Source organism: Coturnix japonica, chromosome 1 (assembly GCF_001577835.2).
Source record: "Coturnix japonica isolate 7356 chromosome 1, Coturnix japonica 2.1, whole genome shotgun sequence".
NCBI classification, from domain to species: Eukaryota; Metazoa; Chordata; class Aves; order Galliformes; family Phasianidae; genus Coturnix; species Coturnix japonica.
In genome coordinates, this window is record NC_029516.1 from 149,133,422 (window position 1) to 149,246,403 (window position 112,982).

Here is a 112,982-nt window from a genome sequence, read left to right on the forward strand (position 1 = left end):
AAACCCCGGGCTGACTCACTGAGCTGTTTTGTTGTTTTTGTGTTTTTTTTTTTTTTTTTTTTTTTTTTTGCACTGGGCTCTTTTTTCTTCCCCTTCTGAATTTATTAACATGATTTTCAATTACTTTTAGAAACTTGATAGTAATTTATTTTTAATTATCTACACTGCGTAGCTGTAACTTGCTAAATATGCAGGTCAGTTTAAGGTCTGCATCTGAAAATGAGCATTATAGTCACGGAAAGATTTTCAGTTTAGTTCTATTATTGTTATTAATTCAAATTAAAATAATAGTACTTATCTAGCAGTTATATGTCTGTATTATTTTGCAAATGTTTACCAATTAACTCTCACACAATTATTGCACCGTAAGTAGGAAATAACAGTGAAAAGCTCTGTAGCATAGAGTGAAAAATAAGAAAGAAAAGTCACTTATCTATGATACAGGTAATTCTCAGGTGTGTGTTGTCTACAGTCTCATTCTACTGAAAGTCTGTAGTTTTCTGCACACTGTATGGTCATTCAGACCATGAAGAGAACGGGATTCCTCAGCATACAGTTAAGTATCAGGGGAAAAGGACTAAATAGACAAGATTGGATGGAAAGGTAAAGAACAGATCTAAAATTCAAATTCAGAAAGAAATAAGTCCTTGGCCCTGATGCCAAAATTGACACTGACAGAGATTAGTCTTGGCACCATCAGTAATTAGAGAGTTGGGATGCTTTTTAAGCTAAATTTTCTGCCAATATCCAAAAGGTTTGCCATCCATGGGTGAACACATCATGTCAGAAGGCCAATTAATACAGTGAACACATAATGGCTGGGGAAGACTGAGGGAACAGCATCTGTAAGATGGAAGGAAGTTCCAAGTCAACATCACTTTTGCAGTGTTACAGTTCTGTGGAGCAACTACAGCTGAAGTCTGTGACTCCAGTGAAGAGCATCTGTGATGCAAACCATTGAGCAGTCATTTTCCAAGGGGCACAAGCAAATGACTTGCTCAGAGAAGAAAGAAAAATTAAAAGAAAAAAGAAATCGATGTCTCTGCTACTTGAATCAGAATGATGCTGCCAGTATGATACTTCCAAGCATAAGATGGATGGTCTGATCAACAGCCATCGGGAATGGTCATGAAGAAGCTGTTGCCAAATGACCTTTATACACAGGTCATTATGACTCCATGGGCTGAAGGCATCAATATTGGCCAGATTTCAAAGTTATAATGGCAGAAGACATTATTATTATGTAAGGGACAGGATGAGTATATTCAAGTAAGGATGTTTAATGTGTCCAAGAAGTGCTTCTTGCTGGCATGAGACCAGCACTGAAACAAGCCAGAATGCATCATGAATTACAGTTTAACAGCATGTGGGGAATTGTGATAGGAGTATATATAGTATAGAGGGAAACACCAAGAGCACATTGCAGTCTCATGATACCACTTCCACCTACCCACAGAGTGAGAAATGGCAGAGATCACAGCTGTTGTTCTTGAAGGTCCTTTCCAACCTGAGCAATTCTATGATACTATGATCCTGTTTTCTACTGAGCTGTGGGAACATACTCACACAGGAGCTATGATCAGAAAGTAGCATTTTCAACGGGAAGATTTTAAGAACATACTAATGGCTAAAGCCCTCAAGAGCCCTGCTTGTTTGTTACCTCCTGTTTCTGTTGGGCAATTGGCCTGAGCACAGTGTAAAACTACTGCTCCAGAAGCAATGCCTCTTCCTTTATTGAACTGGACCGTGACAACAGAGGCAGAGGTTGGTGGCGTGGCAGTAGTGGTCAAAGCTTCCCACCAGTATTCCCTTACATTTTGTTGCTTTGCAACAGATGGCAGCAGAAGGACAGTCTGACAAAATGGTGCCTGGCATGCAAGTGTGTATGGAGGAAAGGTGTGTCATTCCTCCATGCAGAAAAAATTGCACCCACTGACATTCATCAACACTTTCTGAGTGTTCATGGAGACCTAACAGTAGATATGAGCACAGTGAGGTGGTGGGTGGTGTGTTTCAGCAGTGGCAACAACGATATGAAAGACAAACCATGTTCTGGATGGCCATGCATATTTGTCACACAGCTGAAATGAAAATCAGTTTGATCATCTCGTTCATGTAAGTTGGTGGGTTACAACTAGGGAACTGTGTATGGAGTGAATGCTGGTTTCAGCGTTTATTGGTAATGGTGGTAACAACATTGGAATATCATGAATTCTGGGCCAGGTGAGTCCCATGAGGGCTCACACAGGAACAAGAACACTGTATGTAAATTTGTCAGGATGCACTGAACCAATATGATACTGAAGGTGACAGTTTCCTGGATCACATCATACCAGTGACAAGATCCGATGACACCACTATGGGCTGGAGTCAAAACTGCAATCTGTGGAGTGACAATGTGTGAATTCTCCATCAAGAAACAAGTTCAAGATGCAGCCCTCAGCAGGTAAAATGATGTGCAATGTCTTTTGAAATAGGAAATAGGAAATAGGAAATGGAAATAGGAAATAGGAAATGGGTTATCCATCTGGATTTCCTGGAACATGGACAAACCATCAAATCTGATCTCTACATCACAGTGCTAAGTTGGAGGGTCAAACTTCTCCGTTGTGAAACAGTAATGCTGGGCCCCACTTCATTGTGAAGACTGTAGAGCACAAAGACAGTCTTGGCTGGACTTTCCTACAACACATACTGTATAGTCTGGATTTGGTGTCTTCTGATTTCTGTTTGGGCCAATGGAAGATGGACTGCAAAGGCAACATTTTCCTAGCAGCGTCTTAGCAACTGTGAAACAGTGGGTTACCTCTGCTGGTGCAGAGCTTGTTCATTGCTGGTGAAAATGCATAGCTAATGGTGATGTCCATGTTGAAAAGCAGTGTTCTGTAGCTGAGAATTTGCTCTATCAAATGGTGTTATTGTGCTCTTTGTATCTGTTGTAGTTTCCGTGGAAATAAATAGGAGGCATTATATTCAGAGCAACCTGGGTAGACATGGAAAGCAAAGGTGCTCAATGAGCATCAGACATATCTCTGTTCACTTCAGAGCATTCATTGCAAACCTAGAAAAAGAAAATACCTCACTGCTTAATGAATAATTGAAGATTTAAGTGTAATGCTTTGACCCCTACAAGAACCAAAGCCATTGCATTACTTCTTGCATATCACAGAAACAAGTCTGTGTGCAGATCTCTTCACTGCCAAGCACATATCACTGTTCCTCAGCCTATTTTTGGCACATAGCCTTGGCTGGAGAAAGCATTTGGCTGGAGTAATGATCCTATGTTCAGACTGTTTATCACATGTTAACCTTTATAATCTCATTTTAACTATCTGAATTGAAGGGATCATAGTGGAGTTTGCAATCTTCATACCTTTCAGGTTAGATAACGTGCTACAGGCAATCCTATGAAAGAGCCAGTTCTGGGGAAGTGATGGGCCATTGTTTGACTGCTGAAATCATTTGCAGTCTCCCTTGAGATACACATTAACAATGATGGAGAAATTAACTATTGTGTGTAACTATTGTGTGACAGAAAGGATAAATGAGGCTACAGACATCATGCCAGCACAGGGACACCCTTGAGACACTGCAGTCATGAGTGACGTGTGCTGAAGCAGAGACACTCTGAGGGACGTGGTCTGAGGTGACTGCGAATCTGGGGAAAGGAGAAGATAAATTTTGATAGATGCTAATGTAAATTTTAAAGAAACAAATATATTTTTTCTCAGTATTCTGACTGGTTTCTGTATGTTTGAGTTGGCCAGTGATAAATAAATTAAGGTCAGATTCCCCATACAGGGACCCTTTTGCCTGTGATAACTGTCCTACTGCATCTCAGTCTAGGGTGGGCAATGGTATCCAAAGGTAAAGTGATGATGGTAGTAAGGAAAATGAAGACAGTAGAAGAGACCATGGATACAGGACAATCAAGATACCACAAAGGACACGTGGTAACACCAACACTATTTGATTTAATCCATTAAAAATAATATATATACATACAAATAATAGATCATAGAATCACTCAAGTTGGAAAAGACCCTCAAGATCATCAAGTCCAACCACAGCCTAACCATAGTACCCTAACTCTAACAACTTCCTGCTAAATCATATCTCTGAGCACCACATCCAAACAGTTTTTAGACACATCCAGGGATGGTGACTCAACCACCTCCCTGGGGAGCCTATTCCAGTGTTTAACTGCCCTTTCTGTAAATAAGTGTTTCCCGATATCCAGCCTATACATCCCTTGGTGCAACTTGTGGCCATAAATGTTTAGCAAATATTTCTAAGAACCCTGACGATAAAAAAATCTGTTTTCTTCTGCTCATATCAGCAGGTTCTGCTCCTCAGCTAGCATCAGGACTTCTGTTGGTTCCCTTGCACAAGAACTATCAGGTCAGCTTGCAACCTACCCTCCCCATCACCTATTGATGAGAAGTGATGGGGCCCTGAAGACTGCAGGAGTCTTTAGTCTGGTCCCATGAAGGAGATCTGCAATGGACCAGCAATGCAATGAATCCATTAAGGGAGAAAAATTTATACTTAGGAAAAAATGACTGAAGTGTCTGCTAACAATACATATGAGGACATTTTGCCTCACTCTGCAGTGCAATGCCATTTTTACTTAATAATATTTCTGTTCACCTCTTAAGACCCAAAGTAATATAATTCTTTAATCATGACAGTTTGGCACCACATCTAAATTTATGGTTAAATGTAACTTTCATTGAAGTCAACCCCCTGCTGGCATCCCAGTGGCCATGAAAAGAAAATGTTCTCTTTCAGTGCAGAAAAAAGGAAAGGTGGCTGCAAGAGAATAAATGAGCTACTTATCAAACTGCATTTTAAGTAGGTATTTCTAAAGTTACAGGATATCTTAAGTGACTCACTGCCTTTCTACTCTGTCTTGCTAATTGGTTGTTCTTGGTGAGGCCCCATCTGTAGTACTGTGTCCAGGCCTGGGTCCCCCAGTACAAGAAAGATGCAGAGCTCTTGGAATGTGTTCAGAGGAGGGCAACTAAGATGACCAGAGGGTTGGAACACCTCTCCTATGAAGAAAGTTTGAGGGAACTGGGCTTGTTTAGCTTGGAGAAAAGAAGGCTCTGTGTAGACCTCATTGTGACCTTCCAGTATTTGAAAGGAGCATATAAACAGGAGGGAGAATGACTGTTTATGAGGGTGGATAGTAATAAGACAAAGGAGAAGGGTTTTAAACTGAGACAGGGGAGGTTTAGGTTGGATGTTAGGAGGAAGTTTTTCATACAGAGGGTGGTGATGCACTGGAACAGGTTGCCCCAAGGAGGTTGTGGATGACCCATCCCTGGAGGCATTTAAGGCCAGGCTGGATGTGGCTCTGGGCAGCCTGGTCTGGTGGTTGGCAACCCTGCACATAGCAGGGGGGCTGAAACAGGATGATCATTGTGGTCCTTTTCAACCCAGGCCATTCTATGAATCTATGAAATAAAAAAGAAAATTAAGTAAAAGAACATAAATGCTGACTAGAGAATCAATTTGATTCCTCACAGCATGGTCATGGTGTGGTTGGTTAGCCACCAGCTCAAAGGTCTGCAAGAGGTAGGACTGTTCATGTACCCCTGGCACAGGGAGGACATTTTAGACTAGTTTATAAGCCATGAGAGCACATGCTGCTGACCATCTGGTGCTGGGTTAGATGATGAGATAGTCAAACAGACTTAAATGAAGAATCCTCATCCCTGTAGGCACTCAAGGCCAGGTTGGATGAAGCCCTGCGCAAACTGATCCAGTGGATGGCAACCATACCCACGGCAGAAGGTCAGAACTAGGCGGTCTTTCAAGCCCCTTCCAACTCAGGCTATTCTGTGGTTCCATTATTCTATGAATCTGAGATGGAAAGCAGAGAGCTTTCACCTGTGTAATAACAGAAAGGGTCACACAGAAACTGACTGAAGTGACATTGGTTAAAGTTTTGGGGTTCCTTTAAATAAGGTGGCTTACTGAAACATTAGAGTGAAATTACCTGTGGAGGGCTAGGGCAGTTGTATGTGACATTTCATTTCATTTCTGGATAGCAGGGAGATGAATGTGCAGTGCCCTCAGCCTGTACATTTCCATTCTCATTTCTCCCAAAAATGAAATATCATGTAAAGAAACTTATACTTTATGGCTTAATTTCCATCTGCCCAACAAGCTAATCAGAAACATAAAGGGACAAAAGCAATTCTACAATAAAACTGTATGTGTATTATATAACAGCCATATAATTCTTAACTTTTGCTCTATTTTTGCCTAAGGATCGATGGATAACTGAAACACATCAGGAAATATTTTGTTTGCTTGCTTCCTAAAGAAAAACAGAACCACCCGATTGATAATAAAAAATTGCATGTAGTTTCCTTTGAATGCATTCTGGTGCAGCAATTAAGTATTGAGTGAGCAATAAACTTCTCAAGGCAAACATTTTACAGCCCAAAGATTTACACTGGATAAGGGGAGATTTAGATTGGATATAAGAATTTATTTATTTTTATGATAAGTATATTGAAGTACTGGTACATGTTGCCCATAGAAGTGGTGGACGCCCTGTCCCTGGGGACACTCAAAGTCAGGCTGGACAAGGCTCTGAGCACCTGATAGAGCTGTAGGTGTCCTTGTTCATTGGAGGAGAGTTGGAAAAGACGGCTGTTAGTAGACCCTTCCAACTCAAACTACTGTATGACTCAGTGATTCTAAGACAAAAAGTGCCATTACGCTAGGAGAAATCTATATCATCCCTGGAAGAAACATGAAACAATTGATGTGACCGTTCAGTTTCTGGTGCTTTCTCAGAAGCATGGGGGAGTGTTGGCTATTGTTTCAAAGGAGGAAAATGATGTGGAAACCAGCATTTTCAAAGCCTCTCAAGTACTCTCACAAGTATGACAGCCCATCTCCAAGGACCACAACCCTTGCACATAGCTCCCTATAAATGCTTTCCTTGCAGCCCCGGGGTTTGTAGTGTGGCTGTAGACTCTTACACATGGAAAACATCACAGACACATCAGGTTGTCTGTTGGATACTCTCTGCATTGCTTGGGCTCTTCCGTTGGGTAGCCCATTTTCATGGTGTATTTTCCTGCCTGTTACTGACAGTTTTGCTTGGTCAGGAATGGCTTCTCCAGGCTGTGCTGTTCGCTAATCAATAAGACCAACACAGAGACATAGTGCGGAAATGAATTGATTTCTGTGAAGTGAAAAGAATGTGACTAATTATTGTGAAGCCACCTGCCGCTGCAGCCGGATTGAAACATCTCCACTATTCACTGCTATGTTTAGCAGAAAATTACTCAGTATGAAGGCTTTTTTTGAAAGCATTGCAAATGCCCGGTTGCCTTATTCAGAGCATAATCCTGTGACTGTGGCTTTTGCAGAACATGGTGTCATCGAAGCAGGTGCTCCAATGGAAACAGGAGGTGTATGGCTCACCCCACGTGTCTGTCTTTGAGGAGGGAGTTTTGAAGGTGGTTTGGAACTGATCTAGGGATCTGACCACAACCTGCAGGCCTGGCACTATCCTTCGTGTAGACATCTTTGATGTCTGCACTAGATGCAGGAAATAATAGTTTTCAAAAGGCATTTTTCCTTGATGAGACTCAAGGTCCTTAACCAAGGCTGCCATAACTATTCTGTCTTCCAGACGGGAAAACTGAGGCAGGGAGACCACAGCAACAGCCTTTGATCAGTCAAGAGGGCAATGAAGAGGCTGAAGTTGAATCCAAATCACTTGCAAAATGCCTTCTAAGTGCATTGTTTCCCACTGTCCACCCTTGTTTCTATCTTCAGTCTTTCTGGGAAGTCATCTGCTCTAAGAGAAAAGAAATGATGGATCTCACCTGAGACATTTTCAAAGCTAGTTGTGTTGTCTTCCTCAGTCCCAGACCTGCCAAGCTGTGGATGTCCCTGTTCATTTCAGGGGAGTCGGGCTAGATGACCTTTAAAGTTCCCTTCCAACTCTCAGGATTTTATGATTCTATGAGTCTACCAAGCTGACCCAGATGCTCAGTGCAGCTCCTCCAGGTCACAGTGCATTGCATTACACATTTAGCTGGTTAATATTAGGGTGTGAGTGATGGCTGCGCCTGTAACAGATTTATTCATAACATCTTGATGCTTATTTGCATTTTCTAGAGTCCTCGTGGTCTTCAGACAAATTCTCCCTTCTTTCTCTGCTCACTGAAAAATTAAGCTTTTAGCTCTTTTCCAGGATCAACACGTGTCTGGGATTCTCTGAATGCACTGAATAAATCACAGTGATTTCTCTAGTGTTTTCAAGCACCTGTCTCTGCAATATGATTGCTATTCTGATGCACAGAAAAAGTTGCCAGCTCAACGTTAGTCTCACGGTTACTTTATTTTTATGCAGGTTTCTTACCTGTCAGTATGGAGAGTACCCTGTTTGCCTGTCACTGTAAAATATTTGTCATCTTCTTTCTCCTTCTCCAAACAGACAAAGAGACAGGAAGAACTTCACTTGCTTAGGTGGGAATATCTAGGACTGTATGGGGAGGGAGTTGAATACCTCACATTTCAAATAACTTACAGCTCAGATTTCCCTGCCCAAAGTCCCTTTGAAGTTCTTTTTTTAATTGGATTGGACTCAGAAATTAATTATCATGATTCTCAGCAGTTAGAGAGCGCTTTTCCGCCTCTGAGCCTTGCTCAGATGTTAATGAATTAAGGACAGTTTGCATCTAATTTGGATTAGGTAACTAAACAGCTCTGAAAAAGACCATGTTTCTTCATACACTATCTCATTTTGTTGCTGCCGGGGGAAGTTCCTGCTGGGGGACGGCTGGCATTTAAGGTGCTGTGCAGCGAGGATATGTCCTTCTGCAGCACAGAGCCATTAGATTTTGCTCCGAGCGGGTTTTCTTGGCACGGTGCTGGAAACAGTTGAGCTTGGTCTGTTCCCTCAGCACACAGGCAGCTGCACCGAGTCACTTAGAGAAAGAGCCAAAAAGCACGGCTAGCATGTACCAGGGTAAATGGGCATATTAAAGTGCTAAATATATTCAACCACAGGCGATGCTTCATTGCTGGTGGGTTAAAGAACCTTCTCGCTTGCTGAGGGATTTTATTTGACAGCAAGGTTATAGTGAAATGCAGAAATCCAATATCCTTTCTATAAAATACAGAAGGAGGGGGAAAAAAATTATGCGGACTAAAATTATGACTTAATATCACATTTAGTTTGTCCTTTGCTGGGATTGGTAGGCTGCATTTCAAAGCTTTATAATTGATATTGCTCATTACACAAGGGAAAAAGAGAAAGAGGGCAGGCTATAAACTAAAAGATTGGGGCTGTAAGACAAGCATATTGTAAAGTGACAATAGGGAATAAGGTGGTTACAGGGATCACTAGATGGCAGTCAGCTCTCTGGCGAGGATAATTGAGGAAGGGAGCTCCAAGCTTGTGGAGATGCAGAAAAAGGCAAGGAGGAGAGCAGCTGTAATGTCATAGGACTATTGAAATGATGTCAGATTTGCTTTTCTTTGCACCGGTTGTCCCGGTGCTCTCAAAAGTGATCTCACTGTGCCAATGGATTTACTCACATGAGAGAGCAGCTGTGATTTCTCTATGCACATGCATAGCAAGGAAAAGAAAGGAAATCAGGTTGTGGGGATTTTTTATTTGTTTGCTTGTTTGTTTTAGAGAATAAAAAATAAAATAAAAAGGAATGAAAATTGTCTCTCCGAGTATTTAAGGCTTGCTTTGGGATGTGAAAATATGGCAGCTCTAACTCAAGACCTAATGAATTTTTAGATACAGATTGCACGCATTAACGTTACTTATTCACACAGCACAAGAGCAAGAGTGCTGTATATTACAGCCAGGATGAACACAGTAGAATATCTGCCGGCAGAGTTTATTAATGTTTTTTATTATTTCTCCTGCACTGTTTCTGGTGCTTAAGGCTGTGTAAACTTCTGTGGAGAAGGAGAGGTATCCCCAGTTCGTAAATCAATATCAGAGAATACATTAAAAGGAAACTGCATTACAAGTCACTACAACATTCCCCTGCCATGCACTTGTCTGAGGAAGGAAGGGATTTGGAAGGCAAGGAGCACCAATCAAATAACAGCTATGGTTTAGCTTATCTGCTGTTTTCCAGTTCACGCAACTGTTTCTTCCACATTAACATTCCTTCAGAAATGTGGCAAACACAACCCAGTTCATCATAGTTTTCTGAAAGAGTTTCTAAATTTAAGGGACCCAGAATCATGCAAATTCTATACACCAGCAGCAAACCCAGGATGACACTGAAAAATGCTCTCCCTCATTAAGACCAAACATTTGTAGTGTTATTGAAGCTGTATTTTCTAACTCGTGGGGTTATGACTTCTACTAGATGGCTGCAGTTTGAACTGGGAATTTATCAGTCATGCCCCAAATCCTCCCAGTTGGCATTGCCACATATAAAAACTCTGTAAATATAGATTTGTTAACATTAGTCCAATACCTTTTACAATTGTAAGACCAGTCCTGCTTTCCTAAGTGAAGTGAGAAATGCTTCTTTTTGGAGGGCCATTTAGTTACGTTTAATGACATTAAATGATGGAAAGCTTACTCATTTGTCCTATCCTTTGCTTCTTTTGCATTACTCTGATGATAGGCATTGCTCTGAGACAGTGTTTTACAGGCACAAAGCATTTTCTCAAACACAGTAACTCCAGGATCAGACAAAATATCCATGACATCTTTTCCAGTGCTAGACACTGAGGTGGTAACGCCTCCCCACACCTCTATGCAAGGCATCCATCAATCTCCCCATGAGGAACCAGCCACTTGGGAGTTAGGAGGGCATCTAAAGGGGATAGTGCTCTGTTGTTTACCCAAAACAGACAAGGTCTTCTTAAACTTCTTGACATTTAAGACAACTGCGTTGTTTCTTAGGACTCTGTTCTATATTTCTAAGGAGAAATCCTGACTGATTTGCTCTGGCCTTTCTGTGTGTGGTGAAACTCGTTCCCCAAATTTATCTGATGTCTTGACCACATTCCCATTATGAGTTCCAAGGAATCTTCCGTGCACTGTCAGTTGAGAAGCCTTGATATTCTACTTCTGTAATACCAAGGAGCTCATCTCATCCTTACAAAAAGAACAAAATGTTCCCAGTGTTTCCGACATAAAACACTGTTGAACTTCAGTTAAAAGGAAATGGAAGGAAATGCTTTGGCTCTTCATTCTGACTCTGCATGCACATATTTTTCAAGATGTTGAAATTTTCAATGCAATTGAAACTATGGGTGAGTTTATGTGAGTATTTTAATTCAGATCAACAGTGTGTTTTTGAAACAAATCTCCTCTGTGTACCATTTACCACACTTCAGCTCCTTGTGATGAAGCTAAAATGCAGGAGGCATTCTGTAGTATCTCCAGCATGCTCCAATCATGAATGGGCCTTCAGTCTGCAAAGCCTGTAGTCTAACCTCCTGAAATAAAAATAGCATGGGCCTGACTTCCTCAGCAACTCTTCTGGCCTACAAATATGATCCTATTGAGCAAAACTCTTCCCTGGTGTGACAGAGCCATTGTATCCCAACACACCTAACAAAAGCACACATAGGAATGCACCCAGCTTCCCAAGTAACATCCTTATTTGTCTTTATTTTTATATTACTGCACAAAACAAATCCTTTTCCAACCCCAAGCAGGCTTCTTGATTTTCACCAAGTTAGATTCCCTACAGATTGATCTGACTATAATGGATAGCAGTATGGAGTCATCCACTTGGTCCCACTGAGGACAAAACAGAGGACCTGGGAGGACCAAGAGCATCTGGACTGCTAGATACTGCCAACATTTCTGATGCAGTTTCCTCATTCTCCATTGACACATGAACAGAAGAGAACTATCAAGGTCTCAGGTTTTTCAGTGGATTCATGTCTGCCTGCTTTCACTGACTAGCAGTGGACATCCAAGCTTAGCTAATACAGGAGACGCTTTCGAGAACCAACAAAGAAACACGGGATAGACTACTCTACACTGGAAACTCATCTTAGGATAAAATTAATTGCCCAACAGATATACTTTTTTAGTACAGTAGAAGGGGACAAGAGTGACTATATCAGAGCTACCTGTCCTGGTCTTAGAAGCAGGTAAATCCTATGTGTATTCCAGGTGGAAAGAGTGAAAATTAAGGTTTCAGAGAAGCAGAAAATTTAAGTTTGAATTTAAATTGCTATAAATCTTGGTATTAACAAAACAAAAATGCTCTCAGTGATGAAAAGCTCTTCAAGTAACAGGTCAGGAAAGCAATTTGTTTTGTTTTTATTTCCATGAAAGAATTTAACTGAGATGAGTATTGTGCACAATCAGAGTAAAATGTATGGAACAAGCAGTAATCAGCTAGGAGCTCTGCTCCCCACGCTCATTATATCATACCTAGGGCTAGCACTTAATATAATTTTCTTACACCGACTTTCACCTTACTGAAATCATGTTAAAACAGTGAATTCTTTTATTTCACCTTTCTCTGTTTCATAGTAAGGATAGGAAATTAGTTTTCCTGGTGGTGTATTATCTATTTCATGCCTTACAGTTCTCACTTTTGCCTGTACAGCTGCTTGGCTGAGCAATAGCAAATCAGCTCCATCTCTTCCTTCTTTAGCATGTATTTCTGTAATGGAGTGAAGATTATTCTTGTCGTGGGACTGAGATTTGTGCACATCAACATATTTTATTAAAAAACAGTAGGTTGTTCCTCCTTATTCTGCAATAAAGTTGGACCACATACTGTCAAACTGGTAAAAGCAGATGAGGACATGAAGTTCCTTTCATAAAGGAAAACCCCACTGTTGCCTTTTTCCTATTTAGCGGTATGGTTTCCATATTGTACTTGGGTATCAGTTCTTTGCTGCCACTATAAATATTGCTCCTATCTCTGCCAGATATGTTCTTTCTCCTTTCTTTGTCTCTTGTCATCCTGTAAGTCACACAGATGAGTTTGTAAAGCTTTCTACCACATTTTCACCTGCATCATAGAACTTAGAAAAAAAGCTGCAGTTCTGCTAGTTGGTGCTATGGGTAAGTAAAACAAGATGAAGAGATGCCTTGTGAAAGTATATAGGCTTTTTTGACCAATTTCTTTTAATGCAAGCAATTTACAAGGTCTCCAAAGATGGGCCTCAGAATGAAGTTTTATCTCCCAGGGATACAGAAAAGTCATGCAAAAGCTCTGAGCCATCCTGCTCAAAGCTATTGCTATTAAAATCTTGAAGGGCACTTTATTTTCATCTCTATTTAGTTGTTTACATTGGCTCCTTTTTCTTTCCTTTACATTCTTACAACTTTCTTTGTTTCTTTCTAGGACTTCCTTGATAAACTCAGTATTCTTCTTCCTGATCTCTTTCTCATGCTATTATTAGGTTGGAAGAACACTTGTTTCTTCTAAGCATTTTACTCAAACCATAAAACACAAAAATCTGATTATTTCATTTTTCTAGATGTTTTACAATCTAATCATATAATCCAATTTGTTGCTTTTTCTTTTCTGTTTTGCTTTTTTTTTTTTTTTTCCTTTCTGTTTGTTTCTCATTATACTGTTCCCAAGCAGCTTCTATCCCAAGATGAAGGTGTTTTGAGGCGGGTTTCCTGTGTCATGGTGTCATGCATCTGGTGCCTCCCTTTCACAGTTTCAACACAAAACTGCTCCTTGTGTCACCTGAGGTTTAGTTTTCTTACACCATTGGTCTTGCATTTCTGCAGAGCCCCAGAACAAAGACAATCAGGTCTGTGTGCTGCAGATCAAACTAAGAACTGATGTTAATTATCTGCCCTGAAGAGACAAACTAAGAACTGATGTTAATTATCTACCCCGAAGAGTCAATCAATAGTTTTTGGGTTTTTTTCCTTTTTTTTTTTTTTTTTTTTTTAAGGAGCAGAGGAAGAAACGTACAGTGCTCCCTGATTGGCTCAGTTTCCTGACATACATAGGGATGCTCCCCAGCTACCCCAATGACAGAGTGAGCTGGTAAAAGACCTAGTGCTAGAGCCATAGACTCACTGATGGCATAGCCTCTCCCCTGCTTCAGCAGAGCCCGGGAGGGGCACAATGCTTCCACCAAAAAGCTGTCCCTCAGAAGGCAGAGGCCTCTTAGATTAAATTTGTCACTGTCGTCTCTGAAAACAATTGTTGTCTCTGAACTGAAAGGCTTTGGCAAGCTGTGTTCTTGGTGTTAAAGCCTCAGTAACCAGTAATGAACCATTCACCGTCAGCAAAGATTAATTTATGACTGTAATAATGGTTATACGCTTACCGTGAAATATTTCTAAATGGAACTTGTGCACATATGGAATAAAGTCAGTTTTGTGACATCTCTTAACTCTGGTCCAGTTTCATTAACTTTTATTTTCCTCACCTGTTTCCAGGGCCATTATTATCAGCCTGGGGGCAGGCATTGTTGAAACATTCACTTTAATTACAGCACAATATGAATGCCGCCTCTTGTGATATTTATCTGCAGAATACTCAAAAAATTTTAATATATCGAAAATAAATCCTGTTTATAGAGTACTGCTTTCCCAACTGTAGAAGATTTCAGCAGTTCATATATCACACATTTACCACCTTTTTAACATTTAAACAGAGCCTGGAATTTATACCCTTTGATGACTCACCAGTCCCCGCTGCACAGATGTAATCATCACTCAATAAGAAGTGGAAGAACTGAGCGCATACAACCAATGCTGCAGTGCTGACCTCAGTGGCAGAGCTGAACAAAGTGGATTAATAAATACCAGTGTGATCTATTCCAAGAGACAGACGTGGGCACTCTGCAGCAGGCTGGGTCTGATCCTCACACACGTGAGGGCAGGTAACAGAGAGAAAGTGAGACTGACAGATACTTGGTACAGAAGCTCATTATAAAAGTTTATAGCAGACTTCTACCAGCCCCTTAACACTTGAGGAATGCAACCTTTGATAAATGAATGATTAACCATTTGCTGGGAGCTTGGGGAAATCTCTGAATAAAATATTTGCTGGATGTCTTTGACTGAGGCTTGGAACAGAGCATCACCTTTGACAGGTGAACTGCACCTTATTGTGGTGGGAAAACACTTCATAGGTCATTAGCAAGGAAACATCTGAGGAAAAGAGTAACTCCTCACTGCTGGGAGCCATTAGCATTCAGTGCTGCTGGCCTTTTTCCCTGACATGTGGAAGGGTTGTACATAACAGCCAAATATTTGGCTTCATAGCTCCGCAGTTAATGTCCTTCTGCAATTAAACACTGAGTGGGTTCTGTCTTCCTCTACGGGCTTTAGCTGTTACTGAGATCAGGCAATGGCTTGGCAGATCACTGACCCTGCTGGGCATCTCCATTATCTCCTTCAATGGTGTGCACAACAACAGCTTTGGCTCTGGTACCCACACCAGATGCACAGTTGGTGTGTCTAGGAGGTGTGAGGAGAGGGGATTAGGAAAGCCAAGGCTCAGATGAAACTGAACTTGGCAAGGAATGTTAAAAGCAACAAGATGGGATTTGATAGCTACACTGGACAAAAGAGGCAGGCCACAGAGAGAGAACATCCCCTAAATGAGAAAGAACTGGCTACAACATGGAGAAAGCTGAGGTACTAGGTGAGTTTTTTGCCTCAGTCTTCACTGGCAGCCAGGATTCTTGTATTTCTCATGTCCCTGAAGCTCACATCCCTGAGGGAGCAAGTCTGAGACTGCCTCATGAGACTGGATATATACAAGTCTATGGGGCTGGATGACATGCATCCCAGGGTCCTAAAGAAGATGGCTGATGTGGTTGCTGAGCCACTCTTCATCATATTTGAAAAGTCATGGCTATTGGACAAAGTCCCCAGGGATGTAAAAAAGGAAATGCCACTACTATTTACAAGAAAGGGAGGAAAGAGGATCTAGGGAATTACAGGGCAGTGAGCCTCACCTCTGTGCTTGGGAAGATCATGGAACAGATCCTGCAAAAAGTCATTTTAAGGCACATGAAGGTTAAGCTGGTGACCCGAGATAGCCAGCATGACTTTACCAAGGGCAGATCATGCCTGACCAATCTGATAGCTTTCGATGATGCAGTGATGGTTTAGTGGACAAAGCGAAAGTGACCTGGACATTTACTGGACTTGTGCAAGGCATTTGACATGATGCCCCACCAAATTCTTCTCACTAAATTGGAGAGGTACGAATCTGAGGGGTGTACTATTCAGTGAATAAGGAATTAGTGGTGTCCCCCCAGGGTCTTTCTTGGGACCAGTGCTCTTCAACATCTTCATCAGTGACACTGATGATGGGCTTGAGTGCACCCTCAGCAAGTTTGCCAATGACACCAAGCTGAGTGGTGTGGTTGACACATTAGAAGGAAGAGATGCCATCCAGAAGGGTTTCAACAAACCTGAAAGGTGGTCCTGTGTGAACCTCATGAGGTTCAACACAGCAAAATGCAAGGTTTTGCACTTGGATAGGAGTAACCCCAGATATGTACACAGACTTGGAGAAAAACTCCTTGAGAGTAGCCCTGTTGAAAAGGATTTGGGGGTCCTGGTGGATGAAAAACTGAACATGAGCCAGCAGTGTGCACTTGCAGTTCAGAAGGCCATTGATATTCTGGACTCCATCAGAAGAGGGCTGGCCAGCAGGGACAGGGAGGTGACAGCCTACTCTGCCCTTGTGATCCTCCATTTGGAGTACTTTGTCCATGTCAAGGGCCTCCAAGACAGGAAAGATGTGGACCTGTTGAGTTTTTAGAGGTGTCCAAGACCAGGTTGGATGCTACAGCCTGGTCTAGTGCCAGATCTGGAGGCTAGTGGCCCTGCCTGTGGTAGGGGGGTTGGAACTTGATGTTCCTTGGAGTCCCTTCCAATCCAAGACATTCTACGATCCTATAATTCCCAAAAGGATTGCACTGGATCAAATCTGTTGCCAGCCCAATAAGCCACAGGGGTGGCTCCAACTCCCCCCATCCCATCTGGAGACACATGTGTGGTTCCTTCACATTGGATGTAAGCCAGCTGCTGAAGATTGCTTGCACTGAGATACATAATTCATGTGCAGTTTAAAGGACCCAGTTCCACTGAGGCTATGCTGATTTACCCCTCGTGATGATCTGACCATATATATACTTATTTAAAACGCTGACAGATTCAAGGTATCTTAGAGCTCTGTGTGGTCTACATTGCCTTTAGGATGAAATAGTGTATCAAATGACATAAACCTCAGTACTGGCAGTGGATATTTATGACTGTCGTCTCCTCCAAACAGATGCCTGGCAAACAGCAGCCTGCAGTGAAGAAAAGTGGCTCAGGGATAAAAAGCACTTTCAGTGATAGTGAGATGATAAAGTCTGTTCACGCCATTTTCTCCAGGCATGACCCTGACAAGATGCCTGGTAACTGAGATGTGAATGAGAGCCCATCAGTGTCAGGGGCATCTCTGCAGGCCACAGGAAGGAATGAAGCAAAATTGCCACTTCGGCACCGTCCCACTTCTCAGCTGGATGGCGCTTCTCCAACTCCAGCACAACCACAATGACCTGAACATTTCTTTTAATGCATTTGGTCCACAGAGTAATTTCTTTCTACAACTCAAGGCATGTGGAGGTCAGTTCTAGGGAGATGCCACTTTCCTGGGGCCAGAGAATCTTTAGAGCTGGCTGTCTGCTCACATACTGTCTGCACAACCTCTTCAACTCAGCTTCTTCAACTACAGGATTCTGCATTACCCCTGTTGTTGTTTGCCCCACACCGATCACCCTCCTTCCATTCCAGGATTTCCTTCACTTTCCCATATTTATTTCCTCTGGTTCACTAATCTGCTCTAATTAACTCAGGAAGAATTAAATAATTAAATAAACACATCTGAGAATTATTATTATTATTATTATTTCCCAGTGATCATTGTGTTCATATACTATATCCCTTTTTCCCTTACCCTTTGCTTTGTCTGTTCAAACAAAGTGTTCTCAGGTCTCTAATGAATAATGATGCACAGCCGTTGTTTGCTGAAACAATGGGCTTCCACACAGTCGACCCTTTAACAACCCTTAAGTTTACATTGCCACAAATACCAATGTTTCATTCCAGCTGGTTGCAGGATGTTGTGCTAAGTGATACCGTTGAGCGCTGAGAGCTCTACTTTAAACTGTGATCCTTGTATTTGCCTCGGAGGCTGATCTGTGATAACTGGCAGAGTGAAACGTGGAGTGTAGGTACTGTAACTTTGTGGAAAAAACCCATGCTTGTTTGAGAAAGTAAGATTTATAAAAGGCCCCAGGACTGCCCTTATAGTTGCTACTGTGAGAATATGCTGCAAATAAATCACTTTCCTTGGTGCTTAGTCTCTTCTCTTTGAGATTCATATCAACTGAAAGACTGGAAACATCATGGTGGTCATTGGAGTTTTCTCTACACAAAGCAAAGAAAGACAGACATTCTCAGAGGTTGATCCATCTTGGATATGAAAGGTCCCCTACCAGAAGGCTCCACAGATCCATTCATCAGATAGCTGTAGTTCAGGAAACCAAGTCCTTCCCTTAGTGAAGATGCTCTTAAGGACACAGTATACACTGCTTTTGTAAGACTTGGTGATCTGCAGGATTTACCTTCTCTTTTCCTCTCCACATGCAAACTACAAACCTAATATGGGGTCAATTTGTACCAATTCCATGTTTGCGTTCCACCCGCCTCTTCAGTTTGTTCTGCTTCACATTAAGAGATTGCTATAAGAAGTCCTGTAACCTATGTTAAACTGAAAATTTAATTTGAGCAAGCAAAAACAGATTTCCTTTGTGAATCAGCTTTGCAAAACATTAACACAGTGGCGTGGTTTTGATGCTTGTTTATGTGCCCACACATCCACTCCAAAGTCTTAAAATATGTCCATTTTGCTGCTTTGAGACACTGGAGAAGTAATCTTCTGAAGCCCCAGTAGGCTGTCCTACTTGAAGTCAACTGGAGCTGCAACTTGTAAAGCAGGAATCACTTCTAATCTGTTTATTTATTCAACTGTTGAATGGCTGAGTTTCTTTCATATCAGTTTAACCTACTTCAATTCCAGGGTTTCACATTGCCTTCTGCCTGGAGAGAACTGCAGAATGAATCATAGCTTCATGCAATCCTTTTTTTTTTTTTTCTTTTCTTTTCTTTTTTCTTTTTTTTTTTTTTCCTTTAAGGAGAGCCAACAGAGACATTGATTTAAAGAGTAAAGTAATTGGCACTTTGAGTTTTGATCTCACATACATAGAAGTTCAAGAGATTTGAGAATTTGTCAGAATTGATTCAGTATGACGAGGTACTGCAGAACTTCTGAAAAGTCACAGAAAATAAAGGGTAATCCCCCAAATTCTCCAGCCTATCAAGTTTTTAGAATTCAATCTTTCCTTCCTTCTGGAGGAAGTGAAAAAGGAGGGTTTTTTTTTTTTTTTTTTTTTTTTTCTTCTTTTTTTTTTTTCCTCTCCAAGGTGGAAGATGCTTTGTTTTTTTTTTTTTTTTTTCCTCTGTTGAAAACATTTAAAAGAGTAAATTGGAAAACTTAGGGCTGTAAGAGAGAGGATGCTCATGAAGAGCAGTAGTGACTGCTTTCCTCTTGGCGGCTGGGCCATGGTGTTACTCTGAAGTGACCACAGGAAGACAGCTTTGGTGTTAGGGACACACCTAGACTGCATTTTCTGTTTCCCTCATTGTAACTTTGTTTTTACTTTGGCAATCAAAGATCTAACCTTTCCCTCAGTACTGCAGATAGGAATGGTTGCTGCTAGAAACTTACTTATTATGATCAAATTGTACAAACATGAGATATTCAACTTATCAGGTGGTCACCAGCCATGTACCACAGTTTGGGCAAACAAATCCTCTGGGAACATCTATAATGCAGGAAGATTTGGAAATCATTGGCACTGGAGTACATCTTGGCTTCACTGAGGCCTGAGACTGCTCCTGCAGGGTATCCATGGGCTGTGCCTCCTTCAGGCCTCATCCACTGTTGCGCCATGGACTCTTCACCTCTCTCTCAAAACCTTTCCATGGAAGTCTCCAGTTAAGTGGCCACAGTCCTGACTGAGGGCTACTGCAGCTCAGTGCTTATTTCAAGGGAAACACCATACTTCATGCAGAGACCAAAGTACCTAAGACAAAGAGCACCAGCAAAGGAACTCTGCTGTCTCCATGGATTATCTCAACAGTAAATGTGGTAACACAGAGGACGCAAAAGTGCAAAATCCTCATTTTTGGTACTAAAAGAAATTATTATATATTTATGGGAAACTGACAGATGGCTATTTCCCATTTAGAGTTAGGATATATATATATATTTATTCCTGTAGTAAAGTAGAAAACTTAGAACATTTGGCTGTAGAAGTATTGACTGATGAGATTGTTAAACTGCTATTTTCAAAGCAGGATACTAACTAAGTCCTCTGAGATACGGTGGCTGTCCAAATGATTGAACAGAGAAGACAGGAAACAAATATTTCAATATTTCAAATGGAGAATGTGCTGAAAGTGTAAGTACAGCTCCATCAATTCAATGCTTACCCAAGACAAAATTTCAGGAAGCCACAACAGGATGTGCACCATAAACAATTAAGGGTGAGAAGCATAACTGATGCTAGAAAACACAGCTTAATGAAAGAGAAAACATTAAACAGAAAGCAGATTCAGTTTTTTGTGAGATTACCAATCCAACAAGATGTGAATTTTTTAGTACAGCAGTTACATAAGGCCATATCATTTTCTCATTAAAAAGGACTATTCAGACTTCAGAATGTAGGTAAGCAAATTAAAAATTTATTAGAGAGATTTTAAAAGAAAATATTAAATGAGAATGATCTTTCAAAAAGGAACATTTCTGGTATAGTTTGCTATACAAATTTAGTTTAGTGAATTCATGGGTTGGGAGCAAAGGCAAGAGAAATTTGTGGTAAAGGCTGCAGCTGACACTAAATGAATGAGAAATAAAGATAGCTTCTATGGAGATGTCCAGGCTGTGGGAGAATCTGGGCTTGCCTTCTTTTAATTAAAGAGCTAGGTGCAATGATCAAACAGCAAGAAATGGGGAATGTGGGCTGTAAGTGAAATAAAAAATGAATTAATACTGGGAAGGAAAAAAAAACACACAACACCTTTTAAAATTAGAACAGACTGGAGAGAGTTCAGATAAGATCGCTAGATTGACGTGAAATTTGGAAAGCTTTTAATGAGAGACTGTATAGGCTCAAGAGAATTTACTCTCATCTTCATGCTTGCTTTACTATACGGTGCCAGCTACAGTGAAGTTCTCACCATACCAACATTGCCAGTACCTCCTGAGCTCCTGCCAATGATTGCTGAGATGGCTCATTTAAGACTAGGGTAAGAAAAAATAATATATACCAGGTAATGTGAGGGTCTTAAGGAGTCCTCCTGCATGGGTGAGAGAGAAAAATGACCAGTTCAGATCCTGGCATCCATGGTCTTACAGACCTACCCAGAAGTGTCCCAGGAAGCATTGAAAGGAGGACCTCCATGTGCAGAGCTGGAGAGGACCAGGACTGAATGTTCCTGACAAGAAAGGAGGCTGAAGGGGTTGACTCCAAGATTTAGCCCAAAAGAAATTATGTGAGATACTGATTCAATCCAATTCAGAGACAGAAACTAATAAGAAGTTTTAGAAGTGCAGAATTGCTTTAAACAAGATAGACAGAAAAAAAAATGAAATAATGTTGGTAGCAGTTAAAATTAATTGGGGCATTTTTTTCATTACCTCTGCAGAATGACACAGCTCTTCCTCGGATCATGAGTTGCAAGTGGAAAATGAGGAATGAGGAAAGAAAGGAATGCAGAAAATGAAAATAGCTATGGACAAATTCAGAGCTTACCGAGTCATAGGAGAGGTGAGCCCATTTGGAGCTCAAGAGGTTCAAATCCCCCTGCTCAGAGCAGTTACCTAAAGCAAGTTTCTCAAGACAAACTGTCCAGCTGTGTTTTGAATATCTCCAAGGAGGGGACTCAACAGTCTTCCCAGGCAAACTGTGACAGTACTTGATCACCCCAACATTATGAAAATGTGTTTTTTTTTTTTTCTTTTTCTGGTGGTTGTTGGGATAAAATTTTCTGAAGATCAACTTGTGCCCATCCTGCCACTGAGCATACTGAGGAGAGCTTTCCTCTAATCTTCTTTACTCCTATTTTTCCAATACTTATACACAGGGCTAAAATTCCTCCAAGCCTTCTCTTCTCTTGGCTGAACATTCCTAGCTCTCAGCCTTTCCTCATATAAAAGATGATCCAGTCTCTCCATCTTCTTCTTGGACCTTTGCTGTGCTCACCTCTTGTCCTTCTTGTACCAAAGATTCCAGCAGCCCAGATGTGTCTCACTTCTGCTGGGTAGAGAGGAGTGATCACCTCTGCTGGTAATACTCTTTCTAACACAGTCTCATACCAAGATGGGAAGAGAAGGGGCAAGTAGGGTACATAGAGAGGCGTCATGAAAAAGCACCTGCCCTTGGGAAAGGAATGATTACAAGATTAAATAATAATAATAAAGTGAATCAGAAAACAGCAATCATATTTTGTCCATTTGTTGGACTTGACGAAGTGTAGTGAAGAGAGAGTCCACTGGTAACAAGAGTCAAGTGTGCCAAAGAAGAATCTGATTTAATCATCTGGTGAAGTAGAGGTTTAACAAGAGAGGTGCCTTTACTGAAGAGAAAGGAGGAGGAAAACATAACAGAAGGAGTAAAAGAGATTTCTGCCAGACAGCCTGTTCTCAAGAAAACACTGCACTAAAGGGCCTGATGGTTGAGATATTCTCCAAGAGGAGATTTTGATTTACTCAAGAAGAGATGTGATTTGAACACTGATGAGTACCATAAGTTGTAATCTATAGATTCATTCTCTCTCTATCAGAGTAACATTCTGCCTAAGTTTCAAAACAAAAGATATACTTACAGCAAATCATAGAATCATAGAATCACAGAATTACCCAGGTTGGAAAAGACCTTGAAGATCATCAAGTCCAACCGCAGCCTAACCATAGCACCCTAACTCTAACAACCCTCTGCTAAATCATATCCCTGAGCACCACATCCAAACAGCTCTTAAACACATCCAGGGATGGCGATTCAACCACCTCCCTGGGGAGCCTATTCCAGTACTTAACTAGCCTTACTGTTAAGAAGTTCTTCCTAACATCCAACCTAAACTTACCTTGGTGCAACTTGAGGCCATTTCCCCTCGTCCTGTCACTTGTCACCAGTGAGAAGAGACTTACCCCACTCTCACTGTAAGCACCTTTCAGATACTGGAAGAGGGTGATAAGATCTTCCTTCAGCCTCCTTTTCCCCAGACTAAACAGCCCCAGTTTCCTTAGCCTCTCCTCATAGGGTTGATTCTCCAAGCCCTTCACGAGCCTCATTGCCCTTCTCTGGACATCTGAGAATAAAAGCTGAATAAAGACTGAAGGTTGAATGAAACTGTCCTATTTCAGTGCATACTGAAAAAATAAGAGTTCTAATAACAGGAAATGCTTTGATGCACTAAGCAACCGTGTAAGAAAATCCAGGAATGGAATCTTGAAATTTGGCAAGTTTCAACTAGGAGTCAGGTAGATACTTGTACCAGTTGGGACACTGGAATGACTTTTAGAAACATAAATGGAGAATCAGTCTTGTAGGTCCTTAAATAGTCATCACATTTCTTCATAGGAAAGTAGTTTCTGATTTGGACAGACCATAAAATCTAAACATAGGAATCTTGCTGTCAGCTCGTATTGAATTTCAGAACAGCTGATTGTAATGGTTTAGTCATTCTGTTTGAGTAAATTTGTCTCAGCATGGAAAAAGCAAGTGTACCTTGTTGTAATTTCCAACATCATACCATTCCCTGTTGGAAGGCTGGTTTATCAAACAAAGCGCAGATTATCTTCAGGCAACAACAATTTTCAAAACAATCAAAAAAGTCACTTCTATTATCTGCTACAAACTAATAACTTTTATTTTCACTGTGCTGAATAACAGGTAATTAATTTTGTCAGTGTACTTTGTAACTAGAAAAATCCAGTGTTTCCATTTGAAACCTTTACCAAAGGTTTATTCCAACAGATTAAATGCAAACACATCCAGCTATTACTTCCTAACTCTTGACTGACATGGTGCCATTTTACAAGCCGAGAGTCCCTCATTTCATTAAAGCCCCTTTAAAAATATATCGCATAATTCCTTAACTTCCAAGATTTATTTTTGTTAGGACGTGTGCGTGGGAGGGTGTTGATTCTGAAACCCTCCAACAGGATAAGAATTGCAGTTTCCAGATATCCTGTTAATATCAATTTGTGGATAAATGTAATTTCTTATATCTCCATTGCAGGCCATGGCTCTCAAAGACATTTCACTCTTCATACAGATCTGTCTGTTCTGTTCAGAAATATAGAAGAGGGAAATTTCAGATATTTTGCCATTAAAAAGAGCTGAAACAGTTAATGTCTGAAATTATCGTTACAGTTTGTAGAGATCATTTCTAAGAAGGGATTGAAATGCCAGATAAGGGGAAGCACTTTGTGATCCAGTTTCTTTTCTGAAGACAGCCAAAAGAAAGCAGGCAAGCTTAATGGAAAAGGTTACCCAAGGTGACTTGCCATTACTGTTCCTGAATGTGAAAGTAGCAGATTAATAAAAAGTTCTTCTTCCTCTTCAGAAATAGAAACACAGCAACATAATAACACTGAATTTTAACTTCTCAGTGACCACAGTGACTTCCACTCAGTGGTTCTCAATGAGATCTAGGGCAATGGTACTCCAAGTATGGAAAAGGCTGCAGGTTCACTATTTCAAAAAGACCACCTATAAATATTAGTCTAATCAGACTACAAGGATTTTATTTAAGCAGAGGCACGTGCTTTAAAATATATGTACATGCATGTACCTATATCCTACTCTACAGACATCTAGACCTAGACCTAATAACTGCCAAAGGATTGTAAGAGAGGACATTCTCTGAGTGAGATGTGAATTTAATTTTCAAAGCAGCAGTCCAATAGCAGGGAGAAATACCATCTGCAATTGAGAACCATTCTTTAGGTATGCCAAGGTCTTCATAATGAAGTTTCCAGTGTCAGGTGCTTGAAAAAAGGCTAAACCACAGAACATTAGAAAAACCTCCTGTACTTTTAATTAACATCAGCTGGCTAGCAGTCTAGCAATATGAGAGGAGAGAGTATTTCCATGAGGCAGAGATAACCAAGAGCAACTATAGAGAATCCCAAAGGAAAAAGGAAACACAGCAACATCCCAGGTTCAGAAGAAAACTTTGGGTGATCCATCATGAAATTTCCATGTTGCAAGGGCTACGGAAAAACACTGTGGCATGCCTGAGTACTAAAAAAAATACTGCTCAGGAAACTCTTAACTTTGCATAAAATTGAACTTGTAAATGCAGTGGATACTTTTGGGCTGCATGGCCTAACACACTGTGGATCCTTCTTTTTCATTAGAAATATCTAGGTCATGAATCTGACTTTCAGAAAGCATTGAAGTGTTTCTGTTTTCAGAAACAGGAATATGGAAATAAAATTCCATGAGAATAGAAAGAAAGGAAAACTAAGAAACCAGAGATAACATGCTAATACTTTTCCCCACTTGTGTAATCAACGCAATATAGGAAAAGTGAAAAATTGATGTGTAAAAGATTGAATACACTGTAAAAGTTTCCAGTATTCAAGTTTTATTTCTTTAATTTTGTACTTTTCTAAATACATTTTCAAAATAGCCCGTCTACAACACATACACTTGCTTCTTCTTGACTCTCTACTGTTCAACATACATTAAGTAGTACCTCAAAACCCCCCAAAACACCAAAAAGCAAGATTGGCAAAAAAACAGCATCACTTTGCTCCCAAAGGATAGCAGCAGTATTATTTTATCCTGTTCAAGTCACTGGAAGTTTGTGGCTGGGCACAGTAAAGAAGTAAACTCAGATATTTATTTCTACAGCTTTTGCAACCACCAACATCTTCTTTCTGTGAGATCCTAAAGGCTAGCATAATTGCATTCTGCAAAAGGCAAAACAATTTAAGAAGAAGAAGAAAAAAAAAGACATGTTCACTTATTAAAAATTAATTAGGAATTTCATAATCAGTTGCCTCAAACTGCGTTAATAATGACAGCTAGAAACCAGTCTCTGCAGATTACTCACGAAGTGGGTGTGAAGATGCAATCAGGCTAGGAAAGAAATCACATTGATAAAAGAGGGCTTTCTTGGAGCTTTTACAAGGTCATTTGGCCAAAGCCAGATAAAAGAGAATATTTCTCTAGTACTCTGTAACAAGAGGAGGAAAACAGAATTAGAAATTATCTTTTGCACCAAAAGTAAAAAAACAACAAAGTCATACTAGCCTAGGATTAAGACCACTGGAAAATAAAGCCTCCATTATTATTTTTTCTGGCAGGTTTTAGTTTTTCATTCTGTAAAGCACTCATGAAGGGATTTCTATCTTTTTGCAAATTAAATTCACAAAACATTCTAATTATCTGCAGACGTATTAATAACTCTTTGAGCAACATATTAATGTAGCAAGCTGAAATGTGTTTTCAAAACAACATTAAAATAAAGGTTAAATAAGTACATCCATCCACAATTTTCTTACAGTTCATATGTAAATATATAATTGGTACTGTAGATAATGCGTAAAACAACAAAGAACTCACTGTGTTCAACTCCTTCAGCTGCCCACAGTATACAAAACCTAACAGTACTGTGAGCTGCAAGAGGTGGTCATTTCTTCCCCTGTAGGGAACTGAATTTATCTATTGATTGTAATTTCTATTGTGAATTTAAGTTACTTTTTAATAACAATTTTACTCCTCCTAAAACTGCAAAGATGACTCATGCGAAGCCAATTGCATTATTTAGATACTATTTTTAGGATACAGCCCTGTCACAAAAACACTAAAATTACTGTTGGAGCAGAAAATGAGAAAGAAATTGTATAAGAAACTAAGAATAGTCCATTCACAGATGAAGGGCTAAAAGCAAATGGTTTTCCAAAGTTTATTTCATTTTTTAATTCCTTTTTCAAAGATCTAGCTTTCAAACAAAGCTTGAAGGCAATTTGAATGCCATATGCCAGTATGGAATTCCCCAAGACTACAAGTGAAGGCTCTGCATAAGCCTTTAAATCAGAACTGGGAATTAGGGTATGGAACCCCTTTCAGCAAAGAACATAGGTGCGCTGAAGTTTGCAAAAAGGTCATTTGAATGCAGATGGCCTCATTTCTCTGATGCAATATTGGTGTTTTACTGACAGTCTTTGTCGATACTAGCAGTCTCCATTTTTGTGCATGGGAAACAGCAGGAAGAAGTAGAAAGAACAAGTTTCAGATTTGGGATGCATCATTGCATAGTTCCATGAAGATTTGGAAAACCATTATTAAAATGCCTTCTCATTGTACTTGAGAATTAAACTACAAAAGCTATCACAATGAAACAGCAAATATGGATCCAAATACCAGCATTAGTACTGATGAGAAATAACAAATCTATTCTTCTTACCTTCTGGCAATATTAATCCTTTATTCCAAGCAGTTTGACCCCTAGATGAATAAAAATGCATTAGTGCAGTACAGTAGAAAGAGACACTTATGTTAGGAACTAAGGTTATCAAGCTGGGTGGGTCTTTCCTGATTACTTGGTATCCTTTGCTGTCTTTTAAAACTCTATTTAAAATAAAAGGTAAGCGCTTGTATAAGAAGATCCTAGTTCCAGTAATAAATATTTCTTTGATTTGAACTACCTATGAATAGTGGGATATACTGACTTGGGAGATAAGCGTGGTTTAGCTTAAAAGAATCAATCTAAAAGTGTTCTAAGTATCTTAGATGCCTTGATCCTTTCTCAGTCTCACACAGAAGAGTGAGAGGTTTCTTTTGCTCCCCCCTAGACTCCCAGTATTCTTTCTCAGGATGAGATTTTCATAAGAAAGAATGATTGAGCTCAAAGTTGAACCAGACAGAACACATCTGAATATGCTATTTGACAGCTTTGTCAGAGTTAAGTCATTAACTCATCTACCTGGACCTACTCATCTTAGGACCCTCAGCTAATGCTTCTGCTGAGCAGTTTCTTATTTTCCTTCATCATTCTGATCAGAAAGATTAGCTCGTTATTCTCAACAACTATCACAACAAAAAACAGTTTTAGGAGAAAAATCAAATAATCTTTCTAAAACATACTGCATATAGACTAACCAGGCTAAATTAGCTAAACCTTTCTTTGTTAAAAGAAATTTAACCATTGGGGATGGCAAGTCTGCTGGCAATGGGCAGTAATTACATTAATCTCCATATGTTGAGTTTGTTTTGCCCATTCTTGTAACTGGCAAATATTCTCTTCATCTCAACCCATGAGCTTTTTTCATCATATTTTCTCCTTCTGTTCTTTTGAAGAGGGGGAATGAGAGAGTAGTGCGGCAAATCTGAGCTGCCCATTGGTGTGAAACCATCACAACGACATGCTCCCACTCAGGCTGGTAGCAAATATCATAAATCTGGTTGACACTCTAAAGTGGTGTTCCCATGGAGCATGTTTGGAACAAATAAAACAAGTGCTAATCCACAAACCATATTCATTTAAAGCAGTTTTACACCCAAGTGGTATTATTTTTATCCAGCATCCATTGAGTTTCCATTCGCTGTGGGGGAAAGGAAGAGAATGTACTGTTGCCCTACACCTACGTGTTCAGGGCATAGTTATTTCCCCTTCTAAATATCAGCGTATTAACAGAATGAGTAGAGTCAGCATCTGAGAGAGCATTTCTCATTCATATGCCTGACACAGGGTTTATAAGAGACACGGAACAGGAATGTGCAATATGTCATGTTATCTTATAGATTCTGGGTTTACTAGAGCCTAGAGAGCTCCAGCATGACATCCAGTACTTCATTAAAGAAGAGTAGGCATATAAATTTCATCTATTCGCCATGTGAACTATCTCCATTAACAGAATAGACAAAAAGAGTCCTTGACATCGCTCACTTTCTACTCAAAAAAAAATAAACAAGGGCTCTGCTACAGGCCTGCCATGCATTAGCACTTGGCCTTTGCAAATGACACAGTGCTTCGGCAAGGGAAAATATCAAGGGAGTAAATATCCAAACATGCCACTGTTTTGAAGCTATTCTTTTGTGAAAACAGAAGTGATTTCATATTTAAGTAAAACTGCTCAGTTATACCAACACAGTGAACAGATATTGCCTCGGTTATAGGCCTCAGCTGTGTAAGGACTCAGTCTTACTGATTAAACTTTGATGTTGAAATGACAAGCATTATCTTTTTCTCTCTTGTCCTAAAAGGTTTATACTTATGTTAAAGTCAATGGCTGCACGAAAGACATCAACATTTTCTTGATAGTATACAGGAAAACTCGAGACTTCCCCAAACATTCAGTAGCTCAACACAAGTAAGTGGAAACATTAATTTATCTTCTCATTAAAAAAGCAAAGCACACAACCACCTGGAGAACACCTTGATATTTATAACCAAAAGGTGAGAAAATATTAAGTTCATGAAGATACTTCATGAAATAACAACATACAAATATTCCCAATAAAACACAATTTGTCTGGAAGGCAGAGGAATAACAAAAACTAAATAGCAACTAGTGTAAAACCAAACACAGCAACTGCTCTCTTCTCTCCTGACCAAACACACACAATAAAGTTACCTTCCTCTCTCTTTCCAAGCCCATCCTGATATCCACTGTTCAAACACTGCTACTCCCAGCCACTGTATCTCACAAAGTGCAAATAAACTGAATTATCTCTGAGACTTATATACCCTTTTCAGACTCAGTCGAGACTGGCCAGCAGGTTGGAAACGTAATTACATGCATACAGAATGACCACAAAAAAATTCATTTCTGTAGGAAACTAGGCTAATATAAGTAATAATGAAAAATACAGCAGTTACATCAACAATGGCACAACATTCAGTTTCTGTAAGCATAGAGCTGTTGTGACTTTGAAGAGCTCAGTCAGGAAGAAAAACAAGCAGGAAAGAACAAATATTTCCTCTTCGATGCCACTACAAAGAAGGAGCAGGCTCAAAACTTACCTGCAGGTCTTAACTTTGGGAACCCTTTCCTTTTCTTTTCATCTTAGTTTATAATCTGACTTGCTTCAGTTAGCTCCTTTGTAATGCAAAACACCATGTTGCAGACAACGACTTGTAAGGTACCTTTGGAGTTCAGCTCTTTTTGCTTAAAATCCCAAGGGAAGGGAGAAGAGCCTGGATATAATCAAAGACACTGAGGTTGCAGCCTCCAGCCTGTCTAAGAGAGATTCTTGCTCTTGTTACCAATACTCATTGTAATTCTTCTCCTTGATGGCATCTTCTTATGTACTTTTTTCCTTCCCTACTTTGTTCAGTCTTCTGAAAAATTCATATATTGAGGTATATATGAAAAACAGACAACTTAAGTGCTACCCAAATAAGACAGGCTCCTTGGGAACTATTCAGTAAACATCCAGAGTAGGAACTCTATCACTTCTACATTTAGGGATTTGTTTTAATTATGTTGATGAATTCTTTGAATACACATTAAAAAAGATTGGCTGTAGACATTTCAGAGCTGTCTGATATTAAAACTATGCCTGGGCTGAGTGCATTAGTGCAGTGGTACTGTCACCCATCTTGGGGAATGGCATGTGTGGTAAAGGACTAAAGGTGAGACTTCATTCCTTCTGCATCCAGAGAAGCTTTCAGCAGGGACAGTGGATGAATGAAGATGCTGGAGTTCAGATACTGGGGCTGTTGGCTGTTACAGAGTTTATTTTACCAGGAAACAGTTTACAAACTGTGATAAAATATACAAAGGGAAATAAAAAGAATAATTTCCACCCTTGGTTAAGCAGGCACCAGCCAGCAGACTTTACCTTTTGCCCCTTTCTAGGCATTATTTTCTTCTGTCTTACCTGAAGTCTAACACTGCTATCCTCAGAAAAAATCACTCAGACCTGCCATAGAGAGCATTCTCTTATTCATACTCCTTTACTGAGTTTGGATATCTACAGCTCAGCTTCCCAGGAAGACCCAAGACCCTAGCCAAGACCCAAGACCATAGCCAACTGGTTTTTCCAGCAGCTACCAGCAGACACAATGGGAGACTGAGCTGACAGATCCTCCCCACTCTCAGCAAGACCAAGAGAACTGCTGTGCACAGATCTGGCTTCAGTCTGAGGCTTCTGAGCCCTCCGCCAAGCTTGCCCATAGCATGCAGTGATTAAGAGGCTCTTTTTCTAGTTCTTATATCTGGAAACCTCTAGGAGCAAGACTCTGCTTTTCTGTCATGCCTTGACTTAGTAGATTCTTGAGCCCAAGTTTTTGTAGCATTCATCTGACAAGAAACAAATCCACACCAAACAGTCCAAGCAATTCATCTCAAGCCAAGCAGATTCCTCTGCAAAGCCACATTAACTAAACTTATCTAGACTTGTATCATTTTGCTACTCAGTCTGTGCAATTTTCAATTTCTACACTTTTGTCTTCTCAGCAATGGAATTTCACCCTGATAGAAATTTCCATAATGGAAATACTGCATCAGCTGACCACTACATCACAACCCTGGCTAAGATGAATGATCAGACTTCCAGAGTCAGACCAAAGAAATCAGCCTTTCTCTTGCCAACACAGTAATGCCAGGCCCCATATCACTTTAAAGATCATTGAGAATCGTGGCTGGACTGTACTACCACACCCACCGCATAGTCCAGATTTGTGCCTTCTCATTTCCACCTGTTTGGGCTGACGAGAGATGACCTGCAGGGGTAGCATTATCCTAGCAACAACATCATCATAGCAGCTATGAAACAGTCGGTCATCTCCACTGTTCCTGAGTGTTACATGCACAGTATGCAGGCTCTTCTACATTGCTGGTGCAAATGCATTGCTATGGCAGTGACTGTGTTGGAAAATAGTGTTTTGTAGCTGAGAATTTGCTTTATCAAGTAGTAATACTGTGCTATTTGTATCTGTTGTAGATTCTGTGGAATTAAATAGGAGGTATTACTTTCAGAGTGACCTATTTTAACTGGATATAGTCAGGTCTTCCTTCCTTGCCATAAGTTTACTCAGGAAGAAATGAACAGCTCTACTTTTCATGGTATTTACCACCTCCATTTTCAATATCATATTAAAATGTTTACAGCCTTTCCAAACATTTGTAAATGTATTTAAAGATTTCATTTAAAGATGTTTCAGAAAATACCATACAATTTCACTACTCTTGTTCTGAACTTCAGTAAGTACATTGGACTTGTACTACCTTCCATGCAAAGCAACCAAGTTCTGCTGCAAGATCAGCTGTTACTTCATCTTCCCATTTGAACAGAATATATTTAAGACAGGATTTCTTCTTGAAAGCTACTGCAGCTGGCAGCCAACCAGGACTGTCATGCAGGCTAACTGCACAGACACATAACAGTATATGGGAAAAAGTCAATTTTCAAACAATCCCTTGCTTTAGTGCTCTGCACTCAAACAACTTACCCAGGCATCATCACTGCAGTAGCCCAGACTCCCAGAATATCCAGGTTGGCAGAAGCTATTAGGTTGAGTTTTCTTCTGAAGTCGGTCCAGAAAAGCATTATTTACTCTTGAAGTAGAAAGAAAAATGAACAGTGGTTGAAGGTAGCTGAGGAGTTCACAAACTTGTGAAATAGAACATTTTCTAAGAAGCTTTCCCCATTCTCAATTAAATACACATCATCCCAGACTTTTCAAGACTGTGCTGAATAACCACAGCCTATCATGAGATAGGATGCCTTTCATTTTCAGTTCACTAGGTGCATTCTTATCCTGTGATCAATGTGTCATAATTAAAAGGCATACCTCAACTGCTATGAGAAATCGTCCCAAATTCTCAGTAAAAAGTCATCCTGCATGTCACTTACTTAAATAATCATATTCATAGAATCACAAGATTGGAAAGGACCTACAAGATCATCTAGTCCAACCATCCTCTCATTGCCCCTGCTACTGCAAGCCACTAAACCATATCTTGTAGCTCCTCATCCAGGTTTGATCACCCTAGGTAGTCTTTCAGTCTTCATTAAACAAGGTTCTGTAAGTAGTGGTTTCCTATAGTAACAACCACTTAAACTTGTTACTAATATAACTAAGTTGTCCAGCTCAGAAAGCACCTCTAGCATTTTCTTGTGCAGCTTTTGGGGCCCACATTCGGGACACCAGGAAGAGGTGACCAGGTGTGATAAAACTGGAAAACCCGATTGCGCTCTTTCAAGGTAGGTCACAGGAAGCTGCTACTAGGAAATTTAAAAGACTTTACATTCTTTGTGAAGATGAAGGGACTGGGAGAACAGGTAGAGTTCTCCTAATTCTTCCCAGTTGGAGACTGCAATCCAGACAGAAGGACAAGAGCAGACCAGCTGAATGAATAACTGCACAGAGAATTTTATAAGTATTTTTCACCAGCTGTCTTTAAATTGTCTTGAAACTGCTAATAGTTTATATCTCATGCTGTTCCCTGTGCTGATAAGAGAAATAAAGTGAATTCTGGGTCATAACACATTACTGTGAGCAGCTATAATGACAGATATTAGTGGTTTATCTGAAGACAAAGTTAAACCAGAGGCTACATCAGTGATACTCATTGCAATAGTCTTCTTAAGCATGAGTGCTTTCAATTTTTAGTCCCATTCCAGATAGAAAGTCAAGTAATGTATATTCCAAGATTTTGCCTCATACCTCCTCTGTTCATTTTGATGTGCTCTTATCCTGGCTTCTTCCTCCTCCTTTTGTTTTGATTCCATTAATTGAGCCTGGGGGTGACAAAAGAGAAAAACAAAAAACCAACCCCCCAAACTTACTTTTAGTTAACAAGCCAATGTTGAAAATCCAAGTAATTTCACATGGAGATAATGTCAACAAGAGCCATGTGCCATTTCTGCAACTTCACCCAATACTATTTAATTTGTTCATGTGGCAGCACTGAGCTCAGAACAGACCTCATTTTTCTGTACAGCATTGCATGGGATTAAGTATGTGAATTCAGACAGTTCCAATCCAACATTTGAGTACACCAGCCTGCATGCAAGCTCTGTCCCTCTAGCAAAGTCCCTCTTCTTCCAGATAAACACAGTTCTATGGGCACTGCACAGCCAGTGCCCATCAGCTCCATCTGGCCATGCAGAGCAAGGCAGAAGCACACAGCACCCTGCCCAAATGCTAGAATGCCCACAGCTCCTCTGACCCCCAAAATACTGTGAGGAAACCTTCCTATGGCACAAGGGCAGCAGGGATCAGACCCTTCAGTGTCCCCAGCCCATTAGTCTGAACGTTCCAGCAGCTCCAAGAAGAAAGCTGAAGTCATCCAGCAGGAGCAGCCAGTAGAGTATGAAGGAGACCTCCAGCTCCCTGGGACTCCCCATAGTGAGGAAAGGACAAACAGTACCTACTGGTGTGGTGAAAGCATGGTAGTGTTCAAGCCTACAGTCCCTACATTACATAATATTAAGGTATACGAACAGTCTCAAAGGAACTTCCCTGAAGAGTAGAGTTTGCTTATACAGTTTTAGCTGTGCTTGCTAAGGAAACATGGCTTTCATGACTGTGCATTGCACATATTCTTGTTTGTCTGCCTCTTGCTCAATGTGCAGATTTCTTCTGGCTTGCAGGGTAAGGGGGAAGTGATGGGAGCCAACCTATCCTTCATATTTTCCATAACAACTGAGTAGCAGTAGAAATAAGAAGTAAAACAAAATGAAGTGGTTAGATAAAAGCTTCAGTAATGGAATGGAACTACAAGAGTAAAAAAAATAAAAATAAATAAATAAATAAATAAAAATCAATTTAAGTGGAACATTAAATAAAAACTATGCAATAAATGTATGAAGAAAATCAATAACTGTGAATGTGTTGTGTATCAATATTTGTCTAGCCCTAAAAGAAGAAACAGGATTAAGAAATAAAAAAGCCAACCTTTATTTTCACTGTTTTAAATAACTATTCAACCTGAAAATTAAAACCCAGTATCTGACTTTCCAATATGCTGAGTCCTCTCTTGGAGTAATGTTCTGAAATATATTGCATGTATATGATGCTGTGTTCAAAGTGTACTGAATATTTTTAAATCAAGCAATACATACTAAAACCTGTTCAAAAAAAAATGCAACTGACAATACCTATACGTTTTATAGCTATGCTATACTAGGAGTTTGCACACAGGACAGAATTCACAATTACTTTAATAAATATTAGTTTGAAGTAGAAATAAGCCAACATAAATTGGAGGGGCAATTACTGGAGCCTTTAAAATACACATTATTTACAGCAGGTTTATACATAGCACATCACTCTGTGCAGTATGTAATAGCAATGGTGAATGCAAGGAGCACATGGCATTGTGTAACAAGACAGAGAAGCCTTAGAAGCAGTCCACATTTTCTTGTTCACCTACAGAAATCAGTATGGCATCTAAAGCTCTACACAATTCCCTTGAACCATGAACCTGATCTCTTGGGATGTGTCCCTGCCCATGGCTGGGTGTTTAATAGCAAATAAAATCATAGAATGGTTCGGGTTGGAAGAGAACTCAAAAAATCATAGAATCGCAGAACCTTGATGTGGTCTCTTCCAACTTGGACCACTCTATGATTCTATTATTTGCTAATATATTTTTGAATGATCAGCGATTAATGCTGCCCTCTGCACATTTGGGCAGTTAGACCTGGGTAAAAAACATACTACAGTGTAATAAGTACACTTTGTGTAGATTATCTTTACATAGATCTAGTACCCAAAACCATGTCAGAGGGATGGCAGTGGTTGAGATGCCTTTCAGGCAATGCATGCTGCATATACAGAAGTGAAGTTATAGTACCACTGGACAAATGAAAGCTCCATTTAGGTGGTTAGCAAAGGAATGCAGAAGTGTACAGACTTGATAGCAAATCTGAGTGCTCCTACATACTTGTTTGGGACAGTGAGGCACACGGACTGGTTTTCTGTAAAGAGACTATTCAGAATCTGAGATCATTAATATCTCAGTAAGATTACTTCTACCTAAAGGGCTGGAAATTGGTTTCCTTAGAATATGAAATTGGTCACCACAATCCAAAATATGCTTTGCACAATTGTTCAAATGGAGAGACAAGCAGAAGCAAGTCATCCAGATGCAAATAGCCATGAACCCAGAAGATACTTCTGTCTGTCCAAATTTTACAGTTTGGTTCATCTCTCTCACAAGATCTAAAAACACTGACATCACTTTCCCTAAAGAGAAGCTCTGTGCGTAGGCTACAAGTAATCAATGCATTTAATTGGTTTCACAGCATGCAAAAATGATACAATATGTAAACTGTTAATGTATAATTACCTTCCTCCGTTGTTCATCTCCTCCAATCTTCTGTTTTCATCCTCTCGAAGAGCTTGCTTATATATACGGCTTCTAGCCTATTGTTCAGTAGAGAATATAGACATACTGGTGTGGGGAGAGGGAGGATCAACATGCCTCATTACCAATTCTTTTTACAAGTAATTAACAAACCAGAACTGTTCGAAGGATTACAGTTATTAAAAAGTCTGATGAGTTTGAAGACTAGTGTTTAAAGGAGTGGTGTAAAACCTTTCAGGCATTCAGTTTAGCTGAGTGTTCACCTGCACTTTTCAACTAAGCATCCACAGCACACTCTATTGCTTGTTCCAGTGGCATACATAAAGATATTCTGAGTAACTGATAAATGCAGTCAGGATATAAGATAATGAGATGGGGTGTTGTGGGAAGACAGAAAAGCACTGGAAGCATTACTAAAATAACAAAGCAGAAGGGAGGCCTGATAGCAGAGGGAGACACTAGTAGAGGTTCAGGTTGGATATTAGGAAAAATTTATTCTCAGGAAGAATAGTAATGTTTTGGAGCAGGAGATTTTCAAGAAAATGGTAGAGGCTGCACTGAAGGTCATAGTTTAGTGTACTGGTGGTGATGGGTTGATTGTCAGACTAGATGACCTTGAAGGTCCTTTCTACCCTTATATGATTCTATGATTGTTTCCATATAAATACTGGAAAGGAATGTGTGGTTGTAGGGCAAGAGAAGCTCTGAGATGAAGACTGCTTTCTTAGTTGGGAGTCACGCAAGAGAACTGAAAACCTGATCTATACATAAAAATTAAAATATTCACCTGTGTAGGTTTCCATTACAGTAACTAGCTCTGGTCTTTTACAAGTTACTGTTCTCTTCAAAGGGCCAGCATACCATTAGGATTTTATAGGATCCTTAGGAACTTATACTGTGAAGTCTTCAAGCAGGTACAGAGCATAGCACACTAAATAATGAGGCAATATAATTTAATACAAGAAATGTGCAGGTTTGACTTTAGTGAAGAATTTGTTGCAGGTCTACACAGTGTTCTCAAAACTTGATATATGTGTGCAGAATGACACCATTAAAACGACAGGCACATAATTTGCTAAAAAGACTGAATAGAGAAAGTAATTATTAATAGCTCAATTTTGAACTGGGAGGAGTTGTTACATGTGTCCAGGGAGACTCATTCTGGGTCCAATATTATTCACTACTCTCTAATGGCTTGGAGAATTGTGTGGAGTGTATGTTAATCAAACTGGAAGACAATAAGACTCTTTACAGGACTGGTAACACTTTGAAGGCAGGATTAAAATTAATTATGAGCTTGATTAGTTACATGGGCCAAAAAAAGTCGCCGATGACAGAGCCACCCCAAAAAAGGTAAATTTGTTCACATGCATCAAGTAATATTTGACACTGCTATTTGAACTAGATGTACTGAATCAGTATCACTGACAAATAAATGCTGCAAGGGAAAAAGAATTCAATCAACATAACATTGTCTCAGATTTGGTTCAGTACATTGACTTTAAGTAATAAAAAACGCCATATGTATATGTATGAGCCCCCTGCCCCTTAACATTCTTATTCTGCACTTCCCAGTCTTATCGCATTTCCTGGCTTCAAATATATTGTTCCAGAACGGATTAGTTACTTTAGACAAAGGAAAGATAAAAGGTAACATCAAAATTAGGGTATAAGACTCCCCAGTGGTTTAGCCTTTTGATACTATGCTAAGTTCATTTAGATATCAGTTTATTGGTTATGTGCTTCAGGTTCCTTACAAAGAGCACAGAAGTTGTGCGTATGCCTATATATAGATTGCATCTCATCCAAGTTGGTTGAAAAACTTCTTACTAAATGTATTATAAACAAATGGTAAATTGATTCACAGAGCTACAGAAATACTGCTGCAAGAAAGACATAGAATCATAGAATGGCTTGAATTAGAAGGGAACTTAAAGACCATCTAGTTCCAACCCATTGGAAAAGACTAGGCCTATCTTCCTCAGGATCACACATGCATAATATAATATAAATAAAGAATGGTATAGAAAAATTGTGTATTCCATATAGTTGGATACTGGCCATGTACAGCAATTACAATTACAGAAGTTCAATTCTGTAATTTGGCATAAATTATTAAGAAACTTTTCAAAAACTGCAATGAGAAAGAAATATATAAGTGAAAGATATATATATACGTGAAATAAATGGCAAAGGTTAAAGGTAGAACCTGTATACCTGAGAGAATTCAGTGTTACCTTAGGCATCCACCCACCCACACGTAGACATCACTCTAAAAAGCTGAAAGTCTTGGGGCCCTGAGATCACTTATGTTCATAGTTCCATGCTCACATAATACAGAAGTCTGTTGAGCCTGGTTTTCTCTGCCAAAGAGCTAGCTCCTCACCATTCAGAGCATAGGATGCTTCAGAAGGAAGTAGAAGTAGTTTCAATACATCTTTCTTCCCATAGTTCTCTGTATTGCTTGTCTACTCAGGACTACAAAATATAGCCTGAAAGGCACTCTGTTACAACTAAATCTAGTGGATCCAACACTGCTGGGAAGAAGTTGGCTTCTTAAAGTTATAAAACTGGTCACATGTTAAGATTTCTTCATGCTTATCAGAGACACGAAATGACCTGAGGAATAAAAGGGGAAAGAAACCTTCATTCAGTAACGCCTTCCCTGTTCAAGCAACTGAAAATGAGGAAGAGATACAAGCAGTAAGTTTGGACTGCCATATATTCTGTTCAGAGCAATTTCTCTGTAAGGAGGGTCTTGCACATTTCCAAGGCTTCTGAGGAAACATACAGGAAAATGTTTAATTTCCTTACTCAGCTGTTGGTGTTCAAGGTTGTGTACAACAGATGGTTACCCAGATTAGATGTTTCCAGTTTTCTGCTGACTCAGGACTGTTGTTCATGACAGTAATTTCTGCCTACATTGTCATCCCCGAGTGGAAGATTTCTGTCTTCAGGGTTAATATTCCCCAGTGTAAGTTTTTATATCAATAGGAATTCTTGGTTAGACGTGCAGAGAATAATCAGATGTGCAAGAGGCTTTTTGAGGCAATTAGAATAATGAAACTTTAGCAATACTTTATCTATTCCCTAATTACACTGATACTTATGAGGCTCATTCAGACTGGGACAAAGTCCCCAATCAGTCTACAAAATCACTTTTAGGATGCAGTGAGAAATAAGCTTCTCTTCTGTCTAGATTTTCAATGCAGCAAAGCATCTGCTGACATGTACTAGTTGGGATTCCATAAAAGCTTGCCACCGACTGATGGGTACACAGCACATTTAAGATTCTGATCTGAACACAGAATATAAATCTGGCTCATATTTATCAGGAGGGGAACTGCAAGTAATAAAGGCAGTATCCTACTATGTAGGATATTCTGCCAGTATATCAGTGACAACGTAGGCAGTTCACCCAGAAAGACTCCTTGGTATTCACTGAGTTATGTATAGGCAATTAAACTCAATTAGAATATTCTAATATCACACTATTGACAGCACCTGGAAAGTTGACAGAAAAATATTGCACATTCCATGGTTTTGCTTACCCATGCTGTTGATTCTGGGCCACAATTAGCAGTCTGACAGGAATCATTCCTTGGCAAACCCAAGTCCAATCTGTTCAATAATTCATTGGTTTTGCTACAAAGAAATCCAATCCAAATAGAATTGTTATTGCTTCCATAAAAATAAATATAGCATTTTTATACCACCCTCGGAATCTAGCCTAGACATTTTACCATGTGACTGCTGAAAAATATCACAAATGGAACAAAAGGTTATGGGGACAGACAGAATAAAAGGGGACAGAGGAAACAGAACCTATATTGTGGATAAAACATCAGCTGGGGGGATTTTTAAGCTAACAGTTACTTTCATTTGCATATCTGGGGTCCACAGAGGTCATGCTTTTTTTTCCAGCATGGTAAAGCTCCCAAAATACAGATTCACAAAGCACTGAACTTGATTGGAATGTAACTGCTTCTAGTAGCTAATCCTTCTACCAGATCCATAAATCACAGATAAGTGATTTAAAATATTATTTTAAGGCATTTTCCTTCATTGTTAATAAAATGTACCCTTTCGACAGATTAATTAATCCAGTGGAAAGACTTTGAGCAATTTTGTAGCACTGTAAAAAAAAAGTTTGTCCTTAGTTAAAAAATACTGCATAACATCATAATTTCTTATTCTGGCAAGGGCAATTTTATTTTTCCTACTGCATCCTTTATAAACTATATTTTCAAAGCATCACCTGCTATCTCACGGTTTCAACCAAGCACAGTCAAACAAACTCACAAAGAACAACATAAATGCTAAAAGCAGGAGTTGTGGTGACATGATCTGAAATCAGTTTCTTAACCTGCAGACCCAGGCGTATCTATTGAAGTTCTTGCTCACTCAGAAGAACAGAGTGAGAGGAAAGAGGCGATTTTATTTCCATGTACATCTTTGGAAAGCATGAAGGGGGATTCGACACAAGGATTTACTTTGCTAACAGGGCAGCCAACTAACTCTGTGGGGAAAAAGACACCAATAGTGAAGACATCTAGTTAACCTTGGAGAAAAAGCCTTGTCTGCCAAACAGTCGCAGTGACTGCAGAAACAGACTGCTGGTCAGTGGGTATATTGAAGAGAAGTGCAGAAAAAGCAGAAGAACCCACAAACTCTTCTGTTCTACTCTACAGATAAAAAAACATGTTACCTATTTAAGTACAGAGCACTTGTTCAAGCTGTGACAAGCCATGATTTTAGAGTATCAGTGTTCACAGATCACTTCCTCTCTTTTGCTACCTGGCAAGTATGATAGATCTCAGACAAAGCACAATACAGAAAGAACCAAGTGAAACCCAAGATCCTCTGATCTACAAAGCGTCTCTACATCAGAGTTCAATGAATTAATAGCCTCATCTTACTCAAGATTTAACAGTGTGTACTGCCTTTGTGTACAGAAAACGTCTTACTACATCACATGAAGTTACACAGCTGTAAAGTTTTGCTATCAAAAGAAAGGGATTCAGGTCTCTGAATATGACTGGAGACAAACTTAATAAAGTCAGTCATATACGTTAATTCACAGTGTATCATCTCTGTGGAAACCCAGCAGAGCATCTTGAGTTGCTGGGCTGTCAAAGCGTTGTCTGAAATGTATTTTTCATAATATTAATCCTAAAGTCATAATAATGCAAAGCATAGGGTAATCCATGCTTTGGAAGGGGGAAGTCAGAGAGATGACATTTCAATTAATATTCCAGAGAGGAAAGCATTATTTCCAGGAGGAAATCAGTACATCAGAATGTCTAGAGGTTTTCACATTTGAATAGGGGGAGCAACATCTCACTCCTGCTTGCTAAAACTTCAGAGGCTAATCAAAAATACTAGTAAAACGTGGTCCTCTAAAATAATCAATATTAAGGAAAGAAGAGCACCAAAAATTAATCTGCATACAGCAGCCTAATGGTATCCTTCAAAAATAATTAGGCAGAAGGGAATACAAAATTTAGACAACGTAAGAAGTTGATATCCTCCTAATAGGCTGCTAACCTGAGCTCCTACTGCCCCTAAACTCAAGGCTGGAGGGAAAGCACTATTTAGAAGCACTATTTAAACTGAGGTGTTATTTCGTGTTCCTCTGTTGTCTTGTTTTCTGTTACACAGTTGAGAACAAGACTTTCACTATGGTCATTAAAATAGGCTACTTTCATACTGGCTTAATAGCATCAGGCAATACTCTCAGCAATGGGAACTCAGCCATCTGTATTGTGGTAACAGTTCCTGGCACAGTTTTGACCAGTTCAAAATAGCAGTTTCCCAGAGAAATCCTCTAAATAGAACTTTCCCAGAGAAATCCTGGTTGCTGTCCGGGAAATAATATTAACCATAAATATCTCTCATTACACTCTTCTTATGCAATTGCCCCATTCTGGAAGGTAAAAAAGTTTGCTAGCAATGACAGCAGGCAGCCTTAACCCTGTTGGCCTCAAAAGTGACAGTGATTGACAGTGTTAAATATATTAGTAGAGATGCAGCTGTGGTGGAGTGAAACACTGTCAAGATTAGGGGTTGAAAAACTCTTAAGAGCTGTCATAGGAAAATAATGACTCTCTTGCCAGGATCTTTGAATAGCATGTTAGGAGGGGACAGTGCATGACTATGGAAGTCAGTCCATATTGTAGATGCTTTTAGTGGGTCCTTAGCTATAATGCTTTACGTTTCACATTTGTTCTTCAAGCGGAGTCTTTTATAGAGTTTTTTATCTGTTTGTTACAAGCTATTACTCAAAAACTTGGATTTGAAGAGCAACAAATAAATGTAGAACTCAGAAACATGAATCTGCTAGGTGTTGCACTGAGAATGGTGTAATTTAGGGACTTGAAGGAGTATACCCTAAACTCACAAGCTACATCTACATCAGGGAATCTACTTGGATTTAATATTTTTGGGGACTAAAGGAATACGCTGTCCACATTCCCACTGGGATGAGACAAGAAGATGGTAAGCCTAGGTGAGAAATTCTAGGTTCCTCTGTCCTGAGAAGGAGTTCCCATGGTCTGGCAGGGTGCCTAGTCTTGACAGGAGGGAAGCAGAAAGCTCTACAATTGACTTTAGCAAGGCAACCATGGAGAATCTGAAGACCTACACTGATCTCATTGTGGTACTCAAGAACAAAGCTCCTGTGCAGAATAAGGAATTTAACTTCCTGAGTCATTTGGGCCTTAACTCTTCATAGAATTACACATTGCCTTGGGTTAGATGGGACCCTAAAGTTCCATCCAGTTCCAAACCCAATGCCATGGGCAGGGAAACCTCCTACAAATCAGATCATTCAAGCCTCATTCAATCCGGCCTTGAATGCTTCCAGGGATGGGACATCCACAGCTTCTCTGGGCAATCTGTTCTAATGCCTCATCACCTCCACAGTGAAGAATCACTCCCTCAGGGTCTCTTCATAAGAGAGGTGTTCCAGCCCTCTGATTATCTTTGTGGCCCTCCTCTGGGCCTACTCCAACAGGTCTTTGTCTTTCTAATGTTGGGGCCTCAGAGCTTAATAAAGTATTCCAAGTGGGATCTCACTGTTGTCTATTTGGGTCTTAATTCACGTCATACATACAAGGCAAAGAGAATCACAGAATGGCCTGGGTTGGAAGGGACCATAATGACCATCAAATTTCTTTCCCCCTGCTGTAGGCAGGTTTGCCACCCACCACATCTGGCTCTCCAGGGCCCTATCCAGCCTGGTCTTGAACTTCTTCAGGCAGGGGACATGAAAGTTCTGAAAAGCATTCACCCTTGGTGTCATGAATGAGGATATGGATGCCAGCCCCAGTGTCTTCATCCACACAAGAGTTGCACACTATTGCTTGCTAAGCTTGTCACTGAAATGTGTTACTCCCTTTCATAACGAAGATGAAGAAAAAACTTTTTCTTCCTGCAAATACAGTTCTTGGCTTTAAGCTTGTTTTCCAGACTAACATTAAAAACTTATCAGTTAAAAAGGGCTTCTTGTTATTTCATTACTGCTTCCCAATGAAAGCAAAGGCAGTTCATTGTTTCGCTATGATTGATGGATACTGAAATGCCATGATATAGAAAAATATACCAGCTTTAATGCCTGTGCTTTAACAAACAGTACAATATTGCTGTATACATCATAAATCTATTTTTTCCTCTTGACAACTTCTAAAAGATAATGGACACTTATTACTACTGAAAACAAGATAGCTCCTGAGCTCTTTGTTTACTTAAGCTACAGGATCTCCAGCATTACAACTCTACCCTGATGAATGTCTACAAGTATGCTGAGAACCATGCAAAAAAAAAAAAAAAAAAAAAAAAAAGCCACAGAAAAGAAAAAAAAGAAAAAAGAAAAAAGAAAGTTCAAGCCAGGCAAATCATTGTATTTGTTTCAAAGATGAGACAACTTGACTGAATAACAAACATAGCATCTTGTGCTAAATGACACAGACACATCAGCTTCCAAATTCATGGTCAGTGAACAATGTTAAGGTGATATTTCACCATTTTCTTCCAATTCTGCTGCAAAAATTAAGAACCATACATAATATATACATAGCATTCATTTCATCCATCAATATTCATGATATTATTTAAACAATAGGAGGACTCATCTCAAAAACAAAACCTGAAATTTAATTCCATGCAAGACACATCTTTTTGCAACATCAGGAAGCATACCTGCACTTCTCCCCTCACCATATTTAACTGACTGGTTGAGCTTCACAACTTCATCTACTTTTGCAGAAATTAAGTCTGTTTCTCAACACTGCTGAAGTCTATTTGCAAGAAAATGTGCCCATCATTGTAATTAAGTCCACAGTGGGTGCACTTTAACTACAGCCCTAAAATTAGGCTGGGTTAGGCCAGGCCCAGAGAGCTAGCAGATCTAATGGAAGAAAACTCAGAGGTTTGTTCCCTGCTCTTGTTCCTTTCTTGGCTAAGACTTTGCCTTTTGTACTGTCGGTGTGTCCTGGTCAAGAATTTGCTTTGACCTGCAAGCAGGTCTGGCTGGAAGTAGGGTGTTTGTTGCTTCTCCATCTCACGGCCTAAAAAATGCTATCAGAATTAAACATTAAAATGGAAGAAATTCCAAAAGTTGACCCAATGATAGAGAGATTACAGCTCATTTTTGCAGCTTTCTTGTTGATTCTATGATAGGAAACTCCTATATATATAGATGGCTCTTCCCCATTGCCCTTTTGTGGGAAGGACCATCCTCTGATTATGTAGTTGGTCCTTTGATTTTGTAGTTCAACTTCAAAACCTACATATCAAGTTTCAAGAAGTATTCACTGATTTCACTGGGAGTAATGTACAAGTTCGCCAAGCAGGACATGCACAAGCCTAATAACAGTGATCAAAACTGAGATATCTTTGGCTGGTAGCCAGAGTCCTTGGGCATGAGCTCCCCTTCTAGGGGATAAGGACAAAAAATGTGGCACTTGTTCCTTTCAGGTATAAGACTTCAAGAAAGTATAAAAATAGTTTTTTAAAAAATAGGAACTTTCTCGGCAGAATTATTTTCATCACTTCCCACTCACACCCAAAACTAATTTTTCCTGCCAACCTACTTGCTTTTTTTGTTTTCCTGACTGAATGAAATAATACTGCTAAGCTATTCTTTCCTCCCACCAACTCATCCAATGTTCTCGGAAGTTATTTTAGACATCAAGTTCCATTTATTATCTGAAGAAATAAGCATAAATCCAGTTTTAAGGAAAATGCAGTTTTGTATAAGTCTATTGCATAGATCTTCCATTCTGTGTGCTCCATCTGCATGTGCAATCTGCTTCTATATTTTCAGCCAGCTTGCATGGGCAGATTAATGTATACAATTAGAAAGCAACCTCACAGGCATTCAATAAACTGCCTTCATTATTACACTCAGGAGAGTCCCTTTAGATGTCTATAAAAGCCTAGTTTTCTGCCTGTTAGCTAAATAATTGACAATGCTTAAAATAATCAGGAGCAAATGAACAAAACCAAGACCACTGTGGTGAAAAAAAAAGCAAACAAAAGATTCTCAAGGCTGCAGACCTTTTTGTGTGAGCTCTCTTTCACTCTCTTTAGCAACCTATATTAAAAGTCTGGTCAGGTTTACATTTGCACTTCTGTGGGGAAAATTTGTTACCAGCCTGCTGTTTGAACCACACATCACAGAGGACTGAAAACTGGCAAGGACACGAGTATTTATCCTGTAAAAATAGAGAAATAAATAAATATTCTGTTTTGATTCAGGTTTTATTTTCTTGCATTTTATGACTTTTGAGAAAACTGCTTTGGCAGGCAAGCGTATATCAGCTTGGTTTGGTGAAACTCCTGCACTGTTTGGAACACACTCTCAGAGACACTATGGCAAATTGTGTTTCCAGCTCCAAATTCTAAGCTGAGTCTATCAAGTGCACACATGTACCAGAGTGTAACAGTGCCAGAAATTTCTACAGGAGGACAACCTTCACAAAAATAGGGAGATAAACATGTAACAAAGAAAAGGATGAAGCCATACAAAGGCCACCATGTGCTATAAAAGAGAAACTATACATGCTAGACTGCTTCTCTCTTTATGTAAATCTGTAGACAGCTATTAGAAATGCATTGGAGTACACCCAACACTACAGTTTCTGGGTAATCAAATCTGAATTAAACAAAAGCACCTTATCAGAGAGTTCTGCTAAAACCTTGTGGTGGGACACCCTGCAGTTCAGGCTCAGATTCACGTAGCTTGGAAAGAGCACTCACACAAAACACAGAGAAAAGCAAGCCATGAGGTGGCATTCCATTAAAAAGCAATTTGTTTAAAAAGCAATATTTTTATGCCCTGAGTAAAGAGGGACATCCTGAAAAGTCCCGGGCCATCTAACCTCTTCTTCATTCCCATTTGGAAATTTGCACTCAGTTCTTTTCTTGCAAGGATAGGTGATTGCTAAGTATGGGCTACAAAAGCATTTATTATCTCTTAATACAATCTGACAGAAATACCTTTTCTACTACAGGCCATCAACGTAAAATGCTTCAAAGAAACTATTTCTGAGAATAAAGGAATGCATTTCATATATAAGCTTCCAGCAGAAAATAAGAAGTGAGCATGTGCTTATTTTCTAGATCTGGTACCTGCAGAGGCAGAACTACAGCAATGCTATCACCAGAAATTCCCTCAAGTTCTTCTCTTCTTTAAGCACCAATCATAACAATCTTGCCATGCAAGCAGATCCTCAGACCAAAGTCTGCTCCTGCATGTAGCTCAGATTTTTTATACAAAGCTTTTATACTTTAGGACATACTTTGTGAGTTTTGTCCATTTTAGATAGAGCTTGCATTCACCTAAGACAGAGGAGCTGCTGATCTCAACAGTGAGAGTCTTGCAGCCTTTTCCATAATACTCTACATGTGTACCTCATTCTCACAAGACACCAGCACTTCATCAAGCAACTGTGATAACGCATACAGCTGACTTTCAAGGGCCAGTTTGACATAAACAAGCTAAGAAAGGTTTCAGGAGATAGGAAATACCTGTATTTTGCAGGCAGGGGACAAGGCTGTGGGCAGTTTTTCTTTTTGGCATGTGTTCATTTGTTTTTAATAGTGATAGGAATTTCATCTGAAAAAGGATCTTCTGGCCAGTATCATACTTTCTTGGTAGAGTATGTTAATGACACAAGAACCCTAACTGCTTTTCCAAATCAAATAGAAGTAGCACTGCATACCAGGTAGGGACTCATTTGGCTGTACGCTGTGTAGGAAGACAGCTGAATGTGGTGATCAATTTAAAAGGTTTCCCAGCTAATGAGACCACTGGTAGGCATTGATCTCCTCAGGAAACAGTGATGTTGCTGCTACAGATGCTTACAGAGGACAGACTAATAAGGCAGCTTACCTTTTGAAATGGCTCCACAGGCCATGACTTTGCAGAGGTCACTGCTTTATATGCAGCACATGACCCTCTCTGCCCTTCTCCCAGCAAGCAGGGAAGGAGATCAAACTATTTCTGGAAGAAACAGTGAGGAAAGGGGCACAACCTCATATTTATTTGTTTTGCTGCTAGACATAGGGTCTCAAATGATGGAAGTAATGAATCTATCTATTTTGTATAGTATGCAAAAGCACACAACTGCTTAAACACTTCTCTGCAAACATGTCTCTAACAACTAGCAGTTTATAAATGGAGTTACTTTACAAGATACAAGATGTCACACTGCATCTTCCTGTTACTACAGGATACTATATTCCAAAATACAAATGTATCTTAGCAATATGACCTCAACAATATCTGGTGATTAATCCATTGCCCAAGATCTTCCTTCCTCTGTACCCCAGAGGATTTCACTGGACCACTGAAGGCAGTAATATCATTCTCTTCAATATGAAAGGTTTTTGGTTAACCAAAATTGCATTCAGTGTGGGTAGGCTTTCAGTTCACCTCTTTCAGTATCTACATCCATATCCGTATCGACACTCCTGGTATAAGTTGTATACAAACAGTGTATACAAATAATCTTTTTACAGTCAGACACAAACTGTGCTACAAGGCAGCGCACAGTCCTTTTTTAACATCATAAGTATCAGTCAGTTTGATTTCCTGGGACAGCTTCAGCTGAAGGCTCAGAAAATTCTCCTACATCAGTGGACAGAAAGTTGCCAGCCAGTGCCTTGTCAGTGTTAGCCCCTACACCACCTGGAGACTAATTGCCAACATGAAGATGTATCATTTGAGATTGCTTTTATAAGACCAGGCTTACTTGCAACAGAAAAAGCATCTCAGCAGAATTCTTTTCACCCTGAGGAACAAAAAGTTACAGATGGAAAAGATGAGAGGAAGAGATACATCTCCATTCACAGTTGAAATAAGGCTTAAGGCAAAAAACAGGCTAAATGGTAAGATAACCCTCACAATTCCCATAGATAAGAATATCATAACAGTATCATGTACTGAAAGATCTGATGAGTTTGCAGTTGGGTTATGCTAAAAAAGTATGAAGCATAAAAGAAGAGACAGAGATACAAAGCTGTGCATGGTCTTCAGCAGTCATAGAATCACAGAATTACTAAGGTTGAAATCAAAGACCTACAAGATCATCCAGTCCAACCATCTGCCTATCACAAACAGTTCTCACTAAGCCATGTCCCTCAACACAACATCCAAACATTCCCTGAACACCACCAGGGTCAGTGACTCCACCACCACCCTGAGCAGCCCATTCCACTGCCTGACCACTCTTTCTGAGAAGTAGTGTTTCCTAACGTCCAGCCCGAACCTCGCCTGGCACAGCTTGAAGCCATTCCCTCTAGTCCTATCACCAGTAACACAAGAGGCCAAACCCCAGCTCACTACAACCTCCTTTCAGGTAGTTATAGAGTGCGATGAGGTCGGCCCTGAGCCTCCTCTTCTCCAGACTGAACAATCCCAGCTCCTTCAGCCGCTCCCTATAAGACTTGTGCTCCAGACCCCTCACAGCTTCATTGCCCTTCTCTGAACACACTCCAGGGCCTCAATGTCTTTTTTGCAGTGAGGAGCACAAAACTGAACACAGTACTCGAGGTGTGGCCTTACCAGCGCTGAGTACAGATCCTGAGAAATCAAGGTGTGCTGGGGGGAAATCCATACTGGGATAGAGGAAAAACTGTAAAATACCAGTAGACAAACACTGGCAATATATTTTAGGAAAGTGCCCTACCTAAAGACAAACAGGAAGAAATAAAATAAAGATGTCATGCTTTCTTGATCAGTGAGAAAGCTCTAAAGCATCTATAGATTAGAGTCTTGGCAGATGATGAAGGAATGGGAGCTTCTAGCATGGGACAAAAGATGTTCCTCCAAAGGTCATAGAGGAGGAAAGAGCAATCAATCATGTTATAAACAAAGGTGAGTAATTTCAGGAATAGAAGATAAAAATGGTAAAGGTGACTGAACAGCATGGTGTGTTAATTATGTGATAGAGTTGGTTTCGATCAGTTAAAAATAAGTAGGGCAGAGTGAACTAGCAAGGCAGGAACCTCACACCCAATAGAATTAACTATAAAGAGTTAGGCCATATCTAAATCTTTCATTAAGGAGAGATTATTGGGAAACAGATCCTCACAACATATCTCTGCATTAAGCTGTAGAACTATGCTAAATAGTTCTCATTTTTTCCCATGTGGGTTAGATTTCTTTACTAGTCACTAAAATACATGGGTGGGTATGTAATGTAGATACTGTTTTGATAATTAGTCTTGGATTGAATATCACATATTGACTCAGTTAGAGAAAGAAAACACTAAGTCAGTCTATAACCTACAGTTTTCATTTGAAAATGTGTATTTTGAGAAGCTAAGGGAATTTTACTGAACCAGAGCTCACAGATTAAGGCATGTAGTAGGCTTGGAATATTTCAAGTCAAAAAGGAGGAATGAAGAACAGAAGCCAAACCTTTCTTAATCCTCAGACTTTCCAAAACAAACAAACAAACAAAAAAGCCAAAATTCCCAAATTAAAAGAATAAGCAAATGAATGAATTTAAGGAGGAACGTTCAAATTTTACTTACTGAAATCGATCTTCAAGGAACATCTCTCTTCTTTGCATTTCTTGTTGCCTTTTTTTAACTTCAAGTCTCTCTGCCTACAGCATTAAAAAAAGAAAATATATCTGAGATTTCTAGTCAGGAAGAAACAAACACTGACTGTTTCAATTCAAGCATTTCAATACTCTGATTACAAAAAAATTCAGCAGTGGTTGGGTACACAAATGACCAAATCCCAAATAGTTCCAAGTTGAGCAAAAGACCAGAATCAAAGAGAAATACATCACGGTCCTGGCAGACAGGTGTGCCCTCACCAGGGGCCTCACAGCTTCTCAGTTCTTGTGCTGTTGTTAGGACCATCTCTTCTAATGATATTGGTTATAGCAAGAAGTGTGAAGAAATAGAACACAAAAAATGACCATAATCCTAAAGCACTGGAAACACAATTGTTCAAGATCATAGATATATGGCCTTCAGGAGCATCACATTCTGGCCAGTCTGAAAAAAATGCTTAGGTAGATGAGATTGGGAGACATTTATGCTTACTTATCCAGTGTTATTCCACCTTAGACACCACATGCAGTGCAAGGGTCAACAGAAGACTTGACACACAGAAATCCTTGGAAAATCTGAATAACTCACAAACGATCAAGTCCTTTAATATGAAACTGAACATTTTCTCATTGAAGGGCAATTTGAAATCCCCCTCAGAGCAGCAATACATAGCTCAAGTGAAAGCCCAGTCAAAACGAGGCAAGCCAGTTTTTTTTTGACACATAAGGCATAGATGCGTCCAGTAAGAGAGCAGTCAAAAGACAGTTCTGTGTATTAAAAGCAACAAATCATAAATGCTAAGCTATGATTTCAGTTTCGATACATCTTGAGAACAAGATCCCACTTTGTGGTTGGTGAGAAGTTGCAAGGAGAGTTCCCTGTGGACCATTAGGTGTAAGAGGTATCACTCTACAATCTGGGTAAATTCTGATAGAGTTCAAGGAATGAACATCTTCTTTGCTCCTAACCCCCCAGTCAGAGATGAATGATTTTTGGGCAAAAGACTCCTACGTACATGTTCAACTTAACAAGGTAAGAAAAAAAAGACAAAAATTCACTGGCATCTATTATTGTAAGAGATACCCTCACGGCAGCAGTGGTAGTTCCCATGCTTTGCATAATCACTGCCTCAATCATGAAAGCTGATACCTTTATTTCTGAAAGAACATTTGACACAAGATCCACCATTGTATTGCAAACCTCTCTTAAAGTTCAAATGCAAAAATCATTGGAGCTACACTGCTCCAGATTCTAATAGAACAGTGCTATTAACTTTGACAAATGTAATCCTTCATGTATCACAGGATCACCCTCAACTCCCACTACACTAACAAAAAAACAGAAAAGGAAATATCCTATTTCCTTCCCATCAAAATGTGGCCTGAAGAAAACTCCAGCATATTAAAATGGTGGTGCAATTGCTTCCTAATGTGGAGACTTACCCTGGGACCCTTGTTTAGGACACATACAAATGATGGAAAATAATGAGATTGCAACATTCTCTAACTAATGACAATCTATCAGTAGAGGTTGCCAAAGCACTCCGCATTTGGCACAACTTTCAAAAACAAAGCCAAGCATGAAACAGCTGTGATATTGAAGGTAAACATGTTGAAAAGCATTAGCAGAAGGTCTGTAAAGTGCCTGGTTTTAACAAATTCCCGTAAAAGGCCGTTCATGATGATTAATACAGCCAAATTAAAGAGCACATGATTTGATAAAGAATAAAATTAAATTACAGTATGTTCTAAATAGGATAGGTTCTAAAGATGGCAGGAATGTTACTAGGTAATGTAAGTGCAAAAGTAAGGAAGTTCCATGTGGTAAAATTACACTGAACATTTTCACTTCAAATCTTCTAATCTTTTCATATGTTGCCAGCATTTAAAATATACAGAGGAAATGCCAAAGGCAGGATAATAGGAACATAGATTGAATGACAGGAAATAGAAATGTGCAGCCCACTGAAGTTAAACTGTTTGATGTATAGCAAAAAATACATAAAGTTTAAAAACCAAGGAACCAAACATCAACCACTTGTTTATTTTCTTGGAAACTCTGACAGTCCTTTAATCCAAAGGACTCAAAGGAAGTCATGGTTCAATCTGGTTAAGATCTGTCATGTAAAGGCTAAAAAATGAAACAAAACTGCAGATGCCTGCTGCTAATGAGCAAATAATGCTGCTTCTCCTGTATTCCTACACTTTCTGGAGATCAGACACACATCTGAGCAGAAGGAAGAAATACAGAAACAGGAACTTCCCTGCTAACACTACAAAATATCTGTAAAATTATTTCTGAGAGCACTCTAGCTTAAAGATAAAGAAAAGCCAAATTTATGCAGTCTGGGGTTACCCTGTGGACAAATCAAACCAGTCCCAGTATGCGATGCCTGATGATGCCTGCACAAGCAATCCCAAATTCCACTCACCGCTAAAAACAGAGACATGCAGATTTCACACAGACTGATCCTATCGAATATAAAATGATGAGGGGAGGACCAACCTTCTGTCTGGGAGATGGAGAGAGACAAAGTCTATGCCAAGTGTGTTGTTCTTCCAGCAGCAAAACTCATGGTCAGTTAAAGAATACCAGGGACAGGCAGAGGAACTCTTGTACACAGTCACACAGACCTTCCATATTTGAATATTGCTTTGGCAGATGCTCATTTTTTTTTATCACACAGATAAAAGAAGAGTAGATGTTGCTTTTCTGTGCAGAGCAAGTACTTAAGCACTGACACAAAAAACTCTAAGTCTGTTGGGCTTCAACATTAGCATTTGTTGGTGAAGTGGTTTTCCAGTTGTGAAAGTATGAGGGTCTTCGTCAATAAAGTCAGTTAGCCAGCATGTCCTTTCAGACTGTTAGACAATTTGTCTTTTGTTGAGCAAAAAGATTGGTCAGCAAGAATGTGGAGCTGCAGAAAGACCTGCTCTCCAGTGATGCCTTGCAGGTCTGGTAGCCTACAAATCTATAGCTATGACAGAATTTTTCTCTTCTTTGGAAACCTATAGTGCCTTTAGAACCAGCTCTTAAAACTCATTTTGTGTCATATGTAGGTCTCTGGAGCCTTTCACCTGGATGCTGGATGCTGGACCGACAAATCAATGCCTTCTAATGATTTTCTAGCATGCTCTTCTTATACAGAGTTGACTTTTTAATATATTATTACATTCCAAGAAAGAACTGTAATCAGTTTAATTACTATTATAGAAGACAATCCAAATACACAAATTAAGATTAATCGTGACATTTCATGCTTTATGTTTTGTTTGCTTGCTTTGTGGGTGTAAGTTTATTTGTTCAAATTAAACAGTTTGTTTGGCAAAGACATTTGCCATAATGTTGCACTCTCTTTTAGAAGAAACTGATAGTTACAGTTTTACTGTCTACAACATCTATAAAGATTTTATAATCTGTGGGTGTGAAGGTAAGAAATTAAAGAGCATGAAAAGAAAACAGATACATCAACATATTTTCTAGGTATAACTACAAATTATTGCAGTCTTGCAACACTCTTCTTCTCCAATGCCCATGGGCAAACAACATATATTTAATAGCTGAATAAAATATAATGAATCCCTGTTCTACCATTGCTATTGCCATTGCTTCTGGAGCTATACATGAACTGGCAACTGGTAATGAGATTTTCAGATGTTACTACTTACTGCCCATGGGAGTTATTGTGTATGGGCTTATTACCAAAGACTAATACTAACCACAAAAAGACTGGGAACAGAGTGAGCCTCATCCAGAGGCAATTCAGGTTATTTTTGTTTGTATACCTCCTTGCACACAATCTAGTAGTGATGATTTGGGAATTAACTCTCAGCCTTCAGCTTCCACACAGAAGATCATTTTTATTGTTTTGCAAACTTGAAATCTCCCTTTCCCTCGTTACTACTGTACACATCAGTACCATGTTTCTCTTCTTCTTTTTCATTTAAATTCCATGTTACATTTTCAACCAAGTGCTACTTGGCTTCCACCAAGGAGTAATGAATGAATTTTTCCGCTGGCTTATAGAGCACAATACAACAAATTGTTGTGGAAATAACTCAGAGACAAACAAATGTAAATAAAACTGAAGAATTGAAAGTGAGCAGTCACTAGTGTCAACATATGGCCAATACTAGCAGGAAAAGTGATCTTACATGTTAGTAACACACCTGAATGTGCAAGCTACATCGGCTGGAGAGGTACTAGTATTTCAAGGGGTGCTCAGCACAATGCAGTTAGACTATAATAACCTTTTCATGCTTTGAATATATTTTCCACCATGACAGGCTGAATTTTCTTGTATTCTTCCTGTACGCAGACCATTGAGGATTACTCTGTGCCGCTTGTCACAGCCAAATCTTACAGCAAGAGCTTATGCCAAAATCAGTTTTATAAGCTGTATCAATATTCACAATGGTATCCTGACCCTAGTGCTCTCTAACTCTTCAGGTTGAGTGCAACCAAATTGCTGATGGGCCAAAGGAAGTCACAAACCCAAAAGAATGTTAGGCCAAATATTCTGGATTTCCTACCTGTATGATGTTATACAGGACAAACATTTCATTTAATGAGCATCTGTTATATGGTCCAAATCTCTAGTAATCATGCTTTACCTTTTCTCTCTGAACTTCTTTCTTTTTCAGGATTTCAGCTTCTTCAGCTGCTTTTCTTGCTTTCACATATTCTTCTCTCTTGCGCTATGTGACATAAATACAAAAAAATATTTCACGGATGTACATACAAAGAATACATAAGGTAATTTCACTTGACTCTCGTGTTTCAAAGAATCATAGAATGGCTTGAATTGGAAGGGACCTCAAGAATCATCAAGCTCCAACCCCTTTGCCATAGGCAGGGCCACCAACGTGCACATTTAATACTAAATCAGAGTTTCAATCTTTCAAACAGTTTCCAAAGTGTTTGATCAAAGGGCTCCAGAATTTTTTCTTAAAATGAGACACTGAATAAGACAGACTGTGCAATCGTTACTTCAAATATTGGTTTAAGGAAGGTTAAGAAATCTGGCACTGATAAATGGTCATCCATGCAAGGAATACACAGATGTCTGGTAACTTACAAGCATTTATAACTTTTATAACAGGATCTACTATGTACTAACAGCACTGAATGAGGGAGATGCATTGATTAATTTAAATCAAGCAAAATTGTAGGCAGCATGCTGGAAGATACAGAGGGGTAAGCAAGTGGCTTTGCAATTGCACTGGTTATCATTTGAGATACGATCTATGATATGGCTTGCTACATATTTATGGACAGATTTCTCATTTTCTTTGGTGCGGATCATTTGTTTCTAGTTTTCTGCAGCTCTCTAGGTTTCAGGACTTTCTTTTGTTGAGCAGCTGTGAGTTTATTTTGTAGTCATGTGAAACAGCTCATGAAAAGGTTTTTTTTCTGAATTCTCAAAGTAAACAAACAAATTTATTCTTACTGACCTTTTGTTGGTATTTAGATTGTGTGAACATCATTTGCTGCTTTTGCCTTGCTTGAGCCTCTGATTCTTCTCCTCCTTAAAAACAAAGCATAAATTGCATCTTCCACAAGTATTTAAAGTTAAAATGTCAATCATTTCAGAACAGAGCAATATAACAGATGGAATGCACACATATACAGAACATTTTTCATAATTACAAACACTGTCTGACATTAAAGAGAACAGGCATGAGACCTTTTTGATCATTGTAGCCATTCGTCAAAAGCACAAGCTCACTATTTGCAGAGCATCCACTGTATCATCCACTCTACTAGCAAATATATCCTTCTGCCTATGATCAGTTTACTGAGAAACTATTCAATTTTCAGAAGATCTATCTTCTGCTTTGCAGATGATTCTTGATTTTCAGACCTAGCTCACCCTACCTTTGCTCAGTGTCACAAGTGCATATAAAGTCAGAAATCAAAAAGATTCTTTCTTATTATATTTAGGGGCATGGAGATTCTGATAACGGTAATGGGATGCTATCTTTTGAATATCTTTTTAGCAATATCTTGAGGCTTGAGGGAGAATCCCCTTTCTGAAATAGTAATAAAACCTTTTCCCACCGACCTGATATTCATAACCAGTTAACAGAAGGTGCTCTTTCCAAAGGCACATGCTCTCTTCTGAGAGCATCTAAACCTCCAGTCATGATGTTCAATCTTCAGTGATAAAATAAATTTAAAAAAAAAAAAAAAAAAAAAAGATAAAAGAACAAATAGAAATTGATAGAGCATAAGGGATGGATGGAGTGATTTTGTTTCAATTATTCTGCTTTATTATTTTCCAAGGTATTTTCTTGCCTTAGGAAAGCCAGTAATTTATTCCCAGGGCTGCTGGAAACAAACAAACAAACAGAAAATAAACAAGAGCAGCCCCCACCTCATTCTGAGGACGAGGGCTGTATTTTCACCTACTGATTTCCTGTGGAATTCCCCCCATATAAGTACTAATTCAATAGAATCAGCCAGACCAATCTGTCCTGAAATGTTAAGAAAACCATACTAGATCCTTCAGGACGGCTTATCCCAGAGTAAAAGTAGCGTTCTCCAGTTGTGTGCTTTTGTGAGGTTCAATAAATGGGACACCACTCCCCGAAGTGTGGAAACATTCTTGTACATACAACAAACTCCATAGAAGTGTACATTCAATAAAGAATTTCCATGCAGAATACAAGCAACAAGCTTACAGTAGCAACAAGCATGCAGTTGGTACTGAAGAGTGTCTCATCTCCAGGTGCAGGAAATAAAATTGCTATTATACATATTCGGAAACCTTCTGGATGCTCAGTATTTCTTTCTCACCTGTTATTGGCAACATTAAACACACTTGCATTCATTGTGTGGTTCTGCATGTACTGCCGGGCATCAGCTCTAAATAAGTATTTTACTTATGATTATCAGCCATTGCCTACAGCCTTTCAGACATGTTTAATTCTTTTAAGTTGGCTTGACTGTAATATATCAAATGTTTCACTGAAGTCAGAATATGTTATGATTGGCTTTGTACAATATGATGGGAAAGGAGCAATTGCATTTGCTAAGCATAATCTGTTTCTCCACTTACTGCTCATGAAAGAGGGTGGCACTTGCATCATACATTGCTCTCATTCTTTCATGGCACCTGAAAGTTTGCCAGTCTAATACTAAAGAGCTGAAATCCAGAATACTTATTTATCAATGGAAAGAATGAATATTAAGGAACTTCAAGAATTCTCTGAAGATTTCAACTAGATGAGTATTATCACTTTGAGAAAATAAGATAATTTTTTAACTTAAAGAGTACCTGCAGTTGTGAAATCAGAGTTGCTACTTATTTACTTTTTTCTCCTTCTTTGAGATCTCTTCTGTTCCAAATTTGTTCCTCTGGGAATCCTAACACCTAATAATCCTCACACTTTACCTCTTTCCAGAGGCACTGAACATAGTGCATGTGTCTCAGTCTCCAAGGGTCTTTCTAAGTGGCAGCCAGACAGTGACTGAAGAGCTCATATAGCCTCCTTGAATTCTTTCAGAAGCTTTTTGCTTTCTTTCCCCAGAATATTTTCAAATGTGGTGAAATCATAGGAAGTTAATATTCCCCCTAGCCACTGTAGCTTTTCTGCTATGTCTCCTGTCACACAGTCAGTCTGTACACTTTCTGAATAGACACCACATATAGACTTTCTTTATTCAGACTTCTCTTTCTTCAGCAGTGAGCTTTGTGGTCTCCTTGGGACACAAACGTATCTTCTAGGAGCTGCTCATAGGTGGGAAGCAGCTGTTATGCATTAACACATAGTCCACATCTGGCCACATGATGGGGAACACAGCATGTCACCACCCTGCAAGGTAGGCTTCTCTGCCAACAGATGGGACTCACACTGCAGGGTAAAATAAATGTGGGACTAATGTCATCTTAATCCCAGAAACAAAGCTGTGCTGTGGAGTCAGTTAAGTTTCTCCAACTCCCACCTTTTAACAACTTTTGTATGCAGAAAATCACCCTGAACTAATCTTGGGTAGCATGACAAAGAACACACTTAATTCCCAAGAAGCTGAGACAGACAATGGCCTGTACTGCAGTCTCCAAAATCTCCTATGCCAGCCAAGAGAAGGAAGAGGAGCTCTATGTTTACAAAACTAATAAAGGCATCACTATAATCATTCACTCTGTCACAGTGAGTGTTGTCTCATTTCTACTAGTGGTGGCCTTCAAGATTATCCCTCTTTTCTGCCCAACTCCTTGCCATGTTCTATGCAGACGATGCTTTCAAGTTTTGTCTTGTCAGCAAGTTTCATCAGCCCTCTTCCACTTTCTGTGCTAAAGACATTAAAGAAAGATATTAAAAGAAGATAGGTCTGAACACTGATACTTGAAAAGCATTTCTATTAATCTTCTTGCTGTCCTATTGCATGTAAAAGACTGGGGATGGGTTATTTCAATTCTTTTTTTAAAAAACTAACTGCCAGAAAGGACTATATTAAATGTTTTATAGTGGTTACAATCAAAAAGATCTACTACGGTTCTTCTCACTTGTCAAGAAAAAAAGTAGTTGGTTATTGTACCAAATGCATCAGTTCAATTCAGCATGACCTAAGCTCATGCAGCTTTTTATCCTGTTTTTCACTTACCTACCTCTTTAGATGTTTTTAAAAGAAATTAGTAACAGAGAGCTTTGTGCACATGCAGACTGCAAAAGCCTGAAGCTGCAGGGATCACTTTTGCCTTCTCAAAAACCAGCATGAGTATTGGCCCTAAACCGGGAAGAGTATTTTTATAGATAACCAGAGGGTCTCCAGCACATGCTGTCGACCTGCACGCTAATGCCATATGTGCATCACCCAGGAGACATCAACCAGACAGTGTTCCCAGCAGGCGGGCTCATCAACTCTTTTTTCCCCAAATGTAAGTACAGATTTTCTACAATAATGTTGACAGATTTGAGTGACATTCCGTGCTGTTTTGCTTCAGAAACATCTTCATTGCCATGACCATCAAAAAGGACAGAGAGTAGACAGCAGGCTCAACTCAACCCTTATTGACACTGAATCTCATTAATAAGTAGCATGTGAGAAAAACAGTGAAAGATGTCTTATGTACTAAAAGACATATATGGTAAATATATTATAGAAAAAAAATAATATTGATTTTGCAATTCACAATAGCTGATTTACATGTCTTACCCAGTCTCTGTGGAGGCAACTTAATTGGTCCTGGCCTGTGTGTTTCTTTCCACCGCTCCAGGTCATCTAGTTCTTTCTTAGCAACTGAGAGGGTACAAAAAGAAACGAATACATGGAAGTTAGAAGCCATCCTGAAAAACAGGTAGTATTAGCTGTGCGGAGCCATTAGAACTCATCCATGACAGTCACCCTTGTTCTATGGAATGCAGGCAACCCTTCAACAGGTTATACAGACACTGAGGAAGTGAACATTTTTGTGAACTCAAGACCATATGGTAAGAACAGTTCATGTTTCTTGAAGTCATGTTTCTTAAATAAGAATGGGAAGTATGCACAGTTCAATTACAAACTGTCCACAAGCAAGATGAGTGGCAATCTCCCATTGTGGTCAGTGGGAATGTAGTCAGTACGGCTGGTAGTGCTGGGAGGCTTTTGGAGTCAATGCTATGGAATGGCTGGTTGATTAAATTGCTCTACAGAATCAAATGACAGAGAAAAAGGCAATTTCCTTCAACAGTAAATACCAAAAAGGCTATGGAACGAAGATCTGCATTTTAGAGTAGGACCTCAGTTGTTCAGTCCAATTAACCACATGAACTATATTTTCTAATGCCAAGCTACAGCAAACAAATGCTCTAAAAGGATAAATCCAGGCCACAGGCAGGTCTCTAAAGAGCCCAAAGACCAACACCAGCTTCTCATTTCACCTCTAAAAAAAGCCCTTAGGTAGAGACTGGATTCAGTGAGGCCTCATTTTCTGCTACTCCCTAAGGCAGAAGAACGCTGCTTGCTTGAGACCTTTCATATTGGCAGCACAGAGTGAAAGCAGACCTTTATTAAAGCAACAGTACCTACACTCTTCAAGTCAGTCAGCTCTAAGTTGATCTGCTTTAATTCCTCCTTCCAGAGAATTATAGTTTGGTTCAGTGGAAACTCATTTTCTTTTTTGCAGTGAAAGGAAGATCTGCTCCACACTAGCCTGCCAACAAATCATTTCAGCCAAACTCACAGTGTTTAAGAAGAAATACTTTCATTGGATTATTTCCTTGAGGGCTCCAAATATGAGGAGCACTGACTGACACTCCCTAGCTGTCATATTCTGCACAAATAAACAAGGAGCGCAGGACGGTAATGTTTGGTCAGGTCTGCACACTGAATTTATTTCATGGCTCTTTCATAACAAGTCTGGCCAATGAAAGCTTTTTAACACATCTTTTTGGTACAGTTGTGGGGTGTTCCTGCTTACTTACTTTCAGCAGTAAGACTTGAAGCCAAGCAACATTGACCTTATATAACCACAGATAACTTGCTATCTCAAATCCTCCTCATCTTCATTAAGAGATCCACATACAACCTTTAAACAGGGATTCAAGAACCAACCAAGATAGCATGGTTCTTGTTCCTTTAGCTTCCACATGAGAACACTTGCAAAAATATTTCATACGTGTATTTTGATTCTTCCTCCCTATAACCTAACGAGTCTTCAAAGCTAAATCCAATCCTGCTAATGTAGTTTTGAGCTAATTTCAGATGAGAATTGAACAAGTCAGTTTGAGTAGCAACAGCACTGCTATTACCACAAACCTCTTCCTGAAGAAACCTTACTTCACGTGAAGTTAAGTCAGATTAGACTTTAATCTTAAGAAAAGCCTACAGGGAGATGCTCATAGTCTTGACTATACATTCATAGCTGCACACACAAGAAGTATTGAAAAGTTGAGGATTAAAGTAGCAAGGGCAATAAAGTACAGAAAAGCTAAACTTATTCAAGGAAACACAATGTACGAGAAACTCAACTTACTTTGCTGCAACTTATTTCTTCTAGTTTCATTTGGAGTTATCAAGACATAGGAGTTGACACTAGAATGAAAGAAAACAGTCTTATGATTCTTGTCTACAAAAATAAAACAACCAACAAAACATACAACTGTACTGTAAGGGGTTTCCTTTGTCAGTGAGGTTGGTGCTCTGCTTTTGTAGCAAACATCATCATAACAAAACCAACGTTTACTTTGATTCAGCTCTTCAAGAATATATTTGGAGTTAACAGCAAACACCAAAGATAAAATTTTCAGAAACTTTTAGTATAGATTTTACTTTTCTTATTAAAGTCTCACTCTAGACTGCAGACTTCAAATCTCAGCCATTACAAACCAAATGGCTTCCTCAAGCCAAGAAATAGAGGACTACTTCCCCAAAATGGCTATCAGTGCCTTCCAGCACAGATTGCTCAAGCACAGAGGAAGACTACAATCTATAGGGAAGAGCATTTGTGTTGGCTACCCTACCCCATACCTCAAAGGCACTTGGGCATCTCATGCATTTAGTAAGTCTGTCAAAGAGTTGTTAAAGGTGTGAACAAAGTCCTGTTCTTTGTCATGGTCTTATGTGACTTGACCAGATCAAGCCTCGGTTTCCTTGTCACACTTGTGTTTGTCTGGCACCAGGAATTCTTTGGGCATATTTATTTTACTGTCATACCTAAGGTGTAACTCACTGAACAAGGGCAGAGGACCTGTTTTGTTAGGCTGAATTCAAAACACAGTTACTGACTCAAAGAGCTATCAATCTAATGTGACAACAAAGAAACAGAACAGGCTTTGGAGTGTATTAGAGACTGGAGTTGATCAAATGAGTGATGAAAGCATGTCAGTTCCACTTGGAGGAAACGTTTTTTATCTACACAGTATATTGTGTGGATAGAAGTATACATTGTCAGTGCTCCAGTTCAGCAAAAGCAAAACCTCAAGGGTGCAGATTCACCAGGTCTGCATGGAGCAGTGGTTGCTCCACATAGCAGAGTACACTCACATCTCTACAGTATTCAGCATGGTTTTATCTGCACTGGTATTTTATTTCATGTTATCATGGGGAAGGCAGAAGAATAAGGGCAGAAAACAAAGAATAATGAGGGATGAATACTGAGCCCTTTAAAAAAGAAAAGGGCCACGGGGGGTGGCTAGAGGACAAGCTAGGAAGCAAGGAGAGCTCAGCTGGCTCTGGAAAAGTAATGAGAGAAGGAAGTCTGAAACACAGCCTACAAAGTGGAATGAAAATCATGCAGAGATCAAAGGGCAAAAAGCTGTCCACTGTCATATCACTGTAATTCAGAGTTTGGGGAGGAAAGTATTTACGTCCAATTACTTGTTTTTCTTTGAAGACTTTGTCTAGGATGATGTGGATTAATTTATGAGATTAAATTAGTGAAGATTAAGCTGTGAGCTTTAATGGTGCCACTTAATGTGGTCCCTTCCCTGCTTTCCAACTTACTCTGGTGCCCAGTGAGACCAATACTGGCATCTCCACTGAGCTGCAGACATACAGAGGGCCCCTACAGCATTCATTGTATAATTTCAACTGTTACTTAAAAGATGTTTTGACAACCTGTCTTCCTGTGCATGATATAACTTAACATGTTTTGATGGTTTTTCAGATTTCCCTTTGTTTGACTGAATAGCAGCTTATAGAATTTACCTTAAATTACCCACACAAACTGTTATACAGTTTATCAGATGCAAGAATTTTTAGTGCTTTGTGTTTTTTTCTTAGTTGTTTCAAATATTAATACCACATTTATCTCCAGTTCATACACAAAAAAAAAATGTACATACGTTTCACAGTATTCTTACTTTGCCACTGAAAAAAATGTCTGGAATTGTTGTTTCAAGACTACATGCTTTTCCTCCAAAAAATATATCAGCACATTTAAGACATCCAAATCTCTTATGTTGCAAATCAGTTTTTATGTCATCAGATGTACTTTGATACCTTAAAAGACTTTTTTCTACATTAGAAATCCAATTAAAAAGACAACAACTCTGTGTGTCTGCACATGTTTAAGAATCATGACATCAAATCAAACCTTTGAGCAATGATTCATTTCCTTTGTCTGCTTTTGCTCTTTGTCTAGAAGGCTTCAAGTCCAGGGGGCCACTTTTCTGATAACAGAACATGGCCATTATCCAGGAGTTCAAAAGGATGGCACATGAAATATAGCAAAGATTAATCAGTTTATGAAAGAGATAGAGGTGAGAGCAGCAACACAGAACTACACTTACTGAAAGAGAAAGCTCAGCTCTGTTTTCCAAAGAGCAAAGTAAGAGCCACTGTGGTTAAAAGTGCTTGTTTAAAGGCCAGTTTCATTTCCATGTTACTGGAACAAAAATAAAGTTCAAACAAAATGAAGATCTCAAGTCTCCTGCAGGGGAAGGAAAGGAAGAACAGAATATCAAATTTCCGTTTTCTAGTATTTAAAACCTAGTGTTTATATATAGATATGCTTTGTTTAAGTCCAACTTAAAAAAAAACAAAAACATACCATAAGTAATCTTATCTAATTTGATAGTATTCACCTTTGTTTCTCTGGAAAGATAGACAATTAAGAGCTTAACTTTGGGTACTGGGATCAGGGAAAGGAAGAGTTAGAATGTTAGTTATGAAGTCCTACATAATCCACTAGCAGAAAAGACATCAGAGAATTTAACTTATCTGGTTTCCAAATGCTGGTTCTTATGTTCTTACTACGGCTAAAGTTTATCTTTGAGAGATAATTATTTTATAAATAAAAAGATGCAAGTCATGGCGAATAGGGGAGGTTTTATTTGGTTTACATTCTCCACAGAAAAGAGGAACATATTTGCTAATTACTCAGATTGTATATATAACCTAGTACGACAATGCACAGTCACCAAAGGATTATTATCTCTTTACCAATATATACAATTAGACAGAAAGATCTTTCAGTCAGGAGAACCATATACAGAAAATTGGCCAGGATAGTTTACAGTTGGAATTATCATCAACACAGAGAACACTACGTCTGCCATCTTAAATTCATAAGCTGACAGGTAACTCAACACATTTAATTTATGCTGCTTAAAGACTAGTCTTCAGTATTTTCAAGGGTGCAGGCCACAGAAGCGTTTGCTCTACTTTCCTTTAGGTTTGTATAAAATTGATTGTTTCTAAAGTTGAACAAACGCACGGGAACTGCAGTTCAACTATAACGTTTTTTGCAGAGCTGTGCTCTTCAGTTTTTCCTCAAGCCCACTCCAGCTACCACCGGGGAGCCTTCCAAATGAAGTGTGAAATAGTTTAAAGAGTTACAAAAGTAATGGCTGTTATAAACTCTTTCCAGTTCCACCGCGTTTTACACTGCTGGCACATCAGTACATGAATACCACAAAGTTGAAAGCTAAATATTTCGCTCTGCTGTGCAATGCACTGCCTGCATTCAATAAGAGCCAGAAACCAAGGAGCATGTAAGGGAGAGCAACACAAATGACTAAAGCCTGGGGAAAAAATGGGCAAGTTCAGCCCAGAGGAAGGACTCAAGGGAGCCAGCGCAATCATCTGCATATGAACCACTGAAAGGAAAAGGATCCTTTATATTCAGTAGTCAGTGAAGAGAGAATCACAAGGGAAAAATACACAGGCATGTAGACATGTACTCACACATGTTGTATGGGCATGTCTGAGCAAATCTTTTCCTCTTTCCGCAACACGTGCTTTAAATGTATGCTTAACTTATTATGGGAAAGATACAGATGAAATACTGTATTAAATAATACATTAATAACTGACTTTAAGAGGGGAAAAAAAGGAACAAACTGCCCAAGGACAATCACATTCTTCGTCAAATACAAGCCACAGTGAACTCTGCATCTGAGTATTAGGAACAGTGAAGTCAGTGCCACCACAAACTGTTATTCTCACCGATGCTCCTATAGAATCATGGAAACATAGAATTGCTCAGGTTGGAAATGACCGTAAAGATCATCAAGTCCAACATACTACCCTGACTCTATCAACCCCCTGCTAAATCATGTCCCTGAGCACCACGTCCAAATGGTTTTTAAACACATCCAGGGATGGTGACTCAACCACCTTACTGGAGAGCCTATTCTGGTGCTACACCTCATGGAACAGCCATATTCTGCTAAGCACCATGGAAGCTGCCAAATCAGTAGGCTACAGGACTCCAAACCCCATTGAGCAGACAGAAACTGTACTCTTGGTATTTGTGATTTGCTGTACATGGGCAGGCAGATGCTAACAATAACCAGCAGCCCTAGCAACAGATTTGTTGTGCAACATTCTTGATGCCCGGGAGGTGTACAGTTCTCATGTGTTGGTTTGGGGTTCTGGCTTTCCATTTTTATGAGCAACAGCATCTTACCAGTTCACAGCTCAGAAGCAAAAGTGAATTAGTGAGGCTTAACATTATATGCTGCCTGAATAATGCTAGCACTCTTAACATGAGAGACTGAAAATAAACTGCTTTAGCAAAAAATGTTTATCACAAAAATCTGTGTTCATGGGTTTAGTCCTGTGGTTGCTACAGGCTAGGAGAGCACTTTATTGCTGCAGCTCAGCTGAAGTCTGGAAACTCAGAGAATTAGGATAACTTAGTTCTGTACCTGGTCCCTCTGTTTAGCTAAAGCTTTCATTAAAACACCAACATTTTTGACACAGTGAGGCCTAAGGATAAAGCAAAAGGTTATATCCTGAACCTGTACTGGGAATAAGTGAGAAGGAAAAAAGCAGCAGGGGAAGATTAAAGAGAAGGCTTGAGTCAGAAATTAGCACTAAAACTACAGATGTGCACGTGAATATCAACTCTAATACACAAAAACTGAGAACTTCTTGAAATTAAAAACTGGTCCAAAGAGTAAAACCAAAACTCAGAACTGAATTTCTAAGAGTTAAGATGGAGCTTAGACTCAGCAGCTTGCTTTGGGCTTGGTATATGACAGCAGCTCAGGAAGAACGGCAGGTGCTTCACCCATCAACCCATTTGGTGCAGTAAACCCATCAGTGCTGCAAGACGATCTCAGCCACCTTCAAAAGCTGCAAGGAAATTGTCACAGCAATGGATCAAACCAGCAGCCAAAGGGTAGCTCACAGCCTAGACTCGGCTTGCAGCACAGCTTTGTTGTGTGCATACACTTGTGGGCAGATTAAAACAACAGAGATAGTCTGTTGTGACTGTGAGGCTGAAAAACGAATTGGGTGAGAAGACTAGGAAACCAGATCTATGAGGAGAAGCTGAGGAAAATATATTTAGTCTGGAGGAAGCTGAAGAAAGATCTCATTGCTTTCTACAGTTACCTGAAAGGAGCTGGCAGTGAAGAGGCTGTTGGTCCCTGTTCTCAGATAACAAGTTATAGGACATGAGGTAACAGCCTCATATTGCCCCAGAGGTGGCTTAGATTGAAAACCAGGAAGAATTTCTTCTCTGAGAGAATGGTCAAACATGAGAACAGGCTGCTCAGGGAGGTGGTGCAGCTCTATCCCTGGATGTATTTAAGAGGTGTGTGTACAGGACAGTACGGGATGTGGCTTAGTAATGGGATTCAGTAGGTCAGGCTAACGGTTGGACCTGGGAATCTTGAAAGTCTTTTTTCAACCCACATAAATAGAAAGAAAGCACTGGAGCCCAAAAGGTTCATGAAGTTGGATTCTGTTTATACCATCTGCAGATCCCAAATCTGTTCAGTTGCCTTAGTGCAGTGCAGTGCCAGGAATGTGGCGAGCACGCCAGAACCAGCTGGAACACCTGGAAATCCAAAACACTGAGTATCCCTACTAAAACAAGCCAGACACTGGGCTTGGCAGCATCAACACTGAGAAGAGTAAACCACAGCAGAGGTGTCCATGCGCCACTTCTTGTGTTAGCCAGCGTGCCTGGAGAGCTGAGCAGATCAGACTACCACAGGAAGATTAAGAGCTAAGCCAGTGGAATGTTCACCCCCACTTCTGCCACTTCTTTTTCAACAATATTCAGAGAATAATATGCTTCCTCTTCCTCTCACCCTTCAGTACTGTACTTGTCCTCTTATTGCCCCTGATCATGTATTAGTTTTCTTACCACAGCTCTTCATAGAATCATAGAATCACAAGGTTGGAAAGGACCTATAAGATCATCTAGTCCAACTGTCCTCCCTTTACCATATCTACAGAAAACCACTAAACCATATCTCCTAGCTCCCTGTCCAGACGCCTCTTGAACTCTGCCAGGAATGGCGACTCCACCACCTCCCTGGGCAGCCATTCCAGTGCCTGACCACTCTCTGAGAGAAAAGAGATGCACGTCAAATCTGACACAAATTAAGCTCTGCCTAGAATGTCTTCTAATATAAAGTTAGAAGAACTTCCTTCCTCACACCCCTACACACATGATGTGCACAGCAATCTCTAAATCTCATTGCGCAGTTATTCTCCTACTTGGTCTCAGCCTTGAACGTTTGGCTGGAGGTAAGGCTGGCTACCTGAGACACCAAAGTCAGGCATCTCTGAATTGCCTTGCTGGGCTGCAATGACTAGTACTTTACCTGGAAAGATACAGAAATAGGAGACTTCTTTTCCATGCAGCATATACAGCGATGAATTCTAAACAAATTGTTTCTAATTCAGATTATACATCTACAACTCCCACCAGTGGGCAAAAGGAGAACTTTGAGAAGGATTCTCCACCAGTTTAGTAGGCTAATTTGGAGCTATAACAAGAAGAAATTCCATATTGTAAAAGAAAATAAAAGATTTCAAAAGAAATGCTAAGGACAGACACTCCGTGAGCTACAGAGGAACTACATTACAGATTTTATTATTTTTTTTTTAATTCACTGTGAAGATCTGAAAAAGAAGGAAAGAAAGCCACGATATATTTGGCTTCTGCAGTCAAAGAACAAAATTATTCAAGTCAAGCATTCCAGTAACAGTTCTCCTTTCACATTGGTGGATAAGGGGCTATTAGCAGCAGTATGATGGTATATCTTCACATTGTATTACTTTGAATTCGATTTTTTTATTAATAAATATATTTTAACAGAACTGATATCATTTCCAGGTTTAAAGATGCCAAGGACAGGATGATGTTCCTGAATGGGGAGATGGACAATCACAATTTTATTTTATTTATTTTTTCAGATGCCAGCTATTGTTCAGCCTCTAATTTGTCCAATTTTCTCCACCTTTTCTTCAGTGCAGACATTTGTTTCTGAATAGATATGAACAGGGACAACTTGGGAAATCACTTTCTACAAATTAATTTCATGGTACTTAGCAGACAAAGTGAAGTAACTTAAATGCAAGCAGATTCAAGCACTTGTCATCGTGGTAGGTTTTTTCCTCTATAGCCTGAAGCCATATCTTGCACAGAACTGGAGGGAACAATATGCAAAGTTTAATTTCAATTTTTCATTTGAACAAGTATTTTTCATAACTTAATTAGAACCACTTTATTATCACTTTTCAGCCATATACAAGGGCTTATTATACAAGGGCTTTTCTAAAGCAAGAGAAGAATTACCATCTAATACCAGTTGCCCATCTTGCACTTTTTTTGAATGAGTCGAATTTGAATCTCAGCTCCTGGGTGAGGCTATAACATTTCATGTCCCACATGTATTTTGCGAGTCCAAGTGGCATGAAACATCACCTAATCCCACACTAAAACACTACTAAGGCGTTTTCTCACTTCCAGGCACTCCAAAGCACTGCCCAAGACATCTCGGAAAACAACACACCTAATCTACTCATTCACAAGCTTCAACAGAGGCTCAGATTCCTTTCTGTCAGCAAAACCAGATCCTGGCTGTTTCCAGAAAATAGTGAGCAACACATCAGTTGGAATAGAGCCACTTCTTGGCAAATAATTATCTTTCTTGTGCCCATCATGTTTCCTGTACAGCGCACATATCAGAAAGCCTTCAAGGTTCATCTTTTCTTCTTCTGACAACCTACAACACGAGCTCTGAAACTTCTCTGTTCAACTCTTTGCTATCCCAAAGCCTAAAATCTTGGGCTATTTTGAGAGCATGTTTGTAACTTAGTTTAGCAATAGCAAAAAAATAAAAATGAATGTTATAGTTTTTGTTTCAAGAATAGAGGTCTCTCCTTGTCAGCTTCAGCATTTCTAATACCTTCTACTAATTTAATCCATCTTCATCCCATTCACAGAATTGTAGAATCATGTAGGTTCAAAAAGACCTCTAAGATCAAACCTAACCATCTGTTTGACCTACCAAATCCCACTACTAAGCTATATATGTCCCTTACTGCCGCATTCATGACTCTTTAATACACACAGTTTTAGGGGTTGCACCACATCCTTGTGCAGCCTATTCCAATGCCTAACCACCCTCTCCATGAAAACATTCTTCCTGACTTTCAATCTAAACCTCCTCTGTCTCAACTCGAGGACACTACCTTGTGTCCTGTCACTTGTTACTTGAAAAAAGAGACCAAAGGCCTTCTTGCTGCTACCTCCTTTCAGGTAGCTGTAGAGATTGATGGGGTCTCCCCTCAGTCTCTTCTTCTCGGGACTAAATAGTCTCCACAGCTGCTCCTTGTAGGTCTTATTTTCTTGTCCCTTTACTCACTTTGCTGCTCTTTTCCTCGAGTAGATAAGAAACCCTAGTGTTGTTCACTTTTTTAAGTGCTTGTTTACCTCTTGTATTGAGTGGTTGCTCTTTGATCCCACCTTTTTTTCCCATCCTCTTTCTCATTACCTTCAAACTACTGGAGACTTTAATTTGTACACTCCTGTTTCAGAATGAATTCTTTCTTTCATCTTATGAAGACACATAGAATCCTTCATATCATACAGTGAAAAATATTTGTTCAATCCTTGTAGTAAATATGTATCAGTTTTCTCTTTGCAAGCATTATATAAAGACAAAACAGGAAACAAGGCTTTTAATTATTCTTCCCCAAGAGTTTATTTGGTTTTACAGAGGAGTCAATCATTTGGTCACAATCTATATGAATATATTTGGAGCTCAGTCTAACCAAATAATTAAGCACATACCTATCTTTTACCACAGGGTTGAACCCCAGATCAAATTTTGGGCAAAAACAGTTACACCCACGGGAAAAGTTCCACTCACCACCCCCAGGAAAAAGAAAGACAAAAAGGAGGACAGGAAGGAAGGAAGAAAGGAAAGGATGGAAAGGTAGGAAAGAAAGGAGAGGAAGGGAGGGAGAGAAAAAGGAAGAAATAAGGAAAGAAAGAAAACATAGGACTAGTAGCTAAGGTGTTCTCACTGTACTGTGGATATACAGCAGTGTGGAGGAAAGCAAGACAGGAATTTTCATGCTTGGAAGTAGCACAAAATAAATACAGGCTTTAATTCAGGAATGGTGGTTTTCTTTGCTGAAAGTAAGGTGTTAAAATATCCACAGATTTCACAGCAGCTCAGCTCTTAGTAGTCTACGTATCATTACTACCTAGTAGACCACCATGGGTTACCATGGTAAGCTCCTGATTGAAGCTTATGATCAGCGGGCAGACAGCTCTTGCAAAGAGTGGTTCCACCTTCTTCTTAGAGAAAGATAGGAAAGGAAACTGAAATAGCTTTTAGAAGGCGGGGCCAGTTTCTGTCAGCTGCACTCTGAAAGACTGGGGAAAAAAGCAAGCTAAGCAAACTCAGTGCACAATAATAGCACTACATGCAGCGTTACTAACAGCTTAGAAAAAGCTATTTGGGGAAAAAGAACTGTAAATAATTACCTTTAGTCGACTAAGCACATGTTCACAAAGTACACATGCTACTGAAAATTTCTATTCTGTACTATAACTGTAAGCTAGAGCTTATACTAGGTATAAGAGATTGTCACACACACACTCAAAAAAAAGAGATGGACAGAACATAGATGCCAATAAAACTTAAAATGATAGGAAGCTTTGGTTTTACTTTTGTCAGCATGAAGTTGTCAGAATAGAAGCTGTTCTGTGTTCTGGATTGCATTCAGATCAGTGCTGGAACAGAGCCTACATCCATCTCCTCAGCCAAAAGGAAGTATTTTGAGACTTCTCAGGATGAAATATTAGTAGAGAGAAAACAGGGAGGTGATTTGAAATTCTGGTTAGAAAAAGATTCCAAGAAACAGATGCTGTGTACAGCAATATCGAAAGTACAGAACCAGATGCTGTTGTTGCGTGCACTGCCAATGCTATCAGAACACACACCACATTCAAGCAGCCCCAGGGGTAAACCATACTATCACAAAACCTGTTAGAAGACCTCAGGTCCCAATTAGAAAGCACTGCTCATAGGTGGGCTTCTCCAAGAGCAGGAGAATGTGTTGCTTATGTGCTCAGTCCCTTTCACAGTCTCTCTATAAAGAATTTCTACATTTATGGGTGTACACTTTGATTAAGGTGGAGAACAGGCACCCAATGCAAACAACACCTCTGTATCAGTGAAGCTCCTTTCTACTTACTGCTGCTCTTGCTGTTGTTGGTAAGTTGATGGTTGGTTCCTTGTCTCTTCTCCAGACCTCATCAGCTGCTGGGAATTTCCAGCCTCCTCTGTCTGATTGCTATTAGCCCCGAGGTAACCCTGAGGGTGAAACCATAGAATCATGAACGTTGGAAAAGACTACTAAGATCACCAAGTTTAACTATCAATCCATCATCTCCATGCCCACTAAACCATGTCTCTCAGTGCCACATCTACATGTTTCTTGAACACTCCCAGAGATGCTGACTCCGCCACCTCCCTGGTCAGCCTGTTCCAATACCTCTTTCTGAGAAGAAATTTTTTCTAATTTTAAACTTTAATCTCCTCTGCAATTTAAGACCATTACCTTTTGTCCTAAATGGGGAGCTGGAAGTGGCCGCTGTCCTGTACCTCCTGCCATCCCATATGAACTGCCTTCCCTCCACCCTCTGACTCCAGACATACTTGTCAGAAAGGAGGACTGCAGCTAAGGCTAGGGAAAAGCTCTGAACTAAGTTCCTTTATTTCAGTTTCAATTCCTTTTAAGTCCCACCCCTAGATGGACTTTGTGCATAATCCTCCAGCTGAACATCGACAGGATCATCTAAACCACAGTACTGTGTATGTCTAGAGGCGGAGTCATTGGCTGACTGGAAAGCTGATTTGTGCAAATAAAACAGACAAGATTTTGTGCAATCTCTGAATAGACTGATTCATCATAAGTAAGGGGAAATCTCACTGGTAGCCATATTCACAGCAAATTTTTTACACTAGCACTTCAAATTCTCTATGAGAGGGGATGAACAGCTCTAGGTTTTTTGTTGACTTAAACCTTGCAGGAGTTTATGTAGGAAGATGAAAGTGAAACTAAAAACTAACTGATAAATCCTAAGGCAATGATCGTACAAAACTGCAGTGCTGTCTTTCAGTTCTGCTTAGTCAGAAGTTTTTACTTCTGTCTTTCTAATTCTAAACCATGAAATAAGAAAAAATATACAATCTTCTTATGCATAGATGCAGATCCCATTAGAACACTGTAGTACCAATCAGATGAGGTAAAGTGGAATCCGAAGGGCTGGTGAAAACTAGAACCAATTCTTATAAAAATAAAATAAAATAAAGATGCTTGGCAGCTCCTAATCCAAGAAAACCAAACTAATGCAACTTTATGCAATGGAGCTAAGGTAATCCAGTTCCATACATGCAGACACTGTCACTTTTTGTCCTCAAGCTACACTGAAAAAAAACCGTTCTGTGACCAGGTTTTCTGACTGGCCAAACAGTCAAGGTCTTACAGGTTACACATACTTACAGTGTAGCAAGATAGAATGCCACACAGTGAGTCACAGACCTGGCACAAATGGGGGGATAGATGCTACATGTCCTTACACGTTCCTTGGTCATTACTTAACTGTGGTTGCTCACACAGCCTGTCCTACTTTGGAAACTGAGAGGCCAGAGGAGTGCACAGTCCTTCTTCCTCCACACTGCTTAAAGCTGTATACTGTAGACAGGTTAAGTCTGATCTGTAAAACATTGCTGGGTCTTAGCTGTGAGACTTCTCCTATTATTGCCAATAGCCAGCATTAAGAAGGTATCTTGTTTCAGGGTGTTCCAAGGTCTGGGAAAGTGTGTCTCTTCTGCCAGATGTCTTTAGGAATTGCTGTAAGAGCAAAGGGCTTCATAGCCTCAGAATAGTTGTGTGGATTTATTCTCTTCAGGTCTTTCCAGAGAATTCAAATGTTTTGGCCGGGATAGTGGCTGGGAAACTAGATTTAAGGCACCTGAAAACCTGAATTATCCTCCTAGTTGTACAGGAGGGTGTTCAGGCTGTTAGGAAACTGGAGACTTGCTTATTCTGCTTCATGTGTGCTGCCAGGTACAGCTTTCCTGAGGAAGATCTCTTAACACATGAGGTGCAGAGCAAGTGTTTGGAAAGTCACGTCTGAGGAATGCAAAGATTTGTGGGATAACAGCTGTGCCTACAGGCATCCTAGTTAGTAAAAATCCAGCTCTAACATCTGGATTCTTCTTAATCCATGCAGATTTATGTCTTAACGACACAAATTTAATTACCAAAATTGATTATAATTAATGCACACTGCTGCTGAATCTTTTATCCCATATTGTTATGTAAAAATCAGATCCAGTAACTGTTTCCTGCTGAAATGGAGAAAGTTTTGGCTGCAAGCAATGACTACAGAATCTAAACAGGTTACATGTACATTGCTCAAAGAAAGGGACCACTTCCCACTTGCAGTGGTATTTTATCTCTTATATTATCTCTGTATTGGACAATCCAAACTAACTTAATTTGTTGCAAATTAGCATCAGTATTTAATTACTAATTTCAGTACTGGAAAACCAAGAAAAACATTTAAGTACTTTGGGAAAACACTCTTCTCCAACTTCCACAGCCCTCTTGTCTCCTGTTCTAGTCTCTGCTTAATCCTTTGGGCTAGTCACCTCTCCACACTCCTTCTGTTACTATTACATTGCAGGTAACATCTAGCACATTCAGTGAGAGAAGAGGTCAGGGTCTGTATATAGCAGTTTCTCTCTGCCTTTCTGTGTTTCTCACAAATTTCCTGTGTTCCTTTCTGTATCTTCCATGGCCAGCAGTCCCTTTGGGGGTGAGTCTTCTCTGATGTGGGTTCATTCACATATTGCACTCATTCTGGGAAGTACCTTCTTTAGTATAAGCTTACTCTCAGTCAGCTGCCCTTCAGGAGTGAACCTGATCCATCATGCTTGGATGATGGGCTCAACCGTGTCCTACAGTGGGTCCACTGTGGAACTAGCTGAAAGCAGCTGTGTCTAGGACAAGGCAGACCTGGGCCTCATCTCATACAGCTCACCCTTCATGCTTCAGTTTGTGTGTACACATGCTGCAAGAGGTTCTCACTTTTTATGTATTTCAGTAGAGTAACAAACCCCAGAAGTTACGGAGAGTAGCTTTTCCTTTCTGTCACATCTGCCATTTAGTTCTTTCAGATTCTCACTTTGCTCGTCCTGCCCATGGGAGATATACAGAGGCCAAGTCTACTGGCCCACAACATTTACAGACTAACCTCTACTTACTCAGTTTTCTGAGTTCTAGAAGAAACAGGATAATTTAGTCTTCTTCAAATGGTACATCAATCTTCTAACAGTAGAACAATCCCTATACCACATTATTAGCAAAATCAGCCAATTAATTGTGAATAAGTGGGAATAGTGGTCACTTCCCAGTCTGTCTTTGGTGAATGATAGCAGTTTCCTCTAATGGCAAGGCGTGGACAGGTTTTTCACTAACTTCTATACCATTTTGGTATAGGTCTCTGTGAACCCATCTGCTGAGTGTTCTCAGAATTTTCTTCATCAGCTTTCTCCCTCCAACTTTTCATGGCACTCCCATTGATAATAGGCAGAGAAAATGTCTGCTTACTTTACGGCAGAGTCTTCAGGCAGTCACTGAAGGCTTGAGAGCACGTGGTTTACACCAGAGCCAAGCACACATGATCTGACTGCACTTAATTAAAAAAAGAAGGGCAAAAAGAGTTTTTTTAAATTTTAACATAAATTATTTACTGTGTAGCATAGAAGTCTCTTGAAGCAAACAGGGGAAGGAAGGACTACCAAAATGAGAACATTCTAGGCAGGAGAAGAATAGAGAGTAAATCTAGAGAGTATAATAAAGAGATCTATAAGTATAGAGAGTAACCTTACCATGACTAAAAATCATTTTGTATTATTTATTTATTTATTTATTTTTCTGTACAGCTGATCCTTTCACTATTAGCATTTTCCCCCCTACTTTGCAAGAGAAAGGTATTCAATAGAAAACGATCTCTTTTAAATTGAGAAGTCTCCGCAGTGGCGATAGAAAACATTAAGAATCACTACATTCATTCCCTGAACTGTGCTTGTTGTGAAATTACAATGATATAACAAAATTTCTGGAGAGGAACACTCTGTATTGAACCATTACTTACATTTAAGCAGTACCACAAACTACACCAAAATCGAGAAATATCAGTGATCCTTTCTCTCTACAAAGAATACTCACAGTCCTGGTCAGCAACTTTATCCTTTTGGGGGAATGTCAAATAGGACAAAACTTGCAAAACAGAATCACAGAATTACTAAGGTTGGAATCAAATACACATAGAATCACAGAATGACCCGGGTTGGAAGGGACATCAAGGATCATGTAGTTCCAAGCCCCCTGCCTGGCAGGGCCACCAAACATACACATTTACTAGATCAGGTTGCCCAGGGCCCCGTCCAACCTGGCCTTGAACACCTCCAAGGACGGGGCATCCACAACCTCCCTGGGCAGCTTGTTCCAGGGCCTAACCACTCTCCTAGTAAAGAACTTCCCCCTAACATCCAACCTAAATCTTCCCTCCTTCAACTTGGATCCATTTCCCATAGTCCTGGAACTGTCAGTCCTTTAGACCTACAAGATAACCCAGTCCAACCATCTGCCTATCACAAACAGTTCTCACTAAGCCATGTCCCTAAACGCAACATCCAAACGTTCCTTGAACACCTCCAGGGTCGATGACTCCACCACCTCCCTGGGCAGCCCATTCCACTGCCTGAGCACTCTTTCAGAGAAGCAACGTTTCCTAACTTCCAGCCTGAACCTCCCCTGGCACAGCTTGAAGCCATTCCCTCTAGTCCTATCACCAGTTACATGAGAGAAGAGGCTGACCGCCAGCTCACTACAACCTCCCTTCAGGTAGTTATAGAGAGCAATAAGGCCTGAGCTTCCTCTTCTGGAGGATGAGTTTGGCGATGAGTGCACCCTCAGTTCTGTAAGCATATTTCCCTAGAGGACTTTGAGGATCAGTCTGTGTCCTACACCACACAGTGCCTGGAAGAGCTGTACTCAGAGATGGAACAGAACCTGAGGATCTGTGAGAGGACTCTGAGAAAGCAGAAGCAGATGGAGAAGGAAGGAGTGGGCATGGCATCGTACATAAAGGCCAAGATTTGTTGGACTCTGCAGGGAGAGTTGAATTACTGCAACTGTATGGACACTGCGGAATCGAAAGAGAAGACATGCCAGCTGAAACAATGCATAGAGAAAGTAAAGAACTATGCTCAAGATGCAAAGAATAAGAAAAGGCAGTGAACCTGCAGCCTCTTGTTTTTAATATGTTCATGCCGTGCAAGCTTCCAGGTGGTACAGAAGATGACGTGGAGAGTGAAAATCCTGGCCCCAGTTCCTCTGCCAAGGAGACTTAAATGTCTTCTTACATGAAAAACCTACCTGAAGAAACATGGTTCAAGTGCCCAGACTGTGTGGAGACTGTGATGCCTTAGCAATAATTTCTGCAAAAGCTTTGGTTAGTTGGACAGCTGTGCTGCACAAAAGGTAGACTGACTGAACAAATAGTATTAAAAAAGAAAAACAAAAGAAATATTTATAATACAGTCAGGCCCCTACTACTCCTTCCCGGAAAACAACTATTTACTCCTCATTATTTCACTCCTGATTTCCAGATTTAAAGCTTCCCCATTTTGAAGGTCTTTTTTTTTCTTGTTGTTTCTCACAACTATAGGCACTTTTAATTAAGAGTTAAGATCTTCATTTAATCCAGAGAGACTAGAAGCCTGAAGTTGGAAGAAAAGCTTCCAATTGCAGGGGACTTTTAAGAGAGAAAGACAGCACAGGCTAGATTTACTACAGCCCAGCTCTCCTATTTTCTTTTTTCCAGGATTCAGCAAATGGTACTGCTTTTACTTTTGCTGTCAGCTGAAATACTTAGTCCTACAGCAGAACACAATACTCAAGGGTTCACAAACATAGATTTTCGCCTGCTGTTTTGGCTAAGTACAGAATGGCATGCAGCCAAATGCACTACACAGCACCTATGTGTAATTGATCATTGGGAATATCGCTTTATATTTTAGGGATATGACAAAGGAATGGCAAATACACACGGGAACATATCTATAATTAGCATTGCATAGAGTGTTTTTATACTGCGGTGGCAAATTGGAAATTGAATTTTTAACTATGCATTTTTTACTTTACCAAGGTTTCTTCTGGTTCAGTGCTCTAGCTGCTTGTACCATTAGTCACGAATGGAAAACCTTAAAACTAAAAAACATAGTAATATTCAGCTCTACTTCTAAAATACTTGAACTGAAACACGTTTATGGCAAGAAAAATACCTGAGCTCACTGTAGACCAAAACCATAAAATATTAATAAGAACGAATGCTGTAGTATCACATTGGTTTTGGGATACAGTTTTATGCACTTCACATAACACATTCTGTGAGGAGCAAGACTGCTCTGTTGCGAGGACAGTGTGTTCTGCAAGGTTTATAGCACTAATTGTTACAGCTCAGGATGCTGAAAAGGGAAATTTCACTGCTCCCTGGAGAGAGAGCCCCAGAAGGAGGGCAAAGTGTTACACAGGGCCAAGGTTTATTCTTGTTTGGATGTAGAACTGGAATTTGTCAAGCCCAGCAGAAAGAATGTCATCTGCATTAACATGTGTGTGTGCATATTTTGGGTAATCTATTTAGGAGATGTAAAATGCTGCGCACACTTCCCATTTTACTGTAAAAAGCTGAAATGGGCAGTACCTATCATAACATATCACCTTCCACTCTCTGAAAGAAAACTGACCCTTGCTTTCTCTGAAGTATCCTCCAGTGCTGGAGCAAGTCCATCACTCCCTAATCTATCAGAGCTGCTCCAAAAATAATGCCTTCTATTTTATTATGTTGGCTCACAATGTCAGAGGCAGATGTTGGTAATATGGCAGTAGAGGCTGAACCTTCCTACCCATATTCCATTACATTTTGTTGTTGTGTGACAGATGGCAGCAGACGGGCAGTCTGACAAAATAGAATCAGACATGGAAGTATATATGAATCACAGAATCATAGAATGGTTTGGGTTGGAAGGCACCTTTAGGATCACACAGCTCCAAGTCCCTGCTGTAGGCAGGGACACCTCCCTCTACACCAGGTTGCTCGCAGCCCCATCCAGCCTGGTCTTGCACAGCTCCAGGGAAGGGGCATCCACAGCCTCTTTGGGCAACCTGTTCCAGTGTCTTACCACCCTCACAGTAAAAAAATGTCTTCCTAATATCTAGTCTAAGCATACCCTCTTCCACTTTTAAGCTATTTCCCCTTGTCCTGTTACTACTTGCTCATATAAAAAGTCCCTCCCCAGCTTTCCTGTAGTCTCCCTTCAGGTACTGGAAGGCCACTAAAAGGTCCCCCCAGAGCCTTCTCCAGGCTGAAAAGCCCAGCTCTCTCAGCATGTCCTTGTAGTGGAGTTGCTCCGGTCCTCTGAACATCTTTGTGGCCCTCCTCCAGACCTGCTCCAACAACTCCATGTCCTTCTTGTGTTGGGGGCCCCAGAACTGGATGCAGTTCTCCAGATGAGACTCACAGGAGTAAAACAGAGGGGCAGAATGACCCCTCTACTCTGTTCTTGTGAGAAGCAACGATGAAGCAACAATGCGTTACTGAACAGCTCCTCCTTGCAGAAAAGACTGACATCTATTTACATTCATTGCTGCTTGCTGTATGTTTATGGAGACCAAATAGTGAATGTGAGCACAGTGAGGCAGTGGGGAGTGCGTTTCAGCTGTGGTGACAGCAGTGTGAAGGACAAGACCTAGATGGTCATGCACAGCTGTCACATCACGAAACACGTAGAATTGTGATCGGCTTATCCGTGTGGATCGGCTAATGATGGTGACTATGTAGAAAAATAGTCTTCTGCAGCTGAGAATGTGCTCTACTGAACAGCGTTACTGTGCTCTTTGTATCTGCTGTAGTTTCCATGGGAATAAATAAGAGGCATTACTTTCAAAATGACCTCTGTAAGACTACTTCAGTTAAAGGAAGTGGAAATTGAAAACATAATTGAGTTGATATCCAGAACTTGCTATATTAAGGTCTTGAAGTAGTGCCTGAAAATTATTGCTATATATTACATGTAGGGTGTTCTTATACCTGGAGAGTGCCATGCATATCTATATTGTTATAAAAATAACACTAAATAATAAAGCAGGGCTATTTTGAAGGCCTGAAGTTATAAAAACCATCAGGACTACAAATGAGTGTTTTATACCATTAAAAAAAGGTATCAAATCTGTTGGAAAAGACAATTACAAAATCAACTGGTAAACTACACAAATGCTGTCAGAAATGAAGGACTCTTATGACTCTTATAGCTAATCCTCCAGCACTGTGGCCAGGAGGAAAAAATCCTTGAGAGGTCTGGCAATATTAACAACTGTTTTACAATTCATGGATATATATTTTTCTTAACAGTTTTTTAAAGAGGAGACCTGCTTGTGCATAAATTATTTTAACACTATTCACAAAGCCTTTTGCCATATATGCCATCTTCTCTACCACTTCTTCAAGGAATAATTGTACTCTTGCAATTCCTGAAGGCCATGATTAGTTCCAGCTTAGGATTTCACATAATGTACTTCCCTGTGGTACCTAATCAACCAAAGGTGTCATACAGACAATTATTACGTTATCTAGAGAGAACATTACATCCTTTGTTGTTTAATGTTTCAGAATACGTTACTTAAAGGAATTAGCTTGAGCCTCTTTCTGCTTTTATGGTGTATTACGGTAATTGAAGAAACATACCAATGCATTTAGGAGCAATGAACTCTTCCAGCTTCTTATCCCGCTGCAGTGGCTGGAAAGATTTATTCTTTATTCATTTGTATGCACATGACAGTTCAGGAAGGCTCAAGTACTGACTCTACCAATTTTATATGATACGCCTTATGATTTTCTTGATAACTTGCAATTATACTCCCTTCTCTGCATGACCTCAGAAACTTTAATCTTCAGCATGAAACTTCAGTCCTTGCCATTCTAATGTCACTGGTCAGCTGCTACACTTGCAGGTACTTTGGAAATTCTCAGTAGTAAAGAATAAAAGCAAAACTCTTGCTATCAATTTTGCAAACTTTGATCTGATTTCTAGATTCTCCTTAATTCCTGCCAGAGACACTTGCCAACATTGATCCTGGACCAGAGTCTTTAAAGGCCAAATACTGCTGCTCTTTCAATGATAAGCCATGTTACTGTGGTATATTGATGATGCCATCCTCGCAGAGGTGATCAAGGAGCTTGAAAAGGGGAGATGCTCTGCTGGACCTGATGCTTACAAAGGGGGAAAAACTTGTCATAGAATCATAGAATCACAGAATGGGTTGGAAGGGACCTCAAGGATCATCAAGCTCCAACCCCCCTGCCATATGCAGGGCCACCAACCTACTACACATTTAATACTAGACCAGGCTGCCCAGGGCCCCATTCAACCTGGCTTTGAACATCTCCAGGGATGGAGCATCCACAATATCTCTGGGCAGCCCTGTTCCAGAACCTCACCACTCTCATAGTAAAGAACTTCCCCCTTGATATCCAACCTAAATCTTCCCTCCTTCAACTTAAAACCAATTCCCCTTGTCCTGCTATTATCTACCCTTTCAAAGATTTGGCTCCCTTCCTGTTTATAGGCTCCTTTCAGGTACTCAAAGGCTGCAATTAGATCACCCCACGGCCTTCTTTTCTCTAGGCTGAACAAGCCCAGCTCCCTCAGCCTGTCTTCGCTGGGGAGGTGCTCCAGCTCTTGGATTATCTTTGTGGCTCTCCTTTGGGCCCTCTCCAACAGCTCCCTGTCTTTCATGTATCAAGGAGTACAAAGGTTGCAGACTTGGCTGCAGTGACATGGAGATGTTAGTGCAATTAGCAGGGTCACAACCCTGGATTTAAAGAAAGCAGGCTTTCACTCATTTATAGGAATCTTAGAGACCTACTTTGCAGGATCCCTTGAGACACAGAACTGAAGAGACTAGTAGAGCTCTTTGATTCTCAGGGATCACTTCCTACAAGCTTAAGAACAGTCCAGCCCAACACACAGAAATCAGGCAAGAGCAGCAGATGAAGAAAACTACTACTAATGTCCAAATGAGAAAGAAAGGGATCTGGGGAAATACAGGTCAATACACCTCACCTCGACCCCAGGGAAGGTGGCCAAGCAAATAATTCCTGGTAGACAATTTGAACATAAGCCAGCAATGCACCCTTACAGCAAAGTAGAATAACAACCTTCTAGGATGCATGAGGACCAGTGCTACCATGGGAGGTGAACCTTTATCTCTGCTCATCCCTGATCTGAGGTGGGTGCTGAGTTCAGTGCTGGACTCCCCAATACAAAAGAAACATGAACATACTGGAGTGAGTCCAGAAAAGGGCTAGAAAGACAATGAGGAAACTGGAACATCTGGTTTTGGGGCTTGGCTTCACAGTGTTGGGAATTTGTAGCATTGAGAAGGCTCAGAGGGGGGAATCCTAACAATGTGAATAATATGTGACACAGGGAATAAACATGGTACCACTTAGAGCTTATAGGTTACAGTTGTATGCCTGCATATAAGAACCCTTATTTTAGTGTTTTTTGGGGAAGCTTCAGAACTAGAAAGTTGTGTTTAAATTTACTATTGTTGATGCTGTGCTGTTTCTTCTTTTATTGCTGCTGCTTTCTCACTGATCTTCTCAAAGTAGTGCTGCTTCCTTAGAGCCACTCACACCTATTTCTTACCTTTGCCCAGCTAATTAGCAAAAATGTATAACTATAATAACTATCATTCACTCCATTGTCCCACTAGATTCAAGGGGGCTACTGTTATGCCTGAGTACTTTTTTGATACAAAAAAAGAGAGATATTTTCTACAGTCTTTCAATTTAGAGATTTGCTTCTTACTTTCTCTTGTTTGGCTTCTTTTTATTTCCAACCATTTCAGTTTTGTCCCCAAAATAAATACAACGTTTCTTCTTTTAGAGATGACTATCTTTTGACAAAGAACATTAACTTATCAGGAGAGACACAGATTTTCTGATCAAGTTGCTATAATGTGCAAGAAAGGAGAATAAAGGACCAAAAAAAGTCTGTATTTTCAGTTTCTGAGCACGCTAGTTGAAAGGTAGTAAGTGACATGCTATTCTGCATTACCTCTATGCAAATGAATGAGCAAAAAAATGATGAGTTGGGGATATTTTTATGGACTTGAAAATAGGTTTTAAGATTACAGGAAATTCAATTCCCCTGCAAATATAAAATATTAATCACGTATAGTAATGTTGCGTGTTCGAAGAAGAACTAAAAAGGTATTTATTTCTTGCAAAATGGATCCTTGTATAACTTGCAATGACTTTTGTGCTGTATCAAGTAAAATTTAGACATCTGTCAAAGACGAATTAAATGCTATATATGGTCAACTCGTCTTTGCAGCTAATAGAGGTTGTACCTTATGAAGATACTTAAAGTTGAATTAAAGCAGTTGCCCTTCAATGTTATGGAAGATTGGTAAGTATCAGTCATACCACAGAACTTCTTTTACTTTCTTTTACAGAAGTTAAAAGAGGGAAGATTTAGGTTGGATGTTAGGGGGAAGTTCTTCACTAGGAGAGTGGTCAGGCCCTGGAACAGGCTGCCCAGGGAGGTTGTGGATGCCCCGTCCTTGGAGGTGTTCAAGACCAGGTTGGACGGGGCCCTGGGCAACCTGATCTAGTAAATGTGTGTGTTTGGTGGCCCTGCCAGGCAGGGGGGTTGGAACTACATGATCCTTGAGGTCCCTTCCAACCCGGGCCATTCTGTGATTCTGTGATTCTGTGACCACCCCTCCCCCAATACTCAAAACGCTGCGGTGCCGTCCGATCCATCACCGCCTCAGCGAGGCGGAGGCAGGGCTGAGCGGCGCTGGGCGGTGCTTTGCCTTCCGCCTCCTCAGCTGCTTTGTCCCTCTGGGCGGCCCGTAGCTCTGCCCGCCATCATGGAGAGAGCTGAGGCTTCCTCGGAGGCTGTGCGCTACGCCGAGTACGCTATGGGCCCTACGGGCGCCGGCAAGGGCCAAACCGAGCTGGACCGGAGTCTGGTGAGCGCTGTGAGAGCGGGGCAGGCGGAGGGGCTGCACAGCAGCGAGCTCTGCCCTCATAGCGTCGTTCCTTCGGGGCTGGCATTCGCTCCGGCCATGAGCAGGGAGGGCGGTGGTGACCCCTAGCCCAGGGCCGGGGTTGTGGCGTTGGTGGCATGTTCTTTTGTCAGGTTCTTGATGGGAGTTGATTCTGCTCCTCTACTCTGCTCTTCTGAGACCCCCACCTGTTGTACTGCATCCAGTTCTGGAGACCCCAACGCAAGAAGGACATGGAGCTGCTGGAGCAGGTCCAGAGGAGGGCCATAAAGGTGATCAGAGGGCTGGAGCACCTCCACTACAAGGACAGGCTGAGAGAGCTGGGCTTTTCAGCCTGGAGAAGGCCCATACAGCAGATCTCTGACCCATGGGCTGTATATGACCAGCACAGCACACAATACAGCCACCCCTTGCCCTGCATCATCATGGTGGCAGCTGTTCTCAGCAGCCCATTGCAAACAACCTCACTCAGCACCAACCCAATATCAGTGCACTACTAACGCTGTCTGGGCTTACACTGACTTTTATGATCATGGCGTGCAGGCTCCTGTTCAGTGCTGACAAAAACGCAGAGCTAATGGTGGTGACTGTTGAAAAATACCATTTTTGCTCTTTCAAGCCTCGTTAATGTGTTCATTGTAACTGTTGTAGTTTCCATGGAAATGAATAGGAAGCATTACTTTCATAGTGACCTATGTATATGCAGCCTAAGATAATTCCTTTTCACTTAAAGCAGCCTGGACAAGACAAAAGCTTGGATGCCCATGCTGTAACTGCTTGAAGACAGATCTTAAAGTATCATTACAGTAAAAGAGGTGGGAAGTATTTTAAAATAGGCTTTTCATCAAATCATTAAGGTTGGAAAAGTCCACTAAGATCATCTAGTCCAACTGTCAACCCAACACCACTATATCCAGTAAATGTTGTCCTTCAGTGCCACATCTACACGTTTATTGAACACTTACAGGGATAGTGACTCCACCACTTCCCTGGGCAGTCGGTTCCAATGCTCAACCACTCTCCTGGAGAATAATTTTCTCTTAATATGCAGCCTGAATGTCCCCTTAAAGCCATTCCCTCTCATCCTCATAACTGGTAGCTGGGAGGTGACCCCCTGCCCCACCACAGCCTCCTTTTAGGCAGTTGTAGGGAGTGATAAGGTTATGAACAGCAGTAACTATAAATGAAAATCTATCCACTGCTGTGTTCAGAGCATTGTAGCAAAAAGGTAAGGAAGTTCATCCTTGAGCCTTCAAATGCTGAGATATTACATTCTTTTACATACAGCCATACCTGCTCATCTATGGTTCTAGAGAAATAGTGTGGATAGAGATGTAGCATTTCTGTGGTGATCAGGTTGTTAGAGACTACTGTCAAAAGACTGGAACGTGAATTAATTTAAATGACTTAATCTTTTCTAAGTTAACTGACATGGGGCAGCTGCTGGGCTCTTCCCACTCCTGCAGCTCCCCAGCTACCACAACCTTGCTGTGTAAGCCCAATAATACATGTCAACTTGCTACAGAGTTAAAATGGGACAATAAACACAAACAACTTCAGGGTTGAAAGAGCTCTTTTCCTAGACTGAATTTTGCTTTTAAGTTATGCAGGGTGATAACTGAAATCATTTGGTCCGGGTCGCTATAGTTGTTTTATTGAAGCACTGAGAGGTTTGGAGTGACAGAAAAACAACAGTGAAAGCATAGAGTCTGTGAAGACAGCTGCAAGAATTCATTAATAGTGAATATATATTCAGGAAGGCTGGTTGAATGCCTGACATTAACACTTCTGCTAGTGATTCTACTGCTCTGGTACGGTCCCCTATGAAATACTGTCAGAAACTTGTAAGTTCATAGTAATTTTGTATGAAAAACCAGAAAGTTACTATAATATAAATGAAGTAAATTGACATGAAAATTAGGTGTGTATGGAGAAAAGCTTTTAACTGAAACTAGTTTTAATTTACTATTGGAAAATAAATTTCATAGGGAGGTAAGAATGGACAGAAAGCATTAGGTTATGAAATCAAATCTGCTGCAGGTAGTTTATGATATAATCCCAGTGTATCCAGCTCCATGTAGAGCTAATTAGGTGGTTTGCTCTGAAACAGCCTTCTAGTAAACTAGCTACTCTTCTGGGGAATAGAAACCTTTTTCTAACTTCCATGCCAGATGCAGTCATTTATTTGAGGTCTAGAATGTTTAAATAAGGGAAAAAAGTAGCCTTGGAAATAGTCCTGCATGCTTGATTAATATCCTTGTGAGTCCTAATTTTTAGCAGCATACATATGGCTGTTTCAGAAAAAAAACAAAACACCTTTTTTAAAACAAAGTTTGTCGTTAAGCATAATGCATTCATGCACTTACTTGAATTCAGGTAATTACAGAATCACAGAATCACAGAATTATCAAGGTTGGAAAAGACCTAGAAGATCATCTAGTCCAACCATTACCAATACTTCCCGGCTAAATCATATTCAAAAACGCAACATCTAGAAATTCCTCCCTATTTTGCCTATTCACTATTTGTTTCACAAGTTTCTTAAAGCTTAAGGCTACAGGAGACATAAAAGTATTACTTCTTGGACCTCTGTATGAAATGGTGTCTGATGTATACTTTTACATATACTATTTGTCAATATGCTTCATATTCTTTTGTTTGCCAAATACTCTGGTAAGTCAGCTCTTGTGGTTGCCTTTCTAATGGATGGTATTTCCTTACAGACATATCTCTAAAGATGAAAAAAAAAACCCAAACTTTGCAGATTTAGCAAAACTTTGTTTTATTGTTACCTGTATCTTAGAGGGTTTGCTACTAAAAACTGAACTTAATAAAGGACTGAGATCAGCAGAATAGCACAGGGTTGATGACTAACCTTTGGGAGCTGATTCATTGAATAAAGAAAGGGACAGATGTTAATTTTTAATCTTCTATTTCTTTATTTTCCCCTCTTGGATCTTAAGGAATGTTTTCTTCTTTAACCTACATATTTAAAGTTTTTTAAATCACCCAGAAAAGCCAATTCTGCCATAGCTGAAGGTCAGTGAGTGTTTATTGGTATTTTGAGCCTTTGAATCTGAAATAACATGCTTGTTAAATCAACATCAGCAAAAAAAAAACTCATGGTGGTAGTTATGAGAGCGAGTTGCTTCCCTTTCATATTGACAAGAAGAGTGCCTGTAATTAAAGCTTTATGGATATAACAATAAAATTTGCTGCTGTATATTCTGAAGTTCCGGACTAACCTTGATTTCTTCTTCTAAATAATCATCTGAGTTAAGAGAGCGTGGAAAAGAAAACTGGGTCAGACTGGACTTCGCCATAAGTGAAGTTACCATTAGGTTAAAAAGAGACTGTGCTAGTAAAAGATGAACTGTGCAGTCTTAGTTCTATTGTTTTAAATTCAGTATTTATTGCATGTATATAGTTGGTATATATTCACACCATAACAAACATTCAGGATGCTTTGGGGTGACAGATGACCACTGTGGCTAATACGTAGCAAGTGACTCTTCTCTAACCTTCAGCTGACATAAGGGATGTTAGTTTATTTTGATGGTTCTCAGCTTTTTGGATAGTTTTACCTCACCTGTAAACATGGGCAGTCTCTCATGCCTCTCTGGCTTGTTCACTCTAGCTACTTCTCTGTCTGGTCTTCAGATTGCTGTTGGCCCTGCTTACCACTCGTATCCTATTGCTACTACCACACTTATTTATTATTTCTAAAGTGCTGCTTTCCACCAGCTTTCCTGTAACTGCTGGTACATTCCACTGAGACTGAAATAATATACCCCAATGGACACGGTGCTCAGGGGACTCTACACTCTGCTTCAGACCTCTGTGCAAAAAACACTTAAGCAATTTCTGCACAGAGCTGATGGAATCCAAGTGTCATTTATTAGCCTGATGTCAGTGTTCTGCCTTTACCTGCAACAAGGTGTCTCTTACCAGTGGCAGTGTACCTCATTGTAAACTCCTGACATAAACTACCTTTTTGGCGACAAAGCAAGAATAAATTAATTTTGACAAGCACAGGTTAATAAATATTATTTTTTTTCCCAATATGATCTATTTCACACGTTGTTGGGCTCTTAATTGACTGTAACCACTTAGGAAGAGATTCTCACAGTCACTCTGAATGAGTCAAGGAAAGTCTCTACTGCATGTAAATCTGTGATCACAAGCCACAGAACAGAATAATACATAATTTCTTTACATTTTTGGTATTTATAGCAGTGTTGTGGCTGTTGCTGGTTAGTCTTTAAACAGAGGGATTAGAAGAATCTCAGAGTTTTCATATTTGAATACTGAGGGCCCAGGAAAACTGATTTGCGTGAAGTGGAAAAAAACTTCTAATATAATGAAAAAATGAACAGCGTACTTCGCTATTTTATTTCCTTTACCATTTCAGGTAGCATATTTTTATTTTTCATGGCCTGGAGATGAAGGAAAACTTTGTGCAACTGGAAGGAACAACGGATATTAAACTACTACATTATTTTTACTTGCTTACATTCAGACATGAATGCTAATATCAGGACTTCAGTCTACAATAGCACAGAACAGAGAGGTGACTTTAAAGCACCTCTGGGCAAAACTCCTTCAGTCTTAACTTTGGAGCTCCACTCCCAGCATGTGTAGAGTTTCTTTATTTTCTTTTTTTTTTTTTTTTCATACCAGAAGCCTCTCAGCAACTGCAACACTATGTTATGCTCATGGTCAGGATAGCTTTATCACAGAATCATAGAGTGGCCTGGGTTGAAAAGGAATACAGGGATCATCCAGTTTCAACCCCCCCTGCTATGTGCAGGGTCACCAACCACCAGACCAGGCTGCCCAGAGCCACATCCAGCCTGGCCTTGAATGCCTCCAGGGATGGGGCATCCACAGCCTCCTTGGGCAACCTGTTCCAGTGCATCATCACCCTCTACGTGAAAAACTTCCTCCTAATATCTAACCTAACCCTCCCATGTCTCAGTTTAAAACCATTCTCCCTTGTCCTGTCACTATCCACCCCTGAAAACAGTCACTCCCATTCCTGTTTATATGCTCCCTTCAAGTATTGGAAGGCCACAATATGGTCTCCCCAGAGCCTTCTCTTTTCCTGGCTAAACAAGCCCAGTTCCCTAAACCTTTCCTTGTAGGAGAGGTGCATTATCCCAGTAGATAAGAAGTACTTTAGCTGAAATATGTGGGTTCCAGAATCTAGATGTCAGGGAATGCAAATTCTTATAGATGGGCTCAGAGAAAGCTTCTGCTTCTTCTGTGCTGAGCTCAGTGCTACAGGCAGCAGTCAGTCACCTTCCTTCACAGCCAGAGTGAAGCTGCTGGCTGTGGTGGAAGTACCGCCATCTTGCACAGCTGCCTGTTTGCAAGGAAGGTTGTTGACCTATGTTCTAGCCCCTACTAATGCAGCTCTAGAACACTTTAAAACCCCTATTTCCCAACTCTTCCCTTACTCTGTCTGGGAATGAGGTTGAGTACAAAGAGTCTCAGCCACAGTAATAATAATAAAAGCTACATGACACCAAATCCAATTTTTGGGATGCGTAAAAATTTGGGCATGCACTTCTGCTCTCAGGCTTGTTAGTAGAAAGTCTATAAATCAGTTATTGGATAAATGCAGAGCAGAAAGCCATCCAGAGGAGAAGCAATCTGGTGATAAAAGCCTTTTCACTGTAGTATGTTTTGAAATCCAGCTAAACGGGCCTAATCTGATTTCTCTTGCTTCCTGGGGAAAAGTTCAAGGCGTTATTAAACTATCAGATATGGATAGATACTACGATACCAGACACTCAGACTTGTAATGTTCTTTATCCTCCAATTCTGGAAATGGTTGAGAAGACGGTTCCTTCTTCAGGGTATGCTGCATATTATTTAGAGGCTTCTTGTTCAACATGGAGTTATTTCCTATGGCCCTTCCTAAGTTTCCAGGCCTTCAGGCACTGTAGAGAAAAATATACACACCCTATCTGGGATTTCTGAGTTAGCAGGAGGTAGGAGTTACTACTGAATCAGATGTTCAGATCTTTTTGTGGGTTTGGTGGCAAGAGACAGAAAGCAAATTTAAGCCAATAATGCAAACTGTCTGAAAACTGTCATACAAATATTTGTACTATAATTTAAGTGTTCAGACAGTGGTTGATAGTAAATAATGAGAAGAGATTACCAGGCTTTTTGTCTGACTGTGGCTTCCGTGATTCAAAGGGTGAACAATGGAAGACACCAGTCTCTGTGGCTGCGACTGTGGGATGGGACTATTTTGTTCCCCATGGTTTTGTGATAAACTAATACTTTCTTTTACAGTGAACATTAGTTTATTGTGTTGAAATAGTCTTCGCAAAGAAATTCCAGTAATTCTGAGCTGTTTCTGCCATGTGTTTTTTATTTCATATTGTGTGATGCTTTGTTAGTGTTTGTTCACTGATTTGCCAATCTGAAGCGCTGGCATAGATTAATGGGGCAGTGCTATGAGATCTGATGTAGCCTTTGGAAAAAAGACACATACTTTATATTTCGTATAAATTAAATATTAAATGTCCACAGCATACATCAAAAATACTTAGTGTTAAAGATGCATATATTCCAAATTAGAACGTGCAATTCATTCTGATTCCTGTTTTCTTGCTTCAGGCCAGATCTATGATAGCAGTTGGACTCAGTGTGGCAACGGTTGCATTTGCAGGTAAGCTAAATTACCAGCTGACTGCGGAACAACTTACCTGCCTACTACTTGTAGTTGTTTTGCAGGCAGCGGTGAAAGGTTCTGTGTGCTTTTTGTCTGCAAAATGTAACGTAAAAGGATTATGCTGTATTTTACATACATATAAGGGTGTTGCATGGTGAGGCTGTTTATTACAGAGGAGCACAGCAGGATCTAGTGGTGTGAAGGTGGTGCTTGACAAATTCAAACACAGAAAAATGAATGATTTTAGTGGTTGCATATTATTAATTCATCATATTAACCTGTTCCAGTTTGTTACCTGTTCCATTGTTTGTTACCTGAACTCTTTGCATCTGGATTTGTTTTTTCTGAACACAGGTCCTGGACTTAATGTAATTTACATGCTGATCTATTCAGGCAGGATACCTGTGGTCTATTCCAGTTTTGAAATACACAAATTGATTTCCATTACTTTCAGGATGTAAACTCAGCCATGTTCAGCTATGTGCAAATGCATGTGTCAAGAAGAGGTGCATACAGATACATCCTAATACACCAAAATTCAGCAGGTATTTTGTGAGTGCAGCTGCTTTATTTTAATTAGTGGAAGTAGAGACGAGACACTTGGTGATACACATCTATTACGAAGCCAGTTAATATCTATATCCTTGAATAGAAACAGAAGACAGTAGAAGTGGGATTTCTTATGCTGGTTAAGCTGCATTGGTAATGACCACTAACAATGAAGTGGTAATTGTACGCTTTAAGATGGTGAGGCATTGTATTATTAATACATGACAACATTTTAGCAGTGGTCCTCCAACCGGGTTTTGACTTCTGTGTAAGCACAGGCGGACACAGATGTCTGCAATAACTTACAGATATATCCTATATTTTAAGACTAAAAACAAGATGTTCTGTGAGTAAAGGAGAGCAACGTCTTATAAAAATGTTTTTTTCCATTGTATTCAATAACAGATTACATTCCTAATGAATAATTGATCAAAACAGAAATTGAGGGGATAGGACCTACAGGGAGTGCTTCCAGTAACAGTACAAATTTTGATTCTGAAGTTGGTAGACCCTCTTTGTGCTTCAGAGAACAAAGTCTAATGTAGATTCATGTACCCTTTCTTAGCTATAGGTGTTCACTGCCATTTGGGAGTTGAATGTCTCTGAATCCCGGAAGGTCTCTTACTAAGAAAATAAAATATGTTGAATGTACAAAATATGTGATTAAGCATACAACAATGCAGCAAGAAACATGTAGGATGTAGATTTTTTGGGGGAAGACATAACCTTTGAACATTACTTAATAAATAATGCATATCCAAAGCTAATGTTCTTTTTGCACTTTTTCTTAAAGTTCACAAGGCTGATAACTTCATTTGTCATACTGAAATGCATTTAAATCCTATTTATTTTGTGCACAAACACAATGGATGTCTGCAGACTGTGACTGTGTTTTTATATTAAGTGTATTATCCCACGCACACTCTCAGTATAAAGACTGAAAAATGTGAACCTCTGCAGGTTTATCACTGGACTTCTGCTGGGCAGGATCCAAAACCAGGCATTAAGGGAATATCTTAAAAAGTAGTAAAGTACAAAAGTACCATGCAGAAAATAAGTGAAATGAGAAGATGAACAATGAAGAATGATTTTGTTTTATAATCCAAAATTCTTTCTGCTTCAAGCTGATGAACAGGTGTCAGACACTTTCTGTGTGTGTGTGTTCAAATGTCACTTATGGTTTCTTTTGACTTTGTTTCAGGTCGTTATGCATTCCACCTTTGGAAGCCATTGGGGCAGGCAATTACAGAGACAGCAAAAAAGATTTCAACTTCTGTAAGTTTGGAGGTTGCTCTATACCAGCTAAATATTTAGAAGGAAGTCATTTATGTCAAATCTGGCAAATGCCAGCTAGATTTCCCCCCTCTCCCCTCCTGCCCCATGGATTGGAGTTCTCCTTACTCTGTATGTTCTGTCATTTATTTGGTATATTTTTAAGGTCATCTAATACACTTCCAGGACAGGTTGCCAGAGGGATAGAGGAGCTTGTTTTCTTCATTAGCAACTCGCATGTGAACAAGAAAACAAGCACCTCCATCTCTGTGCACATCAGTTGTCTTTTTCTTGGGACAAGTTCCAAGCTTATTCCGAGTTGCCGTGTGTATGAGCCAGGTGTTAAGAATCATAGGGGTTGGAAGGGATGTCTGGAGATCATCTACTACAACCTCCCTACTAAAGCTGGCTCCCTAGAGTGTTCCTGGATCAGCATTCGCTCCCTGTCCCTATACTGCATTGCTATCGTGAGACCAACACCAATTTCATTTTTCCCTTTCTAAAGTCAGTTTTGGAGAGGTTCCCATGTTGCCTGCCAAAACAACAGAGGAGACTTTAGGTACTGTGAATTAAATTGCTTTTATGTGATGTAGGTGCAGGCTGACTTAAAGGCTTGCTAGAAGTAGCAAGCAATAAGAATATGTGAGTAAGGAGTGCTTCAGTCTTCATCCTCACGCTCCAGAAGTTTTACTCCAACACATCTATCCATTTGTTAAATACAAGCTGAAGAATCTAAATTTAGACATTTGCACGTAAGAATTCAGGCACTGACTCTTTAACATATGGAAATATGACGTACTACTGCATAGAGAGGTGTCTGTTTCTAGGAAACTACTCTGAACTACTTTGCTGGCTGAGCCAGTCTCACTACAGGTCTGTTTTCCTTGATGACTTTCAGTGTACTGCAGAATTCACTAACAGGAGATTCTGAATTCTCAGTGTTCCTAGTCCCTGGAGCTGAATCTATTTCTGCCTTCATATCCTGCCTTAAAGCCTAGAGTTCTTTGTTCATCTCCTGCAGAATATCTGTCTTATATTACTGAACTTGAAAATACAGTGAACAGCAGAAAACAAGAGATCTGCTAGATACAGTAAAAACTTTATTTATGGTTTACTGCTACCTGCATATATTTGTTAACTTTATATTTGTGAGGGTAATGACTATTTTTTATTTCTTCTACAATCAAAATCCACATTTAAGACTCCTATGTAGTTCTCAATCAGGATTGTCTGTTCTATAACTCTACAGGGCAACTTTCTTGGAGTATGCTGTTTCCCCTTAACAAGCAGTCATTTCCTAATGATCATTTGCCATTAAAACAATAGCAAGTGAAAATACCGTATACAAGGATCCTAGGTAAATACTTCTTTGTCCAGACTTTTTTTAGCAGCATCATGTGATTTTGTTTGGGTGAATTTGAAGCTGCTGAATATAAACTATGGGATAGCACTTTCATCATGTCTCTTTACAGTATAGTGCTCTCTAAACCGTGCTGACAATGGAAATCAAGCAGTCTGTTCTTCTACTGATGTTTACTGGAGAAAGAACCATTTGTGACAGTCAGTGTCTAGGCTTTACTGTAGTGCTTGAGGGTTCCTTACTTGGTCACTATATTTTTCAGTGGTTACCTTTGCTTTCCAGAATCAAACCCTGTCCTTCATCACCCCCTTTTTTGGAAGACTGTGAAGCAGCTGCCTGCTTAAAAGCTAACTGGTTCTCTCTGTAAGGCCCTACTCTCCCTTCCTGTTTGCAGTAACTTTTTTCCTTCCCTGCTTTCAAGAGTAATCTCAGCCCTTGTTAATTGCAGTTTAACAGTGAGATGCTGTTTATCCTTCACTTCTGCTCACTAATAAGTTACCTACACGAGGTCAAGTTGAGCAATTATGAAGTGAACATTTAAGATATCTACTTGTTGGATCTTGAGAGTCTGACACTCTCTATTTACTTAGCTAAATAACTAACGTGTACAGTCAACAATTATATCCAAAAATAGCAAATAAGAGCAAGTAAGCAATGTTTTATTCTGAATTCCTACCTCTCATTCAATTTTAACTTATCCCTGTTAAAAGTGTAGACTTCTTAATGATGAAGAACAAATGCTGCTGTAACTTAATCATTGTGCTGTTGATTTTTGGAGAAATACTTCTTTTTAAAAACTATTTTTAGCTTGAACCCGATTTTGTTACTGGTGTCACTAATGCCAGTGACACTGTTTTGGTCCTCTGTGTAGTGACACAGTCAAAGTAGTCATTTGTTTTTCTTCCTCAGACAGACCCTAATGCTGTCAACCATAACACCAATTTCGTACTTCCTACTTTTTATTTCCCCTTTTATTTTAATAGATATATACCTTTCTTTGTTGAATCAGTGAGACTTAGAATTCAGCCACAGACAAAACAATTCTAGGCTAAATTGTAAAAAAATCCAAATTCAGTAGTCCTGAAAATTCCATGTTCCAAAAGAAAGGATCTCTTTAATACTTTGCTGGAGATGTTTGTACTCAGTTTTCTTTATTTGATCTGTTTCTGCTCAGATGCACACGCCTCTAAATGAAGAGGTAACACTAGCAGTCATCCCTTACAATATCCAATCAATTTTACAGGCTTTTTTTTTTCTTTTTCCAAGTGAAGCTAAGGAAGTTGAAATTGATATCAGCAAGTTTTACATTATAGCACAGCTTCTAAATAGATGTTTTGTTGTGTTTTTTATTTTGTGTGTGCATGCATTTGTTTTCTTCTTCCTGTGTTGTTTACCTTTTTCAGTTGATGATTATGTGTGTAATGTAATATGATGTGATGTTTGGTTTCAGTTATGAATATCACTTACCTTGCATGGAATAGTCACTTTTCTGCTGTATTGTGCCATAAAAAGTATCATGAAGATGTCACAGCCCAAGTGAGTAGGATTTTCTTAGCTGACTGCCTAATACTAAAATTTGCAAGAATGAATACACATCTGCGAGCAAGTCCAGACATTTTCTGTTTCCCCCTTAACCTTTAAATAGCAATATTTGCTTAAATAAGCTGCTAAACAGCAACAGCATACATGAAAATGAAGCAAATTAAATGGTAGCTCCCATGCCTCTCTCCAATGGCAAGAAGAAATGCAGAGCTCATTCTAATGATTTTTCCAGTACAAAAATTCTTTGCAATAACAAGAGCTAAATAATAGTGTCTGAGACTGTGTGCACATCAAGAAGTCGTCATAGCAGAAAAGTATCTGAATGTAGTTTCTTTTCATTGCAGCCATTACTAGAAATGTTAAGTCATGTTTATCTCAGTTTTAATTGGAATAGTATGGAAAAGTTGTTTTATTTTGGAACTAGAAATTTGCCAAGATATTTCCTAAAATGAAGACTTGATGTTTCTTCACCATATTCTAACCAAGGGGAACAATGACTTTACGTCTAAATTCTTTTTGCTTTATTAAATTCTGTTAAATATCAAGATCTTAATGTAAGAAATCCATTATCCTTATCCCTTGCTTCACTTCTGAGAAGAAAATGTTATTTGTTGACCACTTCCCCTGGCTGATTTTGAAAGTTCATGTTTGTTTATTTGCCAAAGGACATAAAAAACCATAATTTCTTATTTCATTCCTCTTGAAAGCAAACTGAATGAAAGTTTCCTGAACTTAGAACAATTTCAAGGACGAGTGCTTTACAAACATGAAAAAGTATTTCTGAATTTAAGCCTATAGCCATTCCTCCTTATTCCATGATTTCAAATGAGCTATTTTAGGTGATATCTACCAAGAACAGAGAGAATTCAAATATTGTTCTTCACTAAATGAAGAGGGAACCAAGAGCGTCCTCTTATTTTAGAGCTGTGTGCTATAGATGAAGAGCAGAGAAGAATTAACCTTTTCAGAAATCTATGTGCATTTAAGTTTGTTGGAATAAGTTCTGGAAAATACTTCACTGGGCATTTAAGTGTTCTTTTCTTTTCTCTCCCGGCTGTAGTTAATTGTTCAGTGTCCTTGCAAATTTCTGAGCAGTTTTACTTCTTCAAGGACATCATCTGGTGGCCATTAAATCACCAGAATTGTTTCCTCTTGGAAAACTGGAGAAACCATTTGTGTTCCTGGAGTATTCCATATTCTAGCCTGTACTGTTACTGAGTACTATTACAAGATGCGCTTTGTTTTACTCTAGCAGTAGTAGCAGTAGCAGTAGTTCCTCAACAGATTTTCATTGTAGGTGCAATGTGTTTGCAGTTAGACCCATTTTGATGATAACTGAATTATTACTGAGATGATTATATCACGTATGATTTGCAGCAGGGTGGAAAGAAGAAAAGTAAGATTTGCTTCCAACCATTGCAAATTACAACAAATCTCTTGGGAACTGCTGCCTTCATAGACATTCTGTATTGGTAGCAAAACCTGACGCGCACTTTTGGGTGAATGTTGTTCCTTACCTTAAACACTTTGCTTAGGCATCATAGACAGACCCTTATAAATGCTTTAATGCTTTTGATATTACTTGAGAGAGTTTGTATAAATGTAATACAAAATTCTCACTGAATATGAATGGATATATTTAGTAGCTAGAGAGAAAAGTGTTTTTTCAAGGGCCAGGCACACTTTTTCTCGGGGGTAAAAAGTGCATTTAAAAACAGTCTAAACTCTCAGGCTAGACTTCCTTATGATGGCTTATTTTTCCCCTATTAATGTTTGCATTGAGAATAAAAAAAACACTTCCATTTTGTTCAGTAATTTCTGTGTGCCAGTTCCCAAAGGCTACGTTTTGGAGCTACATCTGTTGTCTCTGGAAATTCTGCATCTTAGACTGTTATTTGTGTAGCAATGGACTAGTCCCTTATTCTTCTCTAAGAAAGATTTACATTTAGGAGATCGTTGCTAACCATTAATATTGTTCATTAACTTTCTTTTTTTTTGGTAATTTAAAGATGTATTTATAGTTGGCAAATACACTTTCAACTCAATTTCTGGCTTTATTCTTCCTTTCCTCTTAAAACAGTGAGTAAAGTCACAATTGCTAATTCTTGGATGCCATAATAACATCACTCTTGCCATTTTCCATTTCAGTGCTACCAAAGCTATTTTTAACAGCTTTTTCCCTTTCTCTTCCCTGCCCTCCCCAACACATACAGCATACCACTTTATACTAGCATGTACTTTGATTCTGGACTGTTTTGCCTGAAGGCAGGATTTTAATGGTTGTAGCTATTAATACCTCCGATTAGTACTAGAAGATTGTAAAAACACAGACAGCTATTTTTAAGTTGGCTTTTGTATGTGTTAACACCCAGGAGAAGTCCTTTCATATTGTCTGTTTTCTACTCGTTCCATGTCTTCAAAGTAAGTTACAGATGAATGTTAGGCTCTCAGTGAGGTTGAGTAAATATGATTTAGGTCATGGCACCTCGTACATGAAACTAATTATTGCTTGTTTTGCCTTTTTTCTCTCCAGAATCTTTCATTATACTATAAAGGAGGATTTGAGCAGAAAATGAGTAGGCGAGAAGCAAGTCTTATTTTAGGTGTAAGGTAGGTGTGCTGCATTCATGTGGTTTTGTTTGGTGAATATGGAATGAAGAAAATGCATATTGCAAGAACGTAGAATACTTTGGCCAATTTTTTAATTTTCTTTCCAAAGGCTTGTAATGGCTAATAAACCATTTTAATATTCTGCTTAAGCTAGAAAGCAAACAATAAAATACTAATAAAACATGTGACTCGTCTTTGGCTTGAAGGTATGGCAACATACTGCTGTGGAGAATTGGTGTTCTTAAAATAGTCAGAATAGCAGATACTGTACTAATTAGTGCCATCACACGGCTTGGTTTCCAACAAAAATCTTGAAATGAGCAATATTGTAAATTATATTGATGAAGAAGGAAAACAAATGGATTTTGCTTTTTTTTTTTTTTTTTTTTTTCCTTTTCATACAACGATTTTTTTTTTTTTCTATTCTATACTCTTTGTTTTGTATGGATTAAAAGAGTTGCAGCATACTCAGAGCATAAATACATAATGAGACATGTCATTTAGGGTGGGTATAGGAAATTATTTCTAGGCTGAGGAATCAATAGATTTTTCAGAAACATGGGATGGCCAACAGAAGCACCTGCCTTAGTGTGCTATTGTAAAATAAATGGTGACTTTGAGGACTCTCCAGCTGAGAGGAGTGGATCTGACATGAGGTAGAGGATTTTCTGATTTAGATTAGTTTTTGATTTAAAGATGAGGCAAAAATAAGGAGGATGTTTTCAATTAGAAGAAGTTAGGTGGTGAAAATCGGGTCTTAGGAACAGTACACAGGCAAGATTATTTTTGCTTCTGACATAAGGGAAATATGCAGATGTAGCATTCATTTGAAGAATCTGCAAAATAAATGATTGCATTTTCTTGAAATATGTCATACTTGCTCACTGAACAGAGATTTGTAACAATGTTATTCAGAAATGTATCCTTGGACCTATAAGTTTGATCGTGTATTAATATTTTCACATACTTTAGAAGGGCATATTCTGTGATGTTCTGGAGTTTGAACACTGCAGCTCATTAAAGTGTGTTCACAGTGGCAGTGCTTATTCTGAGCACAACTCATGTACATGCCTGAAATGTCCTCATATCTGTAATCAGTCCCCTGTTAATTTTTTATCTTAATAGCCTGAGTCTGAACAGTGACACCACTTGATGTGTTTGGGCTCAGTCTTTCAATTAGCATTCACAATCAGATAAAACTAAAGTCCCTAATGTTTAAAGAATTGAACCTTTAATTGTGTAGCTGTGTAGCTAATATTGTTATAGGAGAGTTCTCACATTGCTTGAAAAGAACTCTTACAGACCAGTTTTAACTGAGTTTATTACAGTGTATGTATAGAAGGGTCACCAAAATAAGCAAGAGAGTTTTAAAGTGTTGCTAAAGCTACCAGGGTATGCAAGAACTAGGTCATCTAGAAATTTATCTTTCTTATTATTCTATCTCTTGTTGTCTTGTCATCACTTCCAAGTCATTATTTCAAGTATATGTATGTATAATCTGTAAATAATAAACAAGAGACATGATAAAAGTGAGCATTTGCATGGGGCCCTGGGTAACTTGATTTAGTACTTGATCTAGTGGATGGCAACCCTATGTGTGACAGGGGTGTTGGAACATGATGATCCTTGAGGTCCCTTACAACCCAGCGCCATTCTGTGATTCTATGAAGATATAATAGTGGCTTTTAAATGTCAAGTACATTGACTTTTTACATATTCCAGATGTTATTCTGTAATAACCATATTCAAAAATTGCAAGGGTTTTGGCAGATACATGCATGTGTATTGTTTGCATTTATCTATGGAAAAGGTGTCCAAAGCTACATAGCACAATACTAAAAATGCTAACAAATCATAAAGTCATAGAATCAAAGAATGATTTGGGTTGGAAGACACCCTTAGGAACATCAAATTCCAACTCCCCTGCTATAGGCAGGGACACCTCCCTCTAGTCCAGGTTGTTCAAAGCCCCATCCAACCTGGCCTTGAATGCTTCCAGGGAGAGGGCATCCACAGCCTCTCTGGGCAACTTGTTCCAGTGTCTCACCACCCTAACAGTAAAGAATTTATTCCTAATATCTAGTCTAAATCTTCCCTCTTCCAAATCTTAAGTTTTATTCTCTGAAGAACTGTTTGCTGGTATTCAGTTCAACCTGGCAATAATTTTAACAATTGTACATTCAGTAGGAGGAAGTGCTGGTAGGAAACATGGGGGAGTGTCTGAAATGAGAAGTGAAAATACTACAGTTTTTTTTTCTAAACCTAAGGCAAAATTATTTTACAGTAGTAAAATACAAATGTCCTAAGAGTAGTGGTTTACTATTATGAAATCACTAATGCTGAATTTCTGAAGTGTGATAACTCTCCTCACAAGCCAGCTTTCAAACCTATCATGGTGGCTTTTGATGAGCCTGCTCCCCACCACCATGGTCCCTTCCAGCCAAACCAACTTTCCTCTGACTGAAAGCCCCAGAAGGCAAGGCTGACATTCAGGAGGAGCTGGGCTGCCTCCAGAAAGGGGCTGACAGAAGCCTGTCAGTGAGGACACAGATGGCTCAGGTTGTGAGGTTGTACCAATTCAACAAGAGCATCATTTTGACATGAAGGTATTTTTTCATGATGCCATTTAAAGTTTTAGAGAGCAGTCTTTAGAGCCAGATAAACAGTATGTCATTAACCAATCGAATTTATATAAAATACTGTCTTTGCAGTTGCTTGTTAGGACAAAACTGAATAATTTTTCAGGTAAATGTTGCCCATCCGAATTTCAAAGTAATGCTTTATTATCCCCATCTTTTATTGTTACAGTGTGAAAATACTTGTAAGCAACAGATTTACAAATAAAAATATGAGTATATCTTATTTTCAGCTATCGGATAGTAAATAATTTTTGTAGTTTATAGTTCAAGGCTTCTGGTTATTTCTTACAGTCTGGATTATTTTGTTCCATTGAAATATTCTTTTTTACAGCTTTTTACTTGTTTTTTTGAAGTGTTCTATGAAGTATTTTTGTAACATACCCTAGTTTCCCTGTCACAGTATAATAATTAGAGGTTGTTTACCTTGGGAACACAGTTAGGCTGATACCTTGCATTCAAACTGTATCTACAGAAAAAAGAAATTCAATAATCTCTGAGTAATAAATGGAAAACACTGCTTCATTTCAGCATGCCAACAAATTACAAAAAACTAAGCCATTCAAACTGTCCTTTTGCATACCAGAACCTACTGTGCTGGTATAGTGCATCCATAAGTGGTTATTTGTCTGGTAAGGTACATATTTAATTTAGTTAGAGTACATATTTTATGTATCTGTCATTGAAGGAAACAACATTATGTAGCTCTTGTAAATCAACATGTCCCTGAATGCAACACGTTGAACAGCTTTGCAAAAAATAACAGATAGTTGTTTTTTTTCCTATGCTCCAACAGAAAGTATTTATAGCAACTATAAAAATATTTACAGTAGAACAAAATATAATAATATTAAATATTTGATGTTTTGTCATTGGTCATATAAATACCTGTTTTCTGAGAGCAAAGATGTATTTTCTGCATTTGATGATAAGGATACCAACCTGCTATATTCCAGAGCTGTTTTTTCCTCCAAATTATGTATCTTAAATGGTTGTGAGTGTATTGAATTTGAAGAAAAAAGACAAAAAATCGACAAAAATGGAAGGATGTTTGCACGTGTCAAATACAAAGGCTTTTAAAAAATGTCCTCGGTGTGGCTTACATCCCTTTGTTAATATTGCTTCCTCAAACATGCAATTCTATGTTTTGTCCACAAGATGGGGAAAATCTCAAGTTTTAATTATTTTTGAAGCCATTATAAACTGCTAATTTATAGCCTGAATGCAGTGGAATTTATGGTAAGCACTTCAATTTATTTTTGCAGTCCATCTGCTGACAAGGCCAAAATCAGAGCAGCCCATAGAAGAATCATGATCTTGAATCATCCTGATAAAGGTAAATATTTATTTATTTATTTTAATCAAAGCTGGGAAGGAAGAGCCCTAAATGAGATCCCTTCAGTTCACTGATTGTATAAATAACCATGCTGTATGAAGTTTATTTATAGACGTAAGCTTCTATGCATCTTATCTCAGATAAACTAGATTGATTTCCAGGCTTTGTGAACCGCAGCTTTACCCAGTTTCTTTAAGGTTTTCTTAATGTGCTGCTTCAGGTAAGACTACGAGTTTGTGGATCAGAGCCACACACACACACACACACACCATGCAACCCAAAAACTGATAAAAATGAGCTGTAATATTTTTCTTAAACTCCTGTTCCTGTTTTGAAATGAGACAGACAGACCGACCACTCACATGGAGGAAGGTAACTTTCTGTGGGCAAATGTTCTGGATAATTTCAAACTTCCCTGAATTCACGTGGAAAAAAAAATGTAAAGCTGGGCACTGTTGCTTTACTAGTGAGGTTTTTAATGTAAATTTATCTTATAGAAAGCCTATTATTATAACTTTAACTACACTACAGCTGCTTGAGAAAGAAAGCCCATATGTTCATTGCTGTTTCTACTTTAAAATAACAGATGGTGATGAGTTGCGCTGTATTTCAGAAGTCAAAAGGCAAAATCATAGGGTTTTGTATCTTTTGAGAGCATTACAGGGCACCCTGCTACTATCCCATTATAAGAAAAATGGAAAAAGTAACTGACTACTGGCCATGAGAAGTGTTTAGTCAATGTTGTTTTACTATATTCAGCACTTTGATTTAATTTGAAAGTTTTCCTGCTTATTTGGTGTCACACTTCCATTTTTTATACTTTTTGTAATGTAGAAGTTACATACACATACATTAAAAATGCAGATTTTTCTGGTTTATTCTGATGGCCAGAGACCTCTTAACCACTAGAGTATCTAAGAGGTCAAAAGCTTTTGTAATGAATTTCGAAGCTTTTTTGCAGCAGCCTTTGGAGACTTGAGCCAGAGTTGTGAGTTTCCATGTGGATGTTGAATTGACCTAAAAAAGCAGTTCCTTTTACAAAGATCATTTTAGGGGCCAACTCATACAGTAATGCACCTGCAGCTCAGCACAGCGTAGTTTTTGCCGGTGTAGTGAGCCCTCCTGTGTGCTATTAAGATGGAGCAATTTCTCTGCAGAAACCCCAGTTGAAGGGATTTGTGTCTCCATGCTGTCCCTGCAGCTCTTCTGCTATGGCCAAAGATAAAAGTGTTGTCTAATGTCTTCAACTTCAGAACTCAGGCCTGGAACAGTCTTGAACATGTGACAGAGAGATCTGCTTGCTTATGTTTGCATCTTCTTTTCTTCTGGCTCTGGTAGCACAGATGTGCTTTTAAATGTAATATTCAACATTAGAATGTAATTCTACCAGCTGGCGTTGGCAGAAGAAAGATCAATAAATACAGATTTTAAAAGTTACTCATATTACCTGAGACTCAAAACACTGAAGATAGCATGATTAGAAATAAATCACAGATATATAGAAGTTTGCATAATAACATCCCTGGTGAACGCTACTAAAATGGTTGCTCATTAACCTTTGCACAGTTCAGTTTAAAAGTGTTTATATTATTGATATACTGTATGTTATTTTTTATATTTATTATTTATTCTGTGAAAGAATTCTTGGTAACAGAAACAGAGGAAGAGATGAGCCTTTTGGACTTGCTTTAATTATAAACAAACACTTAGGCAATCATGAGATTGAATTTTCTCTCATTGGAGGGCTGCAAAATTAATATGGCACTTCAGGGTGTTTCAGGATGTGAACATAGTGAAAACACTTCTCAGTGAATTGAATTTACTTTAAGATCCTGCGCTGTAGAAACTAAAGGCAAAGTTGAAAATTACTTGGGATACATAGTTTATTGCAGTTTATAGTCCTTACTGTTTTATCTTCTTATCTGGCTTTTGAAAGAAGCAGTACTCAGTGTAGTAGACAATTTTCTGTCCTTGCCCTGCCTCACTTTCCTCAAATGTCTTTGCTATTAGGACTGCATTCAAGCAAAACAAAGCATGAACAAGACAGCTGAACTCCATTACTTTTTCCAGCTGTTTTATTAGGCTATGAACTGACTCTATAATGATTTGGATTCCTGCAAAAGTGACCTGAACAAGTCTTTGTGTTTACAAGCATTTAGTGCTAGTTCTTCTGTGTGTCCTCTATCACTGTCTTTTCTGATGAATGGAGAATTGCGATTGAGCAGATCCTTGGAAAAGGCTATTTAGTGTGCTGAATAGTATGCTGGAATCACGTTTTTATGTAAAAAAGAAATGAAGATATATAGGTGTATTCCTGTAAATGGTAAGCAACTGATACAGACCTTGTAATGTTGTTTTCAGTGACTGTAGGCAGATGGTTGGCACTCAAGGGGAGAGTTAAAAAACAAACACAAAAAGACCACTGAACTGTAATCAGATTGTTAGATGGAGCGTAAAGCAATGACAGTGTTCAGGACTAGAAGTTAGAAGGCGTACCATGTTTAAATAGCTTTAATGTGACAGTTTCTGTCTGGTAATTCTGGGTGTCTAGAATAGCAGAGGCTTGGAGCACGCGTGCACATGCTTAATGATTTTGTGAAAATTATTTATAAAATGTTGCCTCTTAGTTTATGAGGTGGGTTGACATAATAGCTATCAGCTTTAGATGAACGTTTGAGACAGCTGACCTTGCATACGTTTGCAGCAATGCTGCACTACAAATCTAAATCACACCAGTGTGAAATGCTTTTAGATTTCAGACTTCTTTCCAAGACAAATCATTTAGCTTTATTCTTAGGTGACTTCAGTTTTGCTTACATTCTTCATGTTACCTTTTCTATTAGTTTTCTTTATGTCAGTGCCTTTTTTTAATCTTTTGTATGAAAAAGATCTGTTGAGGAATGAGGAGCTAATAAAAGCGAGTGATTAAGGGATGCTGTAATTGAAGAACTTTGGTGCTCTGCCCTAACATGTAAATGGTATTTCTCTGCCTTTTTTTCTTCCCAGGTGGATCACCTTACTTAGCAACAAAAATAAATGAAGCAAAAGACTTGCTGGAGTCCAGTACCAAAAATTGAAATCGTTAAGACTTGAATGATAGAAAAACAAAGAAAAAAAAATAAACATCAGAAAACTCACACAGAACCACCCAGTTTCTTATGCATCTTTTTCTGGAAGATTCAGCAGATACGGTGTGCAGCAGCTTTCATATTTACTTGTTCTGCACGGTTGGTTAACAGTGCACTGGATGCTTATATTTATTGTTGAAATTAAAGGTTTAAGACTATTTAAAAGCAAACTGAATTCTTTACAGTTATGTCTCAGTTTTAGTGTACTTTTACTGAATTTTGACACATTAAAAGCTTTGGGAATTCTCTTAAAACTTTTTTCTTCAGAAGTAGTTCTGTGAAACTTGGAACTTCTAAAAATTGAATGTTACTTGGATATAGACTTTACCTTCATGTATTCATTCAGTGCATGGGGTCACAGTAGAGTCACATGGCAACTTTTCGGCATCACAGTGGAAATGAAGAAGGCATGTCCACGTGGTGTGGGGTCAGATAGGTTTTTTTAATCTGTTTATTAGGTAAGATAGTCATGTCTAACTGGTGTGTGATTGATACAGCAGGGAACAAATGTGGCTGAACCCTTTAATGGCAGTTTCCTTGCTTATTGCTTTGTGTAGACTTTCCAAATTAGGTCTATATTAGTGCTCACATTACCTAGTTGTGGGTGGCCATATTTGGTTATTTCCTTGAAGGGATGAAAGAATATGATGGTTTTCTGCTGATTTGTTTTTAATATATCACATAATTCCCATTTTGTCACAATTTCCTTGTATTTGGGAGAGATGACAAAATTTGACAGAAAATACTAAATATGGGTGAATTAGAGACCTCTTGACAGATAGTGTGATAACGTCTCTTGACTGGATAAAGCAAAGAAGGACACACGAAGAATCTGTTAGTGTGCCTGTTAGTGGGCATACGCACTTGTATCATTTAACTAATGCTTTAATACAAGAAGCTTGTGTATGAGCAGGAAAGAAAGTAAACTATGAAGGCTGTCATTGTGGGAGGAGAGAATTGGGATAGTGGAGCTATCCCTGATTTTCTGAAGCGGAACCTGTGTGTGATCTGAGTCGTTGCCCAAAAGGAAAATTGGCGCCTATGGTAGGTAGCCACAATATTCCTCCTAATAATTTTGAACTGACAAGCTGTTGTTTTCACGTGATTGCCTTTTCTGATTGCTGAGTTGAAACCAATGCATTGGAGATTGCTAATCTAGTTTCTTTCTTAAAAATTAACTTCCTGTATCTTTATAGGAAGTACGTTTTCATTTTTTGTCGGATTGTGTTGTTGGTCATTTTCTTCCTGATCTCTTTATTCATATCTGATTATTTTGGAAGAAACACTTCTTCTTTTTCTTGTATTCAGTTATGAGAAGGATTGTCCTCGTTGATAAATATTATAAGTAATAATAATAATAATAAAGTCCAAGCTCTAGTTTGGCTTTTGCCCTCTTTTGAGTTTTATGACAAATTAAGAAATTTGACTAATTAACTTTGGCTATTAGTATATCTAGAAAATGCCATAAAATGAGTGAAGTTAATGAGCAGTGCTTGTAAAAGCATAATAATTGTGTGCACAGTTCTCTGACGTCACATGTGCGATAGCATAAATAGGTATCTATGGAAGCAACTAATTATTTCCTTGTCTGTTCACTGGCAAAGCTTATGTTTTACCTACTAAATGATGTTTGGGAGGATGAAGACAGAACAGCAAATGGAAAGATGTAGTCAAGCAAATCATGTAAATACTGTTCAATTTGTTGTCACCAGTTGTAAACTGTGCCAGCTAAGGATTGTCTTTGGAGAATGCTCACGCAGACTGCCATGCAGAACAGCACCTGTTTGGTTCTTTAGTCCTCAACCGGACTGGGTGGAACAGATACTGTTTCTTTGGCAGCATATGCATTTAACTTCATAAATGTTCCATATCTTGAAACTACTTCATTTGTCAGATGCAAAAATGCTCATTGTAAGAGAACAGCGTAGAAATTGATTTATGCTGGTGCAGCTGCTGTCTATCCATAATTTCAGCAACAAGTAGAATAGTTCTTAGCGTGTTTTAATGTTCAGAAGGTGTTCATCTGCACCTTGTTACTAGCCTGAGAATTCCCAGTTAGCTTCCTCCTTACACTGGAAGAGAGAGGGGACTGAGTACATTAGATTCTTGTACAGGACAGTGTCCTTCAGGCCATTACAATTTGAGACTGAGAAACTGAGTCGCTTTCATCTTCAATGGGTACTGTTGCATAAAGAAGCCAAACAAGCAAATAGAAGACATCAGCCAAAACATCTCAAATGTTTACTTTTTATTTCATATTTATACCCAATTTAGCTCTAAAGTGAGCACATACTTCATGTAATTAAGTCTTTTACAGAAATTGTGGCACTTCTCATACTGTACTTCTACAAGCTTTTTCTTTCTTCAGATGCACTGAGATGCAAAAAAAAACAACAACACCCTACAACAACCAAAAACTAGAGCTTCTCAGCGTGTTGCCCAAATAACATTGATTTGCAAACAATTAAAACTTCAACTACATTTAAAATAGGTTGTTTGTATTTTCTCCCATTTTATAAGTTTGTTTTCTTGTTCTGGGCACCAAACAGGAGAGAGGGAATTTTAGGATAGCCTTAATCCAGCCTATCCAGAACGGCTATCCTTCCTTCAGATTGACACTTCCAGCCAACTTGATGTCATCTGCAAACTTAATGAGTGTGTACTCTATCCTTTCATCCAGGTCATAAGTAAAGATATTAAACAGGACCGGTCCCAATACCCAGCACTGGAGGACACTACTTGTGACCAGTCATTTTCTTCTACCAAATGGAAGCCAGCTTCTATTTGTTATGTTCTACTAATCTGGGTATATTATTTAACCACCAAACAACATCACTCTTGGCAGCAAATGGATACTATGGGGCCTGAAATACTTGAGAGAGTGAGCGTGAAGCCTGGTGCTGTGCCACAGAGCAACATCTGCATGTTGCTTACACTCGCAGTTGGCACCTCCATATGCTGATAGTACACAATCAAGGATTTCAGCCTTTGTTGAGTCAGGTGAGGTCTCTTCTACTATTCCTTTTACTAAGCATACAATCTGCAGATGTTTCCAGGACTCCTGTCATCCCTTCAAGCAATCTTGGTAATGAAGGAAATGCATTTTGCTATCGGCCTTTTTCTCGGTGCGGCCAGTTTACGTTCTGCCTTCAATAATTCATAAGCTTGCAGGAGGTGCACCAAAATGACTCCAGCTACCTCCAACTTTTTGGGGCAGAAGGATAACAAAAAATGGTTTCACAGAAACTAAAGCCTGTCAGTTCATTGGTGAAAGCACTTAAATAGAACTTATTAGCTATTCAGGAGGAAGGTTTCGCTAGAGGTACAATGCATTTATGTATAAAAGTGCAGCTCAGCTCCTGAAAACTGCCTACGTAAATAAGCACTTGTCACATTCTATTTTTGTTGATCTCTTTTTTCCTCCTTCTAAACTTGTTTACTATATTGCTGTCATGCTTTTAACTGTGAATTGGCTGGGTCCCAGTTCTAGCAGGGTTAATAACCAGTGAGCTGCACTGGCGCGTTGCTTTGATGAGGCAGACAGTGGTACAGGCATTCACTCAGCACAGAAAGCACATGCTAGTGTCACCCATGCCACAGTCTGACTACAGAGACTTTATTCATCATTTGAAAGAACAGGCTGTGGTCCAGATTTGTGAGTCTGGGAAAAGAAATGTTAATGGCGAATCCAGAAATAAATCCACCAAACGTCTTAAACCCTTAATTTCCATTGGACTTAACAGGAAAGGCACCAGCATGTCCACTGGTGGGTCCAGAACCACGTTGGCTCCATATCATCTATATAATCTAATTTCCAAGTTTCTGGATATCTGTTGGGCACTGTGGTGGTTAGCACTGCCTTTTTCCTTCCTATGTGCAGAGACATAACAGAGTTTCGAGAAATCAGAGGTTAAAACAAAACAAAAAACCCAATGGGCTTAGCTTGAAGCTAAGATGGAGAAGCAGCTGAGGAAGGGTTTCTAGAGCACAGATTGGACTGCAGACATCAGAATGCAAGTTACTCAAATGTTCAGCTCTTTTTATCTATTTTGGATGTGGCTGTTAGCACCTTGGTACTTGTATACAAAGAATACTTGATAGCACAGTCACAAAAGCAATAAACAACCCTACAAAGGCAGAGATCCAAGGTGACTCCTTCAAGTGGAATCTTACTTTGAGCACGATTTCAATGTCACGTATCATAATTGCATCTAATATTAGAGACTGACTTAACGCAACATCAATGACAATATAAAGGCAATCACGAACAGAGAAGATAGTTTAAAATGTTTTGGGGGGATGGAAGGAAGGATTACATTGTAATGAAGACTCCTCAACACTCCAGAAATCTTTTTCCAGCAAGCCAGAGGGATTTTCTTTTTTCTCCTAAGTTTCTGGACACTTTATCCATGCTTCCATTTTGATACAGGAGTCTGCCTGGAATCTGTGAATATGATCCATCTTTGGTATTTTTTCTTCTTCCTCACACTTGTGAATCTATTTGCTGCTGAGCACTGAAGGCGCATATATAAAGCTGGTTAGCAAGTTGATGAGATTACCAATAGCTGAGGATTAAATAGGAAAGGGCTTTTTTACCACCTCCACTTTCCATGCCTAGTAATATGGCTTGGAAGATGTGAACCTAAACTCCTTTGTCTCTACCAGACACTGAGATTAGAATGAAAATAGCATGCCTTTTCCTCAGTGTCTCATAATTCCTATCATATCTTCTGTGGACACTGGCTGTGGTAGCATGACTTGTTATATTAGTTCAAAATAGCAGCTCCTGAGATCCCCCTTGGCTTGTGTGTGGTTCCTTCCTGTGCTAAGGCTTGGGGATGGGGCTGCAATTTCAATGAAACCAAACTGCATGATCTCTGATGTATTTTAATTTAGAGGAGCACACACACATGGGTGCTGGAAATGAGCAGCTTTTAACTATGATACGTGTAAGATCCACAAGTCCAATCGCAATCTGACATCTGTGTGCTTCTGGTCAGTGATTTACCACTGTTTGGCTGGGGTATGATCTCTCTCCTACCTCAAGTCCATCCACCAGAGCAACAGATGCTTTTCTCTTTATGCCTAGCTGAAATCCTGGAGTGACAAAGTCCAGAGTAGTACCTTACAACAGCCATGCTGCAAAGCTAATGAAAAGCAACTGCAGAGGTTAATGTGGCAGCAAAAGGGAGAACTGCAAGGAGGGGTCAGACTTCAAAACACTGAACTTTTCCAGGGCTTTTTCTATTCGTTTAAAGAGCTTCTTCCAAAATCTGGACAAAGAAAGGCCAACCCAGAGGTTCAGACAGTCCCTGACTTCATGGTCTGCAATGAAAGATGGGTTGCTGGAGCTGAAGCTAAGCAAAGCTTTAAAGGTGACCCCACTGCAGTCTCACAATGCCTGGATTTTCAGGAGCTTATACAATGGATGTGAATTCCCTTCTAGTTTCACTGGGCTCCAATTCTAATAATATTTTGAATGTCAGCGGTGATAACTATTACTCCTTTCAGTTCTGAAAGGAAAGAAGGAAGGAAAGGAGGGAGGAAGGACACAAAATAAACTTGAATAAGGTATAAAGCTCTCTTTCTAAGGCGTGCCCCAAGCACTGTAGGGACTTACCCCACTGGGACCTGTCTGACACTTCAGCTTAACACTTGAGAGTTTAAGTGACCCTACAGAATATAAATTAGCTTATGCTACTTCAGTGCTAGGTGCTGAGCAGCCAGTGCTTTGGAAAGGTGACCTGTTTATTTGAGTTGATTTGAAGCTTAGCTGCAAATACTCGGTTTTTTTGGATTGGGAGTGAAGGCAGGGAAGATGTGTTCCATATTGTTGAAGTCTTATTTCAAGAGGCTGTTCAGAAATAATAGCAAGGAAATGGAAGACACACAGTGTGTTATGGTGCCCTTGCTGCCTAGTGAATGCCCCCATAGTAAGGATGCTGAACTCAAAAACAAGTGACAGCCCAACCATATACAGGTCTGCATCCAAAGCAGTGTGGCAAGCCAGTCAAGGGAGATGATCCTGCCTCTCTACTCTTTACTGGTGAGGCCTCACTTGGAGTACTGCATCCTGATGTGGAGTTCTCAGTACAAGGAGAGTCATGGACCTGTTGCAGCATGTCCAGAAGAGGGCCATTAAAATGATTGAGGGGATGGGATACCTTTCCTACAAGGACAGGTTGAGAGAGCTGGAGCTGTTCAGCTTGGAGAAGGCTGCAGGGAGACGTAAGGGTGGCCTTTCAGTATCTACTGTGGGGATAAAAGAAAGAGGAGGACAGAATCTTTAGCAGTGTCTCTTGTGACAGGACGAGGGGAAATGGTTTCAAACTAAAAGAGCAGAGATTTAGATTGAATATAAGGAAGAGGTTTTTTTACAAGTAGGTTGTTGCAGTACTGGCACAGGTTGCCCTGAGAGGTGATGGATGCCGTGTTCCTGAAGACATTCAAGATCAGGATGGATGTGGCTCTAACCACCTGATCAAGCTGTAGGTGTCCCTGTTCATTGTAGGGGAGTTGGACTAGGTGACCTTTAAGGGTCCCTTCCAGCTCAAACAATTCTGTGATTCCATGAATTTACAGTCTTGAAAATGAGTCTTCTGTTACAAGCTGGTCCCAGCAATAGGCCCTAATAAATATGCAAGCCAAGATTTGAAGCCCAATTTAGAAATTGAAAACACAATGACTCAATAGCTCTTAACGATGTCAGCTGCCAGCCCATGTGTTTCCAGACCAAAGAAGAGAAAATCTATATTAAGTGATACTGTGTTCTGGCAGAGACTTCCCAGGGCAGTGGTCATGGCCCCAAGTTGCTAGAGTTCATAAAATGTTTGGACAACACTCTCAGACACAGGATTTGAATTCTGGGTGGTCCTGTGTGGAGCCACGTATTGAGCTCAGTGATCCTTGTGGGTCCCTTCCAACTCGGGATATTCCATGATTCACTTACAGATAGGAGGAAAAAGGCAATGCCATTAAATTACAGTATTGCCTGAAATTCAGAAAAGTGTGAATAAGAAATGCTTTCCATTTTTGGAATGATACAGTGTTTTGTAAAAATACGGATAGGAAATGACTTCACAAAGACAAAAGCACCTTTTCAGTTAAATAACTCTACCACACCTGGAAAAGCTACCACTGATTCACAGGTTCCTCTACTGTATCGATCCAGCAGAGGATGACAGTGATTCTGATTGCAAATGTCTAGTTTCAGTTCAGTAAATAAAAGTAAATGGAAGAATGTGGCTGTTCTGTCAACCTCTGAACCCTCCTTTTGTATCCTTGCTTGCATTTGTGAAAAAGCATCAAACAGGTCTAAATGTTCTTTGCCCGGTAGCCTACAGCTATACTGATACAGCCTGGTAAAAAGCATGCTGCCTTCCTTTTGTTGCTTTATGAAATACCCAGCTTTCATGTTTAGGGTTATTGTTTTGTTTTCTTCCACCAGCAAATTGCTGATGCCTCTGCCTGGCAGGCAGCATTGCCTCAGCCTCAGCGCTGCACTTCTGCCACCACTGCCTAAGGCTGAAGAGGATTCTGAACAGCCTGGAACGGAGGCAGAGCATGGCGAGGCGCTGGGTTTGTGTTAGAGTTCTTCTGTCCTAAGGACTCTGCTTCTCTTTCTTTCATCTCGCATATTGTTTCTAGGCTTAAGAGGGAAGCAAAAATAAGTGTTTGTTTTCTGTTTCTTAAGGGAAATTCTCTCCTTTCAAAAGCAATTGACACAGTGGACCGTGCTTCCACGTGGCGGCATCTCTTCCGTTTTCTTTTGCTCCTCTGTAGAAATGCATAAAAAAAAATCTGTTTCTAGTTAAGCATTGTGGCCACAGCTGCATATACCCGGAAATCCTAATAAACCACTCCAAGTTACAGAAAGTGAAAACCACAGAAATCAGATGAGAATTAAAGCACCTCTTATACTTCACTTCATTTGAACACAGATGATGAAACCCAGCAACCATCACTCTTGACTGTATAAAAACTGTGAGCACTTGAAACAAGAAAAATAGCGCCAAAGTAATCTGCTATAATGCCCTCAAATTCACCGAGTTTTAATAAGAATTAATTTGCTTCAT

General features: G+C 39.5%; 2 protein-coding genes across 2 annotated transcripts; one reads left to right on the plus strand and one right to left on the minus strand.

The window, feature by feature from the left end:
- Positions 1-25,664: 25,664 nt before the first annotated feature.
- On the minus strand, positions 25,665-72,406 carry EPSTI1 (epithelial stromal interaction 1). The gene is given in 14 exon segments (XM_015851738.1): positions 25,665-26,278; positions 27,512-27,552; positions 32,504-32,609; positions 33,722-33,795; positions 36,351-36,367; positions 36,370-36,427; positions 39,920-40,013; positions 50,412-50,485; positions 55,055-55,138; positions 55,895-55,968; positions 59,601-59,684; positions 61,402-61,460; positions 71,826-71,944; positions 72,192-72,406. Coding segments are annotated over 13 exon segments (960 nt in total). The 5' UTR covers positions 72,288-72,406; the 3' UTR covers positions 25,665-26,278; positions 27,512-27,531.
- An 11,088-nt stretch (positions 72,407-83,494) lies between these two features.
- Positions 83,495-105,065, plus strand: DNAJC15 (DnaJ heat shock protein family (Hsp40) member C15). The gene is made up of 6 exons (XM_015851739.2): positions 83,495-83,750; positions 90,420-90,471; positions 92,225-92,298; positions 97,731-97,807; positions 101,709-101,779; positions 104,786-105,065. Exons 1-6 carry the CDS (start codon positions 83,649-83,651, stop codon positions 104,854-104,856), a joined length of 447 nt encoding a protein of 148 aa, XP_015707225.1. The 5' UTR covers positions 83,495-83,648; the 3' UTR covers positions 104,857-105,065.
- The last annotated feature ends 7,917 nt before the right edge of the window (positions 105,066-112,982 follow it).

Excerpts from the sequence above, each read along its gene's own strand:
- DNAJC15 (XM_015851739.2), top strand. The coding sequence starts at position 83,649 with ATGGAGAGAGCTGAGGCTTCCTCGGAGGCTGTGCGCTACGCCGAGTAC. Across the intron at positions 83,751-90,419 it reads CCGAGCTGGACCGGAGTCTG|GCCAGATCTATGATAGCAGT; the intron begins GTGAGCGCTGTG and ends TTCTTGCTTCAG. Across the intron at positions 97,808-101,708 it reads AGTCTTATTTTAGGTGTAAG|TCCATCTGCTGACAAGGCCA; the intron begins GTAGGTGTGCTG and ends TTATTTTTGCAG.